Source organism: Aphidius gifuensis, linkage group LG3 (genome assembly GCF_014905175.1).
Source record: "Aphidius gifuensis isolate YNYX2018 linkage group LG3, ASM1490517v1, whole genome shotgun sequence".
NCBI classification, from domain to species: Eukaryota; Metazoa; Arthropoda; class Insecta; order Hymenoptera; family Braconidae; genus Aphidius; species Aphidius gifuensis.
In genome coordinates, this window is record NC_057790.1 from 1,436,974 (window position 1) to 1,550,489 (window position 113,516).

General features: G+C 23.1%; 10 protein-coding genes and 1 long non-coding RNA gene across 12 annotated transcripts; 5 read left to right on the forward strand and 6 right to left on the reverse strand.

Moving 5' to 3' along the window:
• Positions 1–3,399: 3,399 nt before the first annotated feature.
• On the reverse strand, positions 3,400–6,991 carry LOC122851293 (sorbitol dehydrogenase-like). The gene is made up of 8 exons (XM_044150427.1): positions 6,666–6,991; positions 6,416–6,449; positions 5,813–5,973; positions 5,586–5,749; positions 5,197–5,381; positions 4,789–4,967; positions 4,602–4,723; positions 3,400–4,525 (listed from the first exon to the last, which is right to left on the reverse strand). Exons 1-8 carry the CDS (start codon positions 6,717–6,719, stop codon positions 4,372–4,374), a joined length of 1,053 nt encoding a protein of 350 aa, XP_044006362.1. The 5' UTR covers positions 6,720–6,991; the 3' UTR covers positions 3,400–4,371.
• A 218-nt stretch (positions 6,992–7,209) lies between these two features.
• LOC122851292 (serine/threonine-protein kinase rio2) lies at positions 7,210–9,235 on the reverse strand. The gene is made up of 5 exons (XM_044150426.1): positions 8,991–9,235; positions 8,777–8,918; positions 8,319–8,697; positions 7,958–8,242; positions 7,210–7,894 (listed from the first exon to the last, which is right to left on the reverse strand). The coding sequence occupies exons 1-5, from the start codon at positions 9,054–9,056 to the stop codon at positions 7,285–7,287; spliced, it is 1,482 nt and encodes a 493-aa protein (XP_044006361.1). The 5' UTR covers positions 9,057–9,235; the 3' UTR covers positions 7,210–7,284.
• Positions 9,236–10,442: 1,207 nt separating this feature from the next.
• LOC122851294 (GATA zinc finger domain-containing protein 14-like) lies at positions 10,443–14,546 on the reverse strand. Its single transcript, XM_044150428.1, has 3 exons — positions 14,336–14,546; positions 10,668–13,597; positions 10,443–10,605 (listed from the first exon to the last, which is right to left on the reverse strand). The coding sequence occupies exons 2-3, from the start codon at positions 13,524–13,526 to the stop codon at positions 10,474–10,476; spliced, it is 2,991 nt and encodes a 996-aa protein (XP_044006363.1). The 5' UTR covers positions 13,527–13,597; positions 14,336–14,546; the 3' UTR covers positions 10,443–10,473.
• Positions 14,547–19,215: 4,669 nt separating this feature from the next.
• LOC122851295 lies at positions 19,216–19,940 on the forward strand. The gene is made up of 4 exons (XR_006373676.1): positions 19,216–19,243; positions 19,392–19,567; positions 19,645–19,789; positions 19,869–19,940. It is a non-coding gene; the product is annotated as an uncharacterized LOC122851295 (long non-coding RNA).
• Positions 19,941–21,753: 1,813 nt separating this feature from the next.
• On the forward strand, positions 21,754–22,766 carry LOC122853508. Its single transcript, XM_044154008.1, has 4 exons — positions 21,754–21,964; positions 22,166–22,341; positions 22,419–22,563; positions 22,649–22,766. Exons 1-4 carry the CDS (start codon positions 21,933–21,935, stop codon positions 22,764–22,766), a joined length of 471 nt encoding a protein of 156 aa, XP_044009943.1. The 5' UTR covers positions 21,754–21,932.
• A 3,493-nt stretch (positions 22,767–26,259) lies between these two features.
• Positions 26,260–63,321, reverse strand: LOC122851296 (angiopoietin-4). Its single transcript, XM_044150429.1, has 9 exons — positions 62,933–63,321; positions 33,607–33,887; positions 33,000–33,523; positions 32,358–32,918; positions 30,818–30,949; positions 29,628–29,815; positions 28,032–28,175; positions 27,628–27,752; positions 26,260–27,528 (listed from the first exon to the last, which is right to left on the reverse strand). The coding sequence occupies exons 1-9, from the start codon at positions 63,100–63,102 to the stop codon at positions 27,437–27,439; spliced, it is 2,217 nt and encodes a 738-aa protein (XP_044006364.1). The 5' UTR covers positions 63,103–63,321; the 3' UTR covers positions 26,260–27,436.
• Positions 63,322–72,805: 9,484 nt separating this feature from the next.
• On the reverse strand, positions 72,806–77,267 carry LOC122851297 (integrator complex subunit 3 homolog). Its single transcript, XM_044150430.1, has 9 exons — positions 76,583–77,267; positions 74,934–76,171; positions 74,665–74,773; positions 74,259–74,446; positions 73,875–74,194; positions 73,486–73,810; positions 73,332–73,416; positions 73,129–73,258; positions 72,806–73,051 (listed from the first exon to the last, which is right to left on the reverse strand). Exons 1-9 carry the CDS (start codon positions 76,855–76,857, stop codon positions 73,025–73,027), a joined length of 2,697 nt encoding a protein of 898 aa, XP_044006365.1. The 5' UTR covers positions 76,858–77,267; the 3' UTR covers positions 72,806–73,024.
• A 1,691-nt stretch (positions 77,268–78,958) lies between these two features.
• On the forward strand, positions 78,959–82,646 carry LOC122851298. Its single transcript, XM_044150431.1, has 5 exons — positions 78,959–79,230; positions 79,467–79,739; positions 80,196–80,214; positions 80,860–80,964; positions 81,648–82,646. Exons 2-5 carry the CDS (start codon positions 79,542–79,544, stop codon positions 81,692–81,694), a joined length of 369 nt encoding a protein of 122 aa, XP_044006366.1. The 5' UTR covers positions 78,959–79,230; positions 79,467–79,541; the 3' UTR covers positions 81,695–82,646.
• Positions 82,647–83,234: 588 nt separating this feature from the next.
• Positions 83,235–85,447, forward strand: LOC122851301 (rRNA methyltransferase 2, mitochondrial). Of its 2 annotated transcripts, none has more exons than XM_044150433.1 (2): positions 83,235–83,365; positions 83,448–85,447. In XM_044150433.1, the coding sequence occupies exon 2, from the start codon at positions 83,457–83,459 to the stop codon at positions 84,195–84,197; it is 741 nt and encodes a 246-aa protein (XP_044006368.1). In that variant the 5' UTR covers positions 83,235–83,365; positions 83,448–83,456; the 3' UTR covers positions 84,198–85,447. The 2 variants fall into 2 exon arrangements, with proteins under 2 accessions (XP_044006368.1, XP_044006369.1); XM_044150434.1 differs by having other exon boundaries at positions 83,236–83,374.
• Positions 85,314–103,022, reverse strand: LOC122851299 (putative uncharacterized protein DDB_G0287457). The gene is made up of 2 exons (XM_044150432.1): positions 101,668–103,022; positions 85,314–88,384 (listed from the first exon to the last, which is right to left on the reverse strand). The coding sequence occupies exon 2, from the start codon at positions 88,244–88,246 to the stop codon at positions 85,628–85,630; it is 2,619 nt and encodes an 872-aa protein (XP_044006367.1). The 5' UTR covers positions 88,247–88,384; positions 101,668–103,022; the 3' UTR covers positions 85,314–85,627.
• An 8,132-nt stretch (positions 103,023–111,154) lies between these two features.
• On the forward strand, positions 111,155–112,756 carry LOC122853509. Its single transcript, XM_044154009.1, has 5 exons — positions 111,155–111,304; positions 111,701–111,901; positions 111,966–112,184; positions 112,244–112,399; positions 112,637–112,756. The coding sequence occupies exons 1-5, from the start codon at positions 111,155–111,157 to the stop codon at positions 112,754–112,756; spliced, it is 846 nt and encodes a 281-aa protein (XP_044009944.1).
• Positions 112,757–113,516: the final 760 nt, after the last annotated feature.

Genomic DNA, 113,516 nt, shown 5'->3' on the forward strand with positions numbered 1-113,516 from the left:
TTTTTCATTGTGATATTTCTTTTAATTATTTTTCAGTAAAGTGGCGAAAAAATTTATAATCCCAGTTTTTTTATTCAAAGCACTTTGACAATATTAAATGCAAACTAAAAAAGCTATGGATCCTTCAAGCAGCAAAGCACATTGACGTTGGTCAAAAAAGCAAAAAAAAAAAAAAAATGTAACGACAAAGCCATCACAATATACATCTAGTGTACATTCATGTCTAAAGCTCAAAGAACTACATCATTCGTTTGTGTGTCTCTCTCAATTTAGATTCAACAAAAAAAAATGAACAAAAAAAAATTGGAAAAAACCAGAAGACAAGAGATACAAATAGGAATTAAAAAAAGAAAAAAAAAACGAACTAACGAACGAAGAAGATAAATGAAACCAGTCAAATATCACACACGAGTTTTACACACGCACTTATCTACTTGTTCGATTTTTAAACCAGACTGTAATTAAAATGCTTGTATGCTTAGACGAGTTTCTATTAGAATTTTCAGATTAACCACGATCTACATAAAATTTAAAAAGGGAAAAACTAAATGAGATGTTTGTTGATAATTTATATATAGAATGACTAAAAAAATAATTGAACAAGTTTAAGTTAATCAATAAGTAAATCAGTATTGAAACTAGATCAAATCCATTTGCAGTAATTTTACTTAATCATGTACAAGTTTTTAAATAACAGATTATTAATTTAATAAACATGTGATGTTTAATGTAAACGACAATATTAACCCAGCTATATTTCCTGTGACATTTAACAATAAATAAAAATTTTCTATTAATAATATTGTATGAAAAATAAAAAACAAATTAACATTTGAGATAACTGATAAGAGTGAGAATATTCTGTAAAATGTTTAAAACTCTGTGATGAAAAGTAATCGTAAATTTCCGTTAATGTACATTTTTATTATAAACGCTCTTTGGATTATAGAGTGAATAAATTGAGTTAATGTATATTATAGTTATTTTTTAAAATACAAAATAACTGTATAATATAACTGCATATTGGAAAAATGAAAAATAATTTTCTTTCAATTTTAAATAACTAGCTGAAATATTTTACAACATGTTATTTTCAATAACGAGATAAAACATTGTGTTTATTTATTGTTAAACAATTATTATATTTTATTTTTTATTGTAATTGATTATATGAAATTTTTTCATCAATTTAATTGTGAAAAAGGTTTTTTGTTTTGCTAGAAAAATTGAAATATTTAGAATATATTTGAAAAATTATTTAGCTATAATAAAAATAATTTAAATTTAATTTCTAAGTTGATTTTAAAATTAATAATATATTCAAATGAAAAGTATATTATTCTTTCAACTTGAGTTCAAGTCAAATGTATTATATTCATATTGTCGAAATATAATATGAAAGACTTGTATGTTATCATTTTTGAGGTTTAAAAAAAAATAAATACAAGATGCATATAAAATAATATTGAAACCTCATACGTCCTGTCGCACGTGCGTCTGTTTTAAAATATATAAACGATTGCAGTCATAACCGCAAACTCGTATATCCTTTTAACCGGTAAAAAAAAATTATTTACAAACCAATAATACATATAATTAAATTATTAAAATATTTTTTAAATAACAGTAATTATTTAAATCAAATAAAATTAATTTTTCAAGTTAAAAATAACAAAAACTAATTAATTGACTAAATTAAATTCACAAGCAATTTAAAAAATAAAAATATCTAAATTACATTAAATAAATAATAAATTTTCTATTTTTCCTAAATATTAATAAAAAATTTTCCTTCAAAATAAAAAATAAAATTTTTCAATTAAAAATTATTTTCACTTTATACCTGTATTCAAAATAAATACACTTTATTTATTTTTAATTAAAAAATATAAAAAAAATTATCAACTAAATTTAAACCAAATAAACGAACTAAATTTTTTATTAATTAAAAAAAAAAAATATATGTAACGTAAATACATAAATTTGTCGAGCAATCAATCAACGCTCCAAGAATCATAGGGCTAAAAATTCAATATGAAAAAAAAAAAGGATATTTACAGTGACAAAGTTTGCTGGCACAAAATGTTAGGGTGGTAGTTGTATAAGCATAACATCTTCCACCCAGGTAATCAACGTACCCATGGGAAATGCAGCGATTATATTTACCCAAAAGCACCAAAGTTTCAAACTCTACGAAAATCATGATATATAGATTAATGTACGGTATGAATTTTCGACTTGTTTATCAAGCCACTTTAATTAATTACTATGTCTTCATACTAGCATACATACATGCATCATTGACCACTTTCAAAACTTTTTTTTCATTTTATTTATTTAATTTTCTCAATTCATTTTAATGTAGTAATAATAATTATTATTATAAATTTTTTAAAAATTAACTGTCAGGTTTATGACAAAGTTTTGATTAATTTTGACTGAAGAAAATTTATATTAACCTGTTGTTGATAATAATTAATCATAAAATAATTGTCAGTCATTGAATGTACTCAATTGAGTTTTATTTGACAAGCACTTGATAAAATATGCCACTATGTATGTAAAATTTAAAATACCTTGGTAACATTTGTAAATGTGGGTTGATAAAAAAAAAATATGAATTGAATGAATAAAAAAATGAAGAGTTGATGGCAAAACGAGGAGAGAGTTACATGGGTTTATATTATGTTGAACTGTTACTAGCCAGGACAGTCGATTTTATATTTTTTATTTTACTCTATTTCTAGTATGAATTTCTATGTAACTACTCGGTTGTTATATCGTCTACTATTTTAGCATTTTAACATGTAAATCAGAGGATTCATCAACACACAATTTTTATTGTCATCGTTGAAATTTAACATTACGATAATTCATTCTTTTACTTCTACATGGTATAATTTTAGAAAAATACTTTTTAAACTTTTTCGATTTTATCCCTTAACTCTTTTTTCCACCATTTAAATCATAAATTTTTTTTCGATCTATTTTTTAAATAATATTTTACTATTATTTTGTTGAATAAAATGAATTATTTTCGAGTTTCTTTGTTGTAGGGAAATATAGGTAAATGGTAAAAATAAAAAATAATAAATTGATGAATTTTCAATGACATTGATAAGGTGCAATGAGACTGCATGTGGAAAAAAAATATTTAAATAAAGCACTCGGTTATTGACACTGGATAGTACATACTCAGAGTAGAGCAAGTAAATATGTAAACCACTTGGTAATATATAGAAGGCTAATGGAAGAAGTCACGCGGTTCTATTGTCAGATAGACAATGATCATACAGAACCCTCTACCGTATGTCTCTACCCCTTGACCGCATTTTTTTTTTTTTTTTTATTCCATATTTTAATCAATTTTTTTATTATTGTTAAAATATTGAAATATCATTTTTTCATTTAAATAAAATATTTTATAATAAATAGATTAATTAAAGATTTTTTTAAAAATAAAAAAAAAAACTTGTAAATTATTAAATTTCTTTTTTTTTATAATAAATATTTAAATTAATTAATTATTATTATTTATAAATTTTTATAGTTTTATTTAAAAATAATAATTTTTATTTTAAAGAAAAATAAAAATATTTTTTTTTTAAACTATTGTTGTTGTTGTTATTTAATGTTTGGAGAAACAAAAAAAATACTCTTGAGATTTTAAAATACTGGACAAGTATATTTGAGTGGTTTTGGATATGAGAAGGCTAATAAAGACCAAAGTCATGCAGTGCTATTGTCAAAAGTCAATGGTAACAGATGGAAGCGATATCATAGAATATTTGTATTTTAAAAAATTCATAATACTTGTGGTTGATTGGAACACTCAATTCTCTAAATACACAAATCCATTGTACTTTGTACATTAACGTAGAATATTTTATTTTCATTATCATTATTTTATATGAATTTATAAAAATTAGTTAATGAAAATAGAAATGTAATTAAATTAATAAATTAACATTTCAATTTACAAATTAATAATTTTTATATTTTACCTTGTCGTGATTGTATTAAATTTTTATCAAATAGAAATAATTTTTTTTTACTACAACTGTTTAATTGGTTTTTCTATTTACTAACAGCAAGTTGATTAGAAATTATTTTATATTGTTTTAAAAACTTTTTCGATAGAGTAACATCAGTAGTAATACTGAGCATTTGTTTTATCAGTTGGTGATAAATTAACAACTGCTCTGAATTTTATTGAAAGAAAAATAAACAATGAAGTAATATAAATTATTTTATTCTATCAAAAATAGAATTTAAAAAAATAAACAACTCTTTATATAAATAATCAGATTAATTTAAATAATGATTAATTAATGTTCAACATGTCAATTAAAATTTTCAAATGAATTTCCATTATTCACAATGAATCATAACTTTGATTGCACCATTTGTAGTTGATTTTGCCATTTCAAATGCATCAACAGTATTTTGAATTTTAAAATTGTGTGTTATTAATGGTTTTACATTGACTTTACCAGAAGCAACAAGATCCAATGCATCAGGATAGCTGTAAACATGAAAAAACAATAAATTAAATATTAAAAAAATTAGTAATAAAAATGTTTATTAATTAATTTACTGACTCATTTGCATAACGAAATACACCTCTTATATCAACCTCACGTATGAGAGCATTAATTAGAGGTATTTTTACTTCAGGTGCTCCCATTCCTACCAAAACAGCAGTACCACCTGCCTTTGTTGCCTGAAAATAAATTATAAATATTATCTGTTACGTAAAAAAATTAAAAATATAATAAAAATACTGACAAGAATAGCAGTACGAATAGTTGATTGAGCACCAGAAGCATCAATTGTTTTATCAGGTTCTCCATTAAATAATCCATGTATACTTTCAACAATTTTTTCTTCAGTCGCATCACGTGGAACTAAAAATGTATCATCAGCACCAAGTTGTTTTGCAACATCTAATCTTGACTGAACGAGATCTGTAAATTGTTGTTTTTCATTAGAACATTGTGCTGGATCATCAAAACACAAACAAACAAACTATGACATAATGGAAATTAACAATAATTGTTTAAGATAATACTGATAATAAATAAACTATTTGTAGAATTTAACGATTAAATTACTGCGCAAATATCTAGCTTATGCAACTTGTTGATCAATAAATATTTTATTGATCATCATGAATTTTTTAATGCAACAACGTACCAGTTATCACAACCATACTAGCACCCATAGCTTTAGCAACAAGTAATGTAACAAGACCAATTGGTCCAGCTCCAAGGATCAAGACTTTTGATCCAATACCAACTCCTGCTCGTTTACAAGCATGTACACCAACTGAAAGTGGCTCTAAAAGTGCACCTTCTTCCATTGTAACATGATCTGGTAATCTATCAACAAAAAAAATATTTTATTTCTTTAATTTTGCATGTTTGTATATTTTTTATCGATCGAAATAAAAATATTCAGGTCATACAATGACTTGATTCAAGATAACATTTAGGTCACTAGATTATGACGCAAATGATAAGCTTGTACGAAGTGTTAAATATTGTGAAATCAATATAGAAATAATTTGAATATATACTACATACTTGAAACAAAAATCAGCAGCGTGTTTGTAAAAACGACGAAGACTTCCATGGATTGGTGGTGTTGCACAAAATACCATATCTTTGCATAAATTATAACGACCTTCTTTACAAAAATGACATGTTCTACATGATACACCAGGTTCAATAGCAACTCTATCACCTACCTATTCACAAAAATATAATTAATCATTAATTTTTAATAATAAATTATTGTTAGTTAATTATACCTTTAAATTTTTAACATTATTTCCAATCTTTGCAACAATACCAGCAGATTCATGACCAATTATCATTGGTTTTTCTACAATAAAATCACCAATTCTTCCATTTACTAAATAATGAACATCAGAGCCACAAATTCCAACACATGACATTGCCAAAAGAACCTCTGTAAATTAATAATAAATACAAATCAAATTTGCATCTTAAAAAAAATGTACAAAATTTAAATATCAAAAAATTATCATTTTAAAATAGAAAAAAAAAAAATTTTAAATTCAATTTTAATTAGTCATAAACAAGTAGTTATATACATATAAACATAAAATAATAAAAAAAAAAAAATTAGAATTACAAGTTTATCTAGTATCATACAAGGACACTGCATATAAATTTTTTTTCTATTACGTTTTATTTTTAAAAAAGAAGTATTATTTAAATTGAATAAAAATGCATAATACTTGTCACTTATTCAAGTGCATATATACTTGTTAGTGTGTTATTCTAGTAATAAAATAGTATAGTGCATTATTAGCATACTGTTGATATTGTTCAATCGATAATTGTATGTAAAAAAATTAAAAATATAAAATTATTCATGTAAAACATACCACCATCAGCTGGTTCCTCAATAGCTGTTTGTTCCTGTTAAAATAATTTAATTTAATTATTAAGTATTATTGACCATGTGCTTGTAAAATTGTTTTGTAATAATTGACCTTGTCACATGTACTAATCAAGGACAAACAAGTACTGAATAATTATTTCAAAATTAAAAAAGAAAAACTAAGTAATATAATAAAAATAAATAAATGATTTTTTATTAATAATGATAATTGTTTATTTATAATTTCAACTGACCAGTCTTATATCATTGATGCCATACAAAACAGCTGTTAAATTATCCTTTGCCATTGTAAAATTACTTGAAGAATTAATTTTAAATACAAAAAAAAAACTGGCGCTACTACTTGAAACTCAATGAGTTGAGTTGGAATGAACTACAGAAGCCTTGAAGTCAGTTGATATATACAACACACCGGGTTCAAGCCCTCCACTGCTTTGCACTTGCTGTCGTAATCGACAATAGCTATATCTTGAACTCTTCAATGATACACTGAATTGATACTAAAAAATTATTAAATAATTCATTTTTTTTTTTATATTTTTAAACTTCATCATGATCTTGAACAATTTATTAAATTGACAAAGCAAAAAAATGCAGTTATTTATAGTTTATAAAATATCTAAAAATATAAATTGAAAAATTAAATAATCTACTGTTATAGTTTATCAAATAACCGGAATTAAAATTATCATTATAAAATAGTTTTATCATTGGTTGAAAAAAAAAAAAGGTATGATAAATATAATAACAATATTAATTGTTGATTTAGATGATAATAATGATGAATAAAAAATAATAAAGTTAGATAATGTATATAATTATTTTATTAATAAATCATTATGATAATTATTTTTAACCCCAGATACCCTTGGAGTCTTTTATTTCATTACGATTAGCACGACGTACTCTAGTTCGTGCACTTGCTTCTCCTTTAACTCTTAATCTTCGAGAATTTTTTTCTTTTTTTTCTCTACGTGCAAGTGCTTGTTGTGTACGTTTTTTTATATCTTCTGGTGCAATTGTTGTAGCTGATGTTGCACTTCTGACACTTCTACCATCGTAATCTTGATAATATTCATTATTATGAAGTGACATGTCTGCTAATTCAGGAACAACATCATCATTAGAAGCTTCATCAGATGATTCAGTTGTTTCTGGATCAATTACATTATCTGTATCATTTGTTGATTCATCATTTAAACCTTCAGCTACAGATTTTTCAACTTCTTGACGTAGGTTATCAACTTCATCACTGTTAAACACTTGTTCCTCTGTATGTTCATCAGATGGTTGTGTATTTATATCGTCTTCTGTTTCTTCTTCTTCTTCTTCTTCTACATTTTCTTCATCATCATCTTCTTCTTCTTCCTCCTCATTCATTCCCATTTCTAATAAAAGATCCTTTTCCATTTGTCGTGTTAAACCACTTGCTCTTATTTCAACATCAACACAATCTTCACGTCTATAATAAATTAAAAATGGATTATTAAATTATTCAAATGAATTAATTGTATTATTAACTTACAATATATCTGTGAATTTTGGATACAATTCACTTTCATAGCCAAAACGTTTTTTGAAAAATTCACGAATACAATTAACATCACGTTCAAAGAAAAATTCAGCATTTTGATGTTTTGTTGATACCATTTGTGGAAAATCAATGATTATTGGTTTTCCATCATTTTTCATCATGATATTAAATTCATTAAAATCACCATGAATAACACCATGATTTGCAAGTCTTACAATTAATTCCATGAGCTCATCATAAAGTTCTTCAACATTGTCAACTTCATGAACACCATATCTAAAATAACATGATAAAATTATCAAATTTTATTATGTATATATTGTTTTTTTTTTAAATCAATAGTACTACTTACAATGGTCCACCTTCAATCAGCTCCATGATAATACAATGACGATTAAAATCAATTGGTTTTGGTACAGGAAAACCACGATCTTGCAATGCTTTCATATATGCAAATTCTCTTGTTGCTGATACTCTTGATAAATACAACCAAGACATTGATTTTCTACTTTTATGATAATCACGTTTTTCTTTAACATTTCTAAAACATGTTCTACCAAGACGATGAAGTTTTAAACATACTGGTTCACCCTCATCATTTGCAACAACATAAATATTTGATTCTTTACCAACACCAATTTGATTACCAAATGATGAAACAACACGTCGTGATGCAAGTGTTTTAAGTGCCAAATAATCATAGCCAGAATTTGTCAAACGATAACCATCATCTAGAATAATTAAATTAAATTAAATATAAACATAAATTAAATATTATAACACTCAATATATATTTGTAAAAATACTTGCAATGTTTTCCACGTTCATAACTTAGCAATTTATGTTTACAAAGTTCTCTCAACAATTTATGAACTCCACCATGACGTAAATCTGCAATTTGAGATGCTAATGTAGCAGGAACAAGTTCATGATTTTTCATTCCCATTTCAATCTGTTGATAATTAATAAAACATATGAATATTTATAATAATACTAATTAATAATAGAAAAATATAAAACTAACCGCTGTTAAAACACGAAAATCTTCTCGTGTGAGATATCTCAACATCGTGACATTTAGCTTCCCCATGTTTCCAATTTATACTTGATTTAATTAACAAAATTTAATTATTTATTATCAAACTTATCAACAATTTAATGCAGTCCAGGTCTATGCACATCTATGCAGGTTAATGGACAATGGTATTTGTTGGTATTGTTCACTGTTGTTCACTTCCACACATGGTCTACAAAAAATATAATAATAATAATGGCTTAGAAATTTGTGGCTTGTTTCCATCAAGCAACAATTCCAAGAAATACAAATTGCAAATGGCGGCTGATAGATCCGTTGAAAAACCACCTTAACATTTAATAAATAATAATAAAAAAAATATTATAAACAATAATTAATGACACAACAAAAAAACAATAGTACTAATAGTATTTTATTCAATTAAGATACAAAAATTTTTTTTCTGCAACAACATAATAATCTGGATGAATTATAATTTTTTTCGATTAAAAAATGATTAAAATGATGATGAATAATTTTTAATTAATTACTAATAAATGTATTACAATTTTTTCTAAATCTAATATTTTATTTAACATTAATTTTATGAATTAAATATCAAATTTTGTTAGTTTTTTTATAATGAGATTATGAAGAAAAAAAAAAATTATTATTGAAGAAATTTTTTAGAAGAAAAATGACAAAAAAAAAAAATGGAAACAATTATTTACATATCACAATAACACTACGACTGATAAACTTGACGTATAATAAAATAATAATTTGAATTTCACATTTGTGATTTAAATTTAACAAAATAAAAAACGTAAATTTAATAATGATATAATGAATTATTATTAAGGCACGTTTAAATATAAATTTGATTAAATTTAATGATTTATTTTTATATAAAAAAAAGGTGCAAATGTTTAATTGTTTTTTTTTATCATATCAATTAATTAATGACAATAATTATGAATAATTTTAGCTTAAAGTCATTTGTAAAATAATTGTCTTGATAATTATATTTCGATTATTAAACAATGACAAACGGTTCAATGATAATTACTACCGTCAGCTTGAATCATTTTAACAAGTGAAATATTGTAAAAAAAATAATATAAATCAATATTTCCACATGATAATAATTGCAAGTTATTGTTGATTAATTTGATGATAATATGCCTTAATATCTAATTTTATTAATTAATATTATAAAGCAACTAATGTCCAATAGAAAATAAAAACCACAACCACCTAAATTTGATGATTAGTCATTAAACGATATAATCATTTTATAATAAGATAATTAATATTAAAAAAAAATTATTATCATGTTGTACTTGACAACAACATCTTGAGTATGCCAACAACAGTCATGTGACTCAACACTATTTATAAAATTTTCTGTTATTGTGTTTTTCATTTGTTTTTTTTTAATATAAAAAATTAACAATTAAAAAGAAAAGAAAAAAAACCATTTTATTATTATTCAAGTTGTATCATTTTTAATCATTTTAACATTACGTCTTCGTGGTGTTATTTGTTGCTCAGAATCAGAGCCAAATATTGATCCATCATCTGATTTATTACCACTGCTGCATCGACGTTTTGAACAAGTTATCTAGAAAACAAATAAAATTTATTAATTATAATCGAAAAATTTAAATTTTTAAATTTATTTACCTTTTCAGTAAGATCATTTATGTTTGTATGATCATCATCACCTTCCAGAGGTAAACAATCATTATTATCTAAATCATTAATTTTTTTATCTGTTTCATCAAATATTGAACCATCATCTGATAAATCTGGATCAAATATAATTGATTCTTGTTTTTTTTTATCACGCATTTTTTTGTGTGAACGTTTTATTGATGTTGTTTGTAATAAACGTAGATATGTTTTTGTTTCCAATGTATTTGGTGGTGTTTTTGTTGGTGAATTTGTATCAGTTAATATTGTTGAATAACTTGTTGATGCTTTTGGACTATTACTATTATTACTTTGATTTTCATCATCACATTTATCTGCACTATCTGATGATGATTGATTATCAATATTTGTACGCCATGTTTTTGTTTTATTTTCTTTCATTGGACTATCAACAATATTTTTAACGTCAATAAATTTTTTTAATAAATATGACGTACGTTTTGTTGACTTTGTCCATTTATCTTTTTTATGTGATTTTTTAATTGAACTTAGACAAGTTATATGTGGATGTAATGCTTGATTTTCTGGTGTTAAACGACCATTAACATCATCAATTTGTTCATCATTATCTTCTTCATTATCATTTACATCATCTGTATTTATTTTTTTTGATTTAATTGGTGTTTTAAAATTATTATTATTATCATCATCTATTTCTTGTGATAATTTTGGTGTTTCACATCTTCCAATTTCAATATTTTCATCAGCCAACAATTTCGAATCATCAATTGTTGATGATGATGATGTTGTTGATATTACTTTCAATGGTTTTTTTTTTTTAATTGGAGTAAATATTTTAAATTCATCGTTATTCAATTCATTTTCAATTTTCCAACAGCCACTACTACTTGATATTTGTAAATTATCATCACTCGATGGATTTTTTCGTTTATTTGGTGATGTACAAAGTGGCTTTGGTTCGTTATTATCATCAAGCAATGATGTACCTAAATTATTCAGCTGCCAGTTGTTATTATCAGTTGTTTTTGAAGTACTTGCTTCATCAATTTGTTGTGTAGAATTACTGTCATCATCAACTTTTGTGTTTGATAAATTAATTTGACGTTGTTGTGAAAAACCAGCTACACGATGTTTATCTTTTTTATGTGATTTTTTAACTGAATTAAATTTATCAAGTAATAAACGACTTGAATTCATATTTTCTGGTGTACCAGAACGATTTTTATCATCATCTGTTATATTATTATTATCAATTGTTATTATTTTATTATCATTTTCATCATCAAGACCTTTTTCTAATGTTCGTGGTTTAAATAATGATTTTTTATTTAAATCTTTTACTTTTTTATGAGATTTTTTTATTGAATCAGTCATTATACGACGTAAATAATCAATTTTATTTTCTGGTGTTGTTGTACTATTACCTGTTGATGATGTTGTTGATGTTGTTGTTTTATTTGTATCAATTTTATTTATAATTTCTTCATTTGTTGATTGATGTTCTTGAATTATAATTTGTGGAATTTTATCAATTTTATTATCATTAACATCATTGTCATTTAATTTTTCAGCTGAATAATCAAATAATGAACCAGTTTCAGATAAATCATCATCATCTGAATCAATACTACATGATTTATTTTTATTTTGTCTATTTTTTTTATGTGATTTTTTAATTGACTCAATTGTATGATTAAATGTATTTTTAATATTTTTTGTTTCTGGTGTTATTGATATATTTTTTTCTTCTTCTTTTTCATCATTATCAGTATTCATTTTAAATGATTTTTCAATATTACTTTTTTCTAATTTTAATAGACGACCAGTAACACGTTCTTTTCTGTGACTTTTTTTAATAGCACTCATACTTTCTGGTACAACACAAATTGTATTTTTAGGTGTTTCAGGTGATTCTTCATCTTCCTCTCCTTCTTTTTCTATAAACTCCACCTCTTTTTTGTCTTTCACTATTTCATCACTACTATTTTTACCTTTCATTTTTTTATTATCATCATCATCATCATCATCGTCATCACTATAATTATTAAACAAATTTCTCGGTGTACTAACAGCAGCATTTTCAGTAATTTTATTTTTAAAATTAATAAATTTTGGTGTTAAATTATTAACTTGTACAATATTATCAATTTTTTCACGTAATTCTGTTCTTAAACCTGGTGATAAAACACTAAAATCTGGTGATTTACCATTTGATGATGGTGATGAATAACTCAATGATTTTTTAGCTTTTCTATTGTTATTATTTGATGATGGTGTTTTATTTTGATTTTCATCAATTGATCCATTAGATAAATTCATTGGACTTGCATCTGATGTTTCACTTGAACTGTCATATTGTAATGTTTTAATAACACTTGGTGAATCAAGTGTTAAATTTGACATATTACGTTTACTTTTGTTATTTATATTTGTCGATAATCTTTTTGGACTTGGTGTTTTATCAAAATTTAATGTTTTATTAATTTTTTTAGCACTGTTGTTGGTAATTTTATTAATATCAATATTTAATGATTTTAACATTTTAGCTGAACGACTTAAATTTGTTGTATTTGTTGAATTATTTGTTGATTGACGATGTGTTCTTTTACCAATATCAAAATTTAATGATCTATTTGTTTTATTTTTAATGTCTGATTTACGTCGTGGCACTGATTTACTAATACCACCTGGTGAACTGTATCTGCCACGTGAAATAAAACTTGGTTCAGATGGTGGTGTAAATTTAAGAATATATTTTTGTCCTGGACTTGCATCTGCACGACAAATACTAAAATCTTCTTCACTTCTTGGATTCATTATTGGCTCGTTTAAATCCGATAGACCAAACAAAACTTTCAATTCAACCATAAAAAAAACCTTTTTTTTAACACTTGATTTTTGTGGTGTTTAAATATATATTTTCTATCAACTGCAGCAATCTGTTTGGAACATAAATAATAATCATTATAACTTGGTGTATTATTGAATTAAGAAATAGGCATATATATTTTTTAAAATATTAGGGTCAAGTTAGGAAAACCCTACGATAAAAATAGAAAAAAAAAAAAAAAAAAAACAATTCCTCCACGTCTAAAGATGCTGCACCGCCCCCTTCTTCATTTCTCTTTTTTTTTTTTTCTATATTTTTATTTAGCCCGTATGAAAGTCTAGCGAGGCAAGATATAAAAGAAAAAAAAATTTATTATTCATCAAACTGTTAATAATAATGCAAAGCGTCCCAAATATATTTTTAAATTACATTAACATATTACGACCTAGATATGAAATATTTGATTTAAAAAAATAAGCTGTGTCAACTTTGAGGAAAAAAAAAAATTAAATAAAAAACATATCGCGAGTGTTCAACAAGTGGTCTCAAAAAAAGTAGCTTTGATTGCAGGTTGCCAGCGCATTTTTTTTATTTCATCACAAAATATCCTGACGATTTTTTTTGTCAAAATAGAAAAAAAAAAAAAAACAAACAAATGGATAAACAAACAACAATAGTATTGTCAATAAAATTTATGAAAATTTAGTATTTATTTATTAATAACGGTGAATGAAATTAAATGGATTTTGTTTATATTTTTAATTTAAAATTAACAGGAAAAAACAAAAAGGTTATCTTGGCAGAAGACAGAATAAAACAAGTATTTTTTTTTTTTTTTATGACTCACTCTGCGTTGATTTTTTGAGACAAGAATAAATAAACTATCCAGTTGTAATTGTTGTATTTAATTATTGCTGATTTAGCGATGAAAATATAGTTGAATTTTTTAGTTTTAACATTTTATTTACATGTTAAAATTTATATTATTTTTACGATAAAACATTTTTAATTACTACAGGCACACACGCGTCGGTCTCGCTCACTTACACACGCGTATTAATTTTTACTACACGTTACATATATACTTGATACTATGTTTTAAGTATGTGTATACGAAAAAAAGAGACACGCTAGTTTACTCAATGGTGGACTAAGAGAGATGGAGCTATATTTTTGCCACGAGGAATATGTTTTTTTTTTCCATTTTTTTCTTGTTTGAATTGTCGGTAATAATGAATGCTTGCTTGCCGATGGTAAGTTAAGTTGATTTCATACTGCAGATGGCAGATAGATCGTGAAATTTAAATTTAAAAATATTTCGCGATAAATTATTTGCGATGTATTTCGTTTTAATATTGATGATAATCCAGTTGATTGAAAAACAATTTTAATAAATATTTTTGTGATTGGTTAAGTAGATTTATATATTTTTTTATTAATTAAATAATTTATTGTAAAAAGAAATTGTTTATAATAAATAATAAATGAATTATATTTTTTTTAGAATAGAAATTGAAAGAATAATTCAATTATATTTTGTTATTAATTATTGTGGACATACTGTTTGTCGTGTAGACAAATTCTTTATCAAAAATATAATTTTTTATGATGAAAAAAATCTAAATAAAACAACACAACGGTCAACCGATAAGTAGTCATCATGATGACACAAAAAATTAATATTGAAAAACATTTTTAAAAATTTATTATCAAAAAAAAAAATAATTAAAAAAAAAATATATGAACAAAAGAACATGTTGTTTGTCACGTAGGCCAATAATTAATTAACAATATTATTTTAATAAATAAAATAAATGATAAGGTGACCAAAGTCCACAATTATATATGAAAAAAAATTATTTATTTCAAATAAATCAATCAAGAGCTATTCAAATTTCATTTTTATTTCTTTTTCCGAGAATTAAAATTTTTTTTTTATTTCTATTTATCATTTCAGATAACAAAATAGAAACAAAAAAATAAATGTTATTATCTACTGAATAATTATGTATGCTCGTAGTTAATTTATATATATATGGAAAAACCAGAAATTTTGTAATTAGCTTATCGTTAAAAATCTATCGACGTGGCTTTTTTTTCAATAGTTAATATCACCACATTTTGTAGAAAAAAAAATCAGTACTTGGTTGACCACCGACCAGTTTATACTTGAAAATATAATATTGAATCTAATAATTGTTTCTAAAATTATTTTTTAACATTTGCCTATTTAAAGTGATTGTCTTTAAAAACCCAAAGAGTTTTTAATTGGTATCAAAATGAAGATATGTAAGTATAATTAATAAAATTTTAATTTCTATTTATTAATAAATAATGAATATTAATTAATAATTATATATTTCAAAGACAACTAATTATTTCAAGCAATTTTTGAAAATATTAATTACATTGTTTATTTTAAATAAATATTTCAGCAATTATATCACTCGCTATTTTTGCATTATGCCTTGAACTGCCTGTCTGCACAAATGCAAGAAATTTGCGACCAGCTCTGCCAGAAAATTATTTATTAGTTTTAACGAGACACCAATTTTTCGCTGTACAAGATCCTGGATATAATGTTAAATCAACAATGATTGGACTTGAAGATTATCCAGAATTTACAGAAGCTAGTCATTTTCATGAAGACATGACTTTTCGTTGTGGAAATAATAACCTGTATCTTTTGAAAAAAGCAAAAGACAAAATTGGCGGTAAATAAACTTTAAATTTTTTTCTTTTTTACCACAATGTGACAAACTATTTATTGTAAATATTTTTCAGTTTGGTATAACCCACTTGATGTATACAATTTTGATAATAAAAATAAATTAAAAAGAATTGATAAAAACAAAGATCTGTTTGATGGTGCAGTATCACTTACATTTGATTGGACAACAAAACTTTTGTATTGGACAGAGCGTAGTAAATTTGAATATTCAATAAGAGTAACAGATGAGTCATTTGAAGATATAAATTACGTTATTCATCCTCAAGATGAGATTTATATTGGAGCAGTTAAAGTTTATCCAAAGCGACAGTGAGTTAAAGAAAAAAATTAATTAATTAACAGTTGTTTAAAAGATTTATAAATTATAAATTACTGTATGCAAAAAAAAAATATATATATGATCAATGAATAAGTGAATCAGCTGGATAGATTTTTAATTATTTATTTTAATTTTTAGAGAGTTATTTTTCATATCTGGTGATCAAATTTGGTATACTTCTACTTCACCAAATAGTGTTGCAAGTGAGCTGTATTCGGCTGAACAATATACTGGATATGTATATGAAATTGCAATTGATTATGCAACTGATAAATTGTACTGGTTTGGATATGTCAACTCACATTATATATTGCGTAAGTATTTATTAATTATATCAATATTTCGTATGAAAAAAAAAAAGAATTTCCATCAATTTTTATTTCTTTTAGATTCTGCAAATATTGCAAGTTCTGCTCGACCATTCAATCAGAATGACATTGGTAACATTATAAGTATTGCAAGAGTTGATGATACTGCTGCTAATTTAGTGGTATTTAATCATGAAATTTATTGGACTGTAGTCAAGGATGATGAGTAAGTTATTATTTTATTCAAAAATGTAGACATTGTTTAATTTCAAATATTGGATTATTATTTTTTTTTTTTTATTCAGGAGAGAATTGATTTTCAAACAAGGCTATGGTATACCTTATAAAGTATTCATACTAGAATCAGATACTATAGTGTCTTTTGTCTCTTCAAAATGTCCATGTATGTATAATTTATTTTTATTTCGTTTGCATTTTATTATTTATCAAATTATTAACATATTTTTTTTTTTTTTATTAATTTTTTATGTTCATTTTGATCCAGTTGATGAAGATGGAGGTGGTAAATATGATCCTCTAGAAACTAATGAAATCTCATAAAATTATTCAGATAAAAAAAAATTGTATGAATAATTCTGCTAAATTGAAGAAAAATTATTTTGCTCTGCTGAATAATAATGCAAGTTTACAAAAAAACTACGTATATTTAAGAAAAAAAAAATTTTAATTAAACTAACAATATCCATTAAGAAAATTAATTGAAAAAAAAAAAAAAATACTAATAATTATATAATTGTTCATTTTTAAATTGAAAATAAAATATTACTTGTCGAATTTACTAATAATAAAAAAATTGAATTTCAATAAATCCAGTGTACTTTTATTTATTTAAAAAAAAAAAAAATTTATTTCGTTGCAGTTATTAATTTTATTGTTCAACAAAATCGAATAAAGTAATTTTGAAAATTCAATATTATTTTGCAAAAAAGCACATTTATTTGAATTCTTTTTAGAAAATAAAAGCAAAATTTTATCCTTGAGTTATATTTATATATAAAATAATGTAATATATATAACAAAAAAAATAGATATTAAAAAACGTCGTTAAAAATCTATTATCAATATAAAAAAAAAAAGAATAAAAAAAAACTCTATTAACAAAAAGAACATGTTGTTTGTCACGTAGGCCAATAATTAACTAACAATATTATTTTATTAAATAGAATAAATGATAAAGTGACCAAAGTCCACAATTATGAAAAAAAAATTATTTATTTCAAATAAATCAATCAAGACCTATTCAAATTTCATTTTTATTTCTTTTTCCGAGAATTAAAAATTTTTTTTTATTTCTATTTATCATTTCAGATAACAAAATAGAAACAAAAAAATAAATGTTATTATCTACTGAATAATTATGTATGCTTGTAGTTAATTTATATATTTGGAAAAACCAGAAATTTTGTAATTAGCTTATCGTTAAAAATCTATCGACGTGTGTTCTATCGACGTGGCTTTTTTTTCAATAGTTATTATCGCCACATTTTGTAGAAAAAAAAATCAGTAATTGATTGATCACCGACCAGTTTATACTTGAAAATATAATATTGAATCTAATAATTGTTTCTAAAATTATTTTTTAAAATATGCCTATTTAAAGTGATTGACTTTAAAAACCCAAAGAGTTTTTAATTGGTATCAAAATGAAGATATGTAAGTATAATTAATAAAATTTTAATTTCTATTAATTATATATTTCAAAGACAACTAATTATTTAAAGCAATTTTTGAAAATATTAATTACATTGTTTATTTTAAATAAATATTTCAGCAATTATATCACTCGCTATTTTTGCATTATGCCTTGAACTGCCTGCCTGCACAAATGCGACAAATTTGCCACCAGCTCTGCCAAAAAATTATTTATTAGTTTTAACGAAACACAAATTTTTCGCTGTACTAAAACCTGGATATAATGATGGCTATACAATGATTGGAGTTGAAGAATATCCAGAATTTCTAGAAGCTCGTCATTTTCATGAAGACATGACTTTTCGTTGTGGAAATAATAACCTGTATCTTTTAAAAGCAGCAAAAGACAAAATTGGCGGTAAATAAACTTTAAATTTTTTTCTTTTTGACTACAATGCAACAAACAATTGATTGTAAATATTTTTCAGCTTGGTATAACCCATTTGATGTATACAATTTTGATAATAAAAATGAATTACAAAGAATTGGTAAAAAGAAAGATCTGTTTAATGGTGCAGTATCACTTACATTTGATTGGACAACAAAACTTTTGTATTGGACAAAGCGTAATAAATTAAAATATTCAATAAGAGTAACAGATGAGTTATTTGAAGATATAAATTACATTATTCAACCTCAAGATAAGATTCATATTGGAGCAGTTAGAGTTTATCCAAAGCGACAGTGAGTTAAAGAAAAAAATTAATTAATTAACAGTTGTTTAAAAAATTTATAAATTATAAATTACTGTATGCAAAAAATATATATATATATGATTAATGAATAAGTGAATCAGCTGGATAGATTTTTAATTATTTATTTTAATTTTTAGAGAGTTATTTTTCATATCTAATGATCAAATTTGGTATACTTCTACTTCACCAAATAGTGTTGCAAGTGAGCTGTATTCGACTGAACAATATACTGGATATGTATATGAAATTGCAATTGATTATGCAACTGATAAATTGTACTGGATTGGATTTGTCAACTCCTATTATACATTGCGTAAGTATTTATTAATTATATCAATATTTCGTATGAAAAAAAAAAAAAGAATTTCCATCAATTTTTATTTCTTTTAGAGTCTGTAAATATTGCAAGTTCTGCTCGACCATTCAAAAAGGAAGACATTCGTAACATTAAAACTATTGCAAGAGTTGCTACTTCTGCTGCTAATTTAGTGGTATTTAATAATGAAATTTATTGGACTGTAATCAAGGATGATGAGTAAGTTATTATTTTATTTAAAATTGTAGACATTGTTTAATTTCAAATATTGGATTATTATTATTTTTTTTTTATTCAGGAGAGCATTGTTTTTAAAACGAGGTGATGATATACCTTCTAAAGTATTCATACTAGAATCAGATACTATATTGTCTTTTGTCTCTTCAAAATGTCGATGTATGTATTATTTATTTTTATTTCGTTTGCATTTTATTATTTATCAAATTATTAACATATTTTTTTTATTTTTTTTATTAATTTTTTATGTTCATTTTGATTCAGTTGATATAGATGGAGGTGGTAAATATGATCCTCTAGAAACTAATGTAATCTCATAAAATTATTCAGATAAAAAAAAATTGTATGAATAATTCTGCTAAATTGAAGAAAAATTATTTTGCTCTGCTGAATAATAATGCAAGTTTACAAAAAAACTACGTATATTTAAGAAAAAAAAATTTTAATTAACCTAACAATGAAAATTAATTAATTAATCAATTAATTTAAGAAAATTAATTGAAAAAAAAAAAAAAAAATACTAATAATTATATAATTGTTCATTTTTAAATTGAAAATAAAATATTACTTGTCAAATTTACTAATAATAAAAAAATTGAATTTCAATAAATCCAGTGTACTTTTATTTATTTAAAAAAAAAAAAATTTATTTCGTTGCAGTTATTAATTTTATTGTACAATAAAATCGAATAAAGTAATTTTAAAAATTCAATATTATTATTTTGCAAAAAAGCACATTTATTTGAATTTTTTTTAGAAAATAAAAGCAAAATTTTATCCTTGAGTTATATTTATATATAAAATAAAGTAATATATATATAACAAAAAAAAATAGATATAAAAAAACGTCGTTAAAAATCTATTATCAAAATAAAAAAAAAAAAAGAATAAAAAAAAATCTATTAACAAAAAGAACATGTTGTTTGTCACGTAGGCCAGTAATTAATTAACAATATTATTTAAAAAAATAAAATAAATGATAAGATGACCAAAGTCCACAAATGATATGAAAAAAAATTAAAAAAAAATTATTTATTTCAATCAATTTAGCCAAGAGCTAATTTAATTTTATATAATTAAAATTATTTTCGGAATATAAAATATAAACTACACCTATAACAACGTGGGTTTTTTTCAAGATATTTTTTTTTTTAGCTGTTATCATCACTGCCCATTTCGCATGACCTATTTTCAAAAATTATTATTGTTTTTTTTTTATTTCTATATTTAAGTTTCGAAGACATGTGATGCCTATTAACGCAGGTGATTTATTTAAGATTAAAAAAGCGTATATATAGAGCCATTTTGTCTAGAAAAAATCACTGCTTAGTTGGCCATCAATTTAATATTAATATACTTAAAAATAAAAAGTTAAATTAATTGTAATTTTTTCATTTAAAATCATTGCTTGAAGAGTAGACAATTGGTTCAAAATGAGATTACGTAACTACAATTTCTGAAATAAATTAATACTAAAAATCAGTGCTTGAAAATAAAAAATAATTATTATTTATTTTAAATAAATGTTTCAGCAATTATATCACTTGCCATTTTTGCGGTATGCTTTGTACTGCCTGGCTGCACCAATGCAAAAAGCTTGCCATCAGATGAGCTGGAAAATTTTTTATTATTCTCAATAGAAGATAATCTTTATACATTTCGTAATCCAACAGGAAAAGCACGAATATCACACGTTGACATTAAAAATAATAATAATTCTTTTGAAACTCATTATTTCAATAATGATTTTACTTTCAATTGTGCAAATAAAAATATATATGTTTTAAAAAGTGACCCAATCGACGATGATAATAGTAAATAAAATTTAATTCAATTAAAAAAATTTTTTTTTATTACTTCTATGCATAAAATTATTTATTATAATTTTTTTTTTTTAGAAGTCGTTCGATCCCTCGATGTAATCCGCTACCATGGAAATAAAAAATTTGAAAGAATTAATCATGTAAAGAATATTTTTGATAATGCGAAATTAATTGCATCAGATTGGAAAACAGAAATTTTATATTGGGTTGAAGCTGATGACAACAATAAGCATTCGATAAAAAGTATAAATCAATCATTCATAGAACCAGAATACATTATCCATCCACAGAATGACATTGAGATGGAAAGACTTCACGTTTATCCAAAGGCAGGGTTAGTATAAAAAACTAAATAAGTTAATTAACAAAGTTATTAATTATAATATATTGTATATAAAAAAAAATATAAAGATACATTTATCCAAAGCGAAGGTGAGTAAAAAAAAATAAATTAGTTATTTGACAAATTAATTAATTATTATTTATTGTATATAAAAATATGTAAATAACAATTAAGTAAATCATTTGTTTTTAGCGAGTTATATTTCTTATCACGTGGTAGTCTTTGGTACACTTCTAATAAACCAAACAGTACTGCGGAATTAGTATTTAAATCTCCACCGAAATTCGATTACATAACTGATTTTTCTATTGATTATGCAACTGATAAATTGTACTATATTGAAAAATTCAAAGGCGATTTCGTTTTGCGTAAGTATCTATTATGTAATAATCTCAATAGATAAAATATTTAAAAAATTATAATTTTTTAAATTTTAATCATTCAGATTGTATTGATATTGAAACTTCTTCTCGGCTATCAAAAGAGGGTATAGTATATCGTATTAAAACACTTGCAACAGAGCCAAGTCGTGCTTTCAATTTAGCAGCGTTTAATAACACATTTTATTGGACTACAGTTGAGTCAGAAATGTAAGTTTACTTTTCGTTCAATAGAAAAAAAAATGTACTTGTTGTTTTGTTTTAATTAACATTATTTAATTGTTTTTTTTTTAAGGGTAACATTGCATTTTAAAAATGGCAATAAGGCAGTTGCTAGTTTAACTGGTTTATCAGAGAATAGTACATTGTCATTTGTCTCTTCAAAGTGTCCACGTATGTACATAATAAATTAATTTTTTTTCTTCATTTATCTGTTTTATTATCTATCAAATAATTATAATACATAATAATTTTATCAATTTTCATTTTGATTTAGATTCAACTGTTGAAAAAAAAATCGAATATGATTTTAAAAATGAACATGAAATCAATTAAAATCATTCAGATAAAAAAAAAAAATTGTATTTTTTTTCAACAACAAGATAAATTATTCTATAAAGGAAATTATTCTATAAAAAAAATTTTTTTTTTCTCTGCTGTTGAATTATAATGCAAATTTACAGAAAACTACGTATGTTAAAAAAAAAAAAAAAAAATTTATTAAATTAACAATATCCATGAAAAAAATTAATTGAAAAAAAAAATACTCTAATAATTATGTAATTGTTCATTTTTAAATTGAAAATAAAATATTACTTGTTGAGTTTACTAATAATAAAAAAATTAAATTTCAATAAATCAAGTGTACATAATTATTATTAATAAAAAAGAAAACTTCTTTATCTTTCGGATAAATTTACAAAAAGGCACATTTATTTAAATTATTTTTACAACTTAAGATTCAAATTTATCAGGTTTATAATCAAGTGTTAAGAAGGATCAAGGATTATGCTTCAGATATACTTCAAATAGACCAGCATCAATATTTTCAGTTCTACATGTTTTTATTTATTATTTCTTTTTTTCTGGTGATGCTCATCCTCATCTATTTTATGACACTTGATACTTAATTACACGAGCTTAATAATTTTTCAAAACATTTATAAATTGTAAAAATATAAGATAACATTACCTAATTATAAATACAATATTATTATATTATTAATCTTGATGGTTTATGAGCAATGTTGATAAGAATAATTTGATTGTATAGATATTCCAACTGGTGCGCGAGAATTAGTACAGTTCCTGAAAAATTAAAATATAAATTAATTAAACAATCATAAAACGATAAATTGCTCTTTGAAGTTATCATATATCAATATACATACCATCAGTTAATGATTTTATCATCTTTTAATCACTTCTAAATGCCTCTTAGACTTTTTTATAAATAAATAAATTGATTGCGAGTTTGCCATCAGATTTCCAACACTAATCGATTATAAAATAAATAATAATAACACTTAAAAAAAAAAAGACATTAATAAATTATTTATCTATTTACATAACGAGAATAATTTAAAAAAAATGACATTTATCATTTTAATTATTCATAATAGTCTAGATCAACTTTCTCGGAAGAACATCCATTAAGTTTTTTATTAATTTTAGTATTTTCATCGTGGTGATGAATTGCCAAGTACGGTAATTGCCATCCTCGTGAGAAAAAAATATTTCTATCAAAACTAACGCATAGTATTAAATACTTTTCACGTTTTAATGCTATTTTTGATGCTTTTTTAGAAAATTTAGGAGTTACTCCGGTATTTATAATTGTCAACCAGTTCATCAGAGGGGAATTTTTTAGTACTTTCGTGACTGAATAATTAGTAATTTTATTACTGTATGGTAAATGTAATACTAAAAGATTTTTGAGTAATTTGATTGAAGAGTCTGTGATGTACTGGTTAGCACCGTAAAGATAGAGAGATCTTAAATGCTTCATCTTGCTAATTGTTTGTATACCAACATCGGTTACATTTGTAGACAATACCTTGATTGTCCTTAAAAATTGTATGTTATTGGCAAAATTATATAAAACATCATCTGTAATTTCGTAATCCATCAAATAAAGATCCATTTCAAACATATACCAAAAGGGCATAATTGGATAAGCTTTAAGGCGATAATTATCGATTAATTGATTTAAGCCAGCAGTTTTTAGAGACTCATATAACGCGACGGTCATATCTATACCAGTAATTTCAATTTTTTTCAAGGCTTTCAGTTGAGGAATTATCTGTAAAATAAATTATTTATAATAAGTGGAAAGAATTTAATTTTTTTTAAAGATATTAAATGATACTTACAGCAGGGAATGTCCATGGTAAAAAATGATTTGAAATTAGGTATTCACTCCAATATGCCAGAGTGAGTTCACTCAAAGTATCTGCAACGTCTTTCAATGAATCAAGTACAGTCGCAGGTACGATAGTACGTTGAAATATCATTTTCAATATTTTTAGTTTAGACATACGTGAAAATGCATTTTCTAATTCCTCATTTTTAATAAATTTGAATCTTAATCGAAGTTTTACGAGGTTTGGACAAGATTCGTTGACGAATGGTACTATGTTAGAATTATCATAGGCAACCAAATCTAAATCTGTTAAATAACGACCACAATTATCAAAAAGTGATTTTAAAAAACATAAACTTGGTTTATTGGTTTCTGTGAATCGCTTGAAAGTGTTGATATGACTATGATATTCCCAATGAGAAAGTTTAAGTTGTTTGACTTTAAACCAAGAGGAATGGAGGGCTCTATTCCATTGTTTGCATACTAAAAAATTAATCAAATACAAATATTATACATGACTATTAGTAAATAATTTTTTTTGTTAAAATAATTGATGTGTTAAAATATCATACCCAGTGCAAGTTTTGGTCTTTCATATGTTGGAATATAGATGAATATTTCAGCCAGGCAATCATCATTAATACGCTCATTATCATGTTGACACTGGATCTCCTGGATCTAAAAAGAATAATCAATATTTATTTTTAATAAAAATTCAACAATTAATTTACAAGGATGTTGATAATAAATTATTTTTGGACTGACCTTTTGACGCTTTTTATTTAAGGATTGTTTTGAAATTTGACTTGCAACCTTTTCAAATTTTCTTTTCAAGTTTATTTTTAACTCTGAATCACTCAATATTTTTAAATTAGACATTATGAAAAATAACCGAGAATGGGGCCTATCAAATTAAAAAAGATGAAAAGATTCTTAATTTTGACTATTACTTTTGTTTACATACTACCTGCTCACATTAACTGACAACGTTGAAAGCACGTTGCAACCCAAGTTGCCAACTTGCCAGCAACTAGTTGCCTGAAAAGCGCCACGGTGCGGCTTGGATGGAAATAAAATGCGCCAATATATTTATGCAATATATATTCTCCAAAAACAATTCAATAGTAGCAATTTTATTTATAGAGGATAAAAAAAAAAGCAATATTGGATTCACGGATAGGTGTGCACACCTAATTATTTTGTGACTTTTTTTATTTTTTCATCATCCATCCGTCAATCCAATTTTGGTGCTTTTTTTTTATCATTTATAAATAAAATTGCAAATAGCAAAATGCTCAAATTGTAAGCAATGGCATTTTAAACAAAAATCGCACAGACGGCAGGAGAAAACCAAATTATACAACTTACTCAAATACTGTTTCGATAATAATAACTAAATTATTTTTAATATTTTATGTATGGTTGGTGATTCATTAAGGACAAATAATTCACGAAAAATAACCAATAATTAACTCTGTATAATTATATAGACTATATTGATATAATTGTAGTTAACTATTGACGTTTTTTCTATATAATATTTCGATTTTGGAGTTTAATTTTGGTGTTTTTTTATCATTTGCTCTGGTAGAAATATTTTTCCAGCATTCTCCGGTATTACTCCGGCTTTCTTCAGCATTTCTCCGTTTTTGGTCAATTTACTGACAAATTACTCCGGCATAAGATTGATGACGGAGAAAATACTCAAGAAAATGCTGGAGTTTTTTCTCCTCCATTGATCTCATGCCAGAATAATTTTTCCGGTACTAATTTCATGTTGACGAAAAAAACGGAGTAATGCCGGACAAATATATTTCCACCAGACAATTTTAACACTTCGAAATTATTATTTTACAAAAAGGAACATTTATTTAGATTCTTTTTACAACTTAAGATCAAAATTTTATCCTTGAGTTATACTTAAATAATTATTTTTTGTTTGTTACATTTAAATTTAATTATTCAATTTTTTTTTTCTATAAGTTTTTATAAGTCCCAATTGAATATCAAAAATAAAACTTTATCTAACAATTTTTTGACACAATATTTATAAAATCAAAAATGTATTTCAATCTGACGACTCAAGGACTACATTTCAATATGATTTTTTAACAATTAGCTGGTTCTTATAACAAATTAGAGATGCACACAGAGGACAGAGACAGATATGCACTGAGGTTGATCTCGTCTCGTGTGCATCTCTATAAGAAATTATTATTATAAAAAGTAACACAAATTTTACATTATTTTTTAAGCACACTTATTAGAAAATATCTCGGTATAGCCTCTCATGATAATTTTCAATTTCTTCTTATTAAAAAATTAATTTACAATAGGTTATCAACAAATATCTATTAGTTTTATTTTTTTCTCAATTAAATTTTTATTTATTTATTAAAAATTGAGAGTTATAAAAAACGATATAGTAGTTAATAAATACTGTATGTATTTTTTTTTTTCAATTTTCAAATCATTATCAAATATTTAATTAAAAAAAAATTTTAAAAATTGTTATTTACATGTATGATTTAACTGAATTTAAATTAAAATAACAAATGAATGATAAAAAATAATATTCGTTGGCGTAAAAAATAATTTATGTCAACGGTAGCTCAATAATGAGAACCGAAGGTCGTCTATATATAATTGTATCGTCAAGTCTCTTAATTATAACATTGAATAATATTTTAAATAATGAAAAAATTATTAATAATATATTATTTATTGTGATGATATTTGTCCTCTTGGTTTGATCATCATTGTTGCTTTTTTGAGTGTATAATCCCAGCCTCTCCAACGGAACCACACGATACCTAACAAACAATTGATCATTAATTATTAATATTAATTTTCAAAGACAATAAATAATTTATTGATTGTTTAACAATGGATATATTTTTTATAATATTAACCTTGACGTGCTGTGAGATCTTGTGGATCATTTAGATAAATACCATTGAGTCCCCGACCACATGATTTCCACCACCAACCACCTTTCAACATTGATGCACAATTTAATGATGATCTATCATTATCTCTGTAAAAAAAAAATTTTCATTATTTTCATTTACATAAAAACCAGACACACATATTCATCAACTAAAAATGGAGAAAGTTTATAATCATACTTGACATAATACAATAGTCTGTAAATAATTATTTTTTTTTTAAAATAGAAAATAGGAAAATTTTTTAATAATTGTATTTATATTTTTAAAAATTTATATGAGATGAAATTTTGTCGTTAGTTTTCTTATGGCTTTTTTGTTATGCAATATTTTTTTTTAAATATATTTTTTTTATGAAATTAATTTACCTATTGTATGTTGAGAAGGGACTGTTGTTAAATCCATACCATGGATCATTAAGAGAATCACCGGCATTACCTTCATATCCATCAATTTCTAATTTGTAATATTCACCTTCAGAATATACTTTGAAATGTGAATACTGTGCGTATCTGTAAAAAAAAATATAAATATTGTATTTGAAAAGTAAAAAAATGCTTTAATATATTTATCAAAAAAAAGTAAAATTATTTTTTTGTAATTTTGTTTTTTTAATCGTGTGGATGTAAAGTGGGGAAAGTGCAAATTTTATAACATATGACTTTCGTTCCTGGAGCAAAAAATAATTAAATTATTTGAGATATTTCTGTCTTTCTCATAAAAAAAAAAAAAAAAATTCACCTGACTCAACAGTATTAAGTTGGTCGACCGGCTCAATGAGACTGGTCCAGACAACAAGGTGTAATGCACCTTCACTCGTTTGTATATATTTTGGCTTCCTGATGTCACCAAAAAATTTATTCTACTACTACTTTTAAAAAACTCATTATGGTATACATATATACGTGTAATTGTTGTCGATATGTATGTGTATTTCATGTGGTTTAAATGAAAATGAAAGTTTTTTATTTTAAAACACATGGCATTCGGGGAGAGACTTGCATGCATGGATCTCATTTATCAAAAAACCTGATCTTTTACTTCGTTATTTATGTAATAAGGTAATAATGTTCTCGATACTTTTTCACCATATTACCAAAAGTGATTTTATATTTTTTTTTTTTTATTTTGATTTGTTATTTATTTAGATTTGTTCTAAATTTGTGTAATTTTTTTCGTTGATTTATTAATACACGAAGAGTATATAATCATGTAATTTAAATACTAGGTCATGCTGATAATTACAGTTAATGAAATAATTGGAAATGAAATTTTAATATCGAATTTGAAATTAAGTATACTGAGAAAAATTATATTTTAATATTCATTAGGTATTTTTGTAATTGTAAATTAAAAAGAAAATTATATTTGTGTTGTTCTTCTTCGAGTTATTTAAAATATTTTTTTAATTTTAAAATTCAACAAGCAAATATAAAAACAATTAATTCGTTTTTGTTTTTTATAAATTAATTTTTATATTTATTTAATTAATTTAAGTATTGTATTATTTAAAAATAATATTTATTTTTTTTTTTAGTATTTTAAAAATACTTAAAAAATATATCAAAATAAATTTTTTTTTATAGTAATAAATTTTCATATTTATTTACTTATATGAAAATTAATATAAAAATTAATTTGTTTGGTTTTTTAATAATTAAAAAATTTTATAAATTAGAATTTAACAAAGCTAATATAAAATATAAAAGTTGTTATTTTTTTGTTTTAAATTTTTTTAAATTTATTTATCCAATTTTAGTATTTATAATTTAATCTCATCTCAATATTTAAGTATTCATTATTTAGAAAATATTTAAAATATCTATTTCAACTTTTACATACTAAACCTGGTAAATAAAAATAAATTTTCAATTGTAAATAACAAAAAACTACAACAAAAATATTAAAATATACAAAACCTTTAAATAATTAAAAAAATTTAAATAACATAATTACAAATTTACCTTTTATTTCCTTCAAAATCTTCAAGCTCAACTCTCAATGAATAATCATCATTATTAGTCAACATATAAATATTTTCATTTCCAAGCCAAAATTCTCTAGCTGGATCACCAAATCCATTTTTATAATCAGTCCAATCACGATTAAAATTTTCCTTTGGTTCTCCAAAATCATCACGTCGTTGGATGACCTGCAACAAATAAAAAATAAAAAATAAAATAACACACAACATATTTAATCTCAATTGAACCTGTTTTTTCATTTTTTTTTTTTTCATTTTTTCATCTGGAATTTACAACCAGCTTGCCAGCTGACTTGTTGTCTCACTCACCCAGCTCCATATACATTTTATTATTTATATTTTTTTTTTTTCATTTTTTTATCTCACACACATTATTACGCGAATAACCTTCGAACCAGTACCACCAACCAACCCACTGTACTTTTGCAGTTTCATAAAATGCAAAAATCCTTTCACCTGGTTATTTTTTTATTTTCATTTTTTTTTTTTATACTAGTGTCTTATGTGTATCAAAATATATATCTATATCTCATATTATGTATTATTATAAATTATTTCTTTATCTAACAAGTACGACCTTTCCATAATTTATATCTATATATTTTTTATATTAATTATTAATTTTTTAACATATTATCAAAACAAAATTATGTATTGAGAATAATTTGAATTGAATGTATTACTCTTTGTATAATAATTTTTTTTTATAAAAGTGTGACAGTTTGAGGTTTTTCATTTATTACAAAAATGTTAATTTAAAAATAATAATGAAAAAAATGTTAGAGACGATTTGAAAAATAATATGCAAGTAAAATTGTCACATAATTTAAATGCAATGATATTATAACACTTGTCGAGGTTGTAGATTGTAATAAATGTTTAATGATATTGAGTAATAATTTCAGTCTCATTATTGCTTTCATTATTTTCATAAATATTATTATTATTTAATATATATTTAGCTGTAATTAATAATTGTCGTATGATAAATATAAATGATTGTTATTGTTATTTTTTCATTTGATTTTTTAATTGTGTTTCATTGTGCTATTGAGTGGGTTAAATGTGACTTTCTTTTTTCTACAAATGCATGTCAAACGTCATGGTTAAAATGCGAAAGTAGTATTGAACAGTAATGACAAAAAATATATATTTATTTCGATTACTTACAGTCCATCCACCATCGGCGATTTCTTGTTCACAGTAGACTTTTAAAAACCAATATGTTGTCCCACGAATTTGAAGGTAATAAACACCACTGTCTTTCATACCAGCATTCAGCAAATCAATGCAAGAATATCCCTTGAAAAATAAAATTACCAATCAATATATTACATAAAATAATCAACATGTTTTTTATATCGAATTAATTCATGAGAGAAAAATATTTAAAAATATATTCAACTTCAGGCAATTCACACGCGACAAAAAAAAATCAACGTGAATTTTTTTTTTTTTTAATATTCCAGAAAAGAAAGATATATAAAAAAAACATAAACAAAAACACTTAATCTTTTATTTTAGAATAAAATTAAATGTAGTCGATTTGCTTGAGGCTAAATTTCTATATCACATATGTGAGCGTGTGTAATTTTTTTTTATTTCGAAATATTATTTCTACAGAGAAATAATACAGTCAGATAATCAAAGTAGTTTCGATAAAATATCAAATAAATTCAATTATTCAAATAAAATAAAATTATCGGTAAATGAAATTAAATTCAAATGACAAATACAAATTTTATTGTTGAAAAAAAAAAATCAATTAGTGTGATATTTTGAGCAGGAGGTAAATCTACATTTGACAGCTACTGAGATGAAAAAAAAAAAACATTGTTTAAATTGCCTGAGGGGTTTTTTGGACTTTCACATCGTCTTAAATATTTATTTTAAAAAAATAAAAAAAGCCTTTTGTAATATGCTTTTATCATTCACAAAATTCACTGTTTATTTAATCGACAATGTGACACTACTTTCTGATGAATGACATTTAAAAAATAATCATAATAATCCTCTTTTTTTTAAAAATATTTCGATGTTACTATTTTATATATAAATTAAAAATTAAAATATAATTTACGTGACCTTATTATTAACAATAGCAGCTACCTACAATAATGCATCAAAAAAAAAATTTTTTAAATTTAAATTCTAGCAATGATTTATGAAAGACCATTTAAAATAATTAAGCTATTTTTTATATCAATATGATTGTTTAGTAAAAAAATAAATTAAAATAAATGAAAGAAATATATTTAAACTGTCATATTTAAATTAAATTACATCAAATGATAATTTTTTAATTTTAATAAATGACTTTTTTCGTCGATTAAATTTTGATATTGTATCGAAAAAAATTAATCAATTAATTACGTAAATATAAAAAAATGATGATTGAATTTTTTGTCAATGAATAAGATGAATAAAATGAATAAAATAAATAAAATAAAATTCATACCGACAGGATATAATATATAATAACAAAATACTTTTTATGGTTGATTGATAATTTGTGGTTTGTCAGCCACAAAAATGACCAAGGTCGTAAAAACAATTTGTAATATATTGATGATTACCTGAGGCACTCGTGCCAATCGCCCTCAAAAAAAATTTATATTATTATTAAAATATTGTATTACTTGTGTATAAATATAACAAGTAAATTAAGATGTACATATTGAAAAATTGACAGTGATCTAATTTAAGTTACCTTGATATCTTTGTAATTAGCAAGAAGGTTGTCAGTTGTGAAAGTTGAATTTGTTAAACTTGGTTTATTTTTGACGCTGGGAAATATAACACCACGATTTCTAGTTGATGCTCTAGTACCATTACCACTTGTTGTTGTTGAATTTGTTGAGTGTAATGATGTTGATGTCATTGGAGTTGTTGATTGTGAATTTAATGATAATGTTGGTATTGCTACTGATGGTGATGATGTTGATGATGCCTTTGATGATAATAAAGTTGATCCTTCTGTTGTATAATCTTCATTCAAGGCTATATATCTATTTGGATCATATTCAACTAAACGATCGATCGTGGGATCAAGCAGCAATTCAGCTGGTATTTGTCGTTGTGCAAGATTAACAACCTCATTTTCTTGTTTTTTTAATCTACTCTCCACTCCTTCAATATTTTGTATAATTTTATTTGTTTTTGTACGTAAATCATCATGAATTTCACTAATTGCACGCTCTTGTCTTTCTGTTTGAGTTAATAAACGATCAGATTTTGGCAATAAATGATCAATTGAACTCTTTGTAACCATCTAATTAAAAAAAAAATTATCAATAAATTACAAAACAATGAAAATACAATAAAAACAAACCATAAATATATATCAACTTACAACAACATTCCATACTTGATCCATTTTTTCTGATACACTTAACATTGGATTAATTTTTTCCACAATTTTATCAATTTTACTTTTTTTATTAACAGATGATTGTGTACTACTTTTAATTGTTTGATTATTAATATTATAATTATTTTTTTCAACAATAGCATCATGTATATCCTTGGTTAATGCATAAACACCACTCAATGTTTCAGCAACTAAATTCATATGAAATTGTAATTTTCTATCCATATTACCAGTTGTTTGACGTAAATTTTCAATTTCGATTGTAACATGATTCATAACTTCGTTACTCATTGCTTTTGTTATTTCAATGACATTCATACTTATTGGTTTTTTTTCACTGGCTTCAGCATTTATATCATCACTTGGTAAAAAATTATTATCAAGTTGATTTTTTAAATTAACAAGTTTATCATCAATGTCTGATACTTTTTGATCAAGTGATAATAATTTTTCACCAAGATATTCTGGTGCTGGTCCATCATGATGTATCAAACGTATAACTGGTACTTATTTTAATTAAGAAAAAGAAATATATATAATTAATTTAATGTTGTTTAAAGTATAATGAATATAATTTTATTTTAATTACCTTGCTCTTGTCCATCACCAGTACTGTCTTCTGATATTCTCGCACGAGGTCTTTGTACTTCCGGTGGAAGTGTTGGCTGTGCATGAAATAATTTAAGATCCAATGTTCGTAGTTTTGTTATAACAGCATCTGTCTTATCGATATTGTCATTAACACGTGAATCAAGAGCTTCAACTCGTCTCATCAAGTGTTCAACAGCTTTGTCCAAATTTTCGATACGTTGTAGTTTCGATTCCAAGGTTGAAACAATCACCTCAAATACATTAAACAAATACTGCTCTCTGTAACAAAAAAAATGTATATTTTAATTAATAACAACTCAAATTGATGAAGAAAAATTAGAGAAATTAAATAAATTTCGAATGAAAAAATTAAGACAATTATTGACGGAGCATTTCTCATGATGAAAGTAAAATTTATAATATTACCTAACAACAAACTGGACTCTCCTGATGAGAGACACTGGTGGTCAATGTGGTTGCAATTATTAAAAGTAAAAAAAAAAGCTGTCAGAAAAGAGGGCAAGCTCGGAATATTATACAAACGATTAAAAACGAAAGGTATCCTGTGATAATAAATTAGCCAAGTAAATATAAATTACAATTTTTATTTTTTTTTTTTTTTATCTAAAATGACATCACAAAAATTTTATATTGTCAGGGAAAAATTATAAAATAATATTATCTGATTGATATTAAAGGTAATAATTATTATGAAAATTTAAAAAATATTTTAAAAAATTATTTCAAACATTACGATACAAAATTCGATGGATTTATAATTTTTTTTCGAGAAATTATCTATAAAATTATGAGAAAAAAATTAATTAAATTGTTGAAATATTTAGTTTGTTTGTAAATTATTAATTAGAAATTGTTTTTAATTTTTTTAATTGAAAAATAATATATTAGTATTGTAATTTAAAAGGTCAAGTTTTTTATGAGTAATGATAAATTGTTGGTTTGTTTATAAAATAATAGGAAGAAGAATGTGGTCTCTCTAATATTTAATCGTATGGATTCGACAGTAGCCAACGGCATGCCAAGTTTATTGTATACATTGAGAAAGTGCACGACCTGCTCAAGTATAATTCTTGTTCGCAAGATAAACAAACAAGTTTTTATACAAATAAATTTTTCTTTGATCCCAACAATGAACCACGACCAGCATCAATTTAATCATCAGCTGATTGTATTTTTGTGGTGATCATAATTTACAATTACAACGATCGTGGATCGATTGATCCTATGACCTTTAAATATACAACTACTTTAAATGACAATTTTTTATTTTTTTTACTTTGTTGTTTAATCATTGTTTGTGTTGTTTTATTTTTTTTTTCTGCAAATTAATATCAATTTTTTTTTCAATTTACAAAATAAAGTACATGTTTATTTAAAAAAAGGTAGGGATAAAAAAATAAGTAAATAAATTACTCATCGTCAATGTAAATATATACGTACAACGAATTTCCGGAACGAAGCAATAAGTGATAGCAATTCTGCAACTCGGTAGAGCGTAAATACACTGAGAAGTAATAAAACTACATGAATTACACTTTGAAATGGAAAAAAAAAAATAAAGTCGTTTGGAATTTAAAAAATCAACAGAATTAATATTCCATTTTATTATTATAAATTTTTGTGAACACACAAATTAACGATGTTGAAAAGATATAGAAAAAAATTGTTTTTAAATAAATGTATCAAGTTGTTGAGTGATTGAGTGACAGCCATTAATAGAAAACAAAAAAAAAAATGTTTTACTTAATTTTTTTTTTTATATTTGGTTTGAGAAATGTATTGCTGTGATATTACAGCTTCGATTATATTTCTTTGGCTTTTCCGTTTCCTGTTGTTTTACAATTAAACTATTGCAAAATTTCATTGAGAATTCAATGTAAAATTTTTTAAATAATAATAAAACCCCCTGAATATTATACGTATTCTAAATTTTTACCTGAAACTTTAGTTGTTGAATAAATAAATACAGAAGGTCGGCCTCATATAGTACAGCCGATGGAACGGACGCATAATTTTCTGATTTTTTATTTATTTATCTAACAACTAAACTTGGTAAATAAAAATTAATTTTCAATTGTAAATAATAAAAAAATACAAGATAATTTTTAAAATAAAATTTTCCTTAGTGTGTTCTTGATTTATTTATTATTTTTTTCTATAATAAAACCTACTCATGAATCCCATATAAAAATTTATAAACCAACCGGTTTTCTCTTAGATAATATTCAATTTAAAAAAAAAAATAGTAATAATAAAATAATAACAATATAAAGTAAATAAAATATTGCAACAATGATTCAATATTATCAATCCATATTTGGATCTGAATCCAAGACAATTGATGGCACTGTTCACAACAACCCAATGAAATCTATAATTTTTTTTTTACATTCAACATGCTTACCCTTTTTATTTTCTTGACTATATACAGCTGTCTTTATTATAATTTTTCAAAGTTCAGTGACCTCATTATTCATAAATTTATTTAAGCTTTTTATCATCTACATTTAATTTGCCTCAATCATTTTACTTGATGAGAAAATTATTCAAATATGTTAATCTCAAATGTGAGAAAATCTCTCAGTATTTTTTTTCTTTAAATTTTTTTTTTATCCAAATTAAATAGGAGCAAGTTAATAAATAGTCTACAACGATGTGAAATAATTTGAAAATTAATTGTGAATGTGCATTATCTGCGTTTTTTATTTATTTTTGAGTCTAGTTTTTTTTTTTTTTTAGTTAAATAAAAATAAGTCACTTTCACTCTACGTTTCTGACTTCCGCTACACCCAGTTTACTTTTGCACGATTACAATTTATAATATACTTGTAATTTATAATATGCATACATATAATATTTTATTTTATCTTAAAAATTTAATCTTATTACGTCCAAAAAATATCACCCACGATTTAAATTCTACCTTGGTCAATCAATTGATCAATAATCCATGAAATTTTGAATTTGCAAAAAAAAATTTAACATTAAATTTATTTTTCAAGTAAACAAATAATATTATCATAAATTAAAATTCAAAAATCCTTGACATGCAGTGATGCACGATTATTATGACATTGTGAAATTTGATCAAATGATAAGTCCCATAATTTTTTTTTTTATCTTTAAATTACAAATTAATTTTTTTTTATTACAAAATAAAAATTTTCATTTATAAAAAATTATAATATCAAATATAAATTTTAATGTAATAAAATAATATTAAAAAAAATTTTTTTTTTAAGTTTAATAATCAATTTATTAATATATTTTATTTATATATTTTTCTATTGATTTATTATAGGAAAAAAAAATTTTTTTGTAGTCAAATAATTTTTCACTTACACAGATATTTTAAGGTAATTTATTTTTATTATAATATTTTCATTATCTCAGCAATTTAAACATACATCTACTATTTCGAATTATAAAAAAAAATGTATATATATAAAGATTCAGTGGGTTCATTAAATTGTCAAATGAGCTCGTGGTTGAGTAAACAAGCACCTTGACTAGTGTGCTGGAGGTCTTGGGTTCAAATCTTCAAGCACTAACTTCTAGAGTTTTTTAAGGCTGATTATCAATTCCATAACTGAGACAGAGGCATCGAAGACATAAAATTGTTGTTTCATTTAGTGCTTATTATTTATATCAGTCTGTCAAATTGTTTGTCGGCATTTGAGGCGACTACTTTCCGACATAGAACGAGTGAAGACACGGACACTTTTTCTATGCTAGAATGTATTTGCCTCAAATGCCGGAGCAATCTTTTGATTTTTAAATTAATTTTTAATTTTTTATTAATTATTCCTTTTAATTTCAATGACAGTATATTATTCCCTAAAATTGTTAAATAATAATACAAGCACAGTAACATGTAAAAATTATCATGACAATGACTAAAAAAACTAATGTTTTTATAGAAATAATAATTGTTTTTGTTTATGGGTGGTATGTTTCCCCGTATATTTACCCTGACTACTTGCAAAGGGTGATTGATTTATAAAAAAAAAAAATAACATCTTGTAGTGGTTATTAGGATTGAATACATTTTTTATTAAATTAAAATTTATTGTTATTTGAAAATAAACAAGCATATATTGATTTGTAAACATACATCTACTATTTCGAATAAAAAAAAAAATATACATATAATGATTTAGTGAGTTCGTATTATTGTCAAATGAGAGCTCGTGGTCGAGTAAACAAGCACCCTGCCTAGTGTGCTGGAGGTCTTGGGTTCAAATCTAAAGACATTTGCAACTAGGATTTTTGAGGCTGAACAATAAATTTATATAGAAAGACAGTAAAAGCAAAGATATATTATTGCTCTTTTAGTTGCTTCTTGTTTTCCATATGAGTCCCCTAAATTGTTCGGCAGTTCGGGCGACTACTTTCCGACATAGAACGAGTGAAGACACCTCACTTTTTCTATGCTAGAATGTATTCGCCTCAAATGCCGGAGCATTCTTTTGATTTTTAATTTAATTTTTAATTTTTATTAATTTTCTTTTTAATTATTAATATAAATATTAATATAATAAAAAAATTTTTTTTTTTCCAAGTTTAATAATCAATTTATCAATATATTTTATTTATTCATTTTTCTATTGATTTATTATAGGAGAAAAAATTTTTTTTATAGTCAAATAATTTTTCACTTACACAGATATTTTAAACTAATTTTTTTTTATTATAATATTTTCATTATCCGGACAATTTAAACAGTATAAATTTGAAAAAATTATATTTTATTTTATTAGACTTAATAAAACTACGTACCGGAAATCATGTGGATAAAATTTATTGTGAACTTTCTATCAAAACTATCGTCGACATCACGATTAAGTGTGTATCGAAAAACCGATAGAAAACCTAGTTGTCTTCGCCGGATAAAATATTGATATACAATGTATTGTGTAGGCTGAAATGCTCACACAGGATTTGATATTGATATATATAAATTTTGCAAACTGTAAATTCTATTTCTCAGGTAAATACTATTTTTTAAAAATTAAAAAGAACGACCTCAAGATTTGCTTTTGTCATTGATTTTATTGATACTCAACTGATGAATGACAATAGTTTAAAATATATAAATAATTTGTTTATTTTTGTGAGCTTCTGTCGAGATTTATTTGATAGATATGTTAATGAAAATATAATAAAATTATATACCTATATAAATAAATAGTTGTTGTTTATACAAAATAAATGTTGAAAAAGTTTGCATCAACTTTCACGGTGGGCTTGGTATTATCTATATGTATTTTTTATTTTTTTTATGGAGGCCAAATGTGTAAAACTCTGTAAATAGGAACTTGACGATCGATTTACCATGAAAAATTGCAAGTTATAAAAGAATGCCGCGGAAGAAAAATAAAAATATATTTATATGAAAAGAGAGAATAAAAAGTCATGTTAAAAATAAAATTCAAAAAAGATAAAAATATAAATTACAAGATACCACTTCTATTTATGGAAAATAAAATATAAAAAAATTTAACAGAGTAGCTATTTTTGATTGACAAATACGATTACAAATTATAAAAGATAAAATCACTTTAATTTTAAAAATTTATAACATTATTTTAAAACTTTAATTGTATTTTTTAAATTTAAAAAAATTAAAAATACACAAGTGATATTTATTAGTTTAAATAATTCAGAGCAAAGAAAAAAAAAAATTATAAAAAAAATATCAACAAGGCCAAAACAATTTTTGGTATTTCATATTGCGTAAAAAAAAAAAAAATAAATAAAAAGCAAATAAATAAATAAAGTGACTGTGGGAACAAACTCACAAGCAATTTATAAATGAAAATAAAAAAATTAAGATAATTGTAATAAAAATATTTAACTCTAGTGATTAAATATATAAAATCGATATAAATTAAAGCGAAAAAAAAAAATGAATTTGTTACTATTTAAAGCGTGTCAATTTCGATAAAATAATTATATAACATGTGTGTGATAAATGACAAATAGATACCATACGTATCTTGGTCTCAATCCTTAGATGGTGCTCCGAGAAAATTTTCCTCGTATTCAGGGAAAGTATCAAATTAGTAAATAGTAATTAGCCAGCTTGTATCATTTATTTATTTTAAATAAAATATTAAATAATATAATTTATATATAAATTAATGTTACGAGTATTTATTTATTATAATTATTGCTATTATCATAATAAACAAATTGATTTAAAAAATATACATGTCTTATATTTTTATTTGACTTTGAATCATAAACAGGTGAGTTGATTATACTCACTGGCCAGTGACATAACATGAGTTTTAAAAAAAAAAAAAACACGTTTTTATATGTACTTTGAGTTGGTTGTGTGTAATCACTGCAATCACACGTTTAATTTTTTTTTTCTTTCATTATATATTTACTTGCATTTGAAAGAAAAAAATTTTTAATTTATTTGGTGGTGGCCAGATCTCAGTTAATTTTTTATTTCGATGGTTTTTCTCTGTTTCGCGAAAAAATTGAGATAGTATTTTTAGTTTTTTAGGGCTTTGTTGATTTACAATATTTCCTTAATTATATTTTATCATTATGCATCATTCAAGCGATTCCGGTCGAGGTTATATATATTTTTACTTGATGATAGTAAATTACAAAATTAGTCACCATTAATTATGATTGCGATGAACACGTTTTTTAATTTTTTCTATTTTTATTAATTAGTTTATCATATTTTCTTATTGTAGTAATTTTTCAAGTATAAATTTTCAATAATCTGTCTAGAAAAAAATCATTAATTTTGGCTTCAAGTCTTGTTTGTTTGAAAAAATTATTTCTAAGCAAAATTTCCATGAAATTGTACTTCTAAAAAATAAAATAGAAAAATAAATTTTCTATAAATCAATCAGCTAAAAAAGCAACCATCGAATCACGTAACTGTTTTTTTTCGTTTTAAAAAAAATTTTATTCTTTCCATCTAACGAAAATATTGCGAAATAATAATTGTAAACAGGTCATTTTTTTTTTTAACGGAAACATGCGATAGCTATCCACTGTACATTGACTCAAACAAACCGGATTACACTGTTAAATGAAGATGTGCAACAAAATGCAACACTGTTGTGTTTTTAAAAAATTATGCAAGATGAAATAATGTATTCAATACCCTTCACAATACTTGAATTATTTATGTTTATTTTATTCTAAAATTTAAAAAATATGTATCCATAAAATAATAATATATTACAAAAAAGATAAATATTAATAATCAATAATTTATACATTTTAAAAATCACAAATAACCAATTGTCATTTCAATAATTTTCATAATGATAAATCAAACATTACCCAATGAATTCTTAATCACGATTTAGAATGAATTTTTTGTTACACAGTTAAACTAGTTTTTTATTTTTTTATAAAACGTTTTTATCCACGTGATATATTTTATTTAAAAAAAAAATAATAACTATTAAATTTATAATAAATAATTGATCAATTTAAAACAACAGTTTTTAATAGTTTTAATTAAAGTATGTAAATATTCTCACGATTTTATTGTGATAAAAATAATAATAAAAAAATAATGAAAAATAAAAATAATAAGGGAAATCAAAGTGTTGTAGTCGTGGCAAACGATTCGGTCCATTTGAGCTGAAACCTCACTATTGATAAATAAATATACAACTTGAATATAAATTTTATTTTCAATGGCTATGTGTATATAACATGCTTCTCTTTCTATATTTATAAATTTTTGTGCATGTAATAATATATTTATATTTTTTTTTTTTCGAAAACATGATCACATTTATTTTTGAAGGAAAGAAAAAAATGATAAATAAATTTATACTTGAGTGAAGCTGATCATCAAATATATATGTTTAAAAATTATGGAAAATATAATCGGTTTATGAAGACTTCTAGGATTTTCCAATTTTCACTTTTGTGTAATTTTTATTTTGTTTTTTAAACCTTGAAAAGATTGGTGTTTTAAATATTCATTTGATTGAATAAATATTTATATCGAAATTTAACATCATCATGAATTTGCAGAAATTATTTTCAGGGACAGCGAAAGTTTTAATTTACATTGAGAGCTAGATTATATTCCACACCCTAATATTATTATCCACGGATTACAAAATGAATTGCTATTTTTTTTTTTAACAAATTAATTAATTTAGATGGTTGGTAATGAAAAAAAAAATAACCGCTTTACAGCTTACGTTTTGTCAATAAAAAATTTACTAATATTTTATTTTTAATATTATTATTATTATCTAAATAAAAATACAATTTAAAATCTTTAAAATTAAAGGGCGCTAACTTTGAAGAGTCCCTTTAAATTAATTTTAAAAATTAAATACTTTTTAAATTACAAAATCAAACAAACATGAAGCCTTTTATTTCTATTTTTTTTTTGTAGCTATTTTTTGCTACCAACACAACGATCTAATCTACAGATCAATAAACTATCAAATAAAAAATAATAATAAAATTTTTAATGAATATTCGGGTGTGTCAATGGGTGATAAAATTAATTTTAAAACCAATACAATTAAAATGCATGTCATCATTTTACATTTGTAAAAATAAAAAAATATATGGAATAAAATCCAAGTGTCCCAACTGAACAAAGTACTGTAAGTTTCATTTTTGTATATACAAAATTTTCGTTATTTAAAAACAAAAAAAAATTATTTTTACCTGATGAAATTCAGCTGACTGCTCTCACTCGTTTGAGTATCATTATTATATATTTTTTTTTCTCTTAAATATATTTCAAGTAATTTGCTTTAACCTATTTTTAATATTAAATTAACTCGATTTAATTTATTTTTAAATGAACAAATAAATCATCTTGTAATCAAATTTTCAATAAATTAAATTTATCTCATTGCAAAATTTTTAATAACTAATAATGTTAAAGAAGAAAATATATCAAAATAACATGGACACTTGTAATTATATATATCGTAATTTTTTTTTTGATTTATATGTTCAATGTTTCGACTGATTTTGATCACTGATATCAAAAAAAAAAAAAAAATTATTACGCCAAATGTTATTTATAATTCTTTCGAAATTTATAACGAAAATTTTATTCAAATGATGATATTATTTAATGAGTAATCATTTATTCAAATAACATATGAAATTAATTAATATAATTATTCAATCATTTGGCTTATTGCCAATGTATTTTGTGTTGTTTTATTTTTTTTTTTTACGCGGCTGTTATACAAAGGATATGTTTATAAATGATTGACAAATAAAAGCAAATATTTTTGTCGTTTTTATATGTGGATTTATTATATAGTAGTCCACATGTGTATAGCCTAAGGGCAAGGACCGGTTATTACATAATCATCAAGTATGTTTTTACGAATTAACGGTGTATTATGTTTGAAAAAAAAATTATCGATAATAGTTTCGATCGAGAATGAGATCATATAATCATCACTCAATAATATTATTTTTCCTGTTTTTTTTTTGCTTGTATATTTTAGTTGAAAAAAAAGTGTAAAATTAAATATAAATATTAATATTTGTTGACTTTTTTATAGACTAAATTAATAATTAATTTATCATTTTGAAAATGTTAATTATTAAAAGTCTTTGAGTGTAATTTTATAAATGTAATTTTAATATTTTATTTTTTATTTATTTCTTAATTTTAAATTGCTTTTTTTATGCATATTTTATAATTGATTGATAGCTTCATCAATTAATGATCCGGCTTGAGGAATAAATTTAAAATAGAAAGAATTTTAATAGAAATAAATTATAAAAATTTTTGATGTATGATTGTAATTATAAGCTGTAAAAAGAAAATATAAAATTACAAATGAAAAATATATTTTTAAGAACAATAAAAGTGTTAAAATGAATAAAAAAAAATCCTATCAGCTGGTGTTTTTATGAATTATTAGAGTGATACTTTATTTACCAGTATACAAAGTGTATAATTTATTTCTAATTTTCAATTTAATATAATTATCATTGAATATTTGTTAGATGAGACAGCAAAATAATATTTACACGCACAAATATTTTTGTAATAATAATAAAATTCAATAAAATAATGAACGATATATAGTGAAAGTATAAAATCGAATCGACATACTCACATGTGACTGACAGACAAGAATAATAATAAAATATTTCAAACTTCCTTTTTTCAAGCAATCACTGTGTTTATTGAAATCAGCAATTTGTCAATTTTTTTTTTAAATCACTGTATTATTTATCTACGATATTTTAAATAATATAAATTACTGGGAATATTTATTCACGTTGAAAAATGTTATATATATAATCACGATTTAAAAACTAACATGCCAAATTATTATATTTTATCGAATAAATAAATTTGAATAATCCAGAATTATTTGTAAAGCTTGAAAATAAATGTAATGTGTAATTTTAAATATAGATATTATTCATAAATAAATTTTTGCAGTGATATTAAATTGATTTACTATTTTTTTTAATTTCCCAAAGTTAGCTATTTTATGTTTATTCAGTTTTATTTTTAAATTTACATTTTTTATTAAATTAAAATTTATTATTATATAAAAATAAACAAGCATACAGTGATATGTAAAAATACACCTACTATTTCAAATTATAAAAAAAAAAAATAAAAATATAATGATTCAGTGAGTTCATCTTATTATTGAATGAGCTCGTGGTCGAGTAGGCAAGTACCCTACCATTGTGCTGGATGTCGTGAGTTCAAATCTGTAGTCGAATCTGTTCAGTTCTACAGTTCTACAGTGGGCTTGATACTACGATAATTTGACAATAAAATCTGCATCATTTATATATGGTATTCATGGCTATCCGCTGGGTTGTCAACACTGAATCCTCTGGCATTTATGACAACTACCTTCCGACATAGAACGAGTGAAGACACCTCACTTTTTCTATGCTTGAATGTATTTGCCTCAAATGCCGGAGCAATTTTTTAATTTTTGAATTTAATTTTTAATTTTTATTAATTTTTCTTTTAATTTTAATGACAGTATCATTCTCAAAAATTGTTAAACAATAATACAAGCACTGTAATATTTAAAAACAATCATGACAATGACTAAAAAAAGCTAATTAATTATCGTATTGTAATGACTTAATGTTATTATTATTTCAAATTTAATTTATTATTTTCTACCAGGTTGTTTTTTTTTTTTTTATATTTAATTCGGATATTTTAACTAGACATTTTTTTAGTTCAAGATATTGCAAGTCTAACTCAACTTGTATATCGACTAAATTAATTTATTCTTTTCAAATTTTTAAAAAAGCAATTTTAGTAATATATAATCGCGATTTAAAAACTAACATTCCAAATTATTATATTTTATCGAAAAAATAAATTTAAATAATCCAGAAATATTCGTAAAGCATAAAAATAAACGTAATGTGTTATTCCAAATATAGATATATGAATTTTTGCAGTGAAATCAAATTGGTTTACTATTTTTTCTAATTTTCCAAAGTTAGCTATTTATTTTTCATATTTATTCAGTTTTATTTAATTAAAATAAATTCTAATAATCCCAGTAAAATTGAATAAACTATTTCCTTAGTTATTATAAATAAAATAATAAAAAAGATGAAAAATATTTCCATCTAAACCTGACCTAATATTTGCAAAATATAAATTAAACATATTCATATTTTCTATATATAATTATAATAATTTATTTATAATCTTGTAAACTTGTTTAGAAAAAAAAAAAAATAATAAAATCACAGAGCTTTCAATATTTATGTTAAAAAAGTGACAGCGAGTTATTTATTCGTCCTCAATAATATGTCATTCAAACGAGTTTTAATTTTCTTCTCATATTCAAATTAAAAGTATATTAATTATGAAAGAAAAAAATATTTTAAAATTAGCACAAACAAGTTAATGACTAATGAGACATCTTGATAACATGGCCTTGAACACTTTCAACTATTATCGATTATAAAAAATTCAAATTGAATGAATAAATTATTATTATTATTGAATAAAATTTCTAATAAAATTAGCAAATGTATTTATTTGGTCCAGTAAACTTTGCAAAGCAAATAAATCAAATCGATTATTGACAACATTGTATTATAATTAAATAAAGTAATTTAAAAAAAATAAATATAACATGTTTTGTAAATTTAAATTAATGTAAATTAAATTTTAAATTTATTTATAATAAAAATTTCTGTAATAATTATTTTTTTGTTCATTGTTTCAATTTATAAAGGTATAAATTTTATATTAATAATTTTTTTGATCTATGTAATTCACATAAAACACAGACAAATTATGTTAATAAATAAAAGAAAATAAAAAATAATACATAGTATGAGAAAATAATTATTTTTAACTTGAGGGCATCATTTAATTTTTAATGTTAATATTGTGGTCAGCTATATTACATATTTGATGACAGCTATAGGCAATTTTTGCATAAATTTATTATTTAATATTTCCTGTAAACATACACATAAAATAATTTGAAAAATAATAACAAGTCGGTATATCACACAAGTCGTAATACTATGAATTTGTATTCATTATACTTTGAGGAAAAAAAAAATAGGTAAATGTATATTGAAGGGAAGGACAATAATGCAAGATGAAAAAATAAAAAAATAAAAAAAAACATATATCACACGTACAAAGTCACGAGTATAAACCACAAAATGCAATAATATAAAATTTGAAAAAGCGAAAAAAATTATTCTTCATTATAAAAGACAAAAAATTATTGTTATATAAAAATTATTCACGCATAGTTATATGTAAAAATACAATTACTATTTCGAATGATAAAAAATATATATATATAATGATTCAGTGCATTCATATTATTGTTGAATGGGCTTGTGGTCGAGTAGGCAAGCACTTAATGTACTGATCTTGAGGTTACAGGTTCAAATCTATGTACATTTAACCTTCTTTCTTTCGATGGCTAGATAAGAGGTGTAAACAAAAGGTAGAATTCATATTTGCTGAATCAATCCACTGTATTGCTCGGCATTTAGGGCAGTTACCTTCCGACATAGAACGAGTGAAGACACGTCACTTTTTCTGTGCTAGAATGTATTTGCCTCAAATGCCGGGGCAATCTTTTGATTTTCACTTTAGTTTTTAATTTTTATTGATTTCCCTTTTAATTTTAATGACAATATTATTCTCCAAAATTGTTAAACAATAATACAAGCACAGTAACATGTAGAAATAATCATGGCAATGACTAAAAAATTGATGTTTTTATTGAAATAATAATTCTTTGTTTATTTCAGTTTGTTTAAACCACTATTTTAATTGTTTTTACTTTTACTTCCTCATCATCATGAATGTTACATGTTATTTCACATATTCACATATTATTTTAAATTATTTATCACGTTTTTCATACTGTTAATTAATATTTTTAATTTATTATAAATACTTTTTTTTTTTGAATTATTATTACAATTCCCATTCTAAATATATTTTTTTTTTTGTTTTAATTTATTATTATAATCTAGAAAATATAGATGCAATGTTTAATAAAATAATTAAAATATATAATGAAAATAATTTTTTGAATTAACTCTATTTTAAATATTTAATTAAATTTTAATTATAAATATCTGTTTTATTTTTTTTTTTTCATATTGTTAATTATTTATTTGGCGATTTAAAATAATGAATTTATTATTATATTTTTAGAGTAATTCTATTTTTACAATCAAAAATATTTAATTGTCTGAAACTTTTCAATTTGTTTGACTTGAAATTATTATTTTTAATTCATATTTTTTATCTTATATAATTTAAGTAAATTTATTTAAAACAAAATTATATCGAAATAATATTAAAATTCATTAATCATAATACTTTGTCATGCTAATAAAATTTTTAACTTTGATAGTCTTGAAGTAATAATTATATTCTTTCATAATATCTGTCGACTTTCTCACAATTTTTCGCCCACGCTAATACACAATAGTATTTTTTCTACCAAAACAGACACACTGTTTATCAATAAATGATAAATAAATTTATCAAAACTAAACAAGTTAATTGTTGGTAATTTTTTAAATAAAATTAATATTGAAATAACGAATGCATTATAAATTAGTTCAATTAATTTTATCAGAAAATATGATAATATATTTTGACATTTTATAAACTAAGTATATGAAAAAAAAAAATGGCAGATGACTTTCTTATTTTCACCGAGATGATAACCCTTTCACCCATTAACAATTTATTAATAAATTATCTTTATTAAATTTAATAATAAAAAATACATATTTAATGGACTAGTGAATGAGTTTAAAAAAATTTAGGTCAAAGCTAATTATATTATACGACAATTTGTTCCGAACACGCATCTCATTGTTTCATGAACACTTATTATATATTATATTTAACACCTCTGTTGAATATTCATCAGCTGTTGTTGTCATGAAAATACAACACGTACAATTATTTCATTCAAATAAATGAATGAAAGAAATTTTGCAACTAAATATACTTAAAAAAAATGAAAATATATTTAGGATAAATAAATGATTTATTTAAATATTTTTTAATAACAAAATAAAAGCTAATTTGTAAAAAATAAATTAAATATTTAAAACAAATGAAAAATTTACTTGAAAATGATAAATATTTGCTTCAATTAAATAAATTAATCATTACAATAAATAAATGATTATTTGTCATTTTTTTTTTTTTTATAAAATAATTGATAAAGCTAATTGAATATTTATTATTTTTATTATAAAATTTAGTATGAAAATTATTTGTAATTATAATTTAAAAAACATTTAATTTTTTCATATAGATTTTTGAATAAAGGTTTTTCATTATTTAAAATTATATTTTATTTACTAATAATAAATCAATAATTTTAAACAAATAATTTTTATAATTTCATTTAATTATTTAAAAAAATTTTAAGCTTAAATTATTTATTTATTTTAAATATTATTTTATTTATCTCAATTCAATTTTTTTTGCAATAATTAAATGAATTCTTTTTTCAATTTACATCGATAAGTAAATTATATATTTTTGTTTAAAATTCAATATATAAAAATAATTGAAATGATTAATTAATTAATCAAGCTAAATCTCTTTTGACTGAATTTTTTAATGCAAAAATGAAAAAATAATATTGTCCAATGCACTCGACCCGCGAGCAAAGCACCTTCAGAATATTGACAATGTAGTTCTCAAAAATCGGTGAGAATCTTCAGTCTTTCTTTATTTAAAATTCAGTAAATAGAAATATTTTGTTTGACAGAAAATTTCCCGTAAATAAATTATTAATGATAATAATAATAATTTTCAACCATCTGGCTGATGAATTAATTGACCTTTTAAAAAAAAATACACACGACGCAACTCATCATATTATAAAATTCATTCAAAATCCAATCGGTAAAAGTATTTTTAAATATTAAAAAAAAAAAAAAATCCAATTTATTCATTTTTTAAATAAATTGTAAAAAACAAATGTGATGATCAATATATATGCTAAATAAATAAGGGACCAAATTATTTAATGTCATCAATATACTTTCTATAAAATTGACTTTTTTAATTATTATCATTTCTTTTTTTTTTTTACAGTTTGTTGGATTGAATTTTCACAAGAGGTCAATGCATCATTAATGACTATTTTATTCATGAATACGTGATATTATTTTTTCCTGAGGTTAAGTCTAAATTGACGTTATTATTTGAAATATCAAATTCAAGTGTTTTGTTGAAGATAATGGTCCACTATATATACAATTTATACCTGTTTAAGATCGACAATGTAAAATGATAAAGAAAGTGTTTACCAAGTAAAAACATATATACAACTTGGAATACATTACGGCCACTTCCGTGGCTAGTATTTTTATTTTTTTTCTTTTAAAAAAACCTCAAGATATTTCCTGTTCGGTTAACAATTTTTTATATTTTTATTTTTTCCTGTGCCTCCTCTATTTTATAGCTTTTTTTTCTCTTCACTTTTTGCGATATAAAGCGGTTTTTTTCCTGCCAAGGAAAAAACTAGTTATCGAGTTTTTTTTTTATTCTTTAATAGATAGTGACTGACGACGTGACACATCCGGCTTTACAATGTTATATCAGGTATTTATTTTATAATGAATACTTGTACTTTTTAATATCAAAAAAAAATTCAAACAATCGAAATTAAAAATTTACTATTTTCACATGAAAAATAGAGTTAGATAATGCAAAAATATTTCTATTTTAATTTTAATAAATAACAGTATTAATATACGAATATTTTGACCTAAAAAAATTCAAATAAAATAATTTTATTTACGAGTTAATGTTTCGATAAAATTCAACATGATTAAAGGAGTTTAATAGACCAGTTTAATCAGAGTCAAATATAATAACGGTTTCAATTTATAACAAAAAAAAAATATATATAATACACAAAAAAAATTTCAAATCAACTTTCTTCGCTATGATATGTACACGTCGTATATTGAAGTCAGCTTTAATCAAGCTCCTTTGAGATGAAAAAATTAGTAAATAATAGAGAGGAGCTATGTATTTTATGCATCGTGTTTTGTCATGCATGAAATAAGACAGTCATTGCCAAAGATTGCACTGTGTATGCATTGTATTAATAATATACAGACAAAGAATAAAAAAGTATATTAATTTCAATTTGGGTGGTATGTTTCCCTGTATATTTACCCTGACTACTTGCAAAGGGTGATTGATTTATAAAAAAAAAAAAATAACATCTTGTAGTGGTTATTAGGATTGAATACCTTTTTTATTAAATTAAAATTTATTGTTATTTGAAAATAAACAAGCATATAGTGATATGTAAACATACATCTACTATTTCGAATAAAAAAAAAAATATACATATAATGATTTAGTGAGTTCGTATTATTGTCAAATGAGCTCGTGGTCGAGTAAACAAGTATACGCTGCCTAGTATGCTGGAGGTCTTGGGTTCAAACCTTACGACATCGTATTCTTGAGTTTTTGGGCTGATCAATAGATCCCTGATGTTTTATGGTGCTGTAGTTATCATGTGAGAGTTGTTATCATCCATGTCAGACCGCTAAATTGTTCGGAAATTGAGGCAACTACCTTCCGACATAGAACGAGTGAAGACACCTCACTTTTTCTGTGCTAGAATGTATTTGTCTCAAATGCCGGGTCAATCTTTTGATTTTTAATTTAATTTTTAATTTTTTATTAATTATTCCTTTTAATTTCAATGACAGTATTATTCCCTAAAATTGTTAAAGGATTGAATATACTTTTTATTGAATTAAAATTTATTGTTATATGAAAATGAAAAAGCATACACATGTATAGTGATATGTAAACATACATCTACTATTTCGAATGATAAATAAATATATAATGATTCAGGGAGTTCGTATTATTGTCGAATGAGCTCGTGGTCGAGTAGGCAAGTACCCTGCCTATTGTGCTGGAGGTCGTGGGTTCAAATTCGTCTGAATTCTCTTCAGTCAAGGGCTTCAAGCCACCCATCTATATACAAAAACGGGTCATTTCTTGGCTTCCAATATTATCAAACAATGCTGCCATTTCTAATAGAATCTATCACGAATAAATTCAGCTTTGTCCGGCATTTGAGACAGCTACCTTCCGGTATAGAACAAGTGAAGACACCTCACTTTTTCTGTGCTAGAATGTATTTGCCTCAAATGCCGGGCAATCTTTTGATTTTTAATTTAATTTTTTATTAATTATTCCTTTTAATTTTAATGACAGTATTATTGCCTAAAATTGTTGAACAATAATACAAGCACAGTAACATTCAAAAATAATCAAGACAATTACTAAAAAAAGCTCATTAATTATCGTATTGTAATGACTATATGTTATCCTTATTTTAAATTTAATCTTTTTTAATATTTATCTTCCTAAATATTCAATCCAAAATGTTCATGTTTTTAATTTATTATTTTTTATTTTTGGTAAATTTTTTATTATTAGATTATTGTGGAGTATGTTCTACCAGTTTTTTTTTATATATTCATTTCGGATATTTCAACTAGATATTTTTTTCATTCAGGATATTGCAAGTCCAATTTAACTTGTATAGCGATTAAATTAATTCATTCTTTTCAAATTTTTTAAAAAGCAATTTTAGTAATATTATAAGTACGGTAAAAGAGGAAGTGCAAAAATGGCTATATATCGATATCGATTATGGCAATTTATTGATTGAAACACATGAATTAATTGCAACGCCTTAGGCAAAATTTATATATATTTTTTATTTTGTAAATTTAGCTATAGCACAAGTGATATCATGTCAACTGCGACGAGTATAAATTTTTAAACTGGAACATTACATCCAGACTATTCGGAGAAATAAGAAAGGAGGAAGTCAAATCTTGTATATCTCGATTTCCTCATCAACACAAATGGACCAATAAAACAATTGTCGGCAAAATAAATGTATTTTTCCATCATAAATACAAATCTACTTATTATTGCTTCTAAAATAATCAATAGAAAAATAATAAATAAAATTATCTCAATATGGAATTAAATCATAAATATTTATATAACTACAAAAATATTTTTCTTAAATAATTACATATCAAATTTCTACGAAATTATCTTTTTTTTTTTTTGTTGAATTTTTTTAGTGCGTAATGAATTTATTTGCTATTACTAATTTATCATTCATAACATGCACACTCAAAATTAACAAGTTGAACACAATCATGTGGACCAACTTTCTATCCAACTAGGTGCTCGACCTCGCTGAAAAATTAAATGACAAAAATTCACAAAGGTCCAATGGTTTTTTTATGATTTTTTTTAACTCTTTCACTGCTTTTTTTTTATGATTATATTTTTTATGTTTGTATGTAAATGTTTATTATATATGCTTGGATATATAGAAGAATGGAAAAACATTGATTGTGGAAAAAAAAAAAAAAATAATACAACAGCAACTTTCTTTTGTAGTCTGTATTCATTTACATTCTGCACTTGAAGAAATATAATATAATTATAGAAATGTATTTTTGCTAGATTCAATAATGACGTGCTGTGCATAAATGCATATTTATATTCATATTTTACATTTGAGTAATTGCAAATGCGTTTTTAATTTAATTTAACTATTTTATTTTCTTGTATTAATATGTTGTATGGTACTTTAATGAGTAATTAAATTATATTCATTGATTTTATTTTATAATGCGTGTCTTTATTCATTATTAAAAAATGTTAAATAATTTTTTTAATATTTTTTTTTTAGTTAAAAAAAGAAATTTGAAATGAAAAGTTAGAGATTTTGATAATTTAATAATTGAAAATTGATTATTTTGTATTTAGAATTTCAAATATATTTTTAAAAAATTTAAAAAACAAATTTGATTGAATTAATTTAATTTATATTTAGCTCTTTTTAATTCAAAAAAAAAATGTCTTAAAATAATTTTTAAAGTCAAATATAAATAATGAATTAAAGAAGATAAAAAAAAAAATTATTTGTATATTTTTTTGGCGAAAAATATCATTTAAAAATTCAATTTTATTCAAAGATAAATTTTGCCTACCTGATTTTAGTATTTTAAAAAAAAATTGCAAGTATACAAAATGAATTTTAAATATTCCAAATGACTGTTTAAATAAATTTTTCAATTTAAAATACTAAAACAAGAACAATAATAAAAGTAAAAATAAATAATTCATACGTATAAATATGAGGAATTATATTTTGTTTGAATATATTTATTAAATTGTCCCTTGGCTATTTTTTATTGTCCCTTGGCTATGATATTAGCAATTGACAATACACATATATCATGTCATTTATTTATTACTATATAGACAAGAAATAGATGACATGAGCCTTCAGCATTCGCAAGATTCCTTCACATCGCTTTGAACGACAAATAACAATTTCTTTTTGATCATTTACTCTCAAACATGTCACGAGATCATTCAATGGCTTCTCAGTATTACACTTAAAGCTCACACAAATATAATATACGTTCTGTATCATAAAAATAAAAAATATAATGCAATGCTGTGTTTATTTTTTTTGCAATAATTTCAATAAAATTTGATTGTTTCTTTTTTTTTTCTTACAGCTTTATACATCGAATGATAATAATTATTTTAGAACTATGAATATATTATTATTGAATTTATTATAAATATTTGAAATACTCTTTGCAAATATTTTTGAAAGTGTGATACTTTTCTGTAGATAAAAAAAAGAAACAAGTTAATTTTACTTCCTTTTTTAGAATTTATTGAAAGTATACTAAACCGTCGTGTTACTTTTAAATTGACAAATAAAATATAAAATAATATACATATTAATATTATAAGTAGAACAACAGAGGAAGAAAAAGAACAAAAAAAATATTAATTTTTATATAAAAATAAGAAATAAATGAAATGAGTGATGATGAAAGTCAGTTATGTTAAAACGTGATTTGATGTGAGATAAAATTTAACAGTTGAGACAAGATGTCGATTGTTAAACCTCAATATTAAATGGTTATATAAAAAACACAACCATGGTGGTGGTGCTATTTATTGTACTTGAATAAAAATATAATCGTCATTGTTGTTTTTTTTATTATTTATCCTGTAAACACTTGTCATAAAAATATGTTTGTCTGGTGTCCTTGAAAATATTATAAATTACACAATATCATATCGAATCGTTCAATATATATTAGCCTAATATTTACACAGCCAGAAGAATTTAAATCCCATTCAAATGAATGATTTATTTGAATGAAAAAAATTTTGCAACTAGATATACTAAAAAAAAAATATATTTAGGATAAATAAATGATTTATTTAAATATTTTTAATAACAAAATATAAGCTAAGTTGTAAAAAATAAATTAAATATTTAAAACAAATGAAAAATTTACTTGAAAATAATAAATATTTGCTTCAATTAAATAAATTAATCATTACAATAAATAAATGATTATTTGTCATTTTTTTTTTTTATAAAATAATTGATAAAGCTAATTGAATATTTATTATTTTTATTATAAAATTTAGTATGAAAATTTTTTGTAATTATAATTTAAAAAACATTTAATTTTTTTATATAGATTTTTGAATAAAGGTTTTTCATTATTTAAAATTATATTTTATTTACTAATAATAAATCAATAATTTTAAACAAATAATTTTTATAATTTTATTTAATTATTTTAAAAAATTTTAAGCTTAAATTATTTATTTATTTTAAATATTATTTTATTTATCTCAATTCAATTTTTTTTTGCAATAATTAAATGAATTCTTTTTTCAATTTACATCGATAAGTAAATTATATATTTTTGTTTAAAATTCAATATATAAAAATAATTGAAATGATTAATTAATTAATCAAGCTAAATCTCTTTTGACTGAATTTTTAAATGCAAAAATGAAAAAATAATATTGTCCAATGCACTCGACCCGCGAGCAAAGCACCTTCAGAATATTGACAATGTAGTTCTTAATAATCAGTGAGAATCTTCAGAGCTTGTGTCAAGTACATGCGTGTACATCAGTAATTTACTTAAAATTATAAAACTTTAAAATTTCATTTTTATTTTCAATTTCCATGGCACTTGAATTTAAAAAACCACCGGGGTCACTATTAATTTTTTCATTTCATTTTTTATCTTTTATTTTTTTTGATTGCCATTTGCCGCTGGGCATGAGGATTAAAATATTATATTTTATACTGGTTTTATAGTTTGTCTTGTTGGAGAAAGCTTTATTTATTTATTACATGCTATGCATTCAATAAAGCCTAATCTATAATTCGAATCGATTCACCAGAAGGAAACTGTGTCACCATCATTTTTAAAACTTTTTATCTCTTATCTTCTATATCATTTGTAAAAAACAATTCTACAATTATCATTATTATATTTAATTCTTATAATCGTCTGGGAAAACAAGTGCACATTGTTAAAATTCAGACAAAAAAAAAAATTCATAATGAAATATTTAAGTGAAGAGAAAAAGTACTATTAAATTTTATCTGAAAATTCATTTGAAGAAGAAGGAAAAATAATTCAAGAACAAAAAAAAATATAATACAAATTAAAAATAAACGCTGGTGAAAGCACAAATATTTCCATATAAACAATTACTCCATGCTAAATAAAATATGCGATTATAATGATGAGAATTACAGGGCATCTTACAAATAAAAATTTAAATAATTATCATGTCACCGACAACACCTTCAAAAATAATCTACATATACAAAAAAAAAATATATAATATAACGTGATGATATATAAAATAAAAAAAAATATTAATCTCAAGTTGACATGAAATTTTTTTTTTTTTGTTGTAACGCAAATAACGCCTACATATTGAACGATTTCACGCTGAATGATTATTGGGAGGCTGCGAGTACGTCTGGTGGTCTCCTTGACCCAGAATAACACGATGAATCTGAGGCTCAAATAAAAAAAAAAAAAAAAAAAGATATATCAAAGGTTCTCTACCTTCATGAAGAAAAAAAAAAAAAAATTATTTAAAATTACTTCAGCCATTCAAACAGTTCCAACAGGTGTTTTTCCATTTTATTTTTAACGATAAAAAAAAAACACTTGGCTCGATTTATTTAAACAATATATGCTTAGTTAATTTTTTTTTTTCTAATAAACCGGTACTTTTATCTAACAGGTAAATTATTTATCTCATTGTATAAATTCTATTTTTCATTATTATATTTTTTTCTCATTGAAAAGTAGAATAAACAAATTTCTAATAATTTTTTTTTTACAAAATTAATTTTGTATTGTACACTGGACATACGCCCCTGCCACTCCAAGTAAATAAAAAATAATTAAATTTTAAAAAAGCACAAGTGTATAAAGATACTCTTCCAATTTTTTAAATTTTTTTTTTGTTTATTATTATTTAAACAAAGTAAATAATTATTGTTGCAAAAAAAAAAAAAATTTATACGTTTTTTTTTTGGATGTTTTATTTCATTTATTTAACAATAAACAATATACTTGTTTAATTTATTTTTTTTTGTTAATAAACTGATATTTTATTTTATGAGAATTTTCAACTTGTCTAGGATTTAATTTTGATGAATTGGTAATAGGCACTGTCTAGCTACCACAAAAAAAAAAACAAACAAACAAACAAACACATCATTCATCCTGTTGATGATAGTAATGATGATGATGATGTTGGTGGTGATGGTAAAGGACAATAGACACCCTGAGAATAATTTCATAATAAAAATAATTTTTTTTAATAAAAGGTTTGCAAGTTATGCAGACTCATGCATCGAAATATATGCACAAGTTAAAATAGTAACGGATATAGAAAGGAAACTATTATGCATGTATGCAGGTAAAAAAAAAAATGAATCAAGGTTGTTGTACTAGACTCTAGAGTCGAATGTATACTACAATAACTTGCTAGAACTTATAAATTCCTGTTCTTTCAAAACGTATATTTATTTATTTATATATATTTCTATTTGTTTAAAAAAAAAAAAATATGTTCTCTCACTTTTTTTATTTATTATGTATTTAATCATAATGTCAGGTATATTGTTTATATGAAAATGTATTTTTTTTATTTTATTTTTCTATATATATATATGCATAGGAATTTATTTGAACTCGTTATCAGTTGTGTTTATAAATATGCGGAAATATATCGTATTTAATTCATGTATTTATTGTTAATTATATATATGTTGAAACTAATAAATTGAAAAATTAATAATTGTTATTATAAATGAACATTGCGTGTATTGTTTTTACAATAAAATAATATTATTAAAATGAGCTCGTGGTCGAGTAGGCAAGCACCCTGCCTATCGTGCTGGAAGTCTTGGGTTCAAATCGAATCTCATGAAAATAGTTGGGAAAAATGATGATTAACTATAGTCGGCCGTGAAATTTTGAGTTATCAATTGCACCGATAGTAGTTTCTCTATGATGTGATAATTATCTACATCAACAAAGCCGTTCTGACTTGCTCGACATTTGGGGCAATTACCTTCCGACATAGAACGAGTGATGACACCTCACTTTTTCTGTGCTAGAATGTACTTGCCTCAAATGCTAGTAATTTATTTATTTTGATAATTGATATTACAATTAAATAATAATTTTTGATGATAAATTTCGAACAATATTTAAATTTCGAAAATAATTAAATTTCGAAATCGAAAAATAGATGGAAAATCGAAATAATTTCGAAAAAATTAATTTAAAATTAGCTAGTTTGTAAAATATATTATTAATTTTATTGTTTTTATATTTTATTTATAGATTGATTATTTATATTTCGTAATTTTTATTGATTTTAAAATTTGTTTGTTGAATATAGAGAGAAATTTGTGACTCTTTTTTTTTGCAATAAATTTTTATTAGTAGAAAATTTTTTTAGTGTTGATCATGTATTATACAAGACACAGTATCAGACAAGTAGTATGACCAAGGAGGTGATTCAAAGTGTGTGCAACAAAACGTGATTGCCGGATACTATTTTTGGCTTATCCTTGGTAAAAATTTCTAACGAGTTAAAATTACTACCATCGATTGCAAAGGAAATTGTATTTTTTATTTTAATAATAATGTTATATTTTTTTTTTAAATAGTAAAACGAAAAAATATATAATACAATTAATAAAATAACAACAAAATAAAAACAACAAATAAAAAAAAATTAAAAAAATAAAATGGAAAATAATAATTTATTTAGAAAATTTTTTATATTTATGATAAAAATAATATGTCAAAATTCAAGTATCAATAAAATTCATTAATTTTATTTTTTTTATTAGCATTAATACAAACTTGATTGGGAAAAATCAAATAGAATTTCAATTAAATTCTTTAATTACAAAGAAAAATGAATAAAAATAATTTATTTTTATAAATATTTTTAACAGAAATGATATCGAAATATATAATGAATTTTTATGTATCTATGTTCTAATAAATGTCGACAATGTTTTCTAATAAACTGTAAAATTAACCAACAATTTGATGTAGCTTCAGAGAAGATTCAGCGAAAGGTAAATTTAAAGATTGACGTTTTATTTATTAACATATTTTTTTTTTGTTTAATAATTTTCATAAAATGAGTAGGTTAATGCGATACTTGCCTAATAAGTAATCATTATAAAATTAACAATTAAAATGAATCAATATTTAAATAAAATAAGCAGAAATATTATTAGTTTTAAAAATAATTAAAAAATCATACAAGTAACAAATCAACTGTACAAATTATCATAAACTTTCTTTAGAATTTTAAAATGTTATAAATATATTTTGATATTTTTTAACAGCACATCCTACAGTTTTATCGTTAAATAATTTATTTATATACAAATTAAATATTTCAACAAATATCAATGATTATTCAACAATCAATATTGCTCAATAAAAATTAAAAAAAAAAAAAACTTAAAAACCATATAAGAAAACATTTAAAATACCTCAAAATTTTCTTTTTTTTTTTTTCTATAATTTAATCGAAATTATGTGGATCACAGTAGAAAAAAATGTTGACATTATTTATCATGAATAAAAAAGTTAATAAATAAATAAAATAAATTTTTTTTTCTAAAATTCTTCAATTCATTTTATGAAATAAATATATATTATAATATTTTCAAACTCATCACTTTCCCTTTGACTATAATTATAAAAAAAAAAAAAAAAAAAAAATAACAATTAATATGATTTTATTATAAATCAATAATGATGATAACTTTTAAATTGAATATTAAATATAATTATAACGATCAGTTAAAAATACATTTTCCATAAAAAAAATAGTCATTATAATAAAAGTTATTATCATTAAAAATATAAATAAACATTAAGGTGTTATATCAGTATGAGGATATTAAATATTTATAATATTCACATATGTAACTAGTCAATTTTCTAAACGCAAAGTTCAAACAAATACTAAGAGAAAGAAAAAACTAATTTCCATACGTCAATTTTATTTTTAATTATAGACCAATAAGATGAATTACTAATTATTTTAGATAATATATGCTTATTTGAACTTTTGATATAAATATAATTTAATAATAATAATAGAAAATAAGTAATGTATATTATTATGATTATAAAACTAAAAGAAAGATGAAAAAATTTTTTCTGTTGAAGATGCCACTTGATTATGAAATCAGCGACCAGGTCAAAGCAGGTTTTTTTATTTTGCAAAAAAATAATAAAAGTATATAAATATTAAAAGTTGGATAATGATAGGTCAGTGAATTTTTTATTTTTTTTTTGGTTTATTGTATTCATTATTATTCAGTATTTTAGTCTCGCGCTTACCAAACAATATAATCATCATTTAATAATTATTAAACTGTTATTAAAAATAAACTAATTAATTTGTTGTATGTAAAAAAATTAGAAATAAACAACAGAAGCTATAGTTAATTAAATTGAACTAGGAAAATTATTTTCTAAACAGTGAGAGGTATATAAACGTTAGTGCAAAAAAATAATTAGAAATGGGGTAAAATGTTTTTTTTGTTTAGATGTTTTTTGTATTTTTTAAAAAGTTATTTGAATGATTGAAATTTGAAAATTTTGCTTCGAGAAATTCCTTTTTTTTTGGTGATAAAGGCGTTTGTTTTTAGAGAAAATAAAATAATTTTTAAGATGATTTACCTGTTACGCAATAATATATGCAAATTGAAAAAAAAATAACCAATTGTATAAATTAATGAATTTTTAATAAATTAAAATTGCCTTTAAAAAGTAAAAACAATTATATAATTAAAATTTAAAAAATATACAATTGAAATTTATGAAATATTATTTTAAAAAATTTAGAAAAATAATATTTTTGATTATGGTAAATGAGCTCTAATACAAAGCTAATGCAAACCTGTTTAAAAAAAAATATCACGTACATGAAAAAATATAAAAAAATAAACAAATAATATTGAATAATAAATAATAGTATTTTTACCAGCAACTTGTTGTTTAACAGTTTAAAAATAATATGTAAAATAACTAGATAAAAAAAATAAAAAATATACAATATAAGGTATAAGTAGACTCATTACTATTCTCATTGATGTTCCATAAAAATACCATCAGACAATTGAAACAACATCAGCATACAATCTACAAGGTGTGAAAGACTATCATTTTTATTTAATCAAGGATTCACTGGGTGATGTTTATTTCTGATACTCATGTTACACGTTTTATTATTTTATTTTTATAATATTACCTAACAAAACACAAGGCTAATTCCGCGTTTAAAAATATAATATATATAAAATAATTTTCCTTTCATTTTCTTTATATAAAAAAAAAAACAAAACATATATTTTCATTTTGATATACATCTCAACTCAAGGAGAAATCTTGAAGTAAAAAAAAAAATTATATTTTTATCTGTTCGTCATCTTGATACGGCCTATTTGTCGGACAAATAAACGAAATAAATTCTACAAATTAAAAAATAATAATTAAAAAAAAATATCAATTAATTGTTTGGATATTTTAAATGTAAAATTAATTAATTGTCTAATGAAAATTATATTTTAATTATTAATGGAAAATTAATTTAAGTATTGATTAATTTTATGTATGTTCTTTTTTCGATTGTTTTTTTCACTGGTAATGGGCATTGGGAAAGTATTGATTTTTTGATTTATCAAATCATCCTTCAAAAATATATGATCTGTGGGAATTTTTGAAAATCGATTTGTATCTTGAACAATGTGACTGGTCTCATGCTCTCTCTGACCACATTTGTCATGTCTAATTTTGACTTTTGGCCTCTAATTTTATATGCACATCATTTTCAATGATTTCGAAAATCATCCATTAAATTAAACAAATATCCTTCGTATATAATTAATCGAAAATTAAATTGTAATGTTGATACTCAATGTTTTTTTTTTTTTCAACAACGATGTATTGAAGGTTTTTTTTTGAAAGGTAATTTTAAATTTTTCATGATAAATGACTTTACATTTTTAATATTAATTTGAAAAAATTTTATGGGTTTGATTGTCATTCAAAATATCAATAACTATCGAAATTTATTTTTCAATATTTTTATGTTTTTTAATGCCTTAATTAATTATTTAGAAAAATTGTTTTAAATATTTTTTAGTAATGGATTTTTTATTTAATAAATATTCACATTGTTATTAAATTAAATTAATCGATTTTTTTTTATCAATTAATTTATAATTTTCCAAAATTACTGATTACAAATTTTGCAAATTTTTAATTATATAATTTTTTTTTTTGGACACATATTGTCTTAAGTAAAATGATACTAAAATTATTTTTTTTTTTACTAAGTAATTTTTATATTGTCAATTGGACATACGCCTTATTCCCTCAAAAAAATTTTAAAAATATAAAAGATAAAAAGAGCAAATTAATAAAGCTAAATTTTTAAATTGAAATTTTTTTCTTGTTATTACATTGTCGGTAATTGTGGTACAGAAAAAAATTAAAAATTAAGAGATACATTTTGACATACAGCTTTTTTTTTTGGAACTTGTGTTATCTTCAATAATCGTGAAATTAAATATTTTTAAATCTTTCATCTCAGTTAATATATATTTTTAAATCCTTATTATTTTTTTATTTAATAACATCATAATTATCATTATTTTATATATTTTTTTTTATCATTATAAAACCTTCATATTCATGATTTAAGAGTTTAAATTTGATGCCTTACTTGGATCATATAATAACATACAACATGTATATTATTTTCGTCAATGTAATGAGAGAAACCAAAAAATTAAAAAAAACATTTTCACTACATAGATTCTTATTATTTTTTTTTCTCCAAGTACTTATTAAAAAATGTCTAATAAAAAAAGAAAAAAATTTATATAATTATAAACTCTTTCATTCTTTTCAAAAAAAAAAAAAAACGGGTACGTCTGATGTCTGTTAAAAATAGTTGAAGAAAAATAAAAAAAATTGTTGTAATTAGCCAAGAATCAGAGAAGAAAATTCTCGTTAAATTATTGCTCTTGTTTTTCCATCAGCATTCTTCAATAGATCGCGGGACTGTTTCTAGGAAAAAACGACAGCAATCTTCTTCGGCATTATCATCACCATCACCATCATCATCATCATCATCACATACTAACAATAATATTAATCTATATTTATCTACTGATGGCTTGGGTGTTGAATATACCCGATGGGAATTAAATTTTTTTCCACCACAATTTATTGTTTTTCAATTCGAAAAAAATCAAGCAATTAATTTTAAAAACAATTTGCCATGATAAATATATTTATAAAATTAATAAATAACTCACCGATTTCGTTGTGATCCTCTCATTGATGCTGGCAATACATTTCCTGTAATATTACTTGTGATGACATGTGTATTTCTAATACTTCTTTGATCCGCTGATGTTCTTGGCAACCTTGGACTCGCTGCAAATGCGAGCCCCAGAAAACACGCGGCTAACACCGCTTCTCTCATTATTATTTAAATTATTCACAACTGTTTTTATTATTGGCCCTTTTTTATTTAACAAATTTTTATTTTTTAAATTAACAAACACTACTCACTAGTAATTCTCAAAACTTTTATCAAGTACATAAATACAGTTAATAATTTCTAACACTTTTCGAAATAATTTTTTTTTTTTTCGAAATATAAATTAGTAATGTAAAATTTATTTTTAAGATAATTATTTGTTGCAATTTTAATTAACAATTAATTGTCAATATAAAATTATAATTTTGTTGTAAAAAAATATAAATAAACACTTGTAAATTATTATTTTTTAAACACAGAAATTTTCGATAATTTTTTTTTCGATTTCACAGGTAATTTCACAGTTTTTTAATATTTATTTTGTAATTATAATGAAATTGTTGTTGATCATTGTATGTAATTTATATGATTTTTTGATTTTTAAAAAAAATTATTGTTAAATTATTTAAAAATATGGAAAAATTTGTAAATTATGTCCGTCAGCAAAGTCAGCTCTTGCTAAAGTGTTGAACGATTGTGAAAAATTCAGTGAATCAGTGAGTCGATGGGGTCCACCACTACTTCCAGCTCAACCACCACCATCAACTACATTTTCAGGCACGTGTTACCGATCAACTACCATACAGAATATTGTTACTTTCACGTTCAAAAAGTACAGAGTATTGAAAATTTAAAAAACATTCTATTTGAGAAAAATGAAAATTAGAACCAAAAATTCAATCTACTGTGACAATTTTATTTTTTTGTTTATTTATTATTTTAGATGATTATTTATTTATGCTTTAATAGGATTTTATAGATTCACCTGTTGATGATTATTTTTTGCTTGAATGAAGTGACACAAAACATTCGAAACGACAAAATAGTTGTAAATATTCATCTGATTGCTGCAGTTCACCTATTTCGAAAACGAGTTTTTTATTTTTTTATTATTTATTTATAGTTGGGATTATTAATTTTATTTTTTTCGAAATTATCTACTTTCCATCTTGTACGATAAATGGAGAAATAAAAAATTCATAACAATCAATTTTATTAAATATTTTAAGAATGTAAAATGATGAACCGTTATAATTATACATTCATTTTATATTTTTTTATTTTTTTCATTCCTATAAATTACGTAGGCTGTCGATTTAAATTACGGAAAGTCAGGAAAAATAGATTTGAGGTAATTCAAACAAGTCATTTAAATAAAAAATAATTGTTTTGTTATATAATTTTTTTATTTTTAAAAAATATAATGCAAATTAATTTTAAGAATTTTTAATTTCTTTTTTTTTTTTAATTTTTCTTTTGTATTGTAATAATTAAGGCAATTAAATTTTTAGTTTTATAATTTTATAAAATAGTAGTAGCTCTATTAGTTAATAATAATAATCTGTAAATTATAAAATTATTAATTATATAATTATTTATAACATTTACAAAAAGATGTAGAAAAACGAAAATTAAATATCTTTCAATTTTTCTTTAATAATTTATTCAAAAGTCGCTTAAAATCTATACAAATAAAAAATATAAATTTATAATAATTTAATAGACCTCTTTTCTCGTTAAAAAAAAATTAATCAAACACTAATATTATTTAAAAAACCATTTATCTAATTAAAACCTAAATTACAAAAATAAATTTTAAATAATTTATTTGACGGACGTTTAAAATTAAATATTCATTAATCTAAAAACTCAAGATGACATAATTATTTTTTAATCACTAATAAATTAGATAAATCCGCTTTATTATCAAATTAAAATTTATATATTAACAATTTATCTCATTGATATACAATTGAATTAATTTGTCGCAAATTTGTCATTAACATAACGTGACAAATGAATCAATTCAATCAATTTCACATCATTATAAATTCATTAAATTAATTAAAAATAACAACAATTGCATGTTATAAAAAAAACATAATACACATATGTAAACATAACAGTCATCCAAGTAAATGAAAACCATGACCCTGAAGCATTTATAAGTCTGGAGGCCAATACTCGAAGAAGACTTGCAAGTGAAGAAAAATAAAATAAAAATAAATGCAATAAAGACCGAGTGAAGTCACAATCTTCATCCCATTTAGTTTATACATATATAAATAAATGTATTTGCAATATATATTTATCGTTTCAATACTCACGTTCATTATAAACTATTAAATTATATAATTATTTTAAAGAAATAAAAAAATAAATAAAACTATCAGACAGCACACTTATTGTCATATGCATAATAAAAAATTTCTATTCTAATTTCTATATTACGTATTTGTTAATGAATTTTATTATTTGTTTATTTAACTATCTAATTGTTTAATTATTTATTTATTTATCTATTTATGCATTTATTTATTTTATTTTTCAATTATAAATTTAGTTATTTATCAATTCATTTGTTCGATTAATTTGTTAATTATTTAGTCTATTTATTAATTAATTTATTAATTATTAATTAATTAATAATTAATAAATTAATTTGTTTATTTATTTGTTTATTTATTTATTTATCTATTTATGCATTCATTTATTTAATTTTTCATTTGTAAATTTAGTTATTTATTCATTCATTTGTTCGATTGATTTGTTAATTATTTACTTTATTTATTAATTTGTTTATTAATTATTAATTAATTAGTTTGTTTATTTATTTATTTATTTATTTATTTATTTATTTATTTAATTATTTATTTATATACTTGCTTGGTTAATTATTTTTTTATCTATCTATTTACTAATCGATTTTTTTTATGAAAAATCATCAGATTGCATCAATATTTTTCATGATGAATTCATGACGGTCACTTGTTATTTTGAAATAATTATTCAACTGTCAAATGTGGTATGTATTTTTATTTTACTGTAAGCATATTATCACGAGCAATATAAAATTATTAACAAGCACTCACACACACCGTCCATATAATATTAAAAGAAGAGAGTTGTTGTATCGTTATGTATTTAATATAATGTAATTTTATTTTTTATTTTTTCGTACATGGTAATCAAATATATACATCACCAGGTAAATTCGATTATCATGATCATCATGATGATACTTTGGATATTTATTCCGCAACATATAACACAACCAATTGTACCAATCGTTTTAATTTCGACACGGTTTTTACTTTTAGATACTTATTACAAATTATTTTTTTTTTTTATTAAAAATATATACTTTTTCTTCTTATGATGATGATTAATTATTATTATTATATACAACAAGTTTATAAACAATAAATTAAGATAAATATATTGATTTTAAATTTGGTAAAATTGTTCGGTGAAATTTAAAGAATGTTAAAGAGAAAAATGTTTTTCTCTCCAGCTCGTTTTTACTGGAAATTTAAAAAGATAATTTAGTTATCTTCTGGAGAGCATTCGAAATTTTTTCGTCACGTAAAATAAATTAATAGTTTAATTAGAATTATTTTAAAATAACACGTGGAGTTTTGTAATAGAAAAAAAATCTCATCGGTCGAAATCTTAATTTGCAAATTATTCTAATTAATTTTAAAATATAAATTTCCTTGTACATCACGGTGTCCAACACCAGGCAATATTTTCGCGTTTCGCGCAGCATAACGTGTCGACGTCCTGGTGAAGAAGAAAATTTGCCATGCTCTCGAACCTAAAAAAGAAACACGTGCAAAAAAAATTTCAAATATATTTTTGTCAATTTTAAAAATTTGTAAAAGCAAAAAAATATATAGCTATCATTTTGAAATTAATTATAGAATAATTTGCAAATTAAAATCTTGACTGATAAACTTTTCTTGCTGTTGCTTTTCATTGGTGACTTGGAAATTTCACAGAAAAATTTCGACATATAGTATTTAAAATTAAGTAAAAAAAAAAACTAAATTATTTGATAAATTTGTTGAATCAACAATCGAAAAATAAATTGATCAATTAAACACTTGCAAATTTTTTTTATCATAAAATTTCACGAGGTAATCTACACGAGGCAATTCAAAATAATTCTAACCAAATTTCCACTACGTTGCCACTACGTCGTAAAAGATGATAATTGAAATTGATAATTTTTATTGTTCGATTGTCGATTCAACAAATTTATAAAAAAAAAAATTGATTAGTTTAATTTGTTTTTTTACTTAATTTTAAATACTATTTGTCGAAATAATTCTTCTGTAAAATTTCCAAGTCACCAGTGAAAAGCAACAGCGAGAAAAGTTCATCAGTCAAAATTTCAATTTGCAAATTATTCTAATCAATTTTAAAATAATCGGTATACACATTAATATATTTTTTTTCTTTTACAAATTATTAAAATTCACACAAATATATTTGAGATTTTTTTGCACGTGTTTTTTTTTAGGTTCGAGAGCATGGCATCCACGTGGAATTTTCTTTTTCACCTGGCGCGAAAGGTGTTTCAAAAATTTTTGCTTGGCGTTAGCCAATGGCTGATCTGCAGATGGCGAAACTAGGCAGTAAATCCTAGAAAAAGCGACCTCTAGTCCTCGTCTAGGACAGTCTAGGATATATAAGGCGCAGTCCTAGAAGATTTCCAGTCAGTTTGTCATCGGGTTGTATCGGCTTAACATCATCTAAAAATTTTCCGTCCATTAAATTCGTGGTTAGTAAAAAAGTACCTCGTGGTTGTTTGGTTAAAAAAAAAAAAAAAAGTACACGTGTAAAATAATAGAAAATTTTCGTAGAATTTCGTCGGTTTTCGCGGAGTGTATATCGTCTAGAATTTTTTTGTCGGTTACGTTTAGCTTGAAATGACCACGTGCCGATCGTCTCGTATGGTCATAAAAAAAAAAAAAAAAGTGTTTGTGCAAGTGCTAGTGATTATTATTAAAAAAGAAATATATAAAAAAAAAATTAAGTGATATAATAAAAGTGAAATAAGTGTATAAGTGTAAAAAGTGCCTGTTGCTGTTTGGGATTATTATTATTGCTGAGAAGATTTAACCGCAAATTTAAATGGATTATTGGAGACTACCTTGACAATTTCTACATGGCTTCGCTGAGAGGATGGATCGGAATTTATGTGGATTATTGGAGAGTACCTGGACAACTTCTTCATGGATTTGCTATAAGGATATGATGGGATTTAATTGGATTATTGGAGAATACCTGGACAATTTCTACGTGGATGTTTACTCGCAAAAGGTAGGTTCCTCTAGATCAAAATTGACTAGTTGTAATTTTTAACCTATCCCGGAAAAGTGCTTCAATATCCTTGAAGTTTCAAAAAATTGTTGCTATATTTTTTGAAACTTCTTGTCGTTCCAAATTATTATTTTATGTATAGATTTATTTTGACTGATTTTTACAATAATTTACATTCAATTTAAATGCCAATTTAAATAGTCGTAGTGTAAAAGTCAAAATGAATCGACCTTGACTATCTCAAACAGAGTAGACAAGGGTGATTAGGACATTATTATCTATCGTGAAAATTTATAATAGATAAATTTTCACCCTATTTTCCATTCGCGATGTATGTTTATGTTTAAGATATTTTTGATATTAAATGCACTTTTCCAAAAACAATAATCAAATTTTCAAGTATGTTTCAGGATTTTTTCTGTTTCAGCTTTTTATATGTTTCAGCTTTTTTATGATTTCAGGAGTTCGAGTTATATTCACAATTTTAATATTATGTTTTTTAATGTTTTCAGATTTTTTTTGTTTCAGGATTTGTATAATTTCATAATTTTTTTGTTACAGATTTTTATAATAATTTTCAAGACATTTAATATTTGCTGAATTTCAAGATTTTATAAAGTGAAATAGTAATATTGACATAGTGAAATAGTAGGCATAGAAATGTCCTATCACAATAAGTGATAGTGGCATAGTGAAATGAGCCTAGAAATGTCCTATCACGACAAGTGATAGTGGCATAGTGAAATGAGCCTAGAAATGTCCTATCACAACAAGTGATAGTGGCATAGTGATTAGTGAAATGAGCCAAGAAATGTCTTATGATATATCACATTAAATAATCAAAAATATACCTGCTGCTATGAGCGCGGGTATATAGTGATGATTATATATTTATTTTTTGAACCCGCGTGCGTCCATACTTGCTGCTTTGAGCGCAATCGAAAAATTTAAAAATCCGATCGAAACAATTCTAGCTGCAGCTAGAAAATGCGCGCGAAAAGTGGAATAGGTCTACTGGAGAAACCACTTGATAAAAAAAACGAGTCATGTGTCTACCTCCTGGGTGACTAGGAAAAGACACGTTTTAAATTTACCTGTAATTATTTATTTATTATTTTTCAGCTTTTACAATTTAATCAACACCTAAATATTGCTAATTTTATTAAATCACACTTGAAATAATTATCAAATTCAATTAATATTCAATGAAAAACTATTCCTTAAAGAATTCCATAATTTCAGCTTCTATGTTTTTTTAAAAAAAGAAAATCATAGTTATTATTTAAATCACAATGGCATGCCTTAGTTTATTTATTCATTTTATAATTCCGTAATATTTAATTCAAAACTCAATCCTCTTTTTTAATCAAGGTGTGACATGAATGAAAAAATTATTAAATGAATGAATAATTATTTCAAGGCTACATAATAATTGAGCCCAAACACGACATTAATTTCTGCAAAAACAAATAAATAAATTACATAAATAAAAAAAATATTAACAAACAAATTTTAAAAAAATATCTAATTAATTTAATTATTCAAACAATACCATCAACAATTAAAAAAAATATATTTCTGCATTTATTTTTAATATTTTGTAACTTGTATATTATTTTTTTTTAAAAAAGTTTAATTACCATATTATTAGTCAGGGTGTGTGAGCCTAAATTAATTTTCTTTTTGTCACCAGATATTCATCTCGTGTACATTAATAAATATATATTACATTTATATAAAGCACATAAAATTTTTGCTAAACAATGAAAGACTTTTGCTCTCATTGTGGCATAATTTAAATATCAAAAAATATAAAAATCCTATAAATTGTTTCATAAACTAAGATACATAAAAAAATCAAAATGAAAAATCTAAAAATCGTGACTCGTCTAGTGTAACACTGACACACTGGATAATCATGTCTTGTCTATAAATCTATGTCTCAACAAGAACACTAATGAATAAATAATCTCGTGAATTAAGCAACAATTTTACAATATAAATTTAAAATAATGATGCATTTAATAAATAGCAATAAAGTAGTAAATATCAATTATTTTCTTTTATATAAATTGCTGATATCAATTACTATTATATTAATTATATACACATCAATTTAGCACGTGTTACAGATGCATGATATAAATAATATTATGTATAAATAATGCGGAAGTGTTTGATACTTTGTACATGACACTTTGAAGATTAGACATCAATAAAAAAATAACACTGTTTAACATAATATTGAGGGTGAGACGGGCTTGTAAGAGCCACACTTTAATTTGTTTTTTATAAAAATTCTGTATTCAAATGTGATTGGCATTCGATTGGCGTGTGAAAGGATTAAACCAATTTTTTATTTACTTTTATATAATAAGGACAGTATTTAATTTACTACTAATAACTACACTTGTTTTTTTTTTCTTTCAACAAAAAATATTATCTTTCTCATGAAAATTTATTATGAAGAAATATCATTTTTAAAAGGTCTTTGACGACCTACTAATCATCAAGATGAACATTTTTTTTTTTCTTGAATGAAGATGAGATCAAAAGTAAAAGGTGACCTAAAAATTAATTTGATAATGAAAGTTAAAAAAATGAATAAATAAAATCTAGTAAATAATAAAATAGTAGCTATTTAAAAAATATATTTATTTGTTTGAAAATTAATTGCACATTTAAAACTTGTGGAATAAAATTTATAGAAACGAGAAAATGTTGTTGGACAGCTTTTTAATGCTCTGGTTAATTTGACCATCCCCTTTTTTTTCCATCCCCGGTAAGAAAAAAATAAACTAAAATTATAAAATTTACGCCAATAGAAAAAAAAAAAAATTAATTAGAAAATTAATTTGTCTAATTGATATTGAGAAAAATAAAAATACTTAATTGATAGAAAAAAAATATTTTCGCGTGATTGCGCGATTTTAGAAATGTTAAAAAATAGTAATAAAAAAAATATAAATAACGAAATGTAAAGAGAAAAAATAGCAGAGAAATGTCGAGTGACTTGAGACAATATCCGCAAAATATTTATGATCATTGCGTTGTCTCTTTTCTTTGGTGGTCTCACACGCGAATAGTGAATAGTGATGCCATTCATCTTGTGATAATAATAGTAAATAGATAATAAAAAAAAAGGACACGATAATAACCGACACGCTTGTAGTAGTTGTTACATAATACAACAATTCTATTTATTATCGTGACCTGATCAAACTCGGATTATTCAGCTGTATTTGGTCTCGATATAAAAAATAGTTTTTTTAAAAATAAAAATATACAACAAGCAAATCCATTGAGTATATTATTCACACGCTATAAAAATAAATTTTTCAGTTCCACTAGATTGAACTATTTGACTATTAAATAAATATAATTATTGTATTTTTATTTGTTGAAAATAGTAAAGAAATATTATTGAATTTCTTTGTAAATTTAGATAATTAGAGTGGATGATTATTGTAGGTGGCAGTTGCAAAATTAACAATAATAAAATAGTAAAAAAAAAAAGTTAATAAAAATGTTTACAATATTTCCACAGTATTTGTTTGCCGAGTTTAATCGTAAAATAATTCATGACTATTTCAATGAGCCTTAGTATTTTTTATTTTATTATTTTAGATGTTGTTAAATTTTCGTCATGCTCAATTACAAATTGTTTCAACAAGTGTTAATAAAAAAATAAAAAACAATACTTTATTTTATATAAAAAGAAATATATAAATAAATTTATAAAATATATTTTTTTTTTAATTACAAAAATACAAATGAAATTTTTTAATTAAATGTTTTTTTTTTTGTTTTTTAATGTTTAATTGTTTTTACTTTTTTTTTTTATGTTAATTGTATTTTTAGTAAAATGTCATTTATAGAAAGTTAATGTGATACAAAAAAAAAAAAAAAAACATGAACTTGAAGAGTAAATAAAAAAAATATGTTTATCATTAAAATAAAATTATTATTTTGAGATTAAATATTGAATGGTTTGATTTTAATTAAGATAATGAAATAATTAGTGGAATTCATTTGTTTACTGTAAACAATACGTGTATTTAATAAAAAAAACTTTCTCGTCTTTTTTAAGAGTAAAAAAAAAAAAAAAAGGAATACTTTTAAAAATAAAAAAGACACATTATTTACTCTTTCTCTTTTTTTTATAATTTCCATTTCTTTTTGTAATTTTCATTTCGAATTTCTACGCAGCTTCATCATCGTGGGAGAATAGAAAAACATCTCCGCAAATTTCGAAATAAAAAAATTATATATTTGTTAATTAAAAAAAAAAAAACTAAAACTATCGATAAATAAAATATAAATTAATCCACAAAAATTTATTTAATATTTTCTATAAACCTCTATTAACTTGAACAAAAGAAAATCGAAAAAAAAACGATAAAAAAATTTCTTTATTAAACTCCGAAATTGTTTAATTGTCTTTGACTAAAAAATGTTAACAAATAAAATATATAATTATCATATTATAAATATTATTTAAAGGGTTTATCAATAATACCCAACAAGTATGTACAAATAATTTTATTTGAGGACAAAATTGTCGTCATCGTTTTATATTTCAACAACCTTCAACGATAACATATAAAATACGTATTTAAATAAAACAAAATACTTACTAAAAAATCTCATTATACATACGTGTATTTACATACAAAATAGTGATTATGTTTTCATTTATTATGGCCAAAATGATAATAATAATAATTTATAATAAAATAAATAGAATAATTTTGTATTAGTAGTAAGGCCTTCTCGGATTGTTCTGCAACAACAATAAAATATTTCAATGAAACATCAAGCTGTTATTATTTAAACAATTATTTAAAATTAAAAATTTACCAATGGATTTGGTCTAAATCTATAAGCAAGCATCATTCTTTTTCTGTATGCATCAAATTCATCATCATCACGTGAAATACCATCTGGTCGTTCAGAGCCAAGTCCAGCACTGTCAAGCCTGCTTGTTGCTCTAAAACAAAATCAATTAATAAACAATAATATTTTGCTGATTATTAATTAATTAATTTAAGCAAATTAATTACTTATTTATTGGCTCAATACGACCACTTCCTTCACTGCCCAATCCTTGACCTTCACTCCATCCAAGTTTTTGTAACATTTGAAAACCTATTTAAACAATAATTATTAATGCAATATTAATTAATTAAAATATTAACAATTAATTGTTTTATTTACCTATATTATCTTCTTTGAGTTTGTACTCTTTGTAATCACTGAGATCCGGCTCTTTTCCCTGTTTCAAGGCTGAATATTGTTCCATAAATTTTTTTAATTCATCAGGTGGTAAAAAATCACCAATATGATGTTTTCCTTCACTTTGAACTGTCAATTCATCAGCCCATAATTGTGTTGCTTCCATTTCAGCTGATCTTAATTTATGTTCCCATGTACCACCTTCAGTTTCTTCATCACTATCATACTCATATTTATGTTTACCTTGAGCTTCTAATCTTTTAACTTCTTCACGTTTTTTTAATAAATTTTGATATAAAAGATTTATCTAAAAAATATATAATTTAAATTATTAACTGTTTGTAATTTAAAGAAATTAATTTATTTATTACCTTGTAATGATCTTCAGCTTTTTTCCACTGTTCATCACTTAAATCCAATGTACCATATGTTTGTCTGGCATAGTTGAGTAATGCTGGATCACCTCTTGATACTTTTGTTAACATTGGATTTTTACCTTTGGTATTTTGTATTTTTGGCATGACAATTCCATGACATTGACTAGTTGGTATTACAGGTCGTGATAAAACTGGTGGTGGAATATTTGTTGGTATGTTTATTATTTCACTAACTGATATTTTATTATCTGGTTCACTCCAACGACTTCTTCTTTTACGTTTACGTTCTTCTCTACTTTCTTCTCTTGAATTATCTAGCAATAATAATTATACATTTATCAATAACTAAATTAGAAAATGAAAAACTAATCAACATACCATTTTGTGATGAATTATTATTTGTAGATTTATCATAATCATCAGTATCACTTAGAGCATCTTCTGGACAATATAATTCAGCTCCACTTCCTTTTTTTATATTATCACATTCATTTTTTTCATCACGAAATTTACCAACCAATCCTCGGTACTGCTGATATGCTGCACTTTGCTTTTGATGTAGAAACCTTGATTAAAATAATACTTAAAGCTTTGTCAAGTAATGCTAATGCCTAACTATTTTTTTTTATTGATTTAATAACAAGATATTATAATTCACGTAGGTAGTGATGATAAATTGACATATTTATAATAAATTGGATATTATTTTATACTATTAAAATAATAAATTAGATAAAAATTACTTGTCCTTGTAAATTTATATTTAAAAGAAAAATATAATTACCATAATTTTGGATCATGGGCATTTTTTTCACGTACTTCTTGCTCAATTGCATCACCACAGTCAGCTACAATTCTTGCCAACTGTTCAGCTTCAACTGGACAACTATGACCTATTAAAATAATAATCTCAAAATGAATTATTCATTAAAGTGTCAAGCTTAATTTACTATGACATTTTTTCCATCTAATCTTATTTCTTAGCTAGATATAATGATAGTTTAAAGAACACTCAATTATCATATAAAAAAAAATGAGGAAAATATTAATAACCTGAATGATCTGGTGTAGATGATATGTTGCTATTAATTCTCACAATTGATGGAATAATATTTGATGTTGTATTTGATAATTGTAATTGATTTTGTGGTATTGTTGGATATGTTGTAGGTAATAAATGTGCTGATGTAACTGGTTGTTGTGTTGGCACTGATGGTGGTGGTACTGTTTGCATGATAATTGTACTTGGTGGTGGTATATTTAAATTTGGTGGTGGTACATTATTAATTGTTGATGATACATTATGTACATTTAATGATTGTACATTCATCATCATTGGATTAACTATTGGCAACATATTTGGTGGCATTTGTGACATTGGAGGTAGTATTGTTGTTGTTGTCGTTGGTGGTGGTGGTATATTTGGTGGTTGAATACCACTTATTGATTGTATATTACAAGGTGCAGGTGTTGGACGTTGTTGATGATGTTGTTGTTGTTGTCCAGATATATTTAAACCAGGTGGTGGAATATTTGTATTTGGAGGTAATGCTCTTATTGATGAAGGTGGTAGTGGTGGTGGCGGTGGAGGTCTAACCATCATCAATGGAAGTGGTGGTGGTGGTAATGACATTCTTGTATTACCTCCATGATTATCAATACCCGAGTAATTATTATCATTATCTCTTGGTGGTAATAAATGATTTTGTATTGGTGAAATATTTGTAGAAATATTTCTCATATTTGGAGGTGGAACACTTGTTAATTGATGAATTATTGGTGATTGTTGAGGTGGTGGTATTCGAGACATCATAGATGATGATGGTGTTTGATTTGAATTTTGTGATTGACATGATGTGGTGTTATTGTATTGATTTCTTGAATGAGAATTTGATGAATGATGATAATTATTATTTCTTCTTGATTCATTATTCATTGATGATCTATGACGTGATGGTGGAGGTGGTGGTGGTGATGGACTTGATGATGAACTACGACATCTTTCTGAATTTCTACTCCATCTTGATTCAGAACGTCTTCTATCTCTTCTATTTTCCCAATCTCTAGACTTTTCATTACTACCATTCCAACGTCTGTCTCTTGAATTATCATAACTTTTATCATTTTTATTACTATCATCTTTTTTTTCATCATCATTGGATTGTATTAATAATGAATCTTGTTTATTTGGTGTTTTATTTGATATTTTTTTAAATTGATCCAAAAAACTTCCATCATTGGCAAATAAATTTACAGTAGACACTGATGAATTTGGCTTCTCGTCCTCTTTCCTAAAAATAAAACAGATTCAAGCTGTTGACCTCCATACAATTAAAATAATATACATATCTAACACAAAATTTTATCATTGCTACAATTAAAATTATTCATTTATTCTTTCAATTGACGACATCAATAGGCTAAAAATATGTCATGAAAAATAAATACAATACAAAAATTTCTATCAACCTGATCTGTCATTCATATGTTATTATTTCTATTATTATTATTATCAATCATCTGTTCAAATAACATAACCAATAAATAAAAAAATTCCAATTTGACAACAGAATATTAGAATTCTATTTACAAGTTGTAATAATGACAACAAGTTGATAAATCCAATGATAAAAAATTGTCAAATAACAGAGTTAAAAAAAAGCTGTTGTTGTTGTTGTTGTCAAGTAAAAAAACAAACTTACTTTGATGGTGAATTTATTTTACTGGTAGTTGATGTATCACTGATAATGGTTGTGGATGTTGTTGTCATTGTGGTGTCAGTTGTTGTGTTACTTGTGGTACTTGTTTTTTTGACACTTTCAACAGCTTGTTTAGCTTTAATTTCCTCCATTTTAGCTTGTATTTCTAATTTTTTTTGTTGTATTATTTGTTCTTGTTTTGACATTTGTGCAAATCTTTCATTTCTTGATGTTTTTGATACAAATGGATCTGAACATTTTATACCACGATACGCCATATTTATAACTATGTCTTTTTTTAAAAAAAATATGTATTTTAAAAAAAACTACGTGTGTGTCTTACTGTTTTTTTTTTTTGTGCAACCGAAATTACATAAATAGTAACATCCAACACGTCTGGCGTTTTGTTTTTTGTGTATTCGTTTCCTTTTTTTTTTTTTACATCAAGTTTTTTATCATTTATTGAAGCTAAATATATGGCGGCAAGTATTTTTCATTGTTATTAACATTTTGTTGTATATTTTAGACACACTCAACACACTTTTAACAAGTAACAAATGTTTAACTATTATTATTAACGTTATAGAAGATTAAAAACAATTATTATTTTTTTAATAAATCGTCAAATTAGTGGAAAATTTTTTAGAGACGAGAGGCAGACTCAGTTGGTCTCTGTCAAACACTGTCAAATATTGTTTTTATATGCCGCAACGATCGCTAGGTTCGAGCATTTCTAGAGAGAAATAAAACAAAAAAAACAAAGCAAAAAAAACAAACTTTTAAGACGATAAAAATCCCTAGTTTCAATCATTAAAATTAGCAAATATTTTGAAAGTTTTTTAATAAATACAGCACATAATATTAAATAATAAAAACAATTAATTAAAATTAATTAATATTATATTTTTCTTTTAAATTTTTTTCTGTTTTATCTTACGAGCTAGTTTTTTTTTCTTTTCAATGAAATTTAAATTGTTAAAAATTAAAAATAAAATACGTGAAATAAAAATTAAATTAGATAAATAATAAAATTAATAAAAAAATAATTTTTTGAATGAAAAAATAGCCAAAGATTATAAAAATTTATTTAGAAAAATATAAAAAAATAAAATGTTTAAATTTAAATTTTAATATAACTGAGTTATTAAAAAATAATATTTAAAAATAAATAAATAATTAGAATAGTAAATATCATCAACAATAAATAGCATAATAGAAATTTCTATGGAAAAAATAATTACAAGAACCCCTCATAAGACAAATGAAAAAAAAAATAATTCTCGAATGATTCTTAAATAGAATGATTCTTTTGCTGAGTTAGCAGATGAGCTAAAAATAAATGAAGATAATGAATCATCAAGAATGACCATACTGGACAATCTTACCTTTAAATAAATTAAAAATATAAATCAGTAAAAATACGTGATCATGCATTATAATTAGCAATGAACCTCGTGAATGAACAGAAAGCGCAAGTTGAGCCAGATAGTAAGCTCATCTAAATCGATATTTAAATATATATTAAATATTTCTATATATATAATTTTAAATCTCCTAAATTCCATCGTAAATAAGATTTAATCAATTTTTTATTTTGATTTTATCTTGAGCTTGCATAAATTATACTTGAAAAACTAAAAAAAAAAAAACAAGATATACATGTATATTGTTGATTATATAAAGCTCAAAATTTATGACAAAGTCAAAATATTGAAGGATACTCAAATGGTACAACAAAAAATATTAACAATGATAAATTTTCTACTTGACCTCTTTTATAAAATGAAAAGCTTTTGATAATTTTTTCATCAAATTTTATTACCAATTGAAAATCAATATAAAAAAAATAAACAAAGATAGAAAAATCAAAGCGAGAAAAATAATATAAACCAATATTAAAATACGTAGAATTTAAAGAACAATATTTATAAATAAATAAACAATTAAATAAATAAATAAATAATGTTGTAAAAATTTTATAAACAACTTTTTAATTTATCAAGTTTCAAGATGAAAAATATATTCAATTCAATGATAATTAATTTATAAAAAATATTGTTAATAAATAATTTTATTATTTAAATAAATTATTGAATTGTTTAAATAAATTATTAATATATTGATTTTGTAATAAACTTTTGGGTAAATGCATTTGATGATATAATTATTTGATATATTTATTTGTCCACACAGACAAAAACAAAAACATCACACACGTTTTTATAATGTATCTATGATGACAACATATATAAAATATATATAAAAAATTGTATTAAAGCGCATGCTTAATATTTTGCAAGGAGAAACAGAAGGGGTGATGTATACATATATATTTTTATTTGCGGGGAAATATACCAGGCTCAGGGCAGCCGATCATTACAAGGTATCCGGGTCGACGAGCTAGTGTCAGTTAGTCTAAATATCACAAACAACACTCACTGACTTTCATAAGTCTCCAAGTTATTCTATTTATTTATTTTTTATATTATCAAAAAATACAAACTACTATTTGTCTCGAAAACAATAAACAATTGTATCAATTAAAACAAAAAAAATAACAAGTGTTGAAAAAAAAAAATCTTACTCTATTTTTGTTTGAGTATTGGAAAATTTCGAATCGAAAAATTAACACAGTATTCTGTGTATGACATGTGAGCTATTATTACTGATTAATAATTTATTGTTGTTAATTATTTATTTTAATTTTTTAATGTTAATGGGTGTTGTTGTTTTTTATTTATTTATTTTTTTTGATTTTATGGCCACCTGTGGCTGACCATACAATTGACTTATTTCACTTGATTGAAAAATTTATATTTAATTGATTGTTTATTTGTTTAATAATTTAATTTATTAATTAATTTAATTGTTTATTTATTTATTACAGAAAATTAACAATATGTGAATTATTTTTAAATAAGTGTTAATTTAAAAATAGAAAAGTAAAAAAAAAAAATTAAAAATGAATACAAAAATGTCCTTGACATTTAAATCACCAGTTATGGATGATGAGGATAAAAATCTAATGACTGGTAGTCTGGAAGACAGAAAAGAGGCATTTAAAAAAGATGAAGAGCTTATGAGAGAAACAACAAAATTTGTCACTGATGTCATTGAAACAGCAACTTCTGAAGCATCTAAAAAAAAGCTCGAAGCTCAGGTTCGTTAAAAAAATAATAATAACTATATGATAACATGTTATTTTGTTTTAATTAATTTGATACTATTTTTAAAATAAAAATCTATAATAATATTAATATAAATTTAAAATTTCATTGCTGTATATTTTTGTTTGTTTGAGAGCAGTAAACTTGGTAATAATAATAATTTAATAATGAAAATATGAAGCTACTTAGTTGAGAGTATAACTTATTTAAAGTTGACTGATTAAATAAGTAACAAGTTTTCATGTATACATATTTGTATCGTACATAGTAATATGATAGATCCGCTTGTTATATTTACCTATAATTAAAATTACTATGCACTTGATCAAGTATCTCTATTTTCAATATAAACTTGCATATCAGATGACATATTTGCTTCATAATATTATAACAATATTATAGTTTGTATTTATTAACATCTAGAAAAATTTTTGTATTGTTTGTTTCAGGATGGTGACACTAATGAAGGTATAATTATTTTTTTAATTTTATTTTTTGTTTAAATATACTTGTTGTACTAGAAGTAAAAAAAAAAAAACGTAAATGCAAATTTTTTAAAAATATTTCTCATTATCTACAAAAACACCCTAATTTCTTTTTGAAATTTAAATTTTTTTAAATTGTTTAAACAATGTAAAAACAATTGATAATAATTTCTTTTAAAAAACAATTTTAAAGAGCTTTTTTTTGGCATATTTTTTTTTTACTTCTAGATGTATTAAATATTTTTTTTTTCATTATTATATTAACTTTTTTTTATTATATAATTTATTTTGTAAATCAATAGTTTGTTTTGTTTTAATTTATATTATGTATACAGTTTACATTGCAGCTGTTTATTTAAATATTTTAAATTTTAAATAGACACAGTATCAAGCAATTTAGTGTTGTTTTATTTTTTTAAATGATATTGATTATGATAATTAACAAGTGTCTTTTATTGTTGGAACAATAATGAATAAATATTTGTTCGTTTAATCCTTCGATTGAGATTAATTACAGAATTATATTTATAAAAATATAAAATAAATATCAAAAATAAATAAAATAAAAACTAATTTGTATATTTATTAATATAATATTAATGAAAAAAAATAAAATTCATGTTAACAGGTAGTAGATTAAAGGGTGGTAATATCATCAATGGCTGGAACAATCGAGCTCGTGGTTTCTGCAATCGGATATTAAATGCTCTTTGTCCATGTTTCACCAACAATGGTAAATCATAGAGATTTATTTACTACCTTATTATTAAAATACCTATTATCAATGCCAAATAAAAGTCATGAAATGACCATAAAAAAAACCATACAAAAAAAAATATAAAATAAACGTTGAAAGTATTTGTCTAACATTAAAAATTTTAGTGTAGATTATATCATAAAATTATTAGAACGCCTTTATTTTTTTAACATTTTTTTATTATTATTTGTTTAAATAATTTGCTAGTTATCAAATCATAATAACTAAAGCTTTCCATTTAATTTAATTATATTTTTTTTAAATACTTATTAGTATTATTAGCCACCAAATCAGTATTAAATTAATACCAATAAAATGACTAATTAATTTTTAGATTAACTTGTAAAAAAAAATTGTAACAGAGATAATTCCATGCATGGTGTGTGATTTGAAATAAAATTTATTTATCATACTTTTCACTGTAAAAAAAAAAATTCTTACCTGGACTTTTGCAAGCTTTTATTAGACTCTTTTTTTATTTAGTAGATTTTTAATATTTTCTAGTAGTATAGAGCTTTACAACGAGCATTAAAAATAATTGTATTAATTGGATATTAAAATGAAATGCAAGCTCCAAATAGATATTGATGAAGCTTTTATTTTTATGATATTAATTGTTGCAAAAAAAAATTCAAGAGATTTATTATTATTTTTAATAGAATTGTTTGCCTGGACACCCTACAAATACAGCTTCACGAGACCTTAACATGCTCATCTTGGAGTAACAACAATAACTGATGATTGTCATCATGATTATATTTTTTTTCTCAAGATTTCCATGAAATTTATATTATCCATTTAATTATTTAAATAATAAATCAACTGATAATTAATCATCATATCATTTACAATAAAAATTATCAAAATTTCGTACCTTGAAATATTTTTTACAACGACCAAAAATTATATACAATATCATAATTTTATTTAAAATTTTAATAAATATATCAAGCTGCGAAATATTGAATAAATCAACAAAAATATTTAAGCAATCTTTCTAAATAATATATAAAAATAAATAATTTATTTGTGTATAAATGTATAGAATAAAATAATTAAACTATTTATTATTTAAATAACAAAAAGGTACATTTAAAAGTATTTTAAAATTAAATTATTATTGTTTTATTTAATAATAAATGTACTATGATATTTAGAAAATATTTACACAAAAAAATTCTGTTAGTTTAAAAGAGAAAATCAATAATTAGAGTGTACTTAAAGCTTATTTTCACACCAACTGGTATATGGGAAAATGTAACTAGCCCATGTCAGCCTCATGACCTAATTGAAAAATAAAAATTTTTGTTTTTTGATTAATTGAATAAATAAGAATAATTGTTGTTACCCTCAAGGCAAATCAATATTTTATATTTAAATTCACTTTACATTTTAAAAAAAAATCAACAACAGTATCTTTATCAAATAAATGAAAAAATATTTCAAAAAAGCTTTAGTCCATGTATGAATTTTTCATGAATGATGGGCAATATGATTTGTGTGTAAATATTGTATGTATACTCGTAAATAATATAATTTAAAAATGAAAAAAAAAATTGTCTCAAAAAAACGTCGATTATCATGAATACGATGGGAACAAAAAAAAATAATAAAAGTAAAAAATATATCGCGAAAAAAAACGTGACAATCAATTATGGGTAAAAAAAATGAAACAAAATTATTTAAAACTATATTAAAAGAAAAATAATAAAGAGAGTTTATTGAAGATATATATTATAAATAAAAAAATTATATATGTGTTGAATAATTTAAAAAATATGAATTTATGGAATTAAATGTTTATAGATTTGATGTATATGAAATAATATTGAATGATTAAAAATGACTTGGTGTAATGATATTGTTTAAAAATTAATTAACCCAATTAACATGTGTCAGCAGAAAAAAATAATTATATAAAAATTGCTATTTATCAAATAAACAACAATAAAAAAATTTATTTAACAAATTTTCTTTTGTTTTAGAAAGAATTAGAAGAAAAAATTGTTCAACAATCGAAACGATTTCTAACGCAAATTTTTTCTAATCAATTTAAAATAATTTAGAATTTAAAATAATTATTGAATAGTAAAACTATTTTTTGTAAATTTTAAAAATCGCGGTATCAATAAAAATTCAATCGGTAAATTATCGACAGTGTAATTTTTAAATTTTCAGGAAATTTTCGATTTTTTACGTTGCCAGTTTCGATGAATCCATCATGGAAGTTTCGACAACTTCAGATGTCAATTCACATAAACACAATGTGTTGATAAATATTTTATATTTTTTAAATAATAATTTATATATTGTGTCATTAAAAAACATTATTCAACAAGAAGAAAAAACAATAATAAAAAAACAACTGTGACAACAAGTAAACCAAGTAAATTGATTAATTTAAAAAATGATTTAATCAAAATATTTTTGTTATTTAATTAAACTAATATGTTTTTTAGGTTATTAAAATGGAAGCTTTTGTAAAATTAATCCAAAAAAGATGTATTCATACATGCAAAGTTAATTTAAGCAATAAAATGCCATCAAATTTAAAAGGCAAGAGTGCAAGTTCCCAAAGATGGTTAACACGTCAATTACAAGATCCATATGTTGAAAAAGCCCGACAAGAAAATTATCGTTGTCGTAGTGCATTTAAATTAATTGAAATAAATGATAGATTTCAAATATTTAAACCAGGACAAATTGTTGTTGATTGTGGTGCTGCACCAGGTAGTTGGACTCAAGTTGCTGTTAAAAAAACAAATTCAGATGGTAAAATAAATAATGAACTAATTGGAAAAGTATTTGCAATTGATAGATTACCAATTCATCATATTGATGGTGCAACTATTCTTGGTAATCATGATTTTACCAAAAAAACATCACAAAAAGAATTAGCAAAGCTATTAGACGGTTCACTTGTTGATGTTGTTTTATCAGACATGGCACCAAATGCAACTGGTGTTAGATCAATGGATCATGAACTAATCATTAATTTAGCATATGCTGCATTAAAATTTGCCATACAAGTATCAACAATTAATGCAACACTTATTGTTAAACTTTGGGATGGTGGTGAGGCACAACAATTTGAAAAAGATACTGCTAAATTTTATAAAACAATTAAAATTGTTAGACCAGGTGCAACAAGAGATGAATCAACTGAAAAATTTATTCTTGCACGTGGTTTTAATGGAATTCAAAGATAATAAATTTTTTTTTAATTTGTACATAGTAAAATAAACAAACAAAGGTAAATAAATTTAATAAACATTAATTTTTTAATTTATAATCTCATCTTTTTCATTTAATTTTTGTTTTACGTTCAAAAATTTTATATAATTATTTTTTGACATGCACACATTTACATCAATCTAATTATTATATATTTTCGTTTATTTCAATTCGATGTTTTTTTTTTTAGCGTTAAATAATACAACGATTTATAATCGACACAATTACTATTATTTTTCTTTCGACAGACAATATTTTTATAATGTTTTTTTTGTTGTTAAATAGTTTTTATTGTTGTTAAATATTGAGATTTAACTTAGCTTATATATTCGGTAATACATGGTATTTTGTTTTGTTTAAATTAATTTATTAAATATATACAATTAATTAGTTAATTACTATGGATAATTAATTTATTTATTTACACAAATTGACAGACAATCGGATATGTTTAATGACATATTTAAATACTATTAAAATTGATGGGAATAAGAAGACTTGTAACATGATGAAATGATGATTTGTTATTTACTAATTTAATATATTTATTATTATTTTTTCTTCAATCGAAATTATCAAGTTATTGGCCGCAATGTCAAATTAATAATTCATATTTTTTAATTATTATTAATACGTGAATATAATAATAATATTAGATGCAAAATTTTGTTTGACTCATTTTGCAATTTAGGCAAATCATCATTTAAAATTACAAGCTGATTTTAACAGTTAACACATTTAACGATTAATACATATTTGACTTTTTTTAAATTAATTTTAAATTTTTATTATAAATTTATTAAATGTTTTTAAATATTAATTTATAGTATTTTTTTTTATTATTTTATCATGAAAAATCGTCTGTATAAATCAGTCGTTCTATTGTTTTTTTTTTTTTTTTAAAAAACAAAAAACAATTGTTGCACTTGGCCTTTTTATCTCAAATCTGAAACATTTAATTTACACCTGATTAATTACAAACAGGTTGAAAAATTTGTATAAAAAATCATCGAGCTTTTTAATTATTTTTACCACATCTATTAATCTCAAATATTCAAATTAGCTGATGCATCAGTCTTGAGTGTGCGTGCTAGATAAACAATCTATCTATTTTTTTTTTTTTTTTCGTTATTTTTTTAAGTATAAATTTTTTTTGTGCTGCACCAGCGCTTAATTTACGTTTGGCTTTTATTTAAATAACAAATTGAAAAAAAAAAAAATTAAGGAAAAACACACAAAAACCCTCAGATTTATTTTCGAAATATTTTTCATTTCGAAATTTTTGCAATTTCGAAATCTCTTTAATTTCTTGTTTCTTTTATGAATCAACTGAGGATTTTAAATCAAGTGTCTAATAACTCCTCGTACAACGAGATGTAATATTTATTTTTTAATATTATATAATTTAACGATTAAATGATGAAGTGATGGCAAATGCTCGTGTCTCATCTTGTGGTGATATACCTTCATACAAATTAAATCTTCGCGAATTTTTAGTTCTTCCTTTGCGTCTTTCAGCAACACCAGCTGTTGAATGACTTGAATGATTTAAATTTGTTTTATTCAAAGGTAATCTAGACCAAAAATGTAATGGACTTGATCTTTGTTTCAATGATTTTTCATGTTTAGCTCGCCATAACCAATTTTGTTGTTGTTGTTGCTGATTTTTTTGATCTTCATTATTATTATATTTATTATGTTGTGAATTTAAATGATAATTATATCTATCTTTATTATCATTAGATGTACTAATACTGTTGGCATCTTTTGATGGAAATTTTATTTGATTACCAGAATTTTGTGTTCTTTCATTATCTGGAAATTTTATTCTATTGTTATTTTTTTTTCTCTCATTATCAAATGTTTTTAATGGTCGATCATTTATTGATGATGGAAAATTATTAACAATGTCATATTGTTCTTTAAAATTATTTGCAATTGTTGAACTTAAATATTTTATTTCAATATCATCTGTTTCTTTATGACGATGATGATGATTTAACAACTCAACAGATGAAGATTTTATTTCTTCATTATCTGGTATTATTATTTCAGCTGAATTTGTTGATGATGCTTCCATTATATCAATATTTTCTAGCTTTAGTTTATCACTTTTACTAGTTGGAAAATGAAAAATATTTGGTCTATTTGTCGATGTTGATGTTGTTGTTGCTGCTGATGATGATGATAATGATGGAAATAATTTATCAAATACTTTAACAAATGGTGATTCTTCAAATTTAACAAAAGTATTAAAATCATTTTTAATATCTGACAATTCTGAATTAACATTACTTACAATTGTTGACGGAATTAATATTTGTTTATTTGGTATTTCAATAACTTGATTAATTTTTTTAATTTCATCATTATAATTTTCATTAATAATTTTTTTTTCTTCCGCATTATTATTTGTTGATGTTATTTCAACAGGAAATGACATATTTTTATTTTCAAAATAATCATAATTATTTGTATTATTTTCAACAATATTTTTATCATTATTATTATTTGCTAATATATTTGTATTATTATTTAAATTTAATAGAGTTGTTTCACGAATAAAATCATCATTGATACTGGCCTCACTTGATATGGTACTTCCTGTTGTATGAGTATCTACCTCCGTGGGTGTTGAAAATAGTTGTAAACTTGATGGAGGTATTGTCACTGTTATTCCAGTTTCACTGTGCATCAATAATTCATCACTTTCTTTGGAATCATCTGGTTCATTATCACTATATTTATCATGATAAATATTTTGATAATTATCAGTCGTATTGTTACTATTATTATTACTATAACTACTATTATTATCATCAACATTTTCATCATCTTCTTTTAAATTTATCATTACATCATCTACATTTACCGTTGTAGCATTTAAATAATCAACACTTTCAGTTGTATTTGTTATAAATTTAACTGAATTTTCAGATGTTACATAATTATTTAAAATACTTTCACTTATTGTATCTTGGCTAGATGAAATTATATCTGTTGTACTTGATATATTATCAATAGTTGATGTTGAAAAATTATGTAAATCAACACTTGTTGAAATTTCAGTTGTTGTTTGACTATTATTTTGATTTGTTAAATTTTTATTTTGATTTTCATCAATTAATTTAATACCCATTGTATTATTATTTGTTTTATTATTTAATGATGCATCATCATGCTCGGGAATTTTATAATTAACAAGATCAGAATAACTAAAATTATTTGTTTCATCAATATATTCAATTACAGGTAATTCTGTTGTAGTACTTTTATTTTTGACATCAGCCAATTTGGTATCAGAGTCATTAAATAATTTATCTTCATTTTTATTATTTATAATGACTGTATTATTATTTGGTTTATTAATTATTATTGATGATGTATTTGATGTATTATTTTCTTCAATTTTTCTATCATCATCATGGTAATTATTGCTGGTTGTTTCTGGTAATAATGTTGATGGTTGTTCTGATGATAATTCTACTGATGTTGATGATACAATAACAATGGTTTCTGTACTATTATTATTAGCTGTTTTGTTATTATCAATATCAAGTGGTAAATTTAATTTAAATGGATCTTCAATAACTGTTATTTCAATAGTTTGACTTTCATTTTTTGTCGTTGTTGGTTGACTTGGATCACTTGGATCACTTGGAAATAAAACATTATCTAATTTTTCAGATAAAAATAATATATATGCTGTTTCATTGATAACTAATTCTTTGTTAACTTTATTACAACGTTGTTTATCATCTTCACTATAGCCTGGTGAACAATCTGGTAAATCTGGTGCAATAAATACAGTTTTAGTAACACGACGTCTTTCACCTGGTGGATTATTATCATCATTAACATCACCATTTAATATATCAAATCCTGGATCATTTGAATTATCAGAAAATTTATTTTTTTGATCAGTTTTATCATCTTCAGGTGATTGTTTTAATGACGCTGATTTTGATGAACAAATTAACATACAAATTATTATCAATAAATATATTTGTCTAATAATCTTCATTTTTACGTTGTTTTTTTTTTTTTTTTAAATGTTTATTTTTATTTATTTATTTTTTCTTCTTAATTGAGATTACACGTGACCTTTAATTTTAACTCTTCATTTGGCTTCTGATTATTTTTCGTGATATTGACGGACTTCCTGCAACACAAAGATAAAATAAAAAATTATTTTCTAGAACAATGAAATTGGATTTATTTTTTTTTTTTCATGTATTTACGACATGCGTATGTTTAATAGCTAATGAAAAATTGTGGATTGAGACGTGTAGAAAAATCGAAAAAAAAAAGAAAAAATTAAATCAATTGGCATTGTGTTCATAATAGACGTTTTATATCGCATTAATTCAAAATATTTACTCAAAGATAATTTCTTTTTTTTTATTGCAATAATAACCATATATATTTGCAGACAAAAATTAAATAAATAAATACATTATTATTAATTTTTATAATAATATTAATTTGAAAAATAAAATACAAAAAAAAAACATGACACAATAGTTGACCTTTTCCATATTAATTTGTAATTGCAAATTTGTTTTTTATTATTTTTATATATTTATAAACATATACCGGTATTTTCTATTTTTTATTTCTTCTACCTGTCCTATCCCAATGCCTTGGTAATATTAACAGATGCTGGGGATGTGTGACATTTACTTGTGACCTTCAATCTCAGTCACACTTAAATTCAACTTATACATATTGAATTACATATGGCACTTTTAATTATTATCATTATTTATTATTATTATTATTATGCAGGTGTCATATAAATACTTTCACTGTTTCTATAATTATTTTATTATATTTACTAGTTGTGTATGCTTGAGAGGATAATAAAAATGAATAAAAAATTAAATTATTTTTTCTAATTATTTATTTTTGCAATGATAAATTTTATAATTAATTAATTATTAAATTTAAATTGTCGTCAATATCGCATTTGTATGAAATTTTATTGTAAATCCATCCTTCAGGACAATTTGGATTTGTCACTGGTTCCTTGATAGCTCTAACATCTGCTTTTTCAATAACTATTTTTGAAGTAAAAACAGCCTGGATCATCATAATAAATCCAAAAATCATAAAAATAATTTTTTCTTGAACCTTCATTGTCTGTAATTTTTTACTCCCAAATATTCTATTTAATTAAAAATATAAAATAACGTTATGTTTAATCAATTTTTAATTAATTAATTTTAAAATCGAAAATAATATTACCTCGTTAACTCAGTGATGTTCAAATTAAACTGAAGACTTTTTTTTATTTTTCATTATAATCTATCTCTCCCCCTCGTTTTTTTTAATATGTATAAAAATTTAATTGAATTTTTTTTTTATATGAATTTTAATTTGCGATAAGATATCATTTATATTTTTGTTAAAAATTAATTTATCGCTCAGTTATTTTCACCTGTTTAAATTTTACATTTTTTTTTTTTTTCAAGGTATTTTTCAATTGTTAATATATATGTATAATTGAAGCCTTTCAAAATGCTAGTTTTCCAACCAACCAGCTACATTCCACATGAATGTATAATTGTATTGCGCATTTTCTTGCAAACAACCAGAATATTATCATCGATATTCAGAGCGTTTCGAAGGCCCATATGCTTTGTTATTTCTCTCCCCAGTTAATATTCTTTTTTCATATTTTTTTATTATTATTATATTACTCAAGACTTTACGAGGCTTCAATTTCAATTCCTTAAACGAAAAAATAAGAGTAACTTTTTAATCATAAATTTTTTTTATTCATCAAATATATATTCTCACGAAAAAAACCATTTCGTTCCATATAAATAAATTATGTTAATATTATATTTATATTTGGCTTGTACATTTTTTTTTTCCTTTTCAAATGAATAATTTTAGATTATTATCATTGGCTGGTTGGTTGGATATTTAGTTGTTTGTCGATGAATTAAAGAGACCTCGTATTTTTTATTAATTTGAATATGTGTTTGCACAATTATTTTAACCCCCTTCTTTTTTTTTTGTGTCTCAGTTAATTTTATAACTGGAGGACAACGTGTCAACAATCATGTTCATGTATATATATTATAATAATTTAATGTTGTATAAAAGGCACTATGAATTTTATCGATCAATTGAGAGAGGTCGATGTGTGAATTAATCTCAGTCAGTGTGTGGATATATAGAAAGGTCGTTTGTGGCAATATGAATTTTCTGATTATTTCAAATAATCAACAACACTACTGCAAAACATACTGATGCAATTAAATGTTATATCATGTTAACGGAAATATTTTTTAAATTATATTTACTCAACAAAACAAATTACATATATTTTTTTTTTTTTAATTTTATATTTATCCTTTTTATTAAGAATATCATTTTTTTTTTAAAAATGATTCTTGATGCTTTGCTGTATTATACGTCGTTGTGTTCTCGATAATATCACGTCTGCTTTTCAACGTTAAATTTACAAAAAAAAAAAATATATTATAATAAAAATCATAGTGTACATAATAGCCAAGCGATGATCTCTTTGACCTCTCACAATTCTCACAGCGAGTCCAGGATTAAGGATGTCAAGAGGCCAAAATAAAAATGCATTTTTTTTTTTTTCCTCATTTAAAAACGAGCCCTCTCTGTATGTCTGTGTGTATAAAAAATAAAAAATGAATTTTCAATTCTTGTTTTATATGTGGGGTCAATGAATTCCTGAATTTTACGTGAAAAAAAAAAAGTTTTAATAAAATAATAGAAAAAAAAGCGATAAAAAATTTTTTTCATAAAAATAAATTGCACAAAGGAATATTATTATGTTTTCACTATCTTTTTATGAAAAAAATTTATAACATTTGATTAAAATTTATCATGTATGTCGCGTAAAATTGAAGATGTACTTTTAAAAATTTTTTTTTCAATAACAAGTGTTGTCTGGATGAAATAAAAATAGAGTAATAGAAAAATTTTTGTAGCACGTGTTGGTGATTGTATCACGTAGTTAAAACAATAAAAAAAAAAAAAATTTCAATAGTTTTTTTTGGGCCTGTTGATGATCAACTCTTGGAGTTATCAGCGAGGCAAGCTGTTTCCGCAAAGAGAATTCCAGAACACGTTCACTGCTTGTTTGGATGAGTGCCAATAATATCCTCTTTCCTCATTCACTCTCTCTTCCTCTCATCAGTGACATTTATATTTTTTTTTTAAATTTTTTTTCAATCTGTCTCTCTTGGTTTTTGGGTTTATCATCATTGTCGTTGTCGTAATAATTTTCCTCTTTACTCTTTCACCTCTTGTTCATTGGTCATGCCAAGAAATCCGCATGAATAAAAATCTTTTTGTAAAATTTTAGTGTGTGTATAACGAAATAAACTCTTATGGCCACATGCAAATTTCTTGTTTCACTAATCTTTTAACTTGCACACACAATAAAAATAATATTACATTCAATGTACAGTTGTAATAGAATACGTATATTGAATGTAAATTATACAACTGATGAATAATAATGATGGATATAAATAAAAATAAAAAAAAAACAATTCAGATTATAACATGAAAAAAAAAATAATAAATAAAAAAAATAGCTTGCTGATTTAATTTTTTGTAACTTGTATTACTAAAGAAATTCACTGGCTTGTTTGAAATTCGAAATTTAAAATATAACAGACAATTTTTTATAAAGATAATAAAAATAAAATTAAAAATTATTATTATTACATTTTGGATGACATTATACTTGAAATTCTTTGATGTTGAAATTTGTAAAAAATATAAAAAAACTAACGGAAGTACACTTGATGGATAAAATGTTTATCTAAGTGCCAGGTGCACAATTCAAATTTTGACATGTAACTTGGCTTTTTAGTCATTCTTTGTATTTAATTTATAATAAATATTATCTCAAGGGATAAAAAGGATTTAACTATATTTATGTATAAAAATGTTTTATGATGAAATATTATTTGATAAATAAACAGCTTTAAAATTACATAAAAATTTATTCAAAAAAGAAAAATATATAAAAATTTTTCAAGTAGCTTAAATTACTTTTAAAAATCAAAATATATTATAGGGATGAAAAATTAATATTTCAATACTGTTTTATTATCAAAAATATGATAATTTAAATTAATTTTAAAATGTCATTTAGCCTGGAGGTATTTGTCTCTCCCAATTCACTTTCGTCCTTCATGGCTCACTCGTTTTCTATCGTTCTCTCTTCACCTAATAAATTACAATATAATTATTTATAAAAAAAAATATTTAAATAATTTAAATAATTTGTTATTATAAATTTTAATTTTTCATATTTAATTATGATTACTTTACACGTTATTGATAATCAAATAATACAAACACATTGCGTGCAAAGTAAAATATTAATTTAAATTTTTTTTCCTTCTTTTTAAATATATAATAAATATTTTTCATGTAATTTTTAATTATTTTAGATTGATAAACACATACAGACAAATTAAATTAAAATGATAATTAGCCAGACAATTTTGATGACTGTAAAAACACCAAGGGAGATCAAGAAAAATAAATATATTTTTAAATTATTTATAGACACTTTGTGAGTGTGTAGTTTGTAATAAAAAAAAATGAAAAAAAAAAATATTAAATACACTGAAGAAGTGTATTTCTGAATGCGTCTCAACTGGAATATATATCTATTTTTAAATTACAATATTTTTATAACTTTCTGCTTGTTTTTTTCCATTTTTAATACTATGTTGTGTGTTACCTTCCTGTTGTGTTCTACATAACATATTTTTCTTTGTTTTTATTAAAAATAAAATGAATATAATTTATTTTAAAAAATATATCAAATGATAAATTTATGCTTTATTTTTAAATAATTATTATTATTTTTAATTTATGATCAGTGGTCAACAAGATGACCATATGGATCTCCTTGTTTTTAACTTAAGACCTTCAAAGTTTCATCTAGCTCTCATTGATTTTTCCATCAACACACATGAAACTCTTACTTTCTTTTATTTTTTTTTTTTAAATGCTACTTACTGTTTATGCTTTAAAAAATATTATATATCCCTCATGAATTTTATTACCGAGGATAATTTTATTTTATATCCATTTATTTTTATTTTATTTCGTTAACGTGAAACTTGAGATTAAAAAAGATCTTTTTTTTCTTCTTCTTCTTTTTAGTGTAAATGATGTAAATATATATTAAATTTTCGTGTATATTTTATATTTTATTTCATCTTCGTTAGAAACTTTGTGGATATATATATAATATAAACATTAAAAAGCAGATTTTCGTTTATCATGTAAAACCGGCTTCGTAAACGAGATTAATGTTGAGAGCAATGGCTTGAGTCTGACAAAAACATTCCTACAAGATGAGCTGGAAAAAGAAATCTTTTCTCATCTATACCATCTTATATTCGTTATCGGTTACCTTATAATTTTATAAATTTATATTTTTATATTTAACGTTCAATGCTTCAATAGCCATTTGGTGATGATGTTCATGTTACTAAAGTTACATATTACATATTTATATACTGCATAATATTTTACGTATATTATAAAAGCTGGTTAAATAACTTTTACACAGTTGTGTCTCTCCTTTTCACGTTAAATTAATGACAATTTATATAGCAAAATTTATAATAAAACAAAAGTAGATAATTTATTGAAAAATAATATTTTTTATGCTCAAGAAAAACATCAATTTATTAATTTATTATTATAGATTTTTCAGCTTATACTTAGCAGTTTATATTTGTGCTTGTAATGATTTTTTTTTATTATTAAATTTACATGTAAATTTATTGATTATTTAAATGTATTTTTAAATTAAATTACTTGTATGATGGATTTAAAATTATATAAAAGTTACAAGTGTTAAAACAGACATTGCAAAATTCTATGAATGGAAAATCTTTTCGGTCTGGTTGGCACATTTGGCAGCTGGCAAGAAGCTTGGCTTCTTTTTATTTTTTTTCTACACAATTTTATATTATTATATTTTTTTTTTCTTCTGACACCTTTACAGACCTGCCTCAATGCATTAAATCGCAATAATTTTAAATACACGTAACGAAAAATATAAATATCAATAAATCAAAATTTAATATTAAAAAAATTATACATTTGACAAAAAACAAATTACTAAAAAACAAATCAACATGTTTTTATATTTTTGGCACAAGATATTGTGTCGCAAATATATAAATAATTATTTTTTTTTTAAATATAAAATTATATAAAGATGTAAAAGAGATATCATCCGGAAACAATATTTGATGTGAGTAATATCTTTTTCAATATAATAAATGACTTCCGCTTTTTCTAATAGACAAAAAAAAAATAGAAAAAACTACATCGTTTACCACTCAGCTTTTTTACAATAAATGTTTTTTATTTTTGTTTTTTTTATTCTATTTTATAGGAGAGACAGGAAAAAAGTTGTAAAAAAGTTGAACGAAAATCTTGTAGACTTTATCATCAAGAAGCTCATTGAACGTATCTTGATAATTCTTATCTCTGCCAACATATCGTTTCGACGATTTTTTTCTAACAACATAAGCAAAAAAGAAAATCGAAAAATAAAAAATGTTTATCACTTGTGTCATCTTGCTCAGTCTTATCTAAAATCTCCATATCAGCAAGTAGAAAAATAATCTATTTATAAATACTTTTAATTTCTATGAAAATTTTTGAATATAATTTATATTTATTTATTTTTCGTTGTAGTAAATTCACTACTAGATTTTTATAATTTTTTTTTTTTCAAAGTGTATGTGAGGAATAAAGAGGAATGTTGTCTGCAGTATGTATTACTGGGCAAACTAGAAATAAGCCAACTAACCGACCTGGTACAAGACAAGAGTAGACGACAAATTTTACCCAAAGACAAATAGAAAAATAGATAAAGACAGAGCGAAAATATATTTCGACTTTATGACCCGGAGCTTTTAAAAATTAACACAAAATTAAACCCGCAACAAATATTTACATACATAAAAAAAAATATATAAATTTTTCCTTATTTTTTAAATTCATTTTATTAATTATTTATTTATTATTTTTTTCACATTGATCAACAAATTTTCTTTACGTTCATTCTTCATTTAATTTATGTTTATACAAACAACATACATCTCCCATGAAATAACATAAATTCATTCGCATTTTGATCACCCACAAGTAGATAAATAAATATTTGAATTTTTTTAAAATTTATTTATTCATCTCGTGACTATGAAACTGCTCCAAAATGTCGGTAAAATTTTCGGCTAAATGCCAAATTATATTTTTTATATATCCAGTTGATAATAAACAAATTTATATACATGTTTTTTTTTTTTTTTTTTTAAGTGGTATATATGTTTAATATCATTTGATCTATTACATCCTCAATTTTATATATCAACAACGTTTAAATGATTCAAACTATTGCGCATATTTTCAATTAAATATTGACTCTGTGAATAAATTGTGTGACTTACATTTAAAATTTATAACTTGTATATTTTTTAGAAATTTTTAAATTGTTATTGAAAATCGCTGCAAAATAATATTAAACGACAAATTATTATAAAAATCATTCTCTAAAAATTGTCCTACATTTAAATTATTCACAAAGACATAAATAAATTATAAATAATAATAATAATAATAAACAAAGTTGAAATGAATTGACTTTGTTCGATTAAAGTCAGCCGAACTAATTTTGTCGATAGTTGATTCTGAGGATCGTTCTTTTTATAAGCAACATATCAACCAACTGGTTTTTTTTGTTGAATAAAATAAGAAGAAGAATTGACCCGATTGTTAACCCCCAACACAAGCCGTCTTTACCAAGCCATCTGATTTTTTTTTTTTTCAACTTCCTTTCCAATATATTTTTTCACAAATATAAATCATAACTTGGTGATCATGAGTCTCTGCCGGTCTCCGCCTTGATTTTTATATTCAACTCTACCTTTTTTTTTTTTTTTTTTTTTCTCTTTATATATTTTTTTGTGGAATACATAATTATTATTTTTGTACCTGTATCTTTTGTCACGTACTAGCAATATAAAATTTATTGTTTCCAATACTCCCAAGGGTTGCTTAAATTTTATTCTAATCCATTTACAAAAAAAGGAAGAAAAAAAAGAATAAAAAAGACCTTTTCTTTAATAAAGTTTTTCGTTTTTTTTTTTTTTGGTCCATTAGTTTAGTGATTTTTTTAAAATTATTACAATAGATCAAGTATTGAATGAGAGGACAAGATTATTCCTGTGGTGTAGATACACTGTGTTTATTCGTCGTCACACATTGGACTTCAGTGAAACAGTGTCAGTGACCGACAGCCTAAGGCCACAAGACCGCCTCGCGCATCAAGACACCAACTTGTCTTGAACTTTAAATGTATTTTCACATAGAAAAATAATAAATATACATTTAACAAAACAAGAAAGAGTGCTTTAAATAAAAAGAGATGATAAATTTATAATTTAATATACTGTGATGACGAGGAACAAATTCAATCCTCAGCAGGTTGTTTTTTAAAAAAAAAATTTTTTTTCTCTAAATGGTATTCTCGTGGGAAAATACAATGACTACTTAATATATATTTTTTTTTTTGGATTAAATATACAATAAGGTAGTTTACTAAATACCCCTTAAAACCACTTAAATAAATTCGTAGAAAATTTATTAGTTTTTCGGCTGTTCTAACAGGTGGAAAATTTAAAAAAATAATAAATTTATAATTTAAGTTCCACTTGTCCTATTTTTGTCTTTAATTTATTAATGATACTTGCTTATGTATGGCAATTGATGAAAGTAAAAGTATACGAATAATGAAAATATTTGTGTCTTTTTTTAGTAAAAGTTTGGGGCAAATTGGTTTAAGCCAATTTAACAAGTACAGAAGTACTAAATGAATAAATACACAAATGTTAATTATGACAACCTACTTTTATTTTTGTCGGGTTTATTTTTTTTAATTTTATTATTATAAACCAATCGAAAATTTTAATTTATATTTAGGGGCAATTAACAAAGCTGACTCAATTATTATTATTTTTTTTGTTAGGAAAATTGCATGTGACTCGTTGATTTATTACGAAAATAACAAGTTAAAAAAAAATATAAATATATAATATTTAATGTATTGTGTTATAATTTCAATGCGCATTTGATCTTGAAATTTTTTTTCTTTTTATTTCATAAAGATAGGGGGGAAAATTAGTTGTAATTAAATACAGGAAGTTTAATTCATTGATGTATTCATCAGCAAATAATAAAGAAAATAATTTTTGGAGTTTTAAAATTGAAAAGAAAATAGTCATCATAATTATTAATGATTAATTGAAAATAAAAATAATTCATCTTAATTATTGTGATTTATTTTTAAAAATATATTTTAAAGAATTTTGATATTGTATTTTTTATTTATTTGTCGAACCGGACATCCTGGATAAGTTTACAAATCGTTGAATTTTTGCGAGTCTGTAATTAACAATTATTTCAGATAAAATATTATAAATGTTTGTTAATGTCGTAATGAATTTTACAAGGTCATTTTGAATACCAACATTTATAAATATTATTTATTTTGATATTTTTTATATATACCATTAACGAGGTAGAACAAAACATCATTTATTTTTTTTTTTAAATTTCTATATACTTTATTTAAAAAAATAAACAAGACAATTGAATATTTTTTTTTGGTAATTTTTTCTAATTATTGCTGGAAATTGCGAAAATTTAATGACATAAATTTAGAATTTTTATTGTACAGTAAAGATTAGATTACTAATTTTTTTGTCTATTTAAATATTAATCGAAATTTTTTTTCATTTTTAAAATAATATATATTTTTTCTATGTGTTTCTAAATCATTGGTTGTTATTATATGAAGACCTTCGTTTTTAGTATATATAAATTCTTCTGATCATCAAGTCTCATCTTGTTATTTTTATTATTTTTTATTTCAAAATCCAATGTGATTATAAAATTTATTTCAAGATATATATATTTCGACGTAGAAAATTATAAAAAAGAATTATATGTTTCCGGATAAATTTACCAAAGACGTGTTTTTTTATTTATATTTTTTTTTGTTTAAATATAATAATTACTTGGTGAATCATAATATCATGTTTTTTAAATTTTTTCTTTTTTTGTAAAGAAAAAAAAAAATTACAATTTCCTCAGATGAAAGTATTTTTCTCAGCTTCATTGAAGCAGTAAAATATTATTTTTCTTCTAGCAATTAACAAAATTCCATGAACTCATATTAAACCAGCAAAACAATTAGAAAAATAAAAAAAAAAAAATAAAAAACAATAAAAATTTAAATTTAATATCAAGGCAAAATTGTTTTATCTCAATAAACATTAAACAGTGATGAGAAATGATAGAAAAAAAAAAAAAATAATAAAAAAATGATGCAACAAGAATTTATGTCTCATTTAAAAGTATAACAATAATGAAAAAATTAAAATTGTTTAGTATGATAATGATGATTGGTGTGTTAATTTGTTGGCTTGATTATTTTTTAAGTATAATATATGTTGGTTATATTTTTATTTAAAGTTTTAGAACTTTAAAAGCAACAAGCGTATAGAACCATGACCTACCCATTATTGTTGTTAGTTTGTATTGTTTAACATATGTATATGTGCTACATAAACATTACACACACATTTGATAAATAAGAAAATGAAAAACATGACACGTTAAAGTCTCGTTTGAAATTTACCGTAAGACATCATAGTGTCACTTCCCGAGTCATCGTTCGAATCCTTCATTTATGTCATTCTGTTTTTCTATTTTTTTTTTTTTCCTTATTTATTTATAATAAATTTATAAATTTATATTTTATTGTTTATTATAATATCATCTTTAAGACTGATTTATTTTTCATCTTTAATATATTTTTTTTTAACTTGGCTGATCAAAAAAGTAATCTTAAAAATTCAATTTTAAATCAAGGATATTTTGAAAATTATTTTACCTAATATTCACATTCATTTAATTATAAATATTATTATTATTATTTTATTACGGTAATTATAATTTATTTATTATAAAAATTATGTCATTTAATATTGTATAATTATGGAATAGCGCAAGAAATTGCGGTGAACCGTGAAATTATAACAGGTAGAGGTAAAAAGAAAAAAAAAAAAAAAAATTGGTTCACTGACCAGACATAAAAATATTTTTAAACAATGCGTTGAATAATTTAAAAAAAAAAAATATATATATATTCTCAGTAAAATTAATATTTTTCTTTTAATTTTTATTACGAAAATTTAAATTGAATTAAATTTATTCGAAAAAAAAATTGACTTTTATTGATTGACTCGTCTCAGCCAGAATCAGATGGAAAAATAATCACATTTTTTTTGGTTTGAATCACCTTACTTCCACAATTTTCTGATGAAAATTTTTAAAAAAACTAAAAACTCCCATTTGCCTGGGAAAATCATTTTAGAAACTTTAATAGTTTAATATATTTTTTAATATTTCTTCATTTTTTTATGAATTTTTTTATCCCATGAAAACTTTAGAAAGAAATATTATAATAATACACTGATTTAATATATTTTTTTATATATATTTTTATTATGGTTATTATTATTGTATATATTTTTTTTTTAAATATGAGGTGTGACAGTGTCGACCCACTTGGACATATACACTTTCGTCGTGTCGGTCATCGAAATGTCGAACGTGAGATGAAACGGACAGGATCCTCCCATCGACTCCTTAGAAAGTGTCTCAGCAAAAAAAAAAAATAAATAAAATGAGTGACAGTATATGAATAACATAATAATAAATAATAATAAATAAATAAATATATTTATATATACATAAAACAAATTGACTAACCAATCTAAAAATGGTTTCAAATTATTTTTATATTTTTGACAAGGTCGTAATATCCAATCATCAGAGTAAAAAATAATAATAAAAAAAAAAATTAAAAATCAGTGACAATGCAATGAATTTTATTCCATGCACCTGACATTTATTTTCTATTTTAAAAAATTGATTGAGACAAAGTCCATCAACGTTTATATATTAAAAAAAAAATAAAAATAATTTACAAGATTTAATAAAATTTCCTCGCAATTGTGCATGATCTCAATATACATTAACAATCAATTCTATTTTTTATATTTTATTTTTAACATGCAATATAAATTCATGCAATTTTTTTTTTCATAAAAATATATCTCTCTCTCTCGTTAACCCAGAATTTTTTATTATAAAACGAGATAAAAAAATGAATAAAAATTAAGGCTCAGCATGCTTCATCATCAAAGTTGGTGTCATCATATAATATTTCAATGCGTATATAAAATATATAAATAACAATTGTCTACATTAATTTTAAATAAATATATTTACTAAATAATATAAATTTATATTTATGTGTGCTCCAATGACCCGCTTGATCGATGAAATTTTCAAACGATCGAGCGAAAAAATCAATTCACACGACACTATAGCAAGCTTGCCGATTGCAAATTAGATTAATCGATATTCAAAGTGTCTTTGACTTTTATTATCTCACATGACTTGTTATTTTTTTAATAATATATTAATCTCAATATAAATTACATACTAAAAAAGAAAAAAAAAATCATCTTAATGTAATTTTTAATTGTTTTGTTTGCGTTCAATTTAAATTTCGAAATAACAGTATCTTGCTAAAATTGGAATAAATATTTAGTTTGGCAATTTTCTTATAGTAATCTACCCTTAACAAGGAGATGAATTGTTAATACTTCAGTGATATATATCCAGAATTACTCGATGAATTAATTACAAGTGTATCGAGTGTGTTTGTGTGTTGAAGACGAGTTGGGGTTTCTATAATCCATTTAAACCAATCACTATATACGGATTGGTTAATTATAGTTGAATAAAACATAAACATGCATTGAACATACAAATAACTTTACTTATCCAGAATTTAAAAAAACACACACAGACATACATTAATTATTTGATAAAAATTTAAAAAAATATAAAACAATAATAAATAATTAACAGCTTGTAATTTATTTAACTTTTTTCATTTTGTTTATCTTTTAATGAAAGTAAGAGTAATCAAAATAAATAATATTTTGTCTGTTGAATTGTTGTTGTGTATAATATGTGCATTAGGTTTTTAGAACAAATATTTCAACTGGTCACTCGGACTTTTATACTTGTCACTTGATTTATTTATTTTTTTTTTTTTTTTCTAACGGTATTTTATTTATTTATAAATTTCTAGCGATGTCAATAGTAACTTGTCTATTTTTATTTAATATATATTTTGTTCTTTAAGAAAATAAAATATAAAATAATATTTAATAATTTTGATAAAAATATAATTAATAATTTTTAATACAGTGTAATAATTATTAAAAAAAAAAAATTAATTTTAAATAAGATATTTATTTGAGTTACCGTTTTAAATGTCGTGATGAGTAAATTAAATTTTCATTGAAGAGCCACAGAAGTAGAAATATATTCCAGTTGTTTTTTAAATTTTTATTTATATTTTGTTGTAAATATAAACATACAAAAAAACACTGTTAGGTCTATCACATTGCGAAAATTGAAAAACCTTGTTTAATTTATAATAATAAATAATTATTATTTTATTATTTAATTTGCATTTAAAATCATCATCACAATCACAAAAAAATTACAAAAAAAAAAATATATATATCACTGACACTTTATTTCATTTAAATTTTTTATTTTGATGAATTATTTACAAATTCATGGAGTGTATTTAAACAGCATGTTATAAATAATAATGATCGTGACAATGCGATTAATAATCGCCCAATACAATGTGCTACAAATAAATACACAAACACATCAGTATCACAACATTTATTTCATATAAATATTCCACAATTAAAATTCATCAAATTATATCATATATAATGTTAATATATTATTTATTGTTTATTTTATTTATTTTTTTAATCTCAAGTTTATTTTACTCCAAAAAACATTATCAAAAATTTTTAAATTAATTTATTCACCTCTCAATTTTGCCTGTCTGGCACAGTGCCTTTGATAACATTTCGATAATTTTATTCATCAGAATAATTTAAATACACTCTTTATTAACAAGTAATTTATAATTAATTTTTTTTTTTTTCTTTTTTTAAATTTATATTCAACTTCCAAGAATTTTCAAAAATAAATAAATTAAAAAATTTTCTTTGTCTGATATAATATATATGGGTTTTTCTTTTTAAAATCGAAATAAAAAAAAAAAAAACTTTTACTCAAACTCCAGGGGACTATTTCCAGGCTAAATTCAATGTGATTCGATTCGGTTTTTCACTTTCACGTTCACTACCCTTCACGAATAAACAAACTGGAGAAAAAAAAAAGAAAAAAAAAACACCTTGCACTTTTGTTCTTTTTTCACTCCAAAATGAAAAAAAAAATATTTTATATCACTGACTATCAAGCTGTAGAAAATTCATATAAATTGTCAAAATTTATCCTGTAAAATTGACAAGTAGTTTCGAAATATTTTTTTTCTTTTTGACCTTACGTCAAAGTTTTTAAATTTCTATAAAAAAATTACTGGAAAAATCTGCAAAGAAAAACCAATTTTCTGTGGTTTTTTTTTTTCTTTGCAAATTATATTAGTTGAATTAATATTATTATTAAATTAAAATTAATTTATCTTGTATCTGTGAATGATTTTTCATACCGTACGTTACGGGCGTCGAGTTGCGACTGGCGGTTTCTTTTCTACTCCGAGTACTCTGAGTCAAATCGTGTTTGAACACAGTCGTGAGTTTGTGCTTGTTACACACACATTATATTATTTTTATATTTGTGTTAGAGTTGCCTTTTCTCTTTCTCTTTCTATATATAAAAACTTGTAATTCCCCTCTTTTTTTTATTTCACAATAAATCCCCCACTATTGACCCACCACCCCCCAGGAGTTTTATCAAATCAATTTAAATATATTTCATTAATTACATCAATCACAATTAATATTCATTATAATTTTTATTTTTCTCTTGATTAATTATAATTTTCCATTAATTTTAAAAATTTAATTTTTTCTATTTTTCTTTTTAAAAACCAGGCGGTGGGCAAGTGGGTGGGGTGGGTTGATGAAAATAATTCATATTGTTAAATTTATTTTTAAAATATATTTTTTAATATTAAAATTATTAGAGGTTTTTTTTTTTTTTTTTTTAATAAATAATAAAGTTATGTCTCCCAAAGGGACACAAGTTTGCTAAACTTTTTCCTTTTTTATAGATAAGTGTTTTCTTGTGTTAAATTCATTATTTATTACGAAAAAAAAAATATAGAAACTTAGGAAGATACAAACATAATGTTTTTGTTTTATAATATTCATATAACTATATTTATAAATTTAAAAAATGATAAAAAATAAGAAAGAAAAACGTAAATATATCGTAAAACTTTGGCATGTTTTATTTTTATTTTTTTTTCTTCGTCAAGAAAATTTATTTATCTTGAAAATTTGTGGCTTAAATTTACCTTTTTTTTTTTTGAATTTATTATTTAAAGAAAAATTTCTCATAACACGCATACCAAAAGATTTAAATCGTAAATTTATATTTTCATCTTTTGGGTTAGTACGAGCGGATGTTTTATTATTATGATTTTTTTTTTTCGAAATAAAAATGTGTTATAAACACCTGATACAATTTTTGTATCTCCTTTTTTTTTTTTGTTAAATTATTTAAATATTAAATGGTGTGTTACCCTTGATAATAATAAATCAAGTTTGGACATATCAATGTGAATTTCATACAATGCACCAGTGTTTATGTAGTCAATATTTTTAGATACATTATTTTGGCTTAAGTAGACGTGTATTTTTGAAGGGGTTGTTTTTTGCGAGGGTGACAGTTGCTCAAAATATTAGGGGGCTTATAAATCGAGGGGGGCCAAGTTTAATCACTTGGGAAACATCAATCTAAATTTTTATATTAATTTTGTATTATTTTATTTGAAAAATACTGAAGCTTTGATTTCTAAAATATAATAATTGATGAATTTAGTGAAAAAAATATTTATATTATATTCAAAACAATTTAATTTATTGAAAAAAAAAAATTAGACAAGTGTATAAAATAATAATTTAAAAATAGCTTTAAAAAAATAATAAAAGTTAAATAAATAAAATTTTGTTTAAATAATTATTTAAGAAAAAAATGTTTCTTTTTTTTTTCAAATTAAAAATACGATTTGTATTTTTTTACTCTGACCCTCTTTCAATCCTCTTATGTGTATTTTGAAAAAAATAAATAAATTCATTGAATACTTTTTTTTTTTATAAATAAAATAATAAGATAAATAAATTTTCGATATGTGCTTTATCGATTTATTTTACAGATGTTGTTGCAAGCTCAACACAAAAAAATTCATTGACCATTTGTTATTTTTTCATTTTATTTGGCATTTATTTCTTTGTGTATATCAATGATGATTGCTAAATAACAGAAAATATAAAAATATATTTTTTTAAGTTAAAATACAATGTTAAATTTAATATAGAATATTTTTTTTATTTGAAAGTTCTTTGTTATTTTTAATCTAATCAATTATCGAAATTGTAAATTTTTTATGTCTATTGGTTTTTTTAATTTTGTTTTAACATTCATGGCTTTATTAAAATTCAAAATATACTTGAATTTTTAATATTCAATTTGAGGAAATTCTCTTTCATTTATTGCGTTTAAAATTGAAATAAAAAAAAACAGGAAAAATATGAATCACAACTAAAATTCCTAGATAATTTTCCTGTTTTTTTTTTTTATGTTTTTTTTTTTTATGAATCATAAAATGACTGTTATAATTTTTTATCAATTTTTATATTTTTATCATCTTTCTATAGCTCCAAAAATTTTACGTCATAATCCATTTCGAAAAAATAAAATAACAGCAATTATTCATCATGTTAAATATAATCTAAAAAAAAAAAAAATTATTTTTTTATCAAAAAAGATATAATGAACACATAAAAAAATATACCATTAAATAGAAAAAGCTATTTTCAAGAAAAACAATTAAATGAATTTTATAAAATCATAAAAATTAATTAACCATTCATCAACATAATCATCAATAAAAAATACTCATCATCTCGCAATCCACAATTTCCGCGAATCTAAAAACAGCAAAAAAAAAAAAGCTCAATTTTCCTCTGAAATTCATATTAAAAAAAAATTCAATATAGCCATTTCAATCGGATGAATTCAATCAAATGCAAAAAAAGCTTTCAACCAAACAAACAAATACATATAAAAATTTAAATACGTAAAAACAAATTCACATCTAGCATATATTAAATTCTGCAATATATTGACTTCATCCAAAAAAATAAAAAAAAACCAAACTAATAATACAAAAGCCAATATTAATTATCAAACTATTATTACTTGACAAATTAATATGTCAAATTTAACAATATATATCGGATGCAAGTCAGGTGTAAATGTCATCACTGGAGAGATGACAAATTTTCCCATCCAAACAGTAGGTAGTTTTACAAGTGATAATGAAGCTGCCACATTGCTGCTAGCATTATATACGAATATATACATAAAAGTAAATGTATATAAACATGCAGACATGCTTGAGGCATTTTGTGCAAGTACATATATATATATTGCATTGAAAATTTTAAACCCTGGGCAATTCTCGTTTCCCCATCAGCAGCATCAGTGCATTAGTTTGCCTAAAAGGTTTGTGCCATCACTCTCAAAATGTCTCATCCTCTTGTTATATATATATATTACTGCAAACTGGCCTACAGATACACAAATACACATACATATATTTATCAACAAACATGAATATACAATATATATTCTATGAACAACATTGGGGATGAAAATTTTCGATGAACCCTCAACACTCGTTTCTACGTCTCTCCCTCGTCTCTCCCTCGTCTCATCTCGCTCTTACATGGCAATGTTCATGTTCATTTTCATATGACCCTTTTTATAATATTCAACATCTATCTTACTGTACTACACTATATGTATAACCCATATATGATAATTTTTAATTGTTGCAAATTGTCATTGTGTGTTTAGTCAATTTATTTCTACTTTTTTCGTTAAATTATATTACATGTTAATATATACAAATTTATATATTTTTATGCTTTTTTTTTTTTGTTAATTGTGTCGTTGATAAAAATACATTTATTCATTTAAATATAGATGATTATTATAACACTTTGAAATGGAGCTGGATCATAATCTTTGAGTGTTCAACGACCTCATAAAATTCTCATCACCTCGTGTCCTCCTTATAACAACTTCCCACTCATTTCTTCATTAATGTTGGATAAAAAAATAATACACATATACAACGTTTAACCTGGGTGTTAAAATTTCTGGAAAATAAATGCAATATATATGTATATACACAAAAAACACATGTATATATGGTACCTGAAATTTTTTTTATATATTTTTTTGCCTTCATGAAAACCAGAGTGAGTTTAAAAAGTTAGGGGTCATTTAACGGTAGTTAAAAATGAGCAAAATTTAATATTTAATTTTGTATATGTAAAAAAAAAATATTATTCATATTAATTAAAATATAAATTCAAGGGTCAGATAACTTTTGAATGTATAAAATATTTTTTTTTTATTTTTTTACTTGGCCCATTGTGATGTGGTTTAAACTGTTATTGAGAGGCTAAAATAATTGGCGAGCTTTTGGTCTTACTGTGAATAAAAATAAATGGCAAATAATATAACAATAATAATAATATTAATGATAATAAGAATAATCATAATGAGTTAGTCTCGTTCCTCCAGGATTTCCTGTTTCCTGCATGAACGTCATGAGATGACCCCAAGGCAGAGTTTTTCCACAACTTAAACTTGTTCACTTTTTTTTACATTGTAAATAATCGAAATTTGTTATTGTTATTATTATTTATATGTTTGTTTATATGTTATAATGTTAATTAACAAAATTTGAATTTATATATGAAAAAATGGGTAACACACTGACTCAATGAGTGGAAATTCAGAGCAAAGGATCACATTTCTTAAATTCCATTCCAGTTGAAGCCATAAAAACAACACGTGTGTACTCATTTGTGACATAAATCAGATAATTAAGTTGATGATAAAGTGAATTTTTTTAATGAAAAAATATTATATCCATGAAAAAAAAAATAAATAAATATTATAATTCATTTAAATACAAAGTACAGTGTTGATAATATAATTATAAAAGAAAGCAAAGTCATAGAGAAAATTAGCTTACGTCAATAAAATAATGATTATATATATGTTTTGAAATTATATGTATGAGTTTTGCATTCATAAAGACAACCATTCAACACATCAACATGTATATCAGCTGATAACTCGACTCTATTCATTATTCATATGTATTTTTCCTTTTCTTTTTTTTTTAATTTTATTATTTCGATTTAATGAGAAAGTGATTAATCACTTGTTAAAAATCATTTATTAAATTACTAATTGATCATTAGATCTTGGCATGAATTTCTTATGTTTTTTTTTTTTTTTTATTTCCATTTAAATTTGTCAAAATATTAATATATTTTTGTGATGATAAATTTCAATTTCAAACGTATAATTTAAATATTTTTTTACAGATAAATATTTTAATTATTATTTTTTTTTTATTGTTTTATTTTTCAATTATTAACAATTAAAATTTATTAATTTGTAAATTTTTATTTGCTGCATCATAAAAATAAGCAATTTTAATAAATAAAATTATTTCTTAAAAGAAAATTAATTTAAAATTCAATTTTTTTATTAATAAACTAATCATGTGTATTTAATAACCATGTGGTTTAATTAATAATATATACACACGATGATTTTGTAATTAATTATCGTTGATCTCATCTTGAAATTTAAATATATATTTATATATCTCGAACTTGCAACTTTGTTTTAGCCTCAAAACCAATCGATTTAAGTTCAAAGTACTTTGACTGTAATACTGGCTGGGTAAATAGTAGGGTGGGTGGGAAAATAGAAGGCTATTTCAACAACCCCCAACTTTTGACAATCGAATTATTAACGCTTCAGTATTTTTGTTCGCCTCGTACATTAAATTTAATTACTGACTCTACTGAATTTCAATTTAATGCATAATCTCTTCTCTTAATATCAAAAAAATTTAAAAAAATATCAAAAATTAATCCTTATATATTTAAATAATTTTCATTTGACAAATTATATTTTTATTTTTCATACAAATATATAACTGTAATTAATTTTTAAATCAAAAAAATGAAACCCGGAACTTGAAGTTGTTTTTTTTTTCTTTCTTTCGTATATTATTTTTTTGTAACCATCATAAAGCTTCACTGTGTTCTACTTTTTAAATCGATTGCTTAATCTTACAAGGACGGACATTAATCCGACGACTTCTCTGGACCAATGTCAAATTTTGTTTTTTTTTTTCCATCAAATTATTGATTTAAATTCAAGAAATTTAATACAAGAAAATTATAATTCTTTTGTAAATTGTTTCATGTTTGTTTTTATAATTTAAGTGTATATTTAGTAATTATAAAATGACGGTAATGTCTTTTGATGTACAATAATCTATGTTTAGAAATGCATGTTATAAAATGTCTCGTGATAATACACACTGGGTTTATTAAGTACTCAAGTACTTGAGCATGTGTTTTAAAAGTGGGTTAACAACCGGCGCCATCAAATACATTTAGCAGGCGGAAAAAATTAATCTACAAAAATATTTATACAAATTGAATGGTATTTTAATGATGAAATGACAAATTAAAAAAATTATATACTATTATTTTTTGTTTTGATTTATTAAATTGGGTCAAATTTTTATGATAATATTTTTTAAAATTTATATATTCTAAATAAAATTTGAGCAATGTAAATGAATAATCAAAAAGTAAATAGCATCAATGTGTTACTGGATTTCTCCTAAAGGGAAAAAGATTTTATTTTTTTATTTATTTTATAACTTGCAGACGATTGCGCAAATAGTTATCTTTTTTTTTTAGATATATTTATCAGACAAAGATGAGGATCAGATACGAACTCTGACGTGGTCCAGGTATCGTAAGAAATTGGATCGTAAATTCACATCCGACACCCTTTGCCCTCGAAAAAATAATAAATAAGATAAACCACTTTCTAAAAAAATAAAAAATAAATAAAAAAAAACGTCTATTTGAAAATGTATTTTAAAAAAAAATGTGATTTTCTTGCAAATGCTTTGTAATTTTCATTTTTTAATTTTTATTTTTCATTATTTTTCTATTTTGCAATCAGAGAACTGGTCGCTAATGATTTTTATTTACATTATTCTCTTCTCTTTTCATCTTAAAAAAATAAAAAATAAAAAACTGATAAAACAATTAAAAAAAAGACTCTTTTTTATTACTAAAATCTCCCGACTAAATAAGTAATTCAGGTAATTAAAAGGAAAAAAAAATTATCCATGACATTGATTAAAAAAAAAAAAATATAATAAAGTTTTTTGATTGGATGGCTAATAGGCTATTATGTCACTTAAAATTTTTAAACATGAAAATCCAAGACAAAAGCCCTGACAGTGTTTTTTCATTTTCTCTTTTGTCTCTTGAAAGTAAATACTTTTGCGCGAAACACACAAATAAAAATCTTTGTCATGTGTCTAGAGAAATAAAACGAGTAAGAAAAAATAAAAAAAAATAAAAATTAAATAAAAAGATAGATCTACTTGCCCCCGAGGAATTTTCAGTACATCCACAATTCGATGAAGGTCGACAAGCAGCTGGAGAAAGGCTCAATGAAGGCGCCGTTTATGATCACTGCCCGGCGCCACTAGATCCGCATGACTCGTATGTTTTATTCTATAGATAAAAATATATATACATGCTGGCATTAATTTACAAGAAGATGCTCTAACTACTATAAATAAATAAATAAATATATTGATAATTAAATATTTTTATCAAGATGAAAAATTGAGAAAAAACTATATTTTCGATGTCGAAAAAAAACAAATTTAATATGTACTTTTATTTTTACTATAAAAATTTTTATTATCAATTTATTTTTATTATCATTTTTAATAGATAAAAAAAAATATATATTGATGACACTGAGGTTTATTTTGATGAAGAGAAATCAATGATTTTTTTTTTATCTGGGAAAAACCACAGATTAAATTACAAAAGTCGAAAGTTGCGATTTAAATATATACTGCGGTTTTAGCTACTGAAAAATAAATAATAATTTATAGAATTGATTATTTTTTTTACCTTTTTTTAAGGGTTTTTAAAACAGGTATATTCACAATCATGGATATTTGATACATGATTATTATTTTTATTCAGAATACAGCAAAGAAAGTTATTTTTTTCGATTTTTTTTCTCTTCTCTTTGACTCGTAAAAAACGAAGGAGTTTTTTTTTATTTTCTATACTTAAAATGAAGGTCTTTATATAACGTAGTTTTGTTGGATGATACACAAACAATATAGCTATTTTAAAAACATTATGTGAAAGTTTTTATCAATAATTTTTTAAGACAAAATAATTATATCCAAACGGACTAACCTTCGCTTTAAACTCCACTTTTTTTTTCAAACTTTTAACCAAGAAAATTTGGAGAAATTACAGCAAAAAAAAATCCAGAGCTGGCTCCAAAAAAAAAAATGAAAAATAGCACGTTGAAGTCGAGGCATCATTCTTGTAATTTAAAAACACCTATAAATTTATAAAAATAATACCAAAAAATTAAAGACAAAGAAAATTATTTCTATCACGTTTGAGTATTTTTTTTTTTTTTAATTTTACAAAGTAAATAATAATAATAGAAAATGAATAAACAAAAAGAAAAATTAATCCTTTTTATTGGTTATAATTTATGGATTTGTTGACATTGAAAAATAATTAAAATGAAAGAAATTGAAGAAGACACAATTGAACTTGAAGAGCTACGTGAAGCTGCTAGAATTGGTTGCATTTATCACAGCAATAATTTAAAATTTAGAAGAAATAAAAATTTATCCGAGGTCATGCATGTTGTATTACACCTGTGTCAATTTGTAAGAAATTTATTTAACCTTATTTTCTTATAAAATTTACATGAAAAATATATTAAAAAATCATCAACAAATATTTATTATTCAAAAATTTATTATTTCTTTTTCAAACAATAGCAAAAAAAAATAAAAAAAAAATGTATATTTATGTCGAGGGTAATATTAATATCACGTTACATAATTTAAGTATGTCATTTGTATATTTTCATGATCACGTTTATATGTTAAATTGCGTGTACGCAATAAAAATTAGGTCTGTTTTTTTTTTTATATAAATTGAAACGTGCAGAAAATTATCATGAAACATGATACACTTCCGTCAACTTTTTTATTTATTTGTTATATTTTTTTATTAATCATCTTACTCATTGACATAATTTTTATTTCTTTGTTTTTTAGATATCTGTATTGACTATTGAATCATTTCATCATATTCATCATGCAATTAATCGTCAACTTAGAGAAAAAAATTTAGCTGTTCCAAATTTACCTGAAGAAAGAAATCCAGTATTTTTGGGATATTTATTATGCAGTATTGAGACTTTTTTATTATCAATGCTATGGATTTTTTATAAAAAAATTGATAAAAAAATTGAAATTGTAATTATTATCTTAATTTATACTGTTTAATTAATTGTTAATTATTTTATTTGATATTTTTTAGTCAATTGGTGGTTGTGTTGTTGGAATAACAGCAATGTTTCTCAGTGCAATATTTACAATGCGACATGCTGAAATATATATAAATATTGAAGAAATATCAGATGCAGAATTATTGAGACATCCAATATTTATACACAATTTTGTTTTATGTGTCTTATCAATATTTACACTTGGATTATTTCTTTTACATTTTTGGATTCTCTATGATTGTTTTAAATGGGTTATTATTTTTTTACATTTTATAATTTATTTATCATTATTTATAATTATTTTATTTAGAAACAACGAATGCTGGAGCCGGGGAATAATTTACCACAAAATGAATCATCATCAAGTGTATCAAATTCTGAGAACAGTGATGAATCACATGGCGAAAGATTACAGCCAATTCCAAACTGGAACAGTCCAAAAGATGATTCACTTGATGTCAAAATAGTAAATTTAATTTTAAATTTAAATATCAATTATTTTGGGAATCCTCATCAAACGCCATCTGTTATTTTGCTTTGATAAGTTGATTGACTAATTTTTTACTTTATCTAAAATCGGCAAAGCAGGTTTTTCACTTGCCTTGATTTTTTTAAAGCGGGAAAAATTTAAAAATATATATATTTTTATAGTTCACATTGTGCAATATAATTAATAAATTTTATTATTAATTTTATTTCAAAGAATATTGAAGATGAGCCGGTAATACTCTACTGCTGTTGTTTGGATTGTTGGAATTATTTTAAATCAGGAAAAAATGAAAATAAAGCGACAAATGAATTTCAAGTTATTCATGTTATGTAATAATATTTTAATAATTAAAAAAATATAATAATATTAAACAGTTTAATTAATAAACAATTCAATTGTTAATTAATAAAAATAATAATTTTTTAAAATTTATTTCTCAAGTTGAAACAAGATAGTCATTGAAACCAGTGAAATTTGATATTTTTAAAATCATGTTAAACATTTTTTATAATTATTTTACATACTTGTGAAATATTTACATAAATAATCTTGAAAAAAATAAAATATATTTACCAAAAAATCATGAAAATGATAATAATATTTTCAATTAAAATATTTTAATTTATAAATTAATTAATCATTTTGATAATTTAACAGGTCGTCTGTTTGCTGTGATATTTGTTAATCATTCCACGTAATTAGACTTTGTCCTTTTATAATATAAAATAATATTATATTCATTTTTAAAATTCCTCATTTATTCCATTATTTTATGAGGACATTACAATAAAAATTACGTCACCAGAATCAATGGTGCAGTATGATGTCAGTGGCCATCAAGACCTAGAATAACTAAAGATAACATATTTTTTTTTTTTATATATAAATACACCTATTTAAACCTAATTTTTATATCAAATCAATAATTTTTCCACAAATTAAATAACAATATATGTATCATGATAAACAGCCAATGAAATTAATTTTACATTTGAAAGATAATAATTTATTTATTTCAATATTGTTGCATATTTAATCATTAAATTACTGTCATTTTTATTTCGAAATTCATAATTCAATTTTTAATGTTTTT

Bases quoted from the DNA above. Each gene is read 5' to 3' on its own strand.
- LOC122853508 (XM_044154008.1), top strand. From the start codon at position 21,933: ATGGAAAGACTTCACGTTTATCCAAAGGCAGG. The intron at 21,965-22,165 runs GTTAGTATAAAA...ATTTGTTTTTAG, and splicing joins CACGTTTATCCAAAGGCAGG to CGAGTTATATTTCTTATCAC. The intron at 22,342-22,418 runs GTAAGTATCTAT...TTAATCATTCAG, and splicing joins CAAAGGCGATTTCGTTTTGC to ATTGTATTGATATTGAAACT.
- LOC122853509 (XM_044154009.1), top strand. From the start codon at position 111,155: ATGAAAGAAATTGAAGAAGACACAATTGAACTTGAAGAGCTACGTGAA. The intron at 111,902-111,965 runs GTAATTATTATC...GATATTTTTTAG, and splicing joins TTGATAAAAAAATTGAAATT to TCAATTGGTGGTTGTGTTGT. The intron at 112,400-112,636 runs GTAAATTTAATT...TTTATTTCAAAG, and splicing joins ATTCACTTGATGTCAAAATA to AATATTGAAGATGAGCCGGT.
- LOC122851301 (XM_044150433.1), top strand. From the start codon at position 83,457: ATGGAAGCTTTTGTAAAATTAATCCAAAAAAGATGTATTCATACATGC.
- LOC122851296 (XM_044150429.1), bottom strand. From the start codon at position 63,102: ATGAGAGAAGCGGTGTTAGCCGCGTGTTTTCTGGGGCTCGCATTTGCA. The intron at 33,524-33,606 runs GTAATTAAAATA...AATTAAAATAAG, and splicing joins TGGTGATGGACAAGAGCAAG to TACCAGTTATACGTTTGATA. The intron at 30,950-32,357 runs GTAACTTAAATT...TTATTTTTCAAG, and splicing joins CTAATTACAAAGATATCAAG to GGATATTCTTGCATTGATTT.
- LOC122851292 (XM_044150426.1), bottom strand. From the start codon at position 9,056: ATGGGGAAGCTAAATGTCACGATGTTGAGATATCTCACACGAGAAGAT. The intron at 8,698-8,776 runs GCAAGTATTTTT...TAATTATTCTAG, and splicing joins TTATGAACGTGGAAAACATT to ATGATGGTTATCGTTTGACA. The intron at 8,243-8,318 runs GTAAGTAGTACT...ATGTTATTTTAG, and splicing joins CTGATTGAAGGTGGACCATT to ATATGGTGTTCATGAAGTTG.
- LOC122851294 (XM_044150428.1), bottom strand. From the start codon at position 13,526: ATGGTTGAATTGAAAGTTTTGTTTGGTCTATCGGATTTAAACGAGCCA. The intron at 10,606-10,667 runs GTAAATAAATTT...TTTGTTTTCTAG, and splicing joins TAAATGATCTTACTGAAAAG to ATAACTTGTTCAAAACGTCG.
- LOC122851298 (XM_044150431.1), top strand. From the start codon at position 79,542: ATGAATACAAAAATGTCCTTGACATTTAAATCACCAGTTATGGATGAT. The intron at 80,965-81,647 runs GTAAATCATAGA...TATTTTTAATAG, and splicing joins TCCATGTTTCACCAACAATG to AATTGTTTGCCTGGACACCC.
- LOC122851299 (XM_044150432.1), bottom strand. From the start codon at position 88,246: ATGAAGATTATTAGACAAATATATTTATTGATAATAATTTGTATGTTA.
- LOC122851293 (XM_044150427.1), bottom strand. From the start codon at position 6,719: ATGGCAAAGGATAATTTAACAGCTGTTTTGTATGGCATCAATGATATA. The intron at 6,450-6,665 runs GTCAGTTGAAAT...TTATTTTAACAG, and splicing joins GCATCAATGATATAAGACTG to GAACAAACAGCTATTGAGGA. The intron at 5,750-5,812 runs GTATAATTAACT...TTTTGTGAATAG, and splicing joins ATAATGTTAAAAATTTAAAG to GTAGGTGATAGAGTTGCTAT.
- LOC122851297 (XM_044150430.1), bottom strand. From the start codon at position 76,857: ATGGCGTATCGTGGTATAAAATGTTCAGATCCATTTGTATCAAAAACA. The intron at 73,417-73,485 runs GTAAATAAAACA...TTGTTTAAATAG, and splicing joins ACTCAAAGAAGATAATATAG to GTTTTCAAATGTTACAAAAA. The intron at 73,052-73,128 runs GTAAATTTTTAA...TTGTTGTTGCAG, and splicing joins GATTTAGACCAAATCCATTG to AACAATCCGAGAAGGCCTTA.